A 138,936-nucleotide genomic window follows, 5' to 3' on the forward strand; every position below is an offset into this window, starting at 1 on the left:
CTCGCCACCTCTGCCGCAGCTTTCTGCCCTGCACTGCCCTCTAGTGACCACGAGGAGACATTGCCATCTCACATAGCCCCATCTCTGCAGCCAGGACCGAGACCCAGCTGATGTGGTAGGAGGAGATGTGCCTGTTGCTGACCTCTGACACAAGACGCAGGGACCCCCAAGAGCACAGTGGAAGCAGTTTGGAAACACTGGGATTGCGCAGAAGGATAGCAAACGGAGGCTGCCCTTTTCCCTGGGTGAGGGGTCCTGACTCAAACCTCCCATCACTGCCCTTTCCTGCACACCTGCTCGGGAGCTGATCAGAGCTGGAACAAGGGCTGGAGTCCAGGGTGTAGCAAGGACAGGTAGGTAGGAGGCCTCGACTGGTTCAGGGGGCCCATGTGGTGGCTGCAGGACACGAGCCAACATCCAGTTGTGGAGGGACCTCATTCCGAGGGCCGAGGTTTCAACAGGGCAGAGGCACGGCTGTGTTTGTCTGGGAGGCTGCTTGGTGGATGATGGACAGGGGTTGGGACTTTGGGAATGGACAGCCCAGTGAGGGGCCCACGCTACATTCAGAGAGCACGAGGGCCTTCGTGTGGGCCAGGCTTGGTGGAGAAAGGCTGACACCCTCCCACATCCCAGAGCGGACATGCCAAGCCCAGTGCCACGAGCCAGCTGGAATGTGAGCTGACTGGCCGTGTGGGCAAGGAGGGTCTTAGGACCTAGGACCTCATAAAGGTTCTTCTAGGGTCATGACCCTCGGCCTTCCCAAAGGTCTGAGAGACCATGCTCTTGGCCAACCAGCTGACTCCCTTCTGGGCTGGCCTGGTTTAGCTGACCCCTCTCTGAGGCTCCATGGTCGGTTAAAAAATCCATAAGTGACAGTAGGTGTTATGGGCTCAATTGTGTCCCTCCGAATCCACATGTTGAAGCCCTAAACTGCTATCTCAGAGAGTGCCTGCATATGAAAACAGAACCTTTAATGTGGCCAATAAGTTAAAACGAGATCATTAGGCTGGGTCCGAATCCAATATGTCTGGTGTCCTTTAAAATTTTTTCCCCCTTTTTTATTGATTTCAGAGAGAGGAAGGGAGAGGGAGAGAAAGATAGAAACATCAATGATGAGAATCATTAATTGGCTACCTCCTGCATGGCCCTTACAGGGGATGGAGCCCACAACTCCGGCATGTACCCTGACCAGAAGTCAAACCGTGACCTCCTGGTTCAAAGGTTGATGCTCAGTCACTGAGCCACACTGGCCAGGCTGGTGTCCTTGTAAGAAGGAGAGGTAAGGACACAGACAAGCACAGAGGGAAGACCATGTGAGGACATAGGGAGAGGACATAGGGGAGAGGCCTGAGAAGTTTCCAAACTTGCTGACACCTTGACTTTGGACCCTTACTCTCTGGAATTGTGAGGAAGTACCTTTCTGTTGCCCGAGCCTCTCCTTCTGCTGTACTTGATCAGCAGCACCAGCACACTCATCCACTAGGTGATGGGCAGATGGGGCACCCCAAGTCACTGAGTTGGAGGGCGTTGGTACTGGGCAAGGGTGTGGGTTTGGCTGGAATCCCACTTTGCTAGTTCTTAGCTGTGCAACCTATAGCAAAATCAAAAGCTTTTTGAATCTCACTGTCTCATTTTGAAGAAGGGAACCAGTAGCAAGCACCTGCCTGGAAGTTGTAGGATTAAAGATGTGGTAAGAATGTATGTAAAATGCTTGGTGCTCAATAATGAACAGTCTCCTTAGGCCCTCCACCTTCCTAATGCCGCCACCCTTTAATACCGTTCCTCATGTTGTGGTGACCCCCAACCATAAAATTATTTTCGTTGCTACTTCATAACTGTAATTTTGCTACTGTTATGAATCGTAATGTAAATACCTGATATGCAGGATGTATTTAGGCAACCCCTGTGAAAGGGTCGTTCGACCCCAAAAGGGGTCGCGACCCACAGGTTGAGAACCACTGCCTTAGGGGGCAAACAGGCCCCAAGTCGGGGAGGGGCTTGTTCTTTCATTTCAGTGCTGAGAAGGCAGAGCCCTGGGCTTCTGTGCCCCTCGCAGGCCAGGCTAGCCAGGTCAGTGGGCCTCAGGTGACCCCAGGAGCCAGCTGTGGTGCTGCCAGTGACCTCTAGGCGCCACGTGGCTGCCGGTTTGCTCCCCCAGGACCAAGGAGGCAGACATCCTCCCATTTCTCGTCTTGGGACATGCAGACTCCGACTGGAGCAGTGACCTGTTCTAGGCCACCCGGACGGACAGGGCGGGGACCCCAGCCGGAGTCCGTGGCCGTCCCCTGCGCTGCCCTGGGCTCCTGTCTGTGGGCGGTGCCTCCCGCTCGCACGGGCGGGTTGGAAGGACGCCCCACCCCCGACGGCTCCAGGAAGGGGCGGAGTTTCCCGGCGCCGCGGACTCGTCGCCACGGCAACGCGGCCTTACTGGCCAACCGACCCGGGCCTGGGGCTGCGCGGCGGGCCTCGTGGGCAGAGCCGGGCATGGACAGCCACTTCGTGGAGGAGGTGGCCGCCTCCCTGGTCCGGGAGTTCCTCAGCAGAAAGGTACGTGGCGTCGCCTGCGCAGATCGGGCCAATCGCTGTCCTTTGGGGCGCACAGGGGCTCCCCTGAAACCTCTGCACCTTCGGGGCGGGAGACCGCCCCCTGCCTGCCGCCTGCTGCCGGCCTCAGAGATACCCGGCAAAGCGACAAAGCACCACTTTCCTGGCCGGAATGGGGGTACTGCACTGCCCAGGACCCCTTTTTGTCACCTCCCGCTCGGACCGCAGCCGCCGGGCCTGGCCGGTCCCCTCCGGGCTGAGGGTGGCCCAGGGGCGATGGCCCAGCGCCGGCCTCCATGGCGAACCCAACCCGAGGCCTCTTTCCCGCCTGGAAAAACTGCGCCCCCAAAAAGGGAGCCCCAGGAGCTCACAAAGTTCCCTCCAGTCCGACCCTGCAGTCACGTGCATCCACAGTTACGTCCTTGCTGTGGTTTGGTTTTCAGTTCTGCTGCCGGTCCCAGGAGAGCTTTTGGAGGGCTGGGCGGTTTGGGGGGGACCTTAGCTCTCCCCCTGCCTTGTCAGTGGGGCTGAGGGCGCCCCGGGAGAGAGGTGGCTGGGGTCATGGCGGATGAGAGCGCAGGGACAACACCCATTACTCCTTCTACACAAAATGACTGAAGGCTGGCCACCTGCCTGGTGTTTTGGGTCCCGGTGGTGTCCTGTTAGGCGGGTCGATGGGCCCTTGTCTGGGATTGAAACACACACACAAACAAAAGAAATAGTGTATATTTATCAGTAAAAAGTATATTTGTACTGATCTCAGAGAGGAAGGGAGAGACAGAAATGTCAGCGATAAGAGAGAATCATTGATGGGCTGCCCCACACTGGGGATGGAGCCTGCAACCCAGGCATGTGCTCTGATGAGAATCGAACCATGACCTCCTGGTTCATAGGTCGTCGCTCAACCACTGAGCCACGCCGCAGGCTGGGCAATAAACAGCGTTTTGAATGGAGGAAAGGGAAGGGCTTTGGAGTCAGAGCAGTTCAAATGTCCGCTACTAGCCAAGAAAAATGATTTTAAATATAATAATATTACCAAAACTGTACTAACATAGTATAATATCACACAAGTTGTAGGAAATATTAAAAATCTGCAAATAACAGGATTACTTCTATTATATTCTAAAATATTTTTTTCCCCTCTGGCTCTATTTTTGTTCATCAGTTTATGTTGTTTAGTATATTCCACAAATGAGTGAGATCATGTGATATTTATTTTTCTCTGACTGGCTCATTTCGCTTAGCATAATGCTCTCTAGCTCCATGCATGCTATTGCAAATGGTAAGAGTTCCTTCTTTTTTACAGCAGTGTAGTATTCCATTGTGTAGATGTACCACAGTTTTTTAATCCACTCATCTGCTGGTGGGCACTTAGGCTGTTTCCAAATCTTAGCTATTGTAAATTGTGCTGCTGTGAACATAGGGGGTGCATATATCCTTTCTGATTGGTGTTTCTGGTTTCTTGGGATATATTCCCAGAAGTGGGATTACTGGGTCAAATGGGAGTTCCATTTTTAATTTTTTTGAGGAAACTCCATACTGTTCTCCACAGTGGCTGCACCAGTCTGCATTCCCACCAGCAGTGCACCAGGGTTCCTTTTTCTCTGCATCCTCTCCAGCACTTGTCGTTTGTTGATTTGTTGATGATAGCCGTTCTGACAGGAGTGAGGTGGTATTTCATTGTCATTCTGATTTGCATCTCTCGGATGATTAGTGACTTTGAGCATGTTTTCATATGTCTCTTGGCCTTCTGTGTGTCCTCTTTCAAAAAGTGTCTATTTAGGTCCTTTGCCCACTGCTCACTGTCTCGATTTTCTTACCTATAAAGGAGGAATAAGAAGACGTTCCCCTGGCAGATTTATAATGAGGATTAATAATAATATATGGGCAGCTCCCAGGCACTGTGTGGTGCACATAGTCGGTATTCAACATTGTCTCCTCCCCATCTCTGAGGTGCACCTGTTTGAAAGTCTTTGCTTTTTAAACATGTATTTTTATAAAAAATTTTTTTTAAAGGCATGTGGCTTCATTGTATGTGCCCTGTTTTTCTGACTAATTGCCTTTCCATTGCCAGGTCCTGGCTGGACATTGGCTACATCAGTGACGGGCCCACGAGGCTCACCACCACTGTCATTTTTACAAAGTCTGGCTAACCCAGTCAATGATTTTCTCTCGTCATTGATGTTTCTTTCTCTTTCTCCTTCTCCCTTCCTCTCTGAAATCACTAAAAATATTTAAAAAGAAATAAAAGTCTGGCTATCAAGCGAAGCTCTCAGAGTTTTCCTCATGCCTTTCCTTTCTCGAGTACCAGCGAATGCCCACGTCCTCACCTGATGTCCCAGGCGCCCTTGACCTCAGCTTACCCTCCCACTCTCATTTCCAGGTTCCTCCACCTGCTCTTCCCCGTTCCCCCCAAGTCCCATTTCCTCCAAGAGGTCTGCTCAGGAAACTCCCGTTGGAATGACTGGCTCATCCTGTCTGGTTTGTTCGCTGATGCTCAAGTTACAGTTCACACTTCTGTCTCTCTCACCTGCCAGATAGGTCCACACAGCCGAGCCTGAACTGGGTGGAACCCGGACAGTCGTCTGGCTCACCTGGCCTCTTGCCATTGCCTTTTTTACTTGGGCACCTAAAGCCCTGAGAGGAGAAAGGAGGTGCCTCCTGCCACAGCAAGTATTGAGAGCTGGGGCTGCAGCCCCGGGGCAGAGACCACGCACTCCCCGCAGGGCTCCGCACAGACAGCACCGGCAGCTGGAGCCACGAGAGTTCCCGTCATGGTTTGAGGTACCTTCTAGGACTAGGTGCTTGCTTGTTTTCTCAAATCCTATAACAGCCCTGAAAGGCAGGTGTAACGACTCCCTTTCCTGCAAGACTACCATGAGAGTAGGAGGCGAAGAAACTTGCCCAGGTGAGCAGGTCAGATCCCGTTACAGTGGTTCTCAACCTTCCTAATGCCGCGACCCTTTAATACAGTTCCTCATGTTGTGGTGACCCCAAACCATAAAATTATTTTTGTTGCTACTTCATAACTGTAATTTTGCTACTGTTATGAATCGTAATGTAAATATCTGATATGCTATATGTGTTTTCCGATGGTCGCGACCCACAGGTTGAGAACCGCTGCGTTAGAATGACATCCCAGCGAAGGTCTCCCAGGCCTACTAGGCTGTCTGTGACCTGGCTCCCCGCTTCCCCTGGGACCTCATTCCCCAACCCAGCTACTACTCACCAAGTGTGACCTCTCAGGGGGAGTCATGACAGTGTCCTGGCGATGTCAGGATCCATTGTGGTGACTCTGGGTGGCCCCAGCCTCCCAGGTCCGTGGCCCCTCTCTTGTAGGGACAGCCCCACCCTACCTCGGCCACTCTTTCCTGTGGCCCTGCCCTCGGTTTGTCATTACCAGCACTGTACACCCTTTCATAATCTCAGTTCCAAGTACCCCACCATTCTCATATCCAGTCCTCCTCCCCCCGGTAGTCTGACATAAACTGTTCTTCACGCTCACATCTCCATCCCCGTTCCTACCACCTTTTACAGGCCCTCACCTGACCGAATGTGAGCTCCGCGAGGGCCAGGACTCGGCCTGTTCTCTCTGCCTCCAGCAGCTGACCTGGTGGACGAGTGGTCCATTCCCTTTGTTTCATAGACGGGAAACCGAAAGATAGGAGTGAGCACTGGATGAGGCTCAATGAGTAGCTGACTCCCTAAAACTGTGTTCGTCATCTTTGTCTCCACTCTCCCTGTTCTGTCTCCACATTAGCAGCAGCCACACTGCAAACGCATCCCTGGTTTCTGGCCAGCTTCCTCGTCAGAATGTCAGCTCTGTGGGCGGTGGGGAACATTGTTTTTTTCCTCCTGTATTTCCTGCATCGAGAGCAGCCTGGCACATAGGTGCATGACAAATGTTTGCTGAGTGAGCGAAGGTTAAGTGGGCCGGAGGGCCGAGGACTGGCGGCTCCCGAGGGTGTTCTCATCCATCACCCGGTGGTTTTCAAATGCCGGAGTGCAGGAAGTCCTGGAGCTGGGGACGTGCCGAGACTTGCTGATGCGATCCCTGGACCAGCTGCTGCCCAGCAGAGGAGGACCCTCCCGGCAGAGGAGGACCCTCCCGGCAGAGGAGGACCCTCCCGGCAGAGGAGGACCCTCCCGGCAGAGGTCTCCTCATCACCTCGATGCGGCGAAGCCATGTGAAGCCCAGAGGAGAGGCTGGAGCCTGCTCTCGGGCCTCCCTAACGCCCCAGCATGGCCCTACCTTTGCCAGCACACGCACCCTTTCTTTCTGTCCCCCTGCCTAAGGCTTCCTTCTTGTTCTCTTTGGTTCAAGGATGTGTTCTGACCTCTTGTTTCACGTGTTCTTCTTGCCTCAGTTCATGGCCACAGCTTGTCTTGTGTTCCCAGCAGTGAGAGCCTCTGCAGAATTCTGAACATGGAGGCGAGGGGAGGGGCAGAGGGCTCCCCCTGTGCCAGGCCGAGCTGTTTGTGAGGCATCGTCGCCTCGGCCTTCACTGTTTGAGGATCAGCATGGCCTGGCGGGCGAGGGGGGCAGCCAAGGTGCTGTGGTTGTTTCTTAGCTGGGCCTTCTGGGAGTTCAAGTCCGGGTGATGGAACGTGGCTGGGCCTGGGTCCCAGCATTGCTGCTCTCAGCCCTGCTAGGTGACTCCACTGTGCTACTTGGGGCGATTCCACCCTGGCTCCAATATCTGAGAGGAGAAGGGAATGAATATTGGCCTTTTGTTTGTTTTTCCTTTTGTTTGCTTTTAAAGCTTCATATTCTGTGGCCCCCAAACTAGGGCCGAACCCTGGGCTCCTGAGCCAGCCTCCGGGGAGTCAGTCAGCTGACTTTCCCTTTCCTTTTCTGTAAAATGGTCCAACAACGCCCGCCTCACTTTGCTCAGCCCACAGGGTCGGGAGCGTTGTAAGATTCAGAATAGCAACGTGAAGAGAGGTCAAGTGTAAAGGTCATGTGAAAATACATTCTTCAGTCAGGTTTTGGTCTTTGCAGTGTCCTTGTGAGGAAGGCAGGATACGCATGGTCATAATAAACACCAGCAGTCCGCTGTTGATACTGCGCGCCAGAGAACAGAGGGTTTTGATTTAACGTGGTAACTGAGGCTTCCGATTCCCGACTCCTCCCCGCAGGGCCTGAAGAAGACGTGCGTGACCATGGACCAGGAGCGCCCACGCTCCGCTCTCAGCATAAACAGCAGGAACAACCTCCGCAAGGTTTTGCATCTTGAATTTCTCTACAAGGAGAACAAGGTACGTGCTTGTAACGTGTGGCGTGACGTTCTGGAACTGAGTTTGGCAATGTCAAAGCAGGCAGGGGCCCTGCCAGGCCGGCAGAGGTGGGCAGCAGGAGGCGGGCACACCTGCGGTCAGGGAGAAACAGACCCAACCGAATGCTGCCGAGTCCCAACTGTGAGTCAGTTCCAGCCCCAGCCAGGCCCGGGCTGCCCCAGGGGGTACTGCACATGCCCAGCCAGGAGGCTCCTTTTGAACCCGAATCTGTAACAGTTATTCCCTGTGCTCCCCCCCCCCGCCCCCCGCCCCCCAGGTTATTTTTAGTCAGACTTTACTCAAGAACATAGTATTCAGTTTTACTAAAATTTTCCATTCCCTGCCTGCCTAAGGGTCTCCTTCTTCAGTTCTGAGTAATACCTTGCTCTTTAATTCAGGCAAAGGGAGGCTTGGGTTCAGCCCCCAGGGGCATTGGAGTTGAGAATGGGTGGGGGTGGGTGGGACTTCCCCAAATCCCTGGCCCCCCCACCCCCTTACCAGCTCTCCTGGCACCTGTCCTTGCTGTGCTTGCCAAGGTTATGTGAGAGTGTGTGTGGCTGTTCAGTTAGTATCTGCCTCCCCTACCACCCTGAGCAGCAGGAGGCCAGAGATGGCATCCATTTTGTTCGCTGTTGTATCCCCATACTTACCATGCTGCCCGATGACGTAGTAAGTAGTCAGTATGCATCTCTGGGTTATATGACTGCCTGACTGAATAAATGAATGGATGGATGGATGGATGGATGGATGAATGAATGAAGCTGCCATTCTGACTTAATTGCTCTTTCTGTTATGAAGACAGAATCTTCTAACTGGATTGAAGAATGGTCTCTCCTGCAGATGTTGCCTGGGGGTAGGGCACAGTATCACATTTGGAAAGAACCTAATGACCGTGTAGGTTAGCATTTATCGCAGTTTTAAAAAGGCTGTACAATGACATCACCTGCAGAGGTTTCATGGAAAACAAAGGATGGAGCAGTCCTGTTTGAAAGAAATGGAAAGATCCTGCCCTCCTGGCCTCCTTGGCAGCCCTTCAGGGACGAGCTAAGCAGCTTTTAAACCACCGATGGGACAGGAGACGGGAGCCAGAGAAAAGCGGCTTGTCCAGGTCTCAGCATTTCCCCAGTAGGGGCCGGCAAGAACCAGATCCTCCGCTTCCCAGTCCTATCCCAGTAATGGCTGTCAAGCTTCCTTTAACTGTAACCCTTTTCTCAAATGAAATCTGAGCAGTTGGGTTGGGATGGGTCGGGGCACCTTCCAGCCCTCCAAGGCTGTTTCTGAGACCCCCAGGGGAACCTCAGAACCACCCTCGTGCACATACATCGCAGCCCAGGGAGGAACTGGGCCGGGTTTCCCTCCATAAAGTGAAGGAAATCCAAGCAAACCTATAAACCGCCAGAGATGGGTAGCAGGAGGTAGGCCACCCACAGGACCGCTCAGGCAGCCAAAGGAGGAGGAAGGGCAGTGGCAGCCAGGAAGTCCTGGCAGAGGCTCAGGAAGGACAGCGAATAGATGCCTCTCGTCCCCAGGCCCTGGGGTGACTCTCGGGCCCCTCCATGTCCTGCATGCAGTCAGCTAAAGTTCTGCAGAAAGAAGATTAGTGACCCAGATCTCCAGACCCCTCATTGGCTGCATAAGGCAGAGAGTGGACTGTACATTTTAGAAAGGTTTTTCCACAGAGAGTGAGACAATTAACCAGAAAATTCAATGAACCGTCGGGGCAGTGGGGTTTTTCATGTAAATGCCTCTCTACCCAGTTTTCTAGACATCTTTGCCACTTGAGTTATTTTTATCTCTTTACTATACTATAGTCTCCCTAAGGTAACTGTTGTTTAAAGGTATTTGAGATCTTTTCATTAGATCTTGATACGTACCCTGATTCTATGATTTATATAGTGGTCATTAGCTATTAAACAATTAATTGGAGCTTAAAATGCTTATTAATTATCTGTTGCATAATGACATTGACATTCACACAAAGCCAGCATGATTCCAGGGAAGCCCTGCAATTTAATGTTAATCCCAGGAGCTTGTCTGTTCCTATTAAATATATGATAGATAAAAATGCCTGTGTAGAATTGAAGCGTTGAGAGATGGTATCTAGATTCATATAATGGCTGTGTTTCTTATGAGCAAAGTGATATGAAAAGCCATAAAGTATAATTCAGGTAATCAGGGCCCTAAATCTCCTGTATTGAAAGAAAAAACTAGGAGGCTGAAATAAACTAAAATATATATCTTCCTTCTGACTCGCTTCCTTGTAAGTTTTATTTAGATTTAGATAAATATATCTTTGGGGTCTCATAATAAAAAGAAAATCCATCTCTGATTTTGACTGCCTGATCACCCTGTGGAATTTGGCCCCAGCCCATCTGGCTGTGGGTCTTGGTCCCAGAGTTCTGCGTAGATCAGGGGAGTAAGAAGGGGCGGGGACTGGATGTGCCCAAGGGTTCCCTCTGTGCCAGGCTCTCCATCAGGGGCTTTACTGCTCTGATTGCAAAATGCCCCACCGAGCGCCCCACGTCTGGCTGTACTTCCCAAGGGCTTGGTTTCCCAGCAAGTGGCGTGGGGACTGACACAGTTACCTGGCCTGGTCCCTGAGGCCAGCCTGCGGATCACTGCTTGGATAGCTGTCTGTCCACATTACGTAGGGGAATTTGAAAAGACATCAGGGCTCCAATCTTTGCGATTTAAGACTCAGTGGGGCCTAGGAATATGTATTTTTAAAATATGTCCTAAGGTAATATTTGGTACGGTCAAGGTTAGGGAATACTGATTTTATTTATTTCCACAACCAACTACTGAAGAGTTTCATTGATCTTTTTCCTATTTTAAGGTTGGAGTGTAAACCGACTCAATCCTGAGGGCCTCTCTATGCTCTTGGCAGTAACCTGCTGCGTTCTCCAGTGCCCAGTGTCAGATGCAGGGGATATGAACTAAGAGCATATCCAGATCCTAAATGTTTACAAACTTTGGAGTTAGCAATCCCTAAAGGCTTAATTTTTTAAATGAAAGGGTATATATTTTATAAAGTTATCCTTAGGAGAAAAAGACAAGATGAAATTTAAATCGAAATTCAATTGCCTGTCTTATGCAATGGAGGCTAGCTCTTTTAGGATAGAGATTTTTGTCTTCATCTGTCATAATCTATTCCATCACATATAATAATAGGCAGTTGGGAAAGATTGCACGACTGAGAAGTTGACAAATTTATGTGAAAGAATTAGAATAGCCATCTTTGCTACCATTCTCCTGAAGCTGTACATGCAATTATTGATATATTTTTCTTCCACTGATAGGCAAAGGAAAATCCTCTGAAAACAAGCCTTGAACTCATTACCAGATACTTTCTGGATCACTTTGAAAATACTGCCAACAGCTTCACTCAAGAAACACCAATGCCTGCACTTCCAAAGAAAAGTAACAAATTGCCGTTGAGATGCCCAGAGGCCACCCTGGTAAATATATATGACCTTGCAGATGAAGACACAGCGTGGAGAACATCACTATCAGACACAAGCAAAGCCAGGTACCTGCTCTGTTTACACTGCGGGTGACTTCCTGGGGCTGCTGTAACCAACTTCTCCAAACTCAGCGGCTGGAACAGTTCTCCAGAGAAACAGAACCAGTGGGAACCCAGAGGGTGTGTGTGTGGTGTGTGTGTGGTGTGTGTGTGTGTGTGTGTGTGTGTGTGTGGGGCGTGTGTGTGTGTGTGTGTGTGTGTGTAAAGAGATTTATTTTTAGCTCGTGATTGTGGGGGTGGGCAAGTCTGAAGTCTGTAGGGCATGTTGGCAACTCAGGCAGGATTTCTGTGTTACAGTCTCAAGGCAGAATTACTTCTTCTCTGGGAATCTCAGTTTTTGCTCTTAAGGTTTTCAAAGGATTGAGTGAAGCCCACCCATATTACCCAGGCAGTCTCCTTTGCTTTACATCAACTGATTGTAGATGTTAATCACATCTAAAAAATACCTTCATGGAAATACGTAGGCTAGTATTTGACCAAACAACCGGGCACCTCAGCCTGGCTAATTGACATAAAATTTGACATATAAAAATATCATGTGGTCTCTTCAATCGACACAAATGGTTATCTTGCAGTCCTGGAGGTCAGAAGTCCAGAATTGGTCTCCCTGGTTAATGGCACGATGTCGGGCTTGTTCCTTCTAGAGTCTCAGGGGGAGAATCTGCTTCCTCTCCCCTTTCAGCTTCACGTGGCCCCCTGCAGTCCTTGGCTTGTACCACTTCCTCTGTCTTTTGGGTAGATCACTCCAACCCCTGTCTGTCACCATACCTCCCGCTGCTGACTCTGACCCTCCTGTCTCCCTCTACTGACGACCCTTGTGATTGTACTGGGTGCACCCAGGTAACCGAGGCTAATCTCCCCACCTTGAGATCGTTAACGTAACCACGCCTTCTCCATAAGGTAATATATCCACAGACTCCGGGGTCAGGACCTCTCTGGGGGGGTGTGTGCCGTCCACACGCTGTGCTGTTAAAATTCCTGTCACGGAGCATTGGTGCTTTCCTCCGGAGGCCGTGGGAATGACCACTTTGTGATGGAGCATGTGTATGATTTAAAAGTTCAAATTCAGGATTCAGAAGGCTTTTGTTAACAACTTCTTAAAATACAACTAAACACTGGAGATATGGGAAAATCTGAAAAATAAGGCCTTTAGGAACTCTTAGGAAGAAAATGAACTGGCATTCTTTTAAAATTTATTTTATAATCCTCATCCGAGGATATGTTTTTGTTGATTTTAGAGAGAGGAAAGGAGGGAGGAAGGGAAGGGGTGGGGAGAGGGAGAGGGAGGGAGAGAGACAGGGAAAGAGAGAGAGAAAGAGAAACATGGATGTGAGAGAAACATTGATCAGTTTCCTCCGGTACTTGCCCAACTGGGGATTGAACCTGCAACCTTTTTGGAGCCCGGGACAATACTCTAACCAACTCAGCCACCTGGCCAGGGTGAATTGGCATTCTTGATTAAACCTCTGTTATTTGGAGAACTACCCTGTTATGTTGTAGCCTTAACACTCTGGTGTAGTCTCTGAGGGTGAGTCCCACTTCCTGGAATGGGTGTCTTCTTCCAGGGCTTTCCACAGGGGAGCCAAAGCGGAGGGTGTGGGTGTCCAGCTGCCAAAAGGTGAGGACCATTAAACAATTACCGCAAGGCTCAGAGCTGAAGGTTAACGAGGGTGGAGTGAAGCAGGTTCCTCCTCCACAGACACTCCCGGCCTGGCTGGCCAAGGAAATACTTCTGAAATGATGAAATACCGCAGTGCAATAGTTGAAGCTGTTCCATCCGTTGCCCAAGCTCACACCTGGGTGCTGTCCTCAGCTCCGCTTTGCCTGTGAGTCTGCATCTTTGAGTCTCACCGAGGTAAACGCTTTCCTGCTTTCTCTGCAAGACCGGGCTCTCCTCTGGTCCCCAGGACTCTAGTGATCTCCTCGAATCCCCCCACCCGAGAGAGCTTCCCACCCGAGACAGAGCTTCCCTGCCTCTCCGCTGCCAAAAGGCCTGCACACGTTTCCTGTAGCTTTAGGATAAAATCCAAACTCCTCGGGATAACTTGCAAAACGCTTTCTGTGGTCAGGACCCACGGCTCACCTGGGCAGCTGCTGCTTTTGCAGCCCTCCAGCTGTACCCTCTCTTGGTTACCGGTCAGTCTCCCAGCCTGCCTTTCTTTCAGGCTCAGCTGCTGCCTTTTCCAGAGGCCCTTCTGGGTCTCCCTAGGCTGGTTCCAAATCCTTCCTCTGCTTGACATGCCCCCATCAGAACACATGTGACCACCCCTCATGCGGACCCACTTGGTAAGCAGCTTGGCACGGCAGGTGCCGGTGCCCCTCTATGGCAGTCCCTGGGAGAAAACCGCACAGCCTGTGTCAGGTGCTGGCGCTGAGGAATCACAGGCCGGATTCCTCTTTACCTGGTCTATCTCCTTCCCATTCCCGTTCTTTCTCACTCCTCGCTGCTCTCACTTTCTCACCCTCTTGTTTTCTCCTGTTCTCTTTCTCTCTCTCGCCTACCCCTTTTCTCTTTCAGCCAAGCTATCCAGAAAATGAAGCCGTTGGCATGCCTAACCTTATTGAACCTTAGCTGCCTGTTGGGGAGGCCAGGTTTGCCACAGCCTCTGTCCACCACTCCATGGCGTGCAGTAACACAGCTCCCCATGTCCCACGACTGTATGCAGGGCTGCAGTTTTCCTTCATGGATCTGGAATAAGGATGCTCGTGATAGTAGAGGGTATACATAGTCGAGGAATCCTATCGTTGATCGTCAACTCTGATTTTGTTTCTTGTTCCCTGGTCTCATTTCGTAGGCCAGACTTGCCCTGATATGAAATTATTTCTATTTCTTACCTTTACCAATGACGCACTGGCTGGCTGGGAATCACTGTAGATTGTGAAGGGCTTGCTGTGAGTGCCTGTTGAATGTGGATTTTGTTTTTGTGGTTAGTGTTCCTTTTGGGGAGTCTGTTTTAATGGAAATATTCCTTTTTTGCAGACACGACCATCTTGATGGGGATATACTTGGCAATTTTGTATCATCCAAAAGGCCCCCCCACAAAAGTAAGCCGGTGCCGACTGTCCCGGCCGAGAGCCCCGCTGTGGCCCCTGTGTGGGAGAAGAAAGACAGGCTCCAGCCGTCAGAGCCTGCCTTGGACACAAAGAGCGTGGGAGAGAAGTTCAGGACCAAGTCTGGCCTGATTGCCCGAGGCCTGATGGCCGGGCCCACCGCCAGCTGCTCACAGGTGGTTGCTCCGTCCTGTTTTGTGAGAGTGGAAAGTGTGAGCCTGCCTGGGTGTATGTGGGGAACCCCACAAGGCAGCCCAAGAAAAGGGAATGGAAGCACACCTCCGCTGTGTTCTCCCCGGCAACTTGCTCACATTATTGCCAGCGGCGGGGAACACCGGGGGTGCCCTGCCTGGTTCCTCTAAGGACCAGCAGCGCTTACATCACCACTGCCACGTCAGCACCGTGGACACAGCGAGTCGTTCGTATTATTATTATGAAAACGGTTAGGGTGTGGCGACCCCCACGGGTGGCGGGCCTCGCTTAGAACTGGCGGAGCGTTGAACACCAGGGTCCTGCTGTTCATGGCGGTCTAATCCTCTAGTCTGTGCCATTGAGACCCCCTCCTGGCAGGGATGAGGGTGACAACGGTCTAATCCTCTAGTCTGTGCCATTGAGACCCCCTCCTGGCAGGGATGAGGGTGACAATGGTCTAATCCTCTAGTCTGTGCCATTGAGACCCCCTCCTGGCAGGGATGAGGGTGACAATGGTCTAATCCTCTAGTCTGTGCCATTGAGACCCCCTCCTGGCAGGGATGAGGGTGACGACGGATCTGCTTTACCACCCAGAGGTTGCCCTGAACTTGTCCTTTCAGTAGCCGTTCTGTGTGCTTTTGCCCTGGGGTATCTGAGTCCTGTGGAGGATGGGTTGTTGTAGAATCTCCTCAGGTTTTCTGGAAGGTATTTTGTGTGCCATTGAGGTCCTGGGCCATACTTCTGGGTTGCCCAAGAGAAAAGAGCAAGACTTGCTAGTGTTTCATCTGTTTTCACAGTTACCAGTCAGCTCTGCACTGACGAAGGATGAGTAAGAGGCTGAGTTCCCTCCCTTGGCCAGAGTTTGGGTCTCGGTGGGAATGGTGACTCACGTTTTCCATGGCCTGTGGCAGGGGATGCCCTGGTGGTGTTTGGAGGAGGTCTCTAGTAATTTCCGCTAGGCGAAAACGCGACAGAATTAGCTCCTCTTATTCCAGCACGGCCTTTCCCGTTTGGCTCAGGATCATTTTTGGAAATGCTAAGAGGGCCACGAAAAGCCCGGCAGGTATATTTTGGTCCCCTAGGTTGGTAACGTGACTTAACATTTCGTCAGTTAATCATGGACAGTAAGAAAGGACATACCAGGTGACTCCTTTGGAATTCCTTCATTTCAAAAATGATGGAAATCGGAGCCTGCCAGGTCTAGGGCACTGAGCGGGAGCTCTGTGGACACCAGAGGTGAAGGAAGAGTGGCCTCTGCCTCCTGGTCTCCTGGCAGGAGGGGTAAGGCCAGCAGTGAAGCCGCACACGGGAGCTGGTGTTTGCGAACCTCTGTGCCGGGGCTGCCTCTGTGCTGGTGCCTTCTGCAGGGCTCTCCTTCAGCCCTCACACCATCCGGGGGACACAGGCACTCCAGGTCCCCAGTCCCTCCTCCACAGCCTTGGGCCAGGTGTGTTCTGAAACTCAGAACTCGTTTTCCAGAAGAGAAACGCAGTGCATGAACCACATACTGTAACGCCTGCAGGTATGTGGTAGGCGGTGTTTGCAGAACACAAACATTAACGTGTCTGCCACTCAACTCTTAAAAAAAGACTAAGCAACCTCAAAGCAGTTAAAAAGAATTTGATTCCACAAGAAATTTTTGTTTGGGGATTTAGAAATCACAGGCAGTGATTATGGACAGGTTGCCTTACAGGGGAGGGAAGTGAGGGGCAGAGAAGTTCAGTGGCTTGCCTCGGGGGACACAGCTGGTGGGCAGTGATACAGGAGCTAGAACCAGGCCTGACCCTGGAGTTATGAGTTTACCTTCTGAACCTGCTCCCTCGGCCCTCTCGGGGTTCACGCAGGTGGGGTGCAGTGAACGCATTACGGAAGCGAGGCCTTTGGGACTTGGGGATGGAATGGGCTTTCCTGGGGGAGGGAACATCAACGGCAAACGCTTGAAGTGTGTTCAGTACCTCCCACTTCTCTTGCAGGGATCCTCACTGTTTGTCCTTATCCCTTTCAGGACTCCCTCCGCAAGCGCTCCCCGCGGCGGCCCCTGGCCCTGAGCAGCGTGGCCCAGCCCCAGGAGGAGGAGGAGGGCCGGAGAGCCCCCGAGCTGCCCACCCGCACCCTGGCCTGCCCTGCCCCACAGGAGGGCCTGGCTCCCAGCGCCTGCCCCACCTCCAGGAGCCCCCTGGGCCAGCTCAGTGAGCCCCTTGCAGAGAAGCACAGGCCCCCAGCTGGCACCCCTTCCCACTTGCCCAGCCCAGGGCTGCTCCAGGGCAGCGGCCGGTGGAGAGGACTTTCTGAGGACAGCCTAGCCGCCGACGGGACGCCCTTGAAGTTCTCCTTGCCGGGAGGGAGTGCCAGGGCGACCCAGGAGAGGCTGGAAAGAGCATTTAAGAGGCAGGGCAACCAGTGCCTGCCCCTCAGGTGAGCTTGCTGTGCCCGGTGATGCCACCTCCTAGAGAACCGTCGGGCCCCCTGGCTCCTTGGGCTCGCCAGGTGCGGCTGTGAAGGAGGGAAGGTGACTGTGGCCACCCTGTGGGAGACAGCAGCCCAGAGAGCACACACAGGACCCCTGGGGGCGGCAGCTTTGGCCTCTCGTACTTCCCACGGCCACGAAGGTTTCAGCAGACGATCCCACACACCTGACAACATGCTCAGGCTGGGGTGGCACAGATGCTCCCTGTGGGCGGCTGAGGAAGGGGTATGATCAGCTCCCACAGGGCTCCCGTGGGGCCATTTTTAAACCCCATTCTTGCCTGGCTGGTGTGTCTCAGTGGTTGAGCATCAATCTATGAACCAGGAGGTCACAGTTGGGTTCCCAGTCAGGGCACATGCCCGGGTTGCGGCCTCAATCTCCAGTGGTAGGCATGCAGGAGGCAGCCGATCAATGATTCTCATCATTAATGTTTTTATCTTTCCCTCTCCCTTCCTCTCTGAAATAATATATATATATATATAAATCCCCGTTTTTATTCTTGCACAGCAGACCTGGGTGATCCCTACAGTGGTTGATTTTGAATGTTAAACCATCCTACATTCCTGGTATAAACCCACTTGGCTATAATATATGATCTTTTTATGTGTCGTTGGGTTCAATTTATTAATATTTTGTGTAGGGTTTTGTGAAGGAGAATTTGGTTAATTTCCTTTCTGGCAATTCCTTCGTCAGAGTCTGGTGTTTAGGATAAGCTGGAAATCATCCCTCTTTTTCCCATTCTCTTAAAGAGAGAGTGGTTATTTCTTCCTTAAATATTTAGGAGAATTTACTAGCCTTCTGAGCATCGAGTTTAAATTATGGATTTAATTGAAAAAAACAGTAAATTCAGATTGTCTTATTTTTTCATGTATCAGTTTTGCAACTTGTATTTTTTCCAAGGAGTTTTACCACTTATTTTAAATGTATTGGCATAAAACTGTGTGAATATAATGTCCTCTTATAATCACTTAAAGTCTGTACGGGCTGAATCCCTGATACTGGTAATTTGGGTTTTCCCTATTTTTTGACCCATCTTACTAGGGGCTTATCAATTGTGTACTGTTTCAAAGAGTTAACTTTTGGTTTTGTATATTTGTTTTCTGTTTCATTGATTTCCACTCTTAACTGTTATTATTTCTTTCTTTCTACTTTCTTGGAGTTTAACTTGCCATTATTTCCTATTTTATTGATATGGATCTTAAATCATTGATTTTCAGCTTCTTTGGTACTATCTTTTAAGGGTACAAATTTCCTTCTAAGCAATTCTTTGTCTGTATCCTGTGTGTTGATAGGTTACATGTTAATACAATTCAGTTAAAATATTTTCTAATTTCCATTGTGATTTCTTCTTTGGACCCATGGGTTATTTGGGCATGTATTGATTAATTCAAAAAATTTTGGGTATTTTTCTGGTTATCTCTTTGGTTGATGGCTGACACTTCCACTTTGGTCATATCTACTCTGTATGATTTCAGTCCTTTGATATTTGTTGAGATTTCTTTATGGTCCATACATATGTAAAGCTTGTCTCTTACGCACAGCATATATTTGGAGTTTTAATCCAGTCCTGTTCTTTAGTAGTGACTCCCTTGGTTTTGGAGAAACATGATTTCAGACCCTGAGTTTCTAGAGTTATGTTTTCAAATAGACCCCGCCAATTCACAGAAATAACCATTTATTCAATTAATTTATTCAACAACTCTTTAGTGAGTGCTGTAGCATGTTATAACGGCTTGTACTTGCTCAGAGAGCTAATTGTTAGCATTTCTTCCTGACTGTGTTCAGTGACATCGGGGTGGTAGCTTGAGATTGGCCATAGTAGGAATGTTTACACTGTGAAAATTGGCAAATGCTGCCAGTCAGCCTTCCCCTTCTTTGAGAATCAGTTGTTCACGTCTACCAGCACCCCATCTGTGATGGCCTACTGTGTGCCAGTCACAGCCCTAGCCCCTGGGGATCTGTGTGAACGGAGCAGACCAAGTCCCTGCCCTCTTGGAGCTTACACTTCTGGTGGGGAGACAGCCCAGAGCAATAGCCACACAAATAAATATATAACATAGCAGAGTGCTACGGGGGAGAATCAATCCAGGAAGAACGAGAGGCGCCTTGGCTTTGGGGCTGCTGTTGTACAAAAAGGTTGTCAGGGAAAACCTTTATGAGAAGGTGACACTTGGGAGGAGACCAGAAGGAAAGTGGAACCAGCCTTTTGATCCCTGGGAGCAAATGCAGAGAGAATAGCCATGCTTCTTCCAGAGGAGTGGATGGGGAGAGGAGTGGGAGGGACGGGGAGAGGCCTGGGGGCTCTGAAATGCCTGCTTTCTACTCTGGGAGATTCTGGAGCTTCTGGAGGCTGAGCAGAGCCATGCCTGGTTCCACTTGTGGTCCTATTTCCATAGGACCCTGGGCTGCTGGGTGGCTGAGGGACTGTAGGCGGCGAGGGTGGAGGCAGGGAGACTGCTCAGGAGGCTGTTGAAGAGTCTAGAGGAGAGCTGATGGTGGCCTGAATCAGGGCGGTGGCAGTGAAGGTGGTGGGACATGGACTGGATTGTATAGAACACACAGACACAGACACACATACACACTCACACAGATACACACAGACACACACAGATACACACAGGCACACGCACACAGATATACGCACAGGCACACACACACACACACAGACACACAGACACACTCACACAGATACACACAGACACGCACAGAGATATACACAGGCACACGCACACAGATATATGCACAGGCACACACACACGCACACAGACACATGCGCGCGGGCCCACCACAGTGAACAGGATTTGCCTGTGGGTTCGAGGTGCTATATTAGAGAACATCAGGAAGCAAGGATGACCCCCGTGTTTTTTGCTGAACAACCACAAGAAGGGGTTTCTGTTCCCTGAAAGTGGAAGACTGTGGGAGAAGCAGGTTAAGGCCATGGTCACTGACCCACAATCCAGATCCCTCTGGGCCATGATACTTCTGTCAGGCAGCAGCGTTTCTTTGTTTGCTGGCCTCCCTGTGGCCCGTGGGTCAGGGGCCATGTGCCTGGGGCCACAGATGTGAGCAGCGAGCTGTCTGTGGTTCTCATTTCAGGCCCCGTTGCTCAGTCGTGACAGGACAAATCTCTTCTGGCCTCTGGGTTGTACTGAAGCTGAGAAGAGGACTATTACTAGAGCCCAAATTAATAGAACTGCTCGCAGCTCTTCTCTGATGACAGTGAAAGCAACTCCCGGGCTGGCCTTGAAGTCGAGCATGCACTTCTCCTGTGATCGCAGGCTGAGTTCCGCCTTGGTCAGATCTCGGCCCTCTCTGGGCCTCCGTGCTCCTGTCCTAAGTGGAGGGGTTGGTGGGTGCTCAATAGGGGCTTCTCCGTCTCTGACACTCCCCACCCTCCATTCTAGATGTGACCTGGGGCGTGTCCAGACCAAACCTCCCCTCTGTGAGCCAAGACCTCTGAGGTTCATCTTCTGTGAAGGATGAGCATGTACCTCGTGCCTTTGGAGTCCCCCCAACTGTGGGCTCTGAGTTCCCATAGGTGTGTAGTGATGACCTAGGGTTCAGGAGCCTGGAGTCGCCCGAGCACGAGGGGCTGTGGCTGGAGGCCTGGTGATCGCCGTGCCCGGCTGCAGGTCTGAGCTGGAGGCGGCTGGCTGCTGCATGGTTAAGCTGCCACCTCAACCCTTTTACCTATTACTTACTGAGTGGATTCTGTCTACGGGCCGGTTCCTGAGAGTGGTGGTTCTTAAACTATGATCCCTGGACCAGCAGCATCTGCATCCCCTGGGAACCTGGGAGAAACACCACCTGTGTGGCCTGAACCGGGACTTTGGGGGGAAGCCCCGCAGGCGTTTAACAAGCCCTGCTGCAGCGGAGGGTTGGGAACCCCGGCCCTGAAGCCAAGCCTGAGACCGAGGGTCGGGTGCCTGTAATCTACGGGGGACCTGCGCTCAGTGAGGGGAGCAGGACAGGCGGGTCTCAGGAAGGACCCACAGGGAGAGAAGGGTGGGAATTGACCCCGAGCTGGTCCCACCTTTAAGCCAGGAGTAAGCTGCTTTTTTTTTTTTTTCTGTCAGTTATTGGCTATGGGTTGTCCATTCTGCGGTGGGGCGGGCAGTGTGGCACTTCCTGGGTGAGTTTGGCGAAGGGCAGTTCTCGGGAGAAGGGTGCTGTGAGCCATTAGCAGCCAACACGGACAGCAGTTGGGATGGGTGTGCCTAGTCAGGGGCATCTGGTCGGGGCATCTGTGTCCTCTGCACTCACCCAGCTCCCAGGGCCATGATATAGAGAGACCAGCTGCGAAGCCTACTTGTGACATCACCCTGGTGCATGGGGTGCCCTAGTGAGGCAGCCACACGTGGAGGTGACAGGCGAGGGGACAGGCCCTCATGCAGCCCCTCCCATCACGACCCCGGAGCCCTCACTGCCATGGCTTCGGGCAGGGCACTGTCCTGCTGGAGCTGTTAGGCAGGAGGTGCTTCTTGACACTCTTCTTGATCCTCAGACCCAGCACTGGGGATGGGTGAGACCACTCCCTGCCTCGGGCCCATGGCCCGCGTGAGGCTCTGTAACTGGGTGCTAGATTGTGGCCCTCGCAGGGGATGGAAGACTGGGGAGCAGTTAAGGAGGAGCTTTGACCGGGCAGGAGGCCCAACCTTGCAGAGGCCGTGTATAGCGCAGAGACTTCGTGGTGACCCCGTGGCATCAGTGAGGAGTGGCTGTGATAACCTGCACCGTTCCGTGGGTCTCTGCAGCCTGGACACGGCCAGGGCCCCAGCGCATCGTGTTCCTGCCTCTGTGGGAGCCAGTGGTCAGTTTCAGGGACTTAGGACTCTGACATTATCAGATTTTCGGGTTTTACAGTAAATGGACAGCAGGTGGCAGCAGATTGTCACCAATCTTTAGGACCCCAGCTACTGAGGGCCTTGCTGCCTGATTTCACTTCGAAAGACACTCACCAGGCCCCTACCAAGGAAGATGCTGTCGTGGGAGCGATCAGTGACTCCCATCCCTCCGGGGCCCTCAGCCCCTCCTGGCTTCCAGATGGGAGCAGAGACTGGGGCACACGCCTGGCTGCGTCCTGAGGACAATGAGCAGTGCCCTCTGGGCTTGCCCGAGGCCTGGCAGAGGATGTGGCATCTGCGGTTCATTGACTGTTCCCCAGAGCCAAGCATCCCTTCTCACGACAGCTGCACTGCATGGGACCAGTGATGGGGAGAATTTCCATTGTAATTGGTCTCTGCATGGTGTGTGGGCTGTATGTCAGACTCTGGGGGTTCGAAGTTAGCCGACTATTGAAACAAACACAGCACACTGTTGCTTTCCTGCGTGCCGGAAGCCCGTGGGGACAGTGGCCTGGCCGGGGCTCCTGGGCGGATCCAGCCTCCTCCATGACCAACTCCAGGGACCTCTTTTCTGTGGTGGGCACCCCCATCTGCCATTGGAGCCCTGTGCTCCGCTGGTCTCCTTCCCACCTCTTACCCACATCTCCCTGGCATGTGCCCACCCACAGAGGAGCACCAGTCCCTCTCCTTCCGAAGGCTGGCCTCTCCCAGCCCGTGCAGGAGATGAAACCTGAGAAACGGCTCGAGTGCTCATTTCAGGCCCCCAGAGCCCCCAGGAGTGGGATCAATGCCCTGTGCTGTGCTGTACTGATGGCTGCTGGGTGCCTTCAGTTCCAGGGTTTCCAAGGCTTTGATCCAATGCTTCTTGCAGGGGAAAGAGACGCCCCATGACTCAGATTTCCTTTGAGATCAAGAAAGTGTGGCTAAAGAAGTGACAGAGTGTCCACACCTTTCCTTGGAAGGGTGAGTGATCTCATTTTGTTGGCCTCTGCATCATCATGGCAGCTCCGAGACCCTCCTCTGCCCTAGTGCAAGTCCATGGCTCGCAGGCCAGGGCGATGCTCCAGGGACAGCTGCTGCTCTAGATGGAAGCAGGCTACTAAGACCGAGGGTAGTTTGGGGAGATGAGTGTCGAAGAGCAGGGGAGGTGTGCGGAGATTCCGCTTGGGCGCTTTTTTTCTCCCCAAGATGCTTATCTGCGGGTCTGGCAGGAGCTTCCAGCAGACCTTGGGTACCAGACCCCAGAGGGGCCTGTAGAGTCAGCCACAGGGCCAGGATGAGATGAAGCATGTGAGGCATCCAGGGTGCAAAATTTAAGGAGGCGCTCACTCTCAAGGTGGTTCAGCCATGGTGTAGGCACTTGCATCAACCTGAGAGTGAGTGTCTCCTTAAATTTTGCACCCTAGGCACCATGTAAGTTTCACCCTATCCTGGTCTGGTCACAGAGTCTGACAGCTTCTCTTCTGCTTCTTACAGTATCATGGATAACCCTCAATACAGCACAAGGATTTGATAACTCATCTTTGCTTCCATGAACTGTTGAGAACTGGAGTGGGTCTTCTCCCCCCCCCCCCCCGCCGCCTCCCCCCCCCCGCCTATATCCCTGAACCTGTCAATAAATATTGAGCAAATGACAGAATGTAATGTCCATAATGAGGAGACTGAAAGGGAAATTTATGTTGATCTGTGTGGGACAGTGTCATGAAAGTTAAACTGATCATCTTAATAGAACTGGAACAATCCAAACTTTACTTTCAAGTTCACTTGTTGGCATTCATTCATTCACTCATTCACTTTTATTCATACATTCATTTAACCAACTAATCATCCAACCAACCTTCTATCTGATCAACCAACCCACTGACTCAACAACCCACCAACCAACTCAACCCATCACAACTGTGATGGCCCAGATGTCCCATGTTTAAGTCATCTTGAATCCTCCTTCTTTAGGAAGCCTTTCTCAATCTCTTCTCTGCTCTTGGACCTGGGCATGGCCCCCTTCTCATACCTCTCAGAGCCCATGTCACACTGGAGAGAGATGGCAGGCTGCCTGAGTCTCCTGCTGGCCTGTCAGCCTAGTGTGGGGGTGAGTTGTCTGTGATCTTGCTTTCTCAATTTTGCCCAGAACTGTTCCAAACTTACTGGATGGAGCTGAATCATTGGCTTTGCCTTGGGGGAGGGGAAGTGAAGTATGAGTCTTCCCTTCACTCAAGGGGTACATGAAAGAGTGGGTTAGTGACTGAGCAAAGAGGAAAAATCACCTAAAATTAGCATCTGTCCTGGAGCCAGTTGGATGGTGCCCCCTGAGGTGCCGTAGGATCACAGAGGAGAGGGCTGTTGCTGGGCGGGGCCTGGAAGGAGGGCAGAGTTGGAGTAACCCTTTCCGGGGGCAGCCAAGGGCCTCCTGGCTGTGCCTGGACAGAACCTTCCTCCAAGCCGGAGGTTGTTTGGGAATAAATTGCTGGTGTCCCTGGGGCCGCGTTCCTAGAGACTAAAGCAGCTCTTGCTGTTCCTCAGCTCCTTTTCTGGGGCCGCCTTGGGCCCTGCTGCATTCGCAGACTCCTTCCCCCGTGACTCCCAGCTGGTTTTCCCGTGGACACCGGCGGAGTGCCCCGTGACTCAGTCGGGCTGATGCCTCCACCTGGGAAGGGAAAGTGGCCTTTGATGCTGAGCTCTGTCGGGTATTTTGGGCAGAGTTTTCAAATCCCAACGCTGGCCTGCCAGGGTGGCTTCCTGTGTAGCTGGATTCCATGTGTGCGCCTCATTCCAGAAAATTCGACTTTGTTTTCTCTGCTCATTCCATGAGCCGTTACTAAAGCCATGGGACTCCTTCCATATCCTGTTGGGGCCAGGTTCATGGCCATGGGTCGCTCAGAAGTGGGGCCTTTTCCTGGTCGAGTAAACAGTTTTTGATCTCACTCTAAATACAAGTTATTCAGTTTTATTCGGTTCAACAAAGCCTTTATGGATTGCCTCCTCTTTGTTGGAATAGTGCTGGGAGAGAGATGTGGAAGATGAGGCTCCTGCTCCAAAGAGGCGGAGGCAGCCATACACTGTTCTATAGGATTAAAAAAAAAGCAAAACCGAGTGATGAGGGGGCGAGGGCAGAGTGCCATGGGCTGGAGCCTGGATTGCTTCGGGAACAGTTAAGTTGTTGATATTTATTTATTTTTTAAGTGTATTTTTATTGATTTCAGAGAGGAAGGGAGAGGGAGAGAGAGATAGAAACATCGATGAAGAGAATCATTGATCAGCTGCCTCCTGCACGCCCCACACTGGGGATCCAGCCCACAGCCCGGGCATGTGCCCTGACTGGGAATTGAACCGTGACCTCCTGGTTCATAGGTCAACGCTCACCCACTGAGCCACACTGGCCAGGCCAGCTGTTGATATTTATTGATTACTCACTATTTGGCAGGTCCTGTTGCAGGAGCTTTAGATGTAGTATCTCATTTCAGCCTCATAGCAACAGTAGGTGGGTTATTGGCTCTAAGCTTATAGGTAGGGAAACTGAGGCACAAAATGGCCGGCCAGTCTGAATTCATGCCAGCAACCTGGTCTAGTGGCCTCAGGCCTGTCTGGGGAAGGAGGACTGTGGGGGAGCTGACCCCCGCAGGGACTTACAGGGCCCGTCTGGTAATTCAGGGAGCGGAAGGCTCTTAAGCCAAGGGGACAGTGTGAACACAGGCAAAGAGGCGGGCAAGCTGGTGTGGCTGGAACCCCGGGCATGTGGGGGGACTGGACAGCTCCCCGACAGCTGGGCCAGAGAGCGACAGAGAGGAAGAGAAAGGCTTTGGCGTTTCTGGTTCTGTAAGGGTTGTTTTTTTAACCAGCTGGAGTTGTGTTTCAGGAAGGTTAGTCTGGGGCAGGGGTGGGCAAACTTTTTGACTCGAGGGCCACAATGGGTTCTTAAACTGGACCGGAGGGCCGGAACAAAAGCATGGATGGAGTGTTTGTGTGAACTAATATAAATTCAAAGTAAACATCATTACATAAAAGGGTATGGTCTTTTTTTTTTTTTAGTTTTATTCATTTCAAACGGGCCGGATCCGGCCTGCGGGCCGTAGTTTGCCCACGGCTGGTCTGGGGGCACTGCAGGACTGAGCAGGGACTGGCAGCAGGAACCCGACCTGGAAGGCAGGTGGGCAGTGACCTGAGGGCACCAGGGGGTCAGGCGCAGGGACCTGCGGAGGAGAATCCATAGGCCTTGGCGTACACGGAGGCTGTGGCCCAGAGGCCGGGAGCCTGGGCCTGCCGCTCGCAGAGGCAGCAGGAGGCCGAGGCATCCGTGTGCGCACCCGCCCGGGGAGCTTCTGCTCCCACAGTGAGGAGGGGCAGCAGCGCGGGTCCCGGGAGCGCGGCTGAGAGCCTGGGAGAGGGGCCTTGGGAAGGTGCTGCCCTGCTGAGAGCTAAGTCCTTGAGGGGGGGGCGGCGCCCAGGCCAGACCCCTGCAGTGGGATTGGTGTGATGAGGAAAAGGAGTGGGGGGAGCAGGCGGATGAGGAGGTGAGGAAAGTGTGGGGGTCCACAGAGCAGAAGGTTGGCACCTTGGCACCCTGCGGGGAGGTCTCGAAGTTGGTGAGGGGGTGGCTTGGAGAGAGCACTGTCAGTAGGCACCTGAGGACAGTGGTCGCTGCAGTGGGTGGAGGACTTGGCGGGGTAAAGACATGGGCAGGGAACGTGGAGGTTTTATAAGAAAGTTCGAGGTGAAGGGAAGGCTAGGAACTGGGGGCGCTCAGGAGGGGAGAGGGTAGGGGTCAGGGTCTATTTTTCCAGGATGGGAGAGATGCGAGCACTTTGTAAGCCAGGGCCGGTGCCAGCGCCCGGAGGAAGCTCTGCCCATTCAGGAAGCCGAGGAAGCAGGAGCAGGAAGCAAGCGTGGGGTGGGTCCTGGAGGGCAGCGCTGAGGACCAGGTCTGTCTTCCCCACAATAGTGACCGTGTCCGTAGGAGGGGCCCGGGTGGCGCAGGTTCCCAGGCACCTTTACGTCGCCATGAGAGCGGGGCTGCTCCTGGAGTGTCTGTGTTCCATGACATGTATCCCAGCTAAGCCAAGCTTCGTCAGGCTGCTTGGGAAACGTTGCATTTTACCATAGCTGGGACTTTGACACGTGGCTCTCGGCTTGGCGAGGTTGCACGAGTCTGAGATTTAAAATTGGCCATTCTTTTCCTGACTAACAGGCTGACCGCGGGCACAGTCTTTTATATTTTAAAAAATCTCTTTGTGGCCGAGTTACTTTCATCTAAAAAATGGAATGACACACCCGCCTTTATGGGATTGTTATGAAGAAGAAATGAAATAATGTATAGAAGATATTTGACCGACAATAGTTACTTTAATAAACTGGAGCTTTGTCTCTTAGTATTTAGTCAGCCAAAACACCTCCTTTCTTAAATGGATAGATGTGTTCTTGAATAAATGAAACTTTTGTGGGAAAGGGATGGGAAGTGAGGTTAGAGCCAGATTGTGGAAGATTATGATGGTCAAAGAGAAATGTTCGCATCCACCGTGTGGGCCATGGCCAAGGGGAGTGACGCTCCGAGTGTGACTTGGTGGGCCAGGCACATAGTAGGCCGCAGCTCTGCGGGTTGAATTTGTCTTCCAGGAGGTCTCTCCTCCCCTTAGCGTGAGGCCAAGGTGCGCTGTCCATTGGAAAGCCCTGGTGGTTGACATAGATGCCCACTCCTGCCTTTCTCTTTCCCAGAAACCCCCGAGGCCCGGCCTGGACAGCGGGCTGCCCAGCGAGCCGCCCGGCCTGGGCCTCGTGGCTGTGGTCCTCCTCCCGGCTCCTGCAGGGGCCCAGGGCTTCGGTGGGGTCTGGAGGAGGGAAGAGAAATGGGGAGTCCGTGGAGCAGGATGGCATTCCTGTTATTGATGGTGCTGCTTCCTGTGATCCCAGGGTCACCTGGTTCAGCCCTGGCTCCTTCACGTGAGGTTTCTTCTGAATGAGAAAAATAGAGGCTCAAGCAAACTACAAAGTCACCCACAGGCGCTGAGACCAAGTACTCTGTCCGCATCTGGGGATGGGGCTCTTCTGAGAGGCGTGGTTAGACCACCTCCCCGCTTCCACGCTCACTCCTCCCGGGGCAGTGACACACGAGTGTTCGTGTTCCAGAGGCTACATGCCGAGCATTTCGATAAGCGTCTGGGAGCCGGCGCCAGGAACTGCCAAGGAAATGCATCCACACAGCCTTCGGCAACCCAGAGCCTCCCCTCCCGCCCCCTCTCAGCCTCCTAACCAATCTCCAGTCACTTTCTAGCCGACATGTGTGGACAATCAGGCCTCCTTAAAATCAGGGCACTCCTAGGCAGAGAGGTCAGAGTCTCCATTTTAGAGAAAAGCCAAAAGCAATCCTGGCCCACTTAATATTTAATAAAGGCATTACGACCGATGTTTTTCTTCGTTTTAAAGAAAATAACTCCAAAAGGGCACACCCGAACCGATACAGGGTCTGGGACAGCGTAAACAAGGGTCCTGGCTTTCAAAGGGCTGCCATGCAGATAAGCCCCACATGGATCTGGTAGGAGATTATCCTTGTTCTTAGGCGGAACAAGCTCAGATGGTTCAGGAAACACAAGTGTGTGCGTTTGTGTGTGTAGGTGTGTCTGGAGGGAGGGGAAAGCAAACGTGGCCAAATGTTAGCAGTTTGTCACTCTAGTGAAGGCTATGCTGGTATTCATCGTGTCGGTCTTTTACGTTTCCCGTAGGTTTAACATTTTTCAAAATAAAAAGGGAAAATAGAAACCACATGCAACAAAGAGGGAAAACGAATAGTCAACAGGATCTCTCTCTCGTCGCTCAGTAAGCATCGTAAAGAAGTGTAAGGAGGACATAGTGTTTCTATAAAAGTTGGAATGCGGGTGATGATACAAAACAGAAGGCTGGCCCAGGAAACGCCCTGGGACGAGCCCCACAGGGCGTGAGTGGGGCGTGGCCGCCCTTTCCTGCCCAGGACCATGGCCCGGCTGTTGCTGAAACAATAGCTTGTACATATTTTCCAGATGTGCAGAAAGCAGCCCGTTCAGTGTTGTCCTGATGGGCATTGTGGAGCCGATGCCTGCCCTCGCCACCCACGGGGCTGGAGCCGCACACCCACGCCTGGCAGCGCTCGCTGGCCATGTCCTCCCTCCTCACTCTTGGGATGTTTTCTCGAAACCCCCAATCCTGTGATTACACTCACACCGTGAGGCGCAACATGACATTTGTTTCCAGGCCAACAGGCGGCTGCCCAATGTGGGTCCAGCGGCTTCACATGGTTTTTATATTTGTTCTGGAAAAAGCTCCAGATACCTTTGGTCAAAGCTCTTCCTGTTGGCGCGTTGCTGGGGCCATTTCCCGCCCACGCCATCCCGCAGGGGCTGCCGTCTGCAGGCCCCGTCACGTCTGCCCCGCGGGGCCAGGTGGCAGGAGGGCCCGGCCTGGAAGCGAGGACGCCAGGGGGTTCTGAGGGCGGGTGCCTCCAGGCTCTGCCTGGGTGATTTGGACCCGGATTTCTAGAAACCAGGGAAGCCAGAACCTTGCCAAGGGCCCCATTCCGCGTCTGAGAAGTTCCACTGCTAAGGAGGAAAGTGGTTGTGCTGCTCTGATCTCTGTTTTTCCTTCTGTGAAACTCAAACAAATGCTGTTACCTCCTCAGGAGTGAACACTTGCCCTGCGCTGCACGGAGTCCCCACTTCCGAGTCCCAGAGAGGCGGGCCCTGTGCTTCTCGCCTCGGGGATCACGGCAAGTTCCAGCTCAGATATCCCATCCTTGAGGGGCTGTTCTCAGCCACATCCCAGCTCCCTCCTGGACACCCCACCTGCCGGGCCCACCCACCAGCCACCTGTGCTGAACAGCTGGGCGCCCTCATTAGGGGCTGGATGGTGACCCCAGAGGGGTGTGGAGGGAGGAAACCGCGCCCTGGTTGGTACCAAGGGGCCTCACACCCCTTTGCGAGTGAAAACGGCTGCAGGAGAGGCCCGGTGGCTGCCCGCTGGCTTAGGACATGTCTAATTTTAGCCCCGGGTGTGCTGGCCCTGGCCGGGCTGGCTCCCCTGGAAGCCCCACAGCTCCCTGGGCGTGTGTGAGTGGCGTAATGCTCAGTCTGCAGAGCTAACTTGGGTTTCCAGCAGCAGGTTTCTCCTTTTTCTAAGAAATGCCCAGGAAACAATCAGCCCTCTGTGCTTTCGGAGTCGGTCGGCATTTCCTGGAGGTTCCTTCTTCTTGGCGGTGTGCGTGGAGGGAAGAGACGCTCTAGGGCCGGTCTCAGCCGGGCCTTTCTCGGTACCAGCAAGGGGCAGGCAGTGACAGGACTGCAGGCCGGAGGAGGCTTGGGGTTAGCTGTCTAGTGTAGTGGGTCCCTGGGAATTCATGGGTCAGCAAAACAACAACAACACAAACCAGAAATCTGGGGGACCAACCTCAGGTTCAGACTCCGACCTTGTGGGCCTGAAGCTATCACAGTTTGGGTGGCTTTTTTAAAACAAAGAGTATAAAAATATCTAATTTTTGCCAGTTTTACAAAAACAGAAGACTGTGCCAACACACTGCTAGGGCTTCTTATTTTTCTGGCTAAGTAAGGCTATAAAAACAATTTTATAAAATTTAAATATAGCCATAATCTTGAACTAAAAGTCCAGCCTTTGCAGTGACCAAACGGAGCCCGTGAAAGATGCCCCGTATTGTGGCTGGTTTTCCTCAGTCATCGTCGGCCACGTGTCACACACTGGCTTGTGCTCCAATTCCCTGATCCTCGATGTCCTCACTTGTGAAAACAGGGCTGGAAGGTCTCTGTGCCTCCTCCCACCAGAGTTGTGCTCTGCAGCGTGTGGTAAAGTAGAAACAACCCCAGATAAACAGTTGTCTATAGGGACAAAGCTACGCAACATTAAACCCTTAGAATGTCACAGAGTCACAGAGAGGAAAATGGGAGCCCAGGGAAGGCGGCTTTTCCCCAGGGCCACTTGGGGAAGACGTGAACTCGAAAAATAAGTGTTGCCCAGCCAGTGTGGCTCAGTGGTTGAGCATCTACCTATGAGCTAGGACAGTGGTCGGCAAACTGCGGCTTGCGAGCCACATGCGGCTCTTTGGCCCCTTGAGTGTGGCTCTTCCACAAAATACCGACTTCTGTGCGTGAGCCACAAAGTTTCAATTGCACTGTACATGTGCGCCCACACGTGGTATTTTGTGGAAAAGCCACACTCAAGGGGCCAAAGAGCCACATGTGTCTCGCGAGCCACGGTTTGCCGACCACTGAGCTAGGAGATCACAGTTCGATTCCTGGTCAGGGCACATGCCTGGGTTGCGGGCTCAATCCCCGGTGTGTGTGTGTGTGGGGGGGGGGGGGCAGAAGGCGGGGAGGGGGATGTGCAGGAGGCAGCTGATCAATGATTCTCTCTCATCATTGATATTTCTATCTCTCCCTCTCCCTCCCTTTCTGAAATCCATACAAATATATTTTAAAAAATAAATAAAAACAAGTGTCATGTAAGCATAAGCCTCCCCTCCTTTTCTAAAGGCAAATGAACCCAAATGTCTCTATTTTCAAATTGATAGGAAGTTGACCTGGGGCCCAGACAGTATCATTTCAAAGTCACTGCTCACGGCTCTTCTATTAATGCTGGTCAGGGGAACGTTTTATGAGTCAAACGGAACACATTTCATCCCAGGAGTGGTTTTAGGCCACCCCTTGGCATACTGAACCACACAGCTGAAGTGGACTCAGTGTTTAATGGGACTCGGAGGAAGTCGGCCTCTCCCGCTGGGCAGCTCCCCCCTGCACATGCTGCCTTTATTAGGACAGTGAAGGTGCCAGAAAGTGGCTTCTCCTAGCAGCCAAGTCAACATCTCCACACAGCTTTCCAGGCCGCTATGGAAACTGGCGGCAACTCTTAGGTCATGTCTTCTAGGCGGCGTGTTAGAACCTTCCCTTTTATAGCTCCGAGCGGTACTTCAGACGCCCTGGGTGTCGAGGTGCTTCTTCCTTCCTGGGGCCTCACACCAGCCTCGGGAGGGCGGGCAGGGGAGCCTTCGTCCCAGGCAGGGCATCCCTTGGTCCTCACTCCACTGCCAGGAGCCCCAACCAGGGGCATCCTCGGTGGTCCCGCCTGCTGGGCGTGCAGCCGGGGCTCACTCAGGGTGCGGCCCCTGAGGCCTGGGCCAGGCACCACGTCAAAAACAAGTGTTAAAAACGCCTGCCTCTCGGTCTCCTCCAGGAATGGTCTTAGCTACACCCAGGCACCTGCAGCCACAGCGAAGGGCGGGCGGTACATAGGAACCGAGAGCCACGAAGCCCCGCTAGCTCAGTCCCTTAGGGAAGTGTCGCCAACCTCTCACCGTGCGTTTTGCGTCTTAAGAAAATGCAGTCAGTGCTGCTGACATCCAGCGGGGATAGATGAAAACCAACCCAGGGGACTCTGGAGCCTAAAATTCTCTCTGTGGCTTTACCACCACCCCGGGGCCCGTGGCAAAAGCTCCCAGTCCCAGCCCCGCTCCTGCTAGGGCCAAAGGATTAAACGAGGAGGCCTGGGTTAGCCTCTCCAGCCCTTTCGGATGGATGGCCGTACCCGGGGAACTTGGTCCTCGGCGTCCAGAGGGAGCATCCATTAAACACCAGCTGTGTGCCAGGGCCTGGTGCCAATTGGGAGAATGGGAGAATAATATGCGGGAAGGCCACACCTCGCTCAGTTTTATTTGCCAGTTGTGTGCCCTTGAAGGAACCCTCCTGTCAGATGCCTTGGCGACTGGGGTAGATTTCTTCTCTGTTCCTGGAATGTGCCCGAGTCGGGCCTGACTTGAGGGAGGAGGAGGAGGCCTGTGGACTCGGTTTCGGATCTTGCTCGGGCTCTGCAGGCTTTTGGTCAAGGGTGTGTTCCAAAGGCCGTGGGGAGGGGCCATACGGAAAGATAGTTAAGCTGCGAAATCATCGCCCGAAGAACAATGGTCCAGGAGGCAGGAGTACAGCGTGTCTTCCCTCCTGCTGGATGGGCCTGGCCGATGGCTTTTCCAGGAGGATGCGGGGCCATCAGTCCCCCTCCCCCCACCCCCCATCTGTCCTCACAGGATGATCCCTATTTTTGTCCAACCTTCGTCATCATGGACCCGGATGAGAGAGACTTGGGTTGGCAGCCCAATTCCCAATGAAGGTTTTTCACTAGTTTCAGGAAGATAATGTATTTGGGTTGAATTGTTAAGGCAGATTGCTTTCACAGTATTCCAAACAGTGCTTTCTCACAGGAAATGTCAGACCAGGCAATTCTAGTCAGGTTTTCCACATCCTAAAGAGCAAAGAAAAGAGAGGGGGGAATAAAAAAGATTCTTTTTTTTTTTTTAAATGTTGAAGGTCAACAGAGCTGGCAACTGTTAGAGTCGCTGCACATTGTGGTGGCCTGTGCACACGATGACTTCTCGATAACCCAACCCTAAGGAGACCTCACGCTCGTTAGGGCTTAATTTTAAAACCTCCTGCAGATTCCGAGGCTCAGGGGGGTGGGGCCCTTCCCGATGCCGGACACGGACCCCCTCGGGCTGACTCCTGGGACCAAGGACATGGGAGCCGCCCCTTCCTCTCTGCAGAGCTCAGGTTCCTCATCTGTGAAAGCTCTGCCAGGTGACCCCCACACCTCCTTCCAGCTCCAGCTCACCACGATTCCCGTTCCGCACCTCGTCCTTTCTGGGGGAGCTTGGCTGAGCTTCTAGAGGAAGCCGAAGAGAAATGGAGAGCAAGAGAGGGAAAAGGAAAAGATCTGCCCTTCTATAGAGAACTTGGATTAAATCAAAGTTCTTTTTAGATCAGCTTGCCCTCGGGGATCTGCCCGCCTCTCTCCGTCTTATTCCTCCCGAAGCTCAGCCTTTGCTGAGAGCCTTTAAGGGCCGTGCAAAGTCACTGCTGGGAAGCAGAAACCAGCAAACACAGCCATCCCTCAGTGCGCGCTGTGGCACCCTCGCCCAGAGGGGCCGTGGCTGGGGACCGGCTGGGTCTGCAGAGCTGAAGCCCAGAATCCTGGATGTCATGGCCCTTGTAGCCTCCCAAGGACGATTCTGGTCACATGGAGGTGGAGACGCCAGGCAATTAGTGTACCCCTAGGCGATGCCCATCTTCTCTGGCCCTGTGGCAGGTCTGTCCAGTCCCCACCTGCACACTCTGCTTCATTGCCATCCCACCCTCTGGCTCACTCCAAAAGGATGTTCTGTTTGAAGCTGGATAGTAGCAGGAGCTGGACCTGCGTCAGGAAGCTGGACTTGGCGCGGTGCTTGTCAGTGTCGCTCGTAGTGTTGCCTCTAGTGTATCTCTACCGCAGACCACCCGTTGGCGACCGCTGCTCTAGATAATTGTGAATCTTGTGGAATATGGATTCCTCATCTGGCCACTGCCTCCACTGGGAGGCTCCAGGCTTCAGTGTTAGGATGTTCTGTAGGGTCCAGGTACACCTGCCAAGCAGAGCAAAACCCTCTTCTCCCATGAGCCTGCTAAGTTCTTATTTTTAAAATATGTAACGAGTATTTATTTTTTAAAATGCTTTTTCTTATCTATTGAGATTATTTGACATCCCCCCCCCCAACCTGTTGGTGTGAATTACATTATTCAATTTTCTAATGTTAAAATATTCTTACATCCCCACTTGGTCATAATTTTCTTTGAACTCATGGCTGATGCAATTGTCTGTTATTTTATTTCATATTTTTTCACTTGTGTTTATAAGTGTTAGGTTTTTGGAATCAAGGTTATAAGCCTCATTAACCATCGCCATCGTCATCATTGCTATTCCTGTCGTAATTATTGTGTGCCGGGTACTATTCTTAGTATTTGACATGTTAACTTGTTTAATATCATCCTCTTTGGAGGTAGGACTATTATTAACCTCATTTTATGGAGGTTCATGATGGCTAATATTTCCTGTCGAATTGTTATTCTGTAACAGATAGGGTTATCAGGAATAATGCTTTTTATCCCAAAGTCTATTTTTATCTGATAGTATTTAGCTACGTTGGCTTTTAAATTGTTGGCATGCAAGTGATTGGTTTTTCCCATGCTTTCCTCTTCACCTTTTGGGTTGTGTATTTTGTGAACAGCATGTTGCTAATTTAAAGAGTCAACCTCAGTGTCTCTTTTTGCTGATGAGGCTAATTTATTTGCTTTATTATAATTACTGATATACCTGAAATTATTTGTCCTGCTATATTTTATACTTTAATTTTGCCACACTTTTTCTTTTTCCTTCCTTTTCTTTTTTTTTTAAGTTAATCATTTTAAAGAGAACAATTCAGTGGCATTGAGTACATTCACGACGTTGTGGGTTTCATTTCCTTCTTCCGCAAGTAAATCCTGCAGTAGTTCATTCAGTGAAGGTCTGTGACGGTCAACCGTTTTAGTCTCTGCCGGAAAATGTCTTCATTTGTCCTTACCTTTAGTCTTTTGAACATTAAACATGTTGCTTGTTTACGTAATTGCTGCGTATCTTTTCTCTAAGGTTTTTCTCATTGTCTTTGGTGTTCCAGTAGTTTCAGTAGGACACTCTGGGTGTGCACTCATCGTCACACGCACCATTTGACGCTGCTTTGTTTCTCTGGGTTCCCGGCCGGTAAGTTGTTGGCAGTTGTCTTTTCAGTAAGTTCCTTTCATGCATCTCTTTAGCCTTTCCTCTGGGACTCCTTCTAGAGGGTTAGTGGACTTGAAATTTCCCCTCCCTTTTTTTCTGTTTGCTCCTTCAGATACTTTTCCTCTCTTTGACTGAGTTGCATTCTGAGTGATGTCATCTGATAGCTCCTAGCCATCTGTTATCTCTTCACTGCATCCGGTCTCCTGTTTAAGCTTACAAAGCGTTTATTCCCAACTTTTAAAACGTTCTAACCTGTAGAAAAGTTGGAATACTAGTACAACGAACACTTATATAACACTTATATAACCAACAATTCTAAGATTTTGTCTCATTTATTTTTTCCTCTCTTTTTTCTTCTCCCATCTAAATTATACGGAGTATGTATTTGTAGCACACACACCTATTTGAAAGTAAAATCCAGATATCATGACATTTACCCCCAAATATTTCAGCTAAGGATAAGAACATTCTCCTACGTAACTACAGTTGCATGATCACACCCAAGGAATGTCACATTCATTCAGTAACAGCTAGCATGAAGCCCATGATCAGATTTCTTCCAAGTGGCTCCAGAATACCTTCTAGGCTTGAGTTTAGCATCGTCATGTCTCTCCAACCTCTTTTTAATCTCAAACAATTTCCCCCCGTTCTTTAGTTTCTCATGGTGAGTGTAGTCTTGTTGACCACACTCTAGATATGTCTATTTTGTTATTAGGTTTATTTTAAACACCTTTGGCAAGGACAGCACACATATGATGCTGCGCATTTCCCATTACATCACACCAGGGGCCCCTGAGGCCAGGTGGCTTTATTTTTGGTGGTGCGAAGTTGGGTCACTCCACGAAGGTGCTTTCTCCATCGTTATAAAGGTAACCTCCCTTCTGCAATGAATAAGGAATCTGTAACTTTCAGGCTATTATTAACCCCCAAAACCTTTCACCAGTGGTTTTAGCATCCGTCAGTGCCCTTTGCCCATACTAGGAGTTTATAAAACGGTGATTTCCTAATTTTTATCATTCTTTTTGACTTATTAGTTGATGGTATTCTATAGAGAAGACCTTTCCATTACCTATCGCTCCCTCCCTTCCTCTTCTAGAAGCAGGCTCATATATTTTAAAAAATGTATTAAATATGTTATTGTCCATCATCATTATAATGCTCATACATTTTTTAATTTTTATAAGACAATTTACTTTTTACAGCTGCCAGTTTTTTTCTCATAGTCTTTTTCTTTTCTTACGATTTTCATTTCATTTTTAAAAAAGCTTTTTCTAATATCTCAAATTACAAGTCTTTTAGATTGTTGTTCTGTTATCTCGGCTTCTTGGGAGCCCTGCTTGCTGTTTTAGCCGGCTTTCACTTGAGGTGCATCCTTTTCTGATACATTTAATAGGTTTTTGTTTTGAGCATATTTTCAGTGGGGACTTTACAGATGTCTCTCTCCTCTCCACACGTGGGAATCTTGCATGGCCCTCCTTGTGGAAGTGCCCCAGCTAATTCTACATGGCTTCGGTTCTTGTGCCAGGATATCATTGGCTTGGGAAGTCTTATGTCGATTTCTTGTATTCTGGATTCCTGTGCTCCATGAGTCAACTTGGACTCCATTCACACTGGGTTTTGTTTCCATCAAATATAACATACAGTGAGCGATCAACATCTTCACTCTCATGGGATACCTTTCTTTTGGAATCCATAACTACATTAGCCGAGCATCCAGTACCAACATACAGGAAAGGTCATCTCCTCATCTGGTTTTATGTGAAGAGCTGGTGTGATATTCTGACCATAGGGATACATAAGCCGCAGAGCATCTGCAAGAGTAGCATGGCCCGGCACGACCTCTCAGAGCCCTGAGCCTGGTCATGCCCCACAGGGAGTGGGCACGCTCAGCCTTCCCCAAGGCACAGACGAGGCAGCAGATGCCACAGAGGGTAAGTGACTTGCCCAGGGTCACAGGGAGTGGGGGGGGGGGCGGCAGGGATAAGAACTCCAGCTTCCGAGTGGCTCTTTCCACCAAGCCGAGATTCAGTTACCCAGGGATTGGGTCCTGGCCCCAGGTAGCTCTGAACCCCGCAGTGCCCTGGCCTTGCCTCTCCCTTAGGGCACAGGGAGGCTCTTGGATGGGAGTGGCGGCTCGGCCACAGCAGGCGAGCTGGCTGTCTGCAGCCTGCTTCCCATGGATTTATTAGGAGCACGCTTTGACACAAGTCTCTGGGTTATTGGCACAATCATCTTTTGAAGAAGTGTTTTGAATCCTTGATTTATCTTTTTGTCATTGTTTTTTCATAATGGTTTTCATTCAAAGGCAAGAACATGCTTTTAAACTGACCTTTTAAACTTTGTAATGCTTATGCCACAAAGGGACACATGAAAGGAACAAAGGCGCATTCCCGGGTGTGGGCTTGCTTGAAGTCCCCTCGGTGATGAGATCCGGGAAACGGCACAAAGCATCTGAGCGGGGCTCTCGCCGCTGATGGATGGCGCCCGGTGGAAGTCCCATGACCGGGAGCGGCCCCGCTGTACCCTACTAGGGGGAACGCCACCCCACCCTCTCACCACGACTCGTGGCCACCCTCGTGCCTCATGGCTTTGCCCTCAGGAGCCCGGGGGGCCACTTGGGAGGTTTGGACTTTGTCCCATGGTCCACAGGAAGCATCAAATAGAAGAAAGAGCCAGCAGCCTGGGTTTGAGCCGTGGCTCTGAACATGTAAGTTGTGTGACCTTATGTGAGTCACCTGGCCTCTGTGAGGGTCACTTGATCCTCAGCATCCATCTAGGAGCACTGCCTCGATGCTGGGCACAGGGGACACAGGCGGCCGGGAGAATCCCAGTCCTTTGTTCCTCTTCGGTTACTTCTCTTACCACGTGCATTGCTTTTATTAGCTCACTGTTCTGGAGACTGAAGTCTGAGACCAGTTCCCCCGGGCTACAGTCAAAGTGTTGGCAGGGCTAGTTCTTTCTGGAGGTTCTAGGAAGACTCTGTTTCCTGCCTTTTCCAGCTTCTAGTGGCCACCACATTCCTTGGCTTGTGGCCCCTTCTTCCAACTTCCTAGTACATTCCAACCTCTGCTTTCGTTGTCGCATAAGCTCTCTTCTCTGTCAGATTTTCTGTTTCCTTTTAACAAGGCCTCACCCAGGTAATCCAGGGTACCCTCCTCCATCTCAAAATCCTTAATCCCATTTGCGAAGCCCTTTAGATAAGCAGTCACCAACTTTCGGACCTCACGGACCACTGGTTGCTGACCGCTGCTTTAGACCATATAAGGCACCATCCACAGGCTCTAGGGTGTGGATTTCATTGGGGGCCATTGTTCAGCCTACCACACCACCTCATATTGCAATTTATGTCTGTTCATTTTACAAGGCTGGGTCTCCCTGGGCAGGGAGACAGGCCTGCCAGATAAGTGCCACATGTTTGCAGGGTGAGTGATTGACGAAATGAATGAATGCATGCTTTGGAGTTGAGAAGGAGGTGACAGTCCAGTAGGGATGTAGAGGATTAGGGTAGGTTTGCCAAAGGGCGTTTTAGCTTATAAACAGGTATAGAGGCTCGGCTCAGGAGTTTGGCATGGAGGGAATGCAAGTGGCATGAGGGTGCAGAGCGGGATGAGCTTGGGCGGTGGGTGGCCAGGTCATAGAAGGCCCACAGGGCACCCTAATGGGCCTGGATATCTACACTAATAAAAGAGAAAAATGGTAATTGGCGTACAGCGATACTGTTTTCATTGGCTAATCAGGGCTATATGCAAATTAACTGCCAACTAAGATTGGCAGTTAACTGCCAACAAGATGGCGGCTAATTTGCATATGTAGGCACAATGCAGGGAGGCGAAAGGGAAAGCAGGAAGAAGCCCCCTGCCACTGACAGTGATCGGAAACCCAGGGGGGAGCTAAGAGCTGGGGGGCAGGGCAAAGGCGGCCCTGGGGCCGCCTTTGCCCTGCCCCCCAGCCATGATCGGAGAATCAGGCGCCTTTGCCGCCCTGGCCAGTGATAGCAGGAAGTAGGGGTGGAGCCAGCGATGGGAGCTGGGCATGGTCGAAGCTGGCAGTCCCAGGAGCTAGGGGTCCCTTGCCTGGGCCTAAAGCGAAGCCCACGATCGTGGCGCCCCCCGCTGCCACTGCAGGTCCCCGCTGCCTGGGCCGGATGCCTAGGCCAGAGGCGTTAGGCCTGGGCAGGGGCAGAGTCTGCAACTGCGGGGAGCTGGGGGTCCCCCGCCCAGGCCTGACACCTCTGCCAGAGGCCTCAGGCCTGGTCAAGGGGCCGATCCGGTGATTGGTGATCGGAGGGTGATGAGGGTCAACTCCTCTGGCCGAGGCATCAGGCCTGGGTGGGGGGCGGAGCCGGGGATTGGGGGGATATGATGGTCCCCTTGCCCAGGCCTGAAGCCTGGGTCAGAGGCGTCAGGCTTGGGCGGGGGGTGGAGCAAGCGATCAGAGGGAGATGGGGGTTCCCTGCCCAGGCATGATTCCTGGGCCAGAGGCCTCAGGCCTGGGCGGGGGCCAGGGCCAGTGATCGGGGGGAGATGGGGGTCCCCTGTCCAAGCCTGACACCTCTGGCGGAGGCGTCAGGCCTGGGCAAGGGGCCAATCAGGCAATCGGAGGGTGATGGGGTCAACGCCTGAGGGCTCCCAGTATGTGAGAGGGGGCAGGCTGGGCTGAGGGACACTCTCCCCCCCCCCCCCCCACACACACCCAGTGCACGAATTTCGTGCACCGGGCCCCTAGTTATGTTATAAGGAAGCAGTATGTGTGGGTCTTTGGAGTCATTGCCTGGGTTCAAATTCCTCTGCTGCCACCTACTTGCTGTGCAACCCTGGGAAAATTACTGGCCCGCTCTGAGGCTCAGTGCAGTAACACTTCATAGGGCTCCTCTGAGAAGCAGAGGGCTTTTGATACTTGCAGACACTCAGCGCAGTGCCTGGGACAGCCAAAGGATCAGGTAGCATTATTTGCTGTTACATCGCTGTCATTTTTATGAAGATGATTATTGATGATGATGATGATGATGATGATGGGGGACCTTTGAAGAAGGTCAGCCCGACAGCAGTATGGCCCGACTTTCCTTTTTAGAAAGATGCCTTTGACACCCATATGAAGACGTGGGGTCCCCGCTGGGGGGTCCTGAAGCCAGTCAGGACGCTGTTGCAGTGGTCTGGGTGAGAGATGAGAAGGCAGAGAGCAGAGATGGGTACCCGAGAGGCGTCACCGCCCTGGGATGTTCCAGAGATGCCCGGGCAGCCCCTGCTGTCCTCTGCTCGCAGCGGGCCAAGGGGGATCCTAGCGCCCATCAGGCACCTGCGTCTCAGGCATCGCTTTCAGACAGCGACGCTGACGTGTAGCAAGGGAAGGGCACCTCGTCTTCGTCTCCAGAAGGTTTAGGCAGAGGTGGGACTCGAGTCCTTGGCCTTTAGTGGCGGAGCTGGGGGGGTGGAGGCTTCTGATGTGAGTGTGGGGACTGGGGAGGGGGGGTCTGACACAGCCTCTGAGCTGACCGTCCACCTTTCACATCCTCTGCCGCCCGGCCATGCCTTCACACTTCTTTCCAGCTCCTCTGTCCCCATTCTCCACGAGGATGCCTGCAGAATTCTGGTAGCCAGGGGCATAGACGGGCAGTTTTGAATGGAGGTGAATGGCTTGATGAGTGGGGGAGGCCAGGAGAGGGGGAGGGCTGCCTGGAGGGGGGAGGGCGAAGAGCTCCGCGTTCCAGCACCAGCGTAGGAGACCCGGAGAACAAGCAGGAGTGCTCGGGTTTGGCACTGCACGTCCCGGGCGACCCCCATCACGCCCCTTCATTCATCTTCAGGAGGAAGCCAGTTCAATAGGACCCACCGTGGCAAGATTGCAATTGTTACTTCAGTCATATCTCACCCTGCAGGGATGGTGGAGGAAAACATATTTCAATGTCACCATCAAAAGAGCTGTCAGTTTAACATAGCAAATGGGTTTTCAGAGAGTTATGTCATGTTGTTATTTTTAATACATTCTTTTTAGAAAATGATTTTGCTTTACTTCAGAGGGATGCCTGTGGGAGGGCAAGAAAAACCTAAAGAGAGTTAAATACAGGTAGATCATTTTAAGAAAGTTCCTCATGCATACACCTGAGTCTACCTGTCAGAAGCACAGCACAGGTCCTCTGGTACATTTTTTAAAAAGTATTTTAAATATATTTTTAAATTGATTTCAGAGAGAGCAAGGGAGAGGGAGAGAGAGATAGCAACATCGGTGATGAGAGAGAATCACCGACCGGCTGCCTCTCGCATGCCCCCTCATGGGGATTGAGCCCGCAACCCAGGCATGTGCCCAGATTGGGAACTGAACCATGATTTCCTGGTTTATGTGTGGACGCTCAACCACTGAGCCACATTGGCCGAGCTCTCTGGTGCATTTTAAATGGCTGCTGAAAGCTTTACAGGAAAGCTAGAGAAAGGAAACAAAACAGAGATGAGATGAAAACAATTTGTGTAATGATTACAAGAACTTGTGTGTGTGTATGTGTGTTTCCTAGCAGTATCATGGTGACATCAGCAAATTAACTTGCATTAGGTTCTTGGCAAGTGTCAAGCTACATTGTGATGTGTGTGTGTGTGTGTGTGTGTGTGTGTGTGTGTGTGAGAGAGAGGGGGGGGGCGTGGGAGTATGTGTGTGTGTGTGGGGGGGGGTGGGAGTATGTGTGTGTGTGTGGGGGGGGGTGGGAGTGTGTGTGTGTGTGTGTGAGGGGGGTGGTGGGAGTATGTGTGTGTGTGTGTCTGAGAGAGAGATGGGGGGCAGTGGGAGTATGTGTGTGTGTGTGTGTGTGAGGTGGGGGGGGAGTATGTGTGTGTGTGTAACAACATTGGAAGGCACCTTGGAGACTATTTGGTCCATCCAATATGGAACCTGTCGCCCAGAGAGGGAGAGTGACCAGTACAAGGCACACACAGAGTGGAGGGCCAGGCTGGGGGGAACCCGTCTCCTGAACCCCCTCTAGCGCGCTCTGCCCTTGGTATCTCTCTGCTGTCCTCCCCGGTACAGTGACGTTTTCTTCTTTTCTAGGAAACATCAGGTACCAGTGCCCTGCAAGGTCGATGATGAGCTGGCGGCCCTGCAGCTCGGTAGGTGTGACTCTGGCCTCCGGGCTTTGCCCGCCAGGGCCCAGGGGTCTTCTCGTGCTCTGCCTGGGAGGTGGCGGGTGGTGGGGCCCTCTCTTGGCGGGGCGGCGGCTCCTTTCTCCCCCCTGACCTCAGGAAGGATGGCTGGCTGGGAGCAGAGCAAGCTCCTGTTTGGTTGCTGTCTTCTTGCACCGCCCGTCTTTCCCTCCTGGAGAAACGTAAGAAGTCTGTGCATTTCTGGGTCCACCCTGGGGGCCTGAGGAGCCTTTTCTGCATTTGGAGGTTCTTAGGGCCATTCAGAACCCACAGAGGCCTCCAGAAGACCGTCTCAGTCAACATGTTGGCCCAGCTGTGCCTGGGAAGTCCATTCCCATGCAACACTTATCAGTGTGTGATTGAGGTGACATAAGAGCAGGGAGGTGCATAGGGCACGCTCAGCTGGGTGCATTGCGCGTATGTAGACCCCCTAACTCCGCATGCACGCGTTAGTCTTGAAGCAGTGTTCCCTCTCTCTGTAATTCTCTACCCTCCCCCCACCCCCTCCCCGCCCCCCAGGTGTGTCTGCAGGGCCTGTCAAAGGCAGTGGTAGATGGAGAATGGCAGCTGCCCACCAGACAGCGAGGATGGGGCTTGTGCCTTTTACATTTGCTCTTCCTCTGGAAGCAGCGATCTACCTGTGGGCCATTTGGCACATAAGAGCTGTGCGCACACTTTCCTCCCCGTGTAAGGCTCCCTTTTAAACTGAAGCAGAAAGCGGGGTCCTTAGAATTGACTGTGAGACGTGCCATCTGAGGCTTTGCTTTGAAGAGGCTGAAAGGCAGGGCAGGCCTCTGAGGGAGTGTGTATCCTGCTTTGCTGCTCCAGAAGTGCCTCGGGGTTTGAATCACCAGGAGGGGCAGGTGGGGTTGCTGGGCCGCCCGCTGGGCCACCCGGGAAGGCCCTTTCGGTGCACGGCTGTGCAGACAGGAGCAGACCGGAGCACGGAGCCAGGAAGCGCTGGCGTCGGAGCCTTTCTAAGCAGCCTCAGTGGAAGATTTTCCTCTGAGAGCCCCTCCTGTCTGAACATAAGGCGAAGCCGTTGGGCCTTCAGGTCCCACGGGCTTCTCGTGGAAGGAAGGCTTTTAGCGAATCTCCCAGAACCCGGCTCTTTGAAGCACGGGCGTGTTTTCCAGAGGGAGGCAGCCCCGCTGGGGGCTTAGAAAAGGAGGAGATAGAAGAGCCCATGGAACCCGTCACCCAGAGAGAGGGAGAGGTTTGGGCGGGGGCAGAAACAGGAGCCACATCCGGTTAGAGGAACAGCACGCTCTGCCCACCCAGTTCACTCTCCTGGGTTCAGCTCAGGCCTGCAGGAGGGGGAGGGGAATAGAGGGCCTTCCTACTTGCAGGCAGGGCTGGGTGGCACCAAGGAAGAGAGTGGCCTCCACAGCAGCGCAGGAAGCACACCCACAGTTCTGGGCCACTGCAGGTTCTGTGGCGGGTTCTAGAAGTTTCCATAGTGAGGTGGGATCCAGACTGGGCTGTGAAGGATGGCAAAGTCTTGCCAAGTAGAGGTGTGACACGAGCCTCATAGACCAGGCCTGGGTGTGAGAGAGGTTGGCTTGAGGCGACCTGCCCGGAAGGGAAGCAGTGGGGTGCTGGGCGAGGAGGACGGGAAGGAGGGCCATGCTGGTCAAGGCCTGTGCTGAGCGCTGTGCTGGAGGGTGACTGAATGGTCAGCCAGCAAGCAGAGGCTGTGCTGGCCAGCAGCGCTTGGGCTGTGGGGGGCCATCACTGCGGGGGGGGGGGGGGGGGGGCGGGGTAGATTCTAGGAGTAAGAGCCTGGACATTGGGAGACTGGTGAGGGCTCTGGAACAGTCCAGAGAAGAGGTGATTGGCCCTGTTCTATATGGGGAGACCTGCTCAAAGGAAGAATTACCTGCCCCTCCCCTCTGCTCTCAAGACCCTTGCGCTCTTCTCCATTCTAGCACTTAATGACCTTGCATTACCCGTTTGGGGCTGTCTCCCCTTCTAGGCATGGATCTCCCTGAAGGCAGGGACGATGTTTCAGGCCTCACCCCTTCTTGTCCCTCATAATCCCTGGCACAAGGTGAATAAAATGCTTCATGAGCAAATAGAAAAGAACCTGGCTGGTGTGCTCAGTGGGTGAGCACTGAGCCATGAACCAGGAGGTCATGGTCTGGGTTGTGGGCTTGGTCCCCAGTAGGGGGCGTGCAGGAGGCAGCTGATCAATGATTCTTCTAATCATTGGTGTTTTTATCTCTCTTCTTTCCTCTCTGAAATCAATAAATATATACACATATTATATATATACAATATATATTATATATACACATATTATATATATACAATATATATTATATATATACACATATATATAAAGACACATAAATATACACACATATTATATATATACACACACATATTATATATATATATACACACACATAATATATATATATATATATACATATATATATATTTATAATATGTGTGTATATTTATTGATTTCAGAGAGGAAAGACAATGACATTCTCCTGTAACAGTGAGGGAAAGGGCGGGCAAGGAGGAGACATTCTGGAAGCAGGATGATCCAGACACGGTGCAGTGTGGTGTGTGGGGAAGGGCCCCTGGTGGAGGGTGAGGATGGAGTCTGCTATCGACCGAAACCTGAGGGGTGCTATGCTGAGACTCGAGCCAGGGGTGTTGGTCACTTCCAGGAAATACCCATGGGCACCTGGGAAAAGACCGATGGGGCCTCTGTTATATATTACCCTCTACATATGATTTCCTCCAAGGGACAAATGAATGGGATAGGAAACCAAATCCCTTGCTTCTCTTTAACCGGATATCTATGCCAGGGCCTTAAAAATAGAATTCTCAAACCACCGGCATTGCAGCCGGTTTTGTCTGCTTGGCCAGCATGTCACTCGGCAGTGCTTTGTTTTTCCCTTGCACGGCGGTCCCGCCGCATCTGGGCCCGCGGCCTGCTATGTGGTCCTGAACAGGGGCCAACGTCCTCCTGGCAGAAGCCAAGGCGGGCTGCCTCCTCCTGGGGCCGCCACCCGCTCTGCCTCCCCTGGGCCCCAGCCTCCACCTCCAGACGGTCCATGGGCCCAAGCATAGCCCGGTGCAGCCCGGACAACCCAGACTAGACAGAAGCCTCCAAGCAGGCTTAAATATTGCCCCTTCTTTCCCCCAGGAAACAATCTGGCCCAAGGCATTGCTAGGAGCCCTCAGGCCTGGGGGCATCACTCTCTTCCTCTGTTTTGGGCCTCTGGGCTCTATAGTAGAGTTATTTCTGCTCCTCCAGCAAAAATTCTCACTATCGACCTTTGCAAAGCCTGCCCTCCTCCTCCTCCTCCTCCTCCTCCTCCTCCTCCTCCTCCTCCTCCTCCTCCTCCTCCTCTTCCTTCTCCTCCTCCTCCCTCCCTCCCTCCCTCTTGCCTTTCCTTCCTTATTTTCCTTTGGCCCCACCCCCAAACTCCAATGATCCTCTCCTCCATCAGCCACCATTCTCGTGTATTTAGTTGATATCTTTTTTTTGTGCATGTCCTTGAAAAATGTGTAGTGTTATCTTGTGTTCATGTATTTGTAATGGATATAAACCTCCTCTGCTTTCTTACTTTCTCTGCCCAATGCCATGTTTTTAAGCCCCTTGCATGTTGCTGGGTGAACATCTGGTCTTTATTTCAGGGTGTGTTTGTAAGGCCATGGTCACGGTGGCTTTTCAGAAACCCTAAATATGAAAGGTTCTCATTTAAATCCCTGACTTATTAAAGCATTCTTTTCAGACTGAAGGTAGACTCTGTCTCATCTTGGTGTACCGAGCCCCTAGGCCTTGGCCTCATGCTGTGCCTGGCCCTCCGCCAGGGCAGAAAGGGAGGTTATAGAATAAGATATGAGACTTGTGTCCTGGGCTGTTGGCCTTTGGAAACCATCTCTAGAAGACATGGGGCAGGGACAGTGACATGTCTATAGTCCTAGAGGCACAGAATTGTGGGAAAGAATGTCCATATCTATTCGGTGCGGTGAGCTTTTACATGACCCTTTAACCTTGAGGAAACGGGAAGAAAAACAGGAGGCCCAGAGGCTCTCTGCAGACAGCCAGCTTTGCCAGCATAATTGCCTTGGGTGGTTTTCACTGGGGCCTTCATCTGAGGTCTGGGAAGGGCTGCGGCCCTGGGGATGGAGGGAGGGAGCTCGGCCCTGGGAGGACACAGTCTGGTGCGCCAAGGCTGACGCGGGGTCTGTCCTGGCCTCAGTCACTGCAGCTGTAGGAGACTGTATCTGGGATGTGGCCTAGGTCCCTGCTGGCTGGAGGTCCAGGGACATCTGACTGGCAGGAAGGCAGGCCAATGAGCAGTCGGCCTGCGGGTTTATCCCGTCTCTGCCAGTTCCCATCCATGTGACTTACCTTCTCAAACCTCAGTCTCCTCATCTGAAAATGGGAGGGGCGGTATGATAATTACTCCCTCGTGGGGCTGCTATGAGGCTTAGGTGATAAAACATGAGTAGTTAATAAATGAAAGCTACAACAGTGATGATTTGTTATTATTTTATCAGGAATGTGGCATTTCCTGTGCTAATTCTGCCCTCTTCAAGTTTGTCCTCAGGGGACACACTTGTGCATCATGCCCACCTTCCCTAAGAAATGTGTCTGAGCAAGGCTTTTCTGGGCTCGACTCGATGGCTTGGGCCCCAGGCACTTCTTCCACCGTGTGCCCACCAGCAGAGCTTTTCAGGGGACCGTAGCCGTGTCCCAGGCCAGCAGCCCTGTGGCAGGGGCCAGCATGGGGTTTGGGCACGGAGCAGGGGCTGACTCACTCTGCCTCCTTCTCCCAGGGGAGAGGCGGGGGGGGGGGGGCGGGGGGAGGGGCGGGGGGGACCGCCTTTCACTCAGAGCCCTCGGAACTCATCACACCCTTGGGGTTAAGTGACTTCACGCTCTGCTCTCCATGAGTTATAACCAGGAGCTCACGTGCCACCTTCTCTTTCAGAGGATGTGGAGGATGTGGAGGACGAGCCGATACGGGAGGAAGTCACTCTCGCTCCAGTCCCATCAGCGCTCAGGCTGCACATAGCATCAAAGCCAATCGACCCCTCAGTGGCAAAGGCAGGTGCCGACTTAAAAGTGCGAGTTGATACATCTCGATGTGAATGGGTGGCAATGGGGGTGTGTGAAATGAAGACGGTTTGATTAGAATTGGTGTGAATGAGGTGATCTTGATCTTTGTGGCTCCATCCATCTCAGTATAGCCTCTCAGTCGTTGTTTAACTGGGCATTTGGGTGGATGTAAAAGAAAACCTGAATGAGAATCAGGAAAATGGGGGCCTAGTCCTGGCAGCTCCCAACTCTCCCCGAACCGACAGGTCTCAACCTCCTCCCATCAAACGCTCTAAGGCCCTGCTCTTTTGTCCCTGAGCAGCCCCATGGCATCTGCAGTGGCCCCAGAGCTGGGGGGTCATGGGATAGTTGCCCTCATTAGACTGGCCCTGCTCCTGCACTCGTCTCTGGGCCCAGGCTGGTTCCAGTGAGGAAGGGCAGGGAGGCGTCAGCAATTCTTCAGCACCCTCTGGGCTCGCACCCTGGTCTCCTCGAAGGACGCTGGGACCCAGGGGGCAGGTTCCCGGCTTTACAGCCTCCTCAGCAGGGTGCCCAGGACTCCATACCATCTCGGCTGCCAGGTGGCCTCACCCTGCCCCTTGGCTGTGGGATGAATTCTGCTCCTGCTTCTGTCACTGGCTTTTCAGCCAGATTCCAGGAGGAAGATGTAAACTCTGGGACACAGCTGACCCCCTTCTCTTCCTACTCCCCAGATCACACACAGATCAAAAGTCAGAGATTTTTCTAGAGTGTTTCCCTCCCCTTCCTTCCCCTTTCCTTCCTTCTGTAGAAACCACAAAGGGTCAGAGGTGTGCTATGGCCCTGACCTTGGGGGAAGTGCTCTGGCTGTCTGTAGCCACTGGGCTGTGGTTCCAGACCGCGGAAGGGTCCTTAGAGGCCGTAAGAGACCACTCAGCCATAGCATCTCCAAGGGCAGCTGGAACACCTGAGGCCCCACAGAAAAGGTGGGTCCAGGCCTTCTGGCTCTGGCCCTGGGACCTGGGCCCTCACAGCCTAGCTGGGGGCTGTCCTGTGATTAAAGGGAACAGACACGGGCTTCAGCCTGAATACTCAGGTCTCTCTGGTTCTAGGCTCTTGGGAAACTAGGTTCAAGTACATGGATGGTGGTAGTTGGTGCAAGGAACCTACCCTGACGGATGACCCTGCTCTCCCCCCAACCCCCATCCTGTGCAGCCAACCCTCCTTTGATGACATGGGGACAAATGCTCTGTCACAGAGATTTTCCTTGTACGTCGTGAAAAGAAAAAAGCCCTGTTAGAGAGAAATAATCGGAGCTTGTGGGAAAGATCTCAGCCAGGGAGGGGGTCTGCAGAGGTGGCCTCGGAACCCACATGCTGGCATCTTCAGAGGTCCCTGATGTACAGCCATGGCAGAGAGCGAGGAAGTAGCCAGCACGAGGAGTGGGCATCCGGGGAGAGGCTCTGCCTTCCTGTCCAGGGGCAGGCAGTGGGGAGGGGTTGGCACTTCTGGGGCTCTGGAGGGTGGGGCTTGAGTTGATGGGAGCTTAACTGTGAGCTCAATGTCAGTCAGAAGTTTAGAGAAGACAGAGCCTTGGGAGATGGTGGGACCTCCTTCACTGGGTGGTTGCGGTGTTCCAGCCAAGATCTTGGGGACCACTCTTGGGTGGTGGTGTTGAGGAGATTCTTACATGTGGAGAGGGTTATACCAGCGCAGGATTGGCAGACTTTTTCTCTAAAGACCCAGACCTAGGGCCCAGCTCACAGGTAGTATATTTTTGGCTCTCAGTTGCAGTCGCTCAACTCTGCCAATGCCATGTAAAAGCAGACATAGACAGTATGGTAAACAAATGGGCATTGATGGCTGTGTGTCAATAAAACTTTATTTATAAAGCAAGTGGGGGCCGGATTTGGCCTGTGGGTTTGCTGAGCCTGTCCTACAGCACCAGTTCTCAACCTTGGCTGCACACTGGAATCGCCTGGGAGGTTTACGATTACAGACCCCGGAGCCTGACTCCCAGGGTTTCCGATGCCGTGTGCCTGGCACGCGGCCTGGGCATCAGGACTGTTAAGAGCTTCGTAGGCGATTACAATGTGCAGTCAAGAACCTCCAAGTTCCCATGTAGAACTAACATTTTGTGTCTCACGTTTCCTCTAAGGAACCTAAAAAGGTTTTGGCCTGGGTCAGCACACGCTGGTTTGGATTACAGATGTTCCAGAAGACGACCTCAGGGCTGATTTTATTTCCTCCAGTGTGAGAAGAATGGGTTTGCAAGATAAAAAGAAATAGACAGCTTTCCTGAGAATGGACGGCCCTGCCGAATCCCACAGCAGCTCCTGTGGGAACCCCTGGGCAGGGCACTGTTTACTTTCAAAGCAGCAGTAAAACGCTCTCTTCTCTTGACAGGACATGAAGACCCTTCTGTTTGGTTCCAGCTTTTGCTGTTTCAATGAAGAGTGGAAGCTGCAGAGTTTTTCCTTCAGTGATGCAGCCTCGTTAAAATATGGCATCGTGCAGAACAAGGCAGGTCGCTTTCGCGTTTCCCCAGGACCTTACTGCAGGCCCCTCATGGCCGGGGGTGGCATGCATCCCAGTTGGTTAAACCCTATGAATGTTACCTGGGCCGTCTAGTGCCGGCCAGCCCCACATTTGCTGGTTGTCACCTGGCAGGAGCTCGGTGGCTGCCGAGCAGGACTGAGGCGCCCCCCTTCCTGTGAGCACTGCGGCGCCGGAATCCCCTCTGAAGCGAGGAGTCCCCGCATCTGGCGGGCACCAGAGAGCGTCCTTATTAGGCTGCGTCTAGAGAAATGGTTTTTCAGGATAAGGGAGACTCGAGGCAGGGGGAGCCTGGACAAAGCGGGGGGTGGGTGGAAAGGGGGAGGCCATGTGAAAGTCCAGTGGCTGCGGAAAGTGAGAAACAGAGGTGTGAGGGGCGGTGTGATAAGACAGAAACACAGGTGCATTGTGGCAGATTTGAACACGGCTTATACCCATCTCCCAGGATGTGCACTTTAAGGGCCCAAAGGTCCTGTCAATCCCGCAGTTTAACTGGGTTCCATTTCTCAAGGCCCAGGAACCTCCCTCTGCCCCACACCGCCTGGGGAAGAACCCCAAGACAGCCAGCTCTGTCCCCAGTGTGGCCACGCTCAGCACCCCCACAGCCTGCTGCCCTGTCAGTCCTTGACTTGTTGATGTCTCTAGGGATGAGCTCTTCGGGAGCCTTCTCAGGCTGACGTGGGAGGGGACAAGCCACACCTACTGGGTGCTGCAGGCCTCCGTGGGCAGAAGTGAGCACATGTAAGCGGAGGCTGCAAAGGGGCGCTCTTCAGCGAGGATGGTGGGGCGAGGCTTCCTGGAGGAGGTGGCCTCCAGGGTGGGCCTTGAAGGCCAGGGAGGCATTTGGCACCCGCTGCCCATGGACACGGACACGTTTCCCTGGGTGACTGGGAACCTATGGTGACGCCCCTGGCTGGCTGTGCAGTCACTTTCCTCCCATCAGACATTGCCGACGCCCTCCTCCCTCCAGCGACGGCTGCCGGGGCCTTGGCCGTCCCCTCTCTGTGACGGGGGGTCAGCATAGTGTGGAAGGAGCCACCATGTCAGAGACCCCTGTTTCCGAGGTCGGGCTTGGAGAGGCCCCGTGGGCTGTCACCTGTGGGCAGAGCTGGTTCTGTAGGAACGGACGGCTCTGCCCTGGGCCACTTCCTGCTGGCACTAATGGGTGCCCTTCGTTGCAGGGTGGCCCCTGCGGGGTTCTGGCGGCGGTCCAAGGCTGTGTCCTGCAGAAACTGCTGTTTGAAGGAGCCGGCGACGCTGACTGCGCTCGGTAAGTGAGCGCCCATTCCTGCGGCCTCCTTCCCCAGAGGCTGCCCAGTGTCCAGGACCACAGGCAGGGCCCGGCGTGTCCTCGAGCTGGCGAGGGGAATGGGGGCCGGTGAACACGGCCTGTGCGACCCGGGAAATGAGTTGTGTGCATTTGTCTAGAGGCAGGGAGGTTGCTAAGTGCTGTCCACGTGGCCATCGGCTGTGGGACGGCGTCGGAACTGGGGCCACCCTCCCTCCAAAGCCGCGTGCAGCAGCCCGACTGCCGTCCACACCCACCCACCCCGCTGACCCTGCCCCAAGCCCAGGGCTCGCCTCCCTCCCGCGTTACCTCACCTCTGCCAACGTCCCAGCCCCAGGGAACTGGCTTCCACGCCCTCCTGCCACCTATTTTCCAGCTCACAGATCGTGTGCACACGGCACCGCAGGCTCACTCCCACTCACTCGGCAGACTTGTCTGGACATTTCTGTGCAGGCACAAGATAAGGAGTGTCGGTGCTCCGGAAATGCTCTGCCAGCGGATGGATGGCTAGAGAGCCGGACTCCTGCCCCGTGGGTGGTGCAGAGACAGAGGATGGCGCAGTGCTGTCCGGGCCGGCCCCACGGCCTCGGGAAGAGCCGCCTGCTTCCCTCTCCTCCCTGCCCAGCTACTAGCTTCTTGTTTTCGTTGAAATAGGACTCACATGCAGAAAAACGCACAATCCAATTGCTCGGCTCCTCCGCGTTCTGCTTAACGAACTGTCGCCCAACCACACACGGCGACTGCATCACCCAGCACCCCGAGAGCCTCCTGCCAGGAGATGGACCCCTCCATTCTCCTCCCCAGAGTCCAGTTAAACGGACTCTAAAGTCTCGGTTTGGTTTTGCCAGTTCCTGAACTGGAGTGGAAAGCACTTGTCTTTTAAACTCGCCGTGTCATCGCCTTTTTTAGTTTTTTGAGATTGAGTGCTATAAAGACAACACAGCCCATTCGCATTTGTTCAGGTTCCGATTCCTGGGAGATGGCGGCTCCCCAGCCGGTCAGCCAAGCTCGGTGCAGATGAAACTGCTGGCTTCGGTGCGTTTGCCTTAGGCAGGGTCCGAGTGAAGGTAGCGACTCCTGCTTGGCATTTCGTAACTTGTCCAATAGTGGAGTTTGTCCAGTTGCTTTACAGAGTGATAACCAAAGTGTTTTTCCTCAAGTCAGAGTGCTGACCATGAGCACAGCATCACTCTAATCAGCACAGCAACTACTCACTGGTCCTTGTTCTATAGACACCCCGCCCACCCATTCTCCCAGGTCCGACCCTCGCTGCCTCCATGTGTCGGACCCTCCATGGCCTGCTCTGGGAGCCCAGCTCAGCCGAGGGTGGGCAGCTTGAGTGTCCGTCATGGGCAGAGAGCCTGCCGTTGACCCTCCCTAAGACCAGCACAATGCGCGATGTTCAGGAGCGCTCCTGGCTGGCCAGTGGGATGTGCTCAGCAAGGGTCCCTGGCTGCCTGCAAGGTGCAGGGGTTCCCTCTGAGCACCCCGTCCCCACCTGCCTCGCTCCCTTTCTTGCACTGGAAGGAAGCGTGCGGGGAGGACTTAGCAGGTGCTTGGTGGAAGATGGGGCTCAATGAGATAGCCGTGGCCTTGCCCTCATGGCTCCTCTAATTGAATGCAAGAGCCAGACAAACAGGCAGGAGGCTACAGGGGACATGCAGGGCGCTAGGGGTTCACCTGGACATGAGGAGGGTCCGCAGCTGCTGGAGGAGTGACATTTCATCTCACCGAGAGCGGGGGATGAACAGGCCTGATTCCTCTTCTCACACCTCCTCCCACATGCCTGTTCCTCCCTCAGTTTCCCTTTCCAGCAGATGCCTCATACTCCTTCCGGCCCTTGCTGGCTTCTCACTGCCCAGAGGCCATGGCTTCAGGGAGGCCTTCCCAGATCTCCCCATTCAAGACAAACCCGGCCTGCCTCCAAGCCCCCGCCCCCGATCAGTGCCCTGTTCATCCATGGTGCTACCTGTCATTGTCCACCCACAGCCCGCACCTCAGACACTGGCTGCAAGAGGACCCGGGCCTTCCTGGGTTGCCTGGCCCACAGGCATCCAGCCCAGGGCCTGCTCCACCGGAAAGGCCCTCAGGACTTTTGTTGAATGAAGGTGTGGACAAATGCACAGTTATCCAGACTAACAGGGAGGAAAGGGGAACGGTGCTCCGGTAAAGAGAACCATGTGTGCAGGGGCTGAGGGCGGGGACAGCAGAGCCGGGGAGCTGAGAGTGGCCTGGGATGGCCAGGGCAGGCTTTGGAGGGGCAGGATGAGACTGGGGCTGGCGGATGGGTCAGGGCCAGGCTGCCAGAGGGGCCTGGGGGCCTGGCCGCCTGCTGGGGTCAAGCCTTGGCCTTGGCCCTCGTGGGAGAAGTCTTACAACTCCTCTCAGCCCCATATCCCTTTGGAGCTGCTTTTGAACTTGGACTCGGGCTTCTGAGAAAGTTGTGGGTCAGTAGTCAGGGCGAGGCTTTTAAGTTGGTGCCAGGAATGCTGTGTCTGCCCGGGGCACTAGGCAGGCTTGGTTCCTTATTGCCCACTGCATGCCCACTCAGGGGATGTGAGAGACCCCCGATCCAGGCACAACTTTGGGGTTGAGCTCTGCTCTGCATACCAGAGACAAGAGCCAGGGCCCGGGAGGCAGGCAGCCATCCAGGTTGGGGCTGTGGGTGGAAGAAAACTGTGCAGCTGCGGGAAGTGAGGTTGTACCTCCCACTGCCCGCGGTCAGCCCCTGGCACGGACTCAGGCTGTTTATATTGACAGGTGTCTGTCTGTGTAAGCGCTGATTAGATGGAGAGCCTCCTGGGTTCAGGCTATGACTTGGGTCGAGCAAAGGCCAAGGGAATGAGCGCGGGCGACGGAGGGGGGAGGGGTGAGCCAGCAGGATCCGAGTTGGTGCTGTGCTGAGGCGAGGCCCTGCAGGTCAGAGGCCAGGGGAAGCTGCCTTTGCCAAGCTGGCCTGAGTGCAGCCTGTAGGTGCTGAGACCCGGGGTGGGGGGTGCCTGGCTCTGTGCTCCTTAGCCTGTCCCCAGGCTGGGGCTGCTAAAGAGAGTGTGAGACTGGGGCCTAGGGACCTGGCATTGTGGGGGAGCAGGGCCTCACCATCTTCGTCTGCGAATCTGTCCTGCCTAAGGCTGACTGCAAACCAACACCTCTGTAAATCCCCAAGGGCTGTGCGAGTGAGTAGGACCATGGGTGTCTCTTGCCAAGGTGCATATGGGGAAACTGAGGTCCAGAGAGGCAAAGATGCTTGCCCAGGGTCACACCTGGCATCCGTGGCAGAGCCAAGCCTGGCACGCGGCGCCCTGCCTGTCGCCCTGCTGTGCCCTAGAGGAGACTTGGTGACGGGAGAGCCAGAGAGGTGGGGAGGCCTGAGCCCACCTCTGAGTCTGGGTCTGAGGCTCCTGAGTGCTGGACACCAGATGGCCTCTCGGTGACCAATGGGTGGCTCTGTGTTTTATGGGGGGGCTTCTCGACAGACCCACCCCTCTTTCCTAATCTGGAAAAAGTCAATAGAGAAGAATATAGACGAGCACAGCAAGTACCTGGGGCCCCCCTCACCTGGCATCTCTGCAGGGACTGCTCTCGGGCCCAGCTCCTCTTGAAGTTGATGTATTGCTTCAATTTTAACACTGATGGATGGGGTCCTTGATGATCTCGCACAGGCTGTGTGCTGGGTTGGGTGTGAGGCCTCAGCGCTCCCTTCTGACTCTGAGATTCCAGGATGTCAGAAATGACCCGGCTTAAAAAAAAGGCGGCACACGCCTTCTCCTCAGGAACCCTGGCACGGCCCACCTCGCAGCGCCTGCAGATGGCAGCTTGGGGCTCAGCTCCTGTGGACCCGGAGGGGCTCCGCGCTCGCTGCCTGTGTCGGGGGTTCCTGTGCCGGGTCTGCCTTCCACTGACTGACCGATGGTTGGGGAACTGTTTCTGTGAAAGCCGCACGGTGGATGTGACGTGCCCTCCCGGGAAGGCATGCTCAAATGAAGGCTTCTTGGCAGGGCCCGTGTTCTGCTGTGGGATGTCTGGCTTCATTAAGACTCATCCCATCAGGCCGGCAGCTGACTTCTCTTCTGTCCTGGAGGACAGTGCGGGCAGTAGGACGCCGTGTTTTTCCACTCGAGGAGGGCTGTGCCAGCCTCAGCTGGTGGGCAGGGTGGCCAGCCTTCAGTGCCCTGCAAGCCTGGCGGGCCGTGGGCAAGACGCTGTCCTCTCACCTTCACTTTCCTTCTGACGTCGGGGAATCTGAGGCCCAGAGATGGAGGGACACTTGTCCGAGACCCCTCCAGACACAGAGCAGAGCCCGGCTTGGACCCCAGGTCCAGTGGCCCCGGGCCAGCCTTCCTCCCACCCACCCCGGCAGCTTGGACTGTGAGTGGGAGCAGATGGACTAGGCAGCCTGCACTCAGCTGGCTTCTGCATTCGCTGTGAACTCGGGCTAGTGGGCCTGGGAGAGTGGGGGTCAGGCTGTTCTAAGGTAAGTCGGGCAGAAGCACCTCTGAAAGACTCGGTGGTTTAGGCCACCGCAGAATGAATTATTTTCCCTCTCCCACCCCGGCCCAGACAAGGGCCTTCAGCCTGCACTTCGGGGGCTGTAGACTCTGAAAGAGACTTCTTGTGTAAGAGCCCGGCCAGGTGCGAGATGCATGTAGGAGGTTGATAAGTGTGTGTCTGCTGAGCAAGGCAATGAGGACCATCCTGGTCACTGAGGCCTGGCCGTGAGGGCCGACACCAAGTTACCTGGTGGCAGTAGTCTGGGTGACAGATCACATCGCCCCCTTCCCCTTGATTTTCAGCTGTACACACATAGGTGGGCGCACCCGTCTGCCCCGGGGCCAGGGAAATGGCAGGATGGCATGCTTAGGGGCATCGGGCCCAGTGCCTGTTTACAGGTGGAGAGGTGACAGTCAGCAAGGGCAAGGGGCTTCCCAGGGCCCGGGAGCCAGAGTGGAATCCAGGCCCAACCGCTGCCCTTGCCGCAGCCCCACCGTGCTTTCTGGGAGCCTGGGTCTCACATGAGGAGGAGGCTGGCGGAGCGCAGGGAAGGGTGGAGAGCCCAAGTGGAAGCCCAGGAGAGAATGAGGACGGCTGTGTAGAAACTCGGAGGCTGGAGGGTCTGTAGCCAGGAGCCCAGTGCTGGACGGACAGGCTGGAGGCAAAGGGAGGCTGGTTCTCAAAGCCACGTGCCCCGGACGGGCGGCCATTGTCCACGCTCTCCCCGTCCCTGGGTGCTGTGGTAGGACTTCCCATCTTTGCTGTGTGATTTAGGTGGGGCGTTTAGTCTCTGTGCCTCAGGCTTCCCCTCTGACCAGGAGATGATAGCCTGCCGCCTTCGCAGGTGCTGGAGCCATGAGGGAGCGCAGCGCCAGAGTCCTGGGCGGGGACGAAGGGGGCGCCCTGCTTGGCTTTGCCCTCCTCCCTCCCTCCCTCCACCAGGGGCCTCTTTGTTGCCTTTTATTTTCGTAAGAGATTTTCTGCAGTTTTTGGCACCACTGACTGCCCATCCTTCTTAGAGTCCTTCTGTGGGACAGCACCCCTCCCAAGTCTGCTCCCTGCGCTAGGGTTCCCCAGGTCCCATCCTGGCCACTGCCTCTGGGCGGTCTGAGCCACCCAGGTGCCAAGGACCCTCAGGTGGCTCGGAACCCTCTCCTCAGCCCCGGCCACTCATCAGGGCTTTTGATGTGTTCCCAGGCACATAAACCGCCTCCCTCAGCCCCGATCCCCGCCCTGTGCTCTTCATCTCGAAGCCTTCCTCTCCCATATCCCCTGGCCCTACGACTTCTAGTCACCAGCAGGTCAGGCTGCTCCCCTGCCCCACCCCGCACCTGTGGTCTCATTTCCTGTTGTCTCTGGGGCCCAGGTGTCGCTGAGCATGGCTGGGACAGGGCAGTGCCTTGCCTGTGTCCGGGATGGCTTTCCTTCCTCAGTGGCAGCAGGCCTGGGGCACATCTGCTCGGCCCCTGGGGCTGCCAGAACTCACCCCCCTTTACACACACCCCAGGGCCATCAAGTCTCCAGTCCCTTTGCTCCTCCTCCAGCCCCGCCCAGGGCCCCTCCCTCCAGACGCTTCCCTTGGTCCTCATCGGAGGAGGTACCTCCAGGCTCTGCAGGGCGCCCCTCTGGGTGGCAGAGGAAAGGACCAGCCATCTGCCACAGGGCTGCGCTGCCCCTGGTTTCTGTCCCGTTGACATAAACACACTCCTTTTTCCTCCTCAGGCAGCTGCAACCGTCCAATGCCCACAGGACCCACTGCCTGGCCCTGGCCATCGCGGACATTTTGTGGCGGGCTGGGGGCCACGAGAGAGCCGTGGTCACACTGTAAGTGCTTGCCGGGGCTGTGTTGCTACCACTTAACCTTGGGCTGGCTCAGCTGTGGTCACGCTGGCTGTGCGTCCTCCCAGACCCCTGCCTGTGTCCCATGCTGGGACCGGCCCAGAGAGCCATCGGATGTGCTGGGCAGCCCTGCCCTGGCGGGGGGTTGGGGAGGAAGGGGAGGTGTCAGTCTCATCTCAGGACAGGCCAGATCTGCCTGCCTGCCTGCTCCCCATGCCTGGGGAGCTCTCAGAGGTGGTACCTGCCTGAGAAAACCTCTGACCCGCAGCCTGCTCTCCTCTATAATTTTCTGATCCAGAAGCCTTGGTAAACAACCCTTCAATTGACCTAGTCACCACCACCCCGATTGGTATCCTTGCCCCAACCCCAAAGCACGCTCTGTTTGTTCTGTCGCCTGGGTCCCTCAGAGGAGGGGGCTCAGGGGAGTGGTCGATGGTGGAGCCAACAGTGCCTTCCTGCTACCTCCCTCCTACCCCATGTGGAGGCGCCATCCTTGTAATCCACACAGATGGCTGGCTTCCGGCCTGATGGAAGCATCACTGGGCCCCAGCCCCGTGGCCAGGCTGTAGTAAAGGGCTGCCTTTTCCCAGCCCTGTCGCTTATTGGCTGTTGGATCTTGGGCAACTGACTCAACCTCTCTGTGCCTCATCTGTTGACTCATCTGGAAAATGGGGGTGATGATTACATGACTGGTGATTATGAGGGAATTAAATGAGTCCATACAAATCAAATGATGTATAATAAATGATGATCTATCAGTGTAAATCATAAATCCATGTAAATAAATGATAGATAACAACAAATGAATGTGGAATGCTCAGGACAAGTCCGGCACATATAAGTGCCATGTCAGTGTAGGTATTGCCATTATTCTTATTGATCCTACAGAGTGCTCGTCCTTGGTACCCATGTTCCAGTTAACGTACTAACCCTGGCCTGAGGATCTGCCTGGCAGCCCTGAGAGCAGATGGGGCAAAAATTCAATTTCTTCCTGGTTTACAAACTAGGAAAGAGAAGCCCAGAGAGGGGCAGTGGCTGGCCCGAGGCTACACAGCCGGCTGATGGCACAGTGGGCCCCAACCCCCAGCCCAGCTTCTAGGCCCGGCCTCACTGGGCGGCAGGGGCACCCAGGATGCTGTGAAAACACGCTGGTGGGTCGGCGGGAGCCTCAGAGGCTGGGATTCCTGACGTCCCTGAGCACCAAGGGCAAGCCAGCATCCCTGAGTGTGGAACTGTGTCTGTCGGCTGTGGGTGACAGGCCGACTTCCTCCTGCCAGGACGTGGGTTGGCCATGCCAAGCTCTCCTGCTGTTTTTTCCATTCCTTTCCCTCCTTCCTCCTGCTCGTGGTGCTCTCTGGACCCAGCCTTGGCTCCTTCTCTCCCTGGAGCCACCTTCCCGCCCGCCCTCATTGAATGGCACATGTGGACTCGCCCTGGCTCAAGGTCATGCCTTTTTCCACACACAGGACTCATGCGTCTCCATTTCCTTTTTAGGGCTTCGGGAACACAGCAGTTCATTCCAACAGGGAAATACAAAGCAGATGGAGTCTTAGAAACAGTACGGCTTTCTGGAAAATTATCACGCAACCCTTGGCTTGGTTTGGGCACGGTCTCCTTTCATATAAGTAAATCCTTCCTCAGCTGGGGAGGGCCAGCCCTCCCTGAGGGCCCCGCCAGCAGAACCTCCTCCAGGGGCTGGGGCTGGGGCTGGGGCGGGCAGGTGGGGGCTTTGGTGGTCGGCTCTTGCCAGAACTGGCTTTATGGCCCCCCCAAAAGGCTGTTGGTCAGCCTGTGACATCGAGGTTGTACCAAGCCCAGAGTTCCCCCCTCAGGAGGCCGCCACTGTAGGGGCTTTGCTTTACCGAGTGGTTTCACGTGACCTGAGTCTGGGCACATGTGGCCCTGAGAGCCTAAGGAAGGGTCTCACTTTGTTGGATGTTTTCTCTAAAAGTGGTTTTTCCTGATCTGCCTGAGAAAGCAAAAGAAACTCCTATCTGCTGCTTTCCACTCCACTCAGGACGCTGCCTGCTGGGCTTAGAACTGGCCTGGGTGGCGATTTGGATAGGACACCTGCCCCACCGTCCCCGCCCGCCCCTGCCCCACCCCCAGGTGCTCCTCCGGCTCCTGGCTCTGGCGGTTCACTCTGTGTTTGTGTCTCCTCAGCTCATACTCTACGATTTGAACTGCTATGAGGAGCTGGTGGCTTTTCTCCAACAAAGCATCCATCAGGTACGCACAGTAGTTTAGTTTGTGGGGTGCGCGTTGTTAAGTCTACTTTGTTTGTAGACGAGATGTTGGTGAACTGGCATTGCCCCTCCCCCCCTCTCCCCACCCTGGGCGGTGCTGGGGGGTGGTGGGGAGAGGCTAGGGAGGAGCTGCTGCTGGCCCTGGGCACCGTGGCTGCAGCAGAGTGGGCTTGGGGAGCAGGGACCCAGACCCGGCCATGCTCCTGGAGGGCTGGCATGGCTGCCAGGTTCAGCCTGCTGCCACTGTGGGGGCTCCGCGGCGGATGGAGCGGGGTCCGAGTGGAGGGAGGCAGCCACTCGACGGTGGCTTTGAGAGCTTTCTGTCTGCGGGGAAGCAGACACCTCCAGAAGCAAAGAACCCTTTGCCAGTGAGTGGGAGGGGCCCTGGGGTGCTGATCACATGACCCAAGCATCTGAGGCCCCCTCACTGCCCACCAATGGCCTCTGGTGACCCTCAGCACCAAGGTCTACATCCTTGAGTGTGGGCGGGGCCTGTACCCCCAGGTGTCCAGGAAGCCCCAGCAAGACTGGCTGTGAAGGTTCAGAGCGTGGGGCCTGTGCCTGGGAGGGACGCCTTCCTCTGCCAGCCTCTGGGCAAACCTCCCTCCCCCCACCCCCTGCCCGCTCTGGTCCCTGGGTGCACGCGGTCGATAGCTGGCCCTCCTCTCTGGAAGGCCGTGTTTCCCCTGCAGTTTAACTTATGTTTTTGCTGGAAGCTGCTGAGCTGCCTCAGCACAACCCTCACCAAATTCATTTTTCATGGCCTGCGCCTGAGAGGGCTTCCTCGTGCCAGGCCTGGAAACCAACACCAAGCCGTCTCTGCCCAAATAAATAGCCTCCTTGCTGTGCTTTCATTACCGCTCGCCCCCTGGGTGGGGTGTCTGGCTGGTCCTGGTGAGCCGGGGATGCCTCCGCCCTGCCTCCGAGTGGGGCTCCTGGTGGGTTTGGGTCTCTGCGGCCTGAGCAGCATGGGAATGGCCCTTCCCCAGCGGGACAGACGGGTTCCTGGCCCCAGCGATGGTTTCCGGCCTTTCAGGGCAGGCTCCTGGCCCTGCGGTCTCCCGTGTCTTGGCAGCTTGAATTTGATGAGATAATTTGAATCAATGTTTTTTTTTTTTGGTGCCATTCGGTCATGTTCCGGCAAGAGCCCAGGTGGGGGCATTTCCTCCGGTCTGTGGTCTCGTCTAACAGTCCACATGGAGGCCACAGCCAGAGCCCTGCAAGGTCCCTCAGGGTGTCCCAGGGACTGGACAAGGTTGGCCCGAGTGGAATAATAGCTCTTCCCGTGAGAGAGTGGGCTCCCAGTGGCTTCGGTGTCCCCTTCATCACGGTCCTACGAGGAGACAGTCTCTGCAGGCCTGTCCAGGCGATGTGCCAGTCCAAGGCAGAGCGGGCAGGCATTTCGGAAGGGGAAACTGAGGCTGGGAGAGCTTTGTCACTCCCTAAGGCAGCACACAAGTCAGTGGTAGAGCCGTGACAAGGGCGCAGGGGCCCAAGTCCACCAGGCCTGTCCCCCCGCAAGGACTCAGCCCTGCTCTGTGCAGTGGTCACCGCGCCCACGGAAATGTGCAGAGGAGGTGTGTGTGGTCCACGTTTTGCAAATGGGGACAGGAGGACAACAGTGAGGTGACTGGCCTGGGATCACAGGATTAAGACGAGGTGGGTTTAAGATGGCTGTTGACTCGTTTCCTCCATCTCTACTTCCAATCACAGATGGAAAGTCACTTATTGAGGAGTGATGTCCTCGGGGCTTTTTTGTGTTCTAACCGAGGTAGCCCGCCCTCTCATGCCTCTAGGCCAGTGGTCGGCAAACTGCAGCTCGAGAGCCACATGTGGCTGTTTGGCCCCTTGAGTGTGGCTCTTCCACAAAATACCGACTTCGTGGCACATGGGTCCACGAAGTTTCAGTTGCACTGTACGTGCGCGCCCGCACGTGGTATTTTGTGGTATTTTGTGGAAGAGCCACACTCAAGGGGCCAAAGAGCCGCATGTGGCTCGCAAGCCGCAGTTTTCCGACCACGGCTCTAGGCCTTTGCACGTGCCTTTCCTCTTACCTGGAACAGCACTCCCTTCTCTTCTGATTCCGCCTTGTCCCTTGGGTTTCTGTTCAGACACCATTTTCTCCAGAAAGCCTTCCTTGACACTCCCTCCTTCCCCAAACTTGACGTCGGTATTGAAGGCCCTTCCTGTGTGTCTCCAGAGGAACCTGTATTCCCATCAGAGCAGAGCCCCTTCCCCACCCCTCCTGTGTCTTGTCCTCCTCCCCCGAGCTACTTACCAGGAGGCAGATCTGTGCCCACCTGTTCACAGCATAACCTTAGCAGGGAGTAGCCGCTTGGCTATTGCACATGGTGGTTTTTTTGAATGACTAATTGAATTAGTGGACAGAAGTAAAGACTATATTTTGAGAAAAAGAAGAGATAATTTTATCAAAAGCTGGAGCTGAAATAGTTACCACACCTGAGCACCATATTTGTCTCAGAGCTTGGCAGCCAAGGCAAAATGGAAATATGATAAATTCTATAAGTCTTATTGTTCCAGGAAAACAACCTTTTTTTCCTGCCTATCAGTCCGAAAACAAACTGATCACACGTAAAGAACTGGCTATTTTAACAGGCAGCATCTTCGACAACAGTTCACAGAAGTGGTATCGTCACCAAAGTGGGATGAGTAAGGTCTTCACACTGATTTGCAGTGAGGCGATGGCATTTCTCTAGGAACCCAAGGCACATGGCCTAGCCCAGTAGACAGTGCCTGCGGGGCTCACTGACAGGTGTGCAGTGTGGAGCCAGCATCCCACCAACAGCTAACACAGGTGCTGGGCCTGGTCCAGGTGCTTTGCAAGGATGATCTCACTTAATCTTCACAGTGACCTGGGGAGTGTAGGGCCTATGATTTGCATCCTTGCTTACAGAGGAGAAGACTGGGGACAGAGAAGTTAGGAAATGTCCCTGTGGTCACATGGCTAGGAGTGGCAGAGCTGGGATTTCAACCAGGGAGCCCAGCTCGAAGCCGTGGCTCCAAACAGGCCAGGACTAGGAGAGACAAGTCAGGTGCTCCCCTTGGGTGCCAAATTCGAGGGGCACCCCAAACCTCAGTAATCAGCATAAATAATATTGTAATGCGATATCTAAAAAATCCAAATAATCCATGAGGAAGGAAATAAAAAACTTTAAAAGACCGGATCTGCCCTTGCTCTTGCCCAGCCCACCTTACTGCCCTCCAGACCCCACTCTGCCCAGCCCGCTCTTTGCTGCTCCCCACAGCGCGGCTCTGTGCAGTAAGGGGTTTGAAACCAGATGAAACCCCCACACGCCTGCCGGGCTGCTCCCTGGCTGCTTGGCCTGCCACTTGCACAGTTTCTGAGGGCAGACGGCAGGAATAGCAGTGCTCACGGGACAGTCTGTGAGCAGGAAATGTGACGATGAGCATAAGACACTGGCATTGGTAACAGGCTGCTTCTGCCGCTGCTGAATCCTGAGCTTCCAGGACCTAGAGGTGGAGGGTGTGGTCCTGGGTGGGCACTGTGTCTGCTCCCATCGTCCTCATCCCCGAGGGGGTCTGCCTTGGGGCCACCCAGCCACCTCTGGGCTGGCTGGAGGCAGCTGGCTCGCGGTCAGGCTGCTCCCTGGGCTGTGACCCCCAGAAGTGAAAGGAAAAAGATGCAGACCTAATGGGTGCTCATTCCTTTCTCCTCTTCCCAGTTCGAAGTGGGCCCCTATGGATGCATCCTGCTCACCCTGTCGGCCATCCTGTCCCGGTCCACTGAGCTGTGAGTATCTTCCTCCCTCACCTCCCGGGTGGCTTGTCTGTCTTGCTCACTGGGCCTCCCCAGAGCGCAGGGCGGTGCTTGGCGCACAGTGGGTGCTTCCTTTGCGAGCCTGGTTGGGAGGCTGAAGGAAGGCTGGCGGAGGAGAGAGCAGTTACATTCTACATGCATGTGTGTTCAGTGCTGCCTTCTTTTCGGTCTGCCTGCGTGTGCGGAGTAGTGAGGGGGTGACCTGAGAGTTCACTGGGCACACTTCACACCCATGTGGACTCCCCTGGGACATGTGTGGGGATGGACAATCGAGTCTGAGACCTGGGAGGTGACTCACCTCCCAGAGCTCAGGGAAAGGGGGACTCACCCTAGGCCAAGGCAACCTGCAGGCTGCAAGGCTCGGGTCTAGCCAGCACTGAGATGGCGGGGTGGGCGTGCGGGGGCCTGGCAGGCAGCGGGGGCAGAAGGCTGGATCCCGACTCCAGGCATCCTCATCCCCTGCAGCCCCCGAGCTGGAGCCTCCATCAAGATTACTCCTAGGAGCTCTCTGGACTTCTCATCCATGTCCCTCGCTGGGCCTATGTCACCAGGGAGAGTTCAGCTTAATGGCACATTACTATCTTGTGGAGTACAATCGATGCCACACTCAGTTCCAAGCAGAGAGAAGGCCCTGAGGCGTGGAGACCTGGGGGAATGCATTTGCACTTTGGGGTGCTTGGTGTGGGGAAGATTTGGGAATAACCCTAAGCAGCTCGGCCCGGGATGTGGGGCGGCTGAAAGCGTCGTCGTGCGGTGCCCAGGCTGGGGAGGCCCAGGAAGAAGGAGACACTGGCTCCTGAGGTCGGGCCTGGGCCGGTCCACGCTCCATGAGGCCTCAGTGCTGTTGGGAGGAGGACGGGAGGGCGCTGAGGCCTGGCGCCGCCGGCCACCTGCTGCTGCTGACCTTATTAACATGTGCGCTCAGCGTTTTCGAATGGCATTTTCTCCTAATCCTGCCATGATGATAGGGTTCATTCCTGGCCCGGCTCACGTGCATGGAGACCATGAGCTGCGCCGCCTCCTCCCCAGGCCTGGTCTGCTGATCTGGGGCTGACAGGGTGGGGGGAGGGGTCTCCAGCTGTGGTGAGAACCCAGACCTCACTGACAGGAAGCTGAGCTTTCAGAAGGGCCAGGCCTGGTGACGTCTCGCAGTGGGAGCCTCCCAGCCTCGGCTTCCCCACCTGTGCAGCAGCCTGTTTCGCTCGGGGTCTAGGCCCTGGCTCCAGCCTGGGAGCTGGCACCCTGTTTACATGCCTCCTGCAGGGAACGGCTGTTGTGTCTCAGGCTGCAGAGGCTCCAGGCCCACCATCCAGGCTGCTGTTCACATTGTCCAGAGCTGGGCCACCGGGGCTGCTTTTGCCCCCTCCTGCCCTTCACCTACGCCGGGCAGGCCGTCACCTGTGGGCGTTGGGCACGCATGTGGGGAAGGTGCCTCACTGGGCCTGCAGAAGCTCATGCTGATGGGCCTGAAGTTACAGCCCTACCAAACACTTTCCTCGTCACTACAGGCACCCCTCCCCCCCCCCCCACACACACACAGGCACACACACAGCAGACATGCACACATATGCACACAGACGGACACACACACAGGCAGACACACGTGTGACCCAGCTGCAGTCCCCTCCAGTTCCCAGGGCAGGAGAGAGAGCATGTTACTGACAGTCCCCTCCCTTCACAGCCCCTGAGGACCTTCCTGGGCCTGGAGGCTGATGGTTTTGAGGTCTCCCCGGGCAGCTTAGGCCAGCCTGGCCCCGCTTGCCAGCAGGACTGGCGCAGAGACCTGCTTTAGTGTTGGACTCAGCAGGAGCCAATCGGGCTTGTCTGACTCCCACGGCCTCCCCTTCCCCTTTCCTAAGAAGACAGCACAGCAGACACGCTCTGGGCACCGGGAGCCATGGCACCCACATCGTGATGTTTCTCCCTCCGCTCTAACACCCGCACGTGAAGCTTGTCATTCTCACAGCACCCTGCTGGCGGCACTGTTGTGACGACTGACCCTCCCTGCCTTTCAGGTGAAGAAGTGAGGTGTGGGAGGCCAGTGGCTCGCCCAGTCACACAGCTCGACCAGGCAGCCTGACCCCACACCCCACACAGGGCTCTTTGGTTTGCTGTTTAAGGATCTGAACTTGGGAATAAAACAGACTTGGTGTCAGGTCTGACTGTATAACCCTCTGAACCTGAGTTTGTCTGTAAAAGGGGGTGGTAATTCCTGCTTCCCAAGATTTAATGGAGAAGTAAGTGTGTGCTTGGCACGGGCTGGGTAGCAAGCCTGGATGACGGCTGCTGCCATCTGACCCTGTCTCCGCTGTGCCCAGATGCCCGGTGTCCCATCTTGTCCTTTCTTGCCCTCGGCCTTCTTGGTGCCTCGTGGAGGAGACGCGGCCACAGGGATGCCCTGCAATGGGTGATGGGTGCGCCTGCGGCTGCAGCCGCCCTTGGCAGGCACTTGCTAGTGGCGCGGGGCTCCCTGGGCGCTGTGTGCTGTTCCTCAGATGGAGCGGGAGAAGGCGGCGGGAGGACCCGTCCCTGCCCTGGAGTGCGCCCCCCAGAGGTGCTGGAGAGGACACCAACTCTCTCCTATGTGTTTAAGTTTAAGAAGCCTTTTAGTTCTAGTCAGTTTTAGTCAAGGGCACGTACCTCAGTTGCAGGCTTGATCGCCAGCCTGCCAGGGCACATGCGGAAGGCAACCAGCCCATGCATCTCTCACACTGATGCTTCTCCCTCTGTCTCCCCCCCTCCACTCCCCTCTCTCTAAAAATCAATGGAAAAGTGTCCTCGAGTGAGGATTAACAACAAACAAAAGGTGACTTTTAGGTAGGCTGCCTGAGAACATCAGGTGGGGCACGGGCGGGCCTTCTCCAGTCCAGACCCAGGCTCCCTCCACCCCCGGGCAGTCCCAGGATGACCCTTCATGACCCCCCATCCCCCCGGGGCTGCCAGAGATGGGGCTTCCTGCAGGGGAAAGAAGGACTGGCAGGGCGGGCAGGAGCAGCCCGAGCAGCACACACTGCCCAGATCCTGTGAGGATCATGCTGCAGTTACTTAAAATAGCACCGAGCATTCCTGGCATTTCTGCGGGGTCTTCTGAAGAAGCTGTTCTCGCCTTCGCCTCTGGGGAGGGAGCTCCTGGAATGGCCCACGCCCCTCGTGGCCATCACGTGGCGTGCCCCATGGAGCCTCCTCGGCCCCGGAGCCTCTGGTTTCCGGGCTCGGGAGGGATGCCAGGCCTGGCTCGGGGTTGGCTGTGATCCGCTTGGCAGTGGTGACGGTCCCGGGACAGTGGAAACCCACCTCGTCCTGCCCGCCTGGGGGTTGGCCTTTCTCTGTAGACATGTGGGCACCCAGGGAGAACGTCCCCAGCCCAGGCACCACTTGCCGGACGGAGCTGAGGGCTTATCCAGGGCAGCCCGGTGGGTGGCAAGTCACACAGAAGGAGGTGTCCCCCTCACTGGCTGCGCTGTAGCTGTGGGGCCTGGGCCCCCATCTTCGCTCTGTTGCCCACGAGCCGTGTGGCTGACCTACCTGCGCCTTAGCTCTGTCATCTCTAACCGGAGGGGTCTGGACTAATGCTTCTTAGTCTCTTTCTGTAGTGAAGAGAAATAGGTTTTTTCTAAGGAAACCGTATCCCGAAGCTGAAGCTCACTGCATATAGCAGATGAGGCAAAGCAGCTCCGAGGCAGCAGAGGGGTGGGGAGGAGACCCTGCCCCCCCCCCCAACCTCCCTCCGGTGCCTCTTTGAGACCCCGTGTGGAGAGGCTCCCACAATGGAAGCCTTTGAACACGGCTGGGCCAGATGGTCGCCAAGGGCTTCCCACTCTGGGTTCAGATTCAGCTGTGCCAGCGCCTTCCAGGCCCTTCCAGGGGCATCTGTGACTGTTGGGCAGTGGATGACATCCTCTGGGAGCCCAGGGAGAGCCGAGTGGCTCAGGCCCCACGCTGCTCATCCAGGGAGAGGCGGAGTGTGGGGCCCGAACCCTCCCAGACCTGTACAGTCACAGTGTGTGTGTGTGTACGTGTGTGTGTACGTGTACGAGAGGTGGTGAGGTGAGGCTGCCGGGCTGGGTGTGAGGCCATACGTATTGGTGGGTGTGTTTGAGATCGTGGGAAAGTGACTTGATCGTGTGTGTATGTATGTGTGTGAGTGTATGTGTGTGTCCATGTGAGTGTTGTGTACGTGTCTCTCTCACATTGATGTTTCTCCCTCTGTCTCTACCCTTCCTCTCCACTCTCTCTAAATATCAATGTGTGTGGGTATGTGTGTGTGAATGTATGTGAGTGTATGTGTGTGAGTGTATGTGTGTGAGACTGAGGTGTGGCCACCTCTCCCTCCTAGCAAGGCTCTCAGACCCATGCCTGAGGCTCGGGCAGGCCTCACACCACAGCCGGCACCTCCTGCCTGCTGGCTGTCCCCAACCCAGGCGTGCAGCCTGCCCTTCCCCTCCTCAGAGGCTGCAGAGCAGGAGCAAAGCTGGCCTTGGACCATTGTTCATTCCGGACCACGGTGAAGGCTTGTGAAGGTTTTATTTTTTCCACTTGATTTCAAGCCCTCTATTTTCTTTCCTCAGATCTGAGTTGCTTACAGAACATCTCAACAGGCTCTCATGCTCCCCTAGCTCCCCTGCCTTCCAAACCGCACGTCCTCGAACTTTCCAGCACGCTCTCCCACGCCCCAAGGGTGCCCAGGGCCCTGGGTCAGGGCCGCTCCCAGCCAGGCCTGCACAGTGCGGGTGCTCAGTGCCCCAGGAGTCAGAGGTGACGTGGCCTGGCAAGGGGGCTGGGGGGGGGGGGGCTTGGGCGGTGCCCGCCGGGTGGCACAGGCCTGGGGGTGGGGGGAACAGCTTATGAAGAGAACCTTTTCATGAAGTGGACCCTTGGCATTTGTTACAGTGGCAACTCGGCTGCCCAAGGCCGTCCTGAAAGTCCCAAATAGAGGGTGGTTTGTCATGTGCTGAAGCAGCTTCTGGACACATAGCCGGCAGGGAGGGCGAGGCCGCGTGTGCACCATGGCGGCACTGATTCTGTCCAAGAGGAAACACAACAGCAGCAGCACAGTTTGCTTCTTTGTGCAAATAGCCCTGACATGAAAGCCAACCCTGAGTGTTGGTGGTGCAAAGGCAAGCGACAGAGACTCAGTTCTTCGTGTCAGCAGCACAGGGTGCTATTGACGGGCTCGGATCAAAGGCTTCGGGCTTTCGGGAGGTTGGACCCAGGAACCCAGACCGCGTCTTTGGGACCTGATGTCCCTCCTTCTGTCCCTTGAGTCTTCCTTCCTGCCTCAGCGGTGTTCTCAGGGGCCCCTCCTATGTGGTGGGGGCCCCTTTTCTCCAGTCCTCTCTGCCTTCTGGACCTGTGCCCCATGCCTGACGCCTCACCTCGGCCAGGCCTGGGTCCCACCCATCATGGCATGTGGACATGGCGGGGAAACTCAAAGGGCTCCACGCTGGCTGGGGAAGAGATGGCTGGCGGGTCGGGAATGGGGAGTTTGGGCGGCACCAGCAGAGCAGAGGGAGTGGGGGCTGGGCCAGGCGGGGCCCTGGAGGAGGCCCGCACAGGCTCCCGGGGTGGCAGTGGTTGCAACGTCAGGCTGTGAGCAGGGGCTATTCTTGCTCAGGATCCCAGGGTCTTGGTGGCCCATGTGTCTGCTGATGGGAGAGGACGGATAGGGTGTGTGTCCGCTTTCTCCTCCACTCTCTCACACCCACTAACTTCCAGCCGGAATAACAAGGCCTTCGCCTGGGTCCCCACCTGGAACACGAGAGATGGCTAGGGGCCCTCCTACCACCCTGCCAAGGTCTTCGACTCTAGCTAGGGAACTTCCTCAATGAATTCCCAGTGTTATTCAGATGAGGGTGGAGGCCATGATCCCTTTCAGCAAATGTGTCTCAAGAACTGTGTGGGTGGGAGATAGACCCAAACGGTGCTGTTGGAAAGAGCAGGCGCCTGAGACCCCACTTTCCTCGGCTGCCCCTCCTCCCTCCTGGGGCCCTTTCTGGGAGCCCCCGGCTCCTGAGCAGTGACGAGAGCTCCATTCTGTGTGTCTCTGGCTGGCTCCCTCTGGGGTCCCTGTGAGGCCTCCTTGACTGGTGGAGGGCACAAGCTGTGCCACCCCACAGCTTGTGGGGCTTGTGGCCACCTCACTGGCCTAGCACCATTACCCCACTTCACAGATGTGGGGACCAAGGCTCAGAGGAGTTAGGAGCAGGCTGGCGGACCATCACTCAAGTCTCCTGGCTCCCGGTCTCATCCCCGTGCCTGCATGTCCCTCCCTGGGCTCGGGGAGGGGTGGCAGGTGCTGCTCGGCTGTGTCTGCCCCTGAGAAGGAGAAACGGGAAACAGGAATCTCATTAGGCCCATTGGGCTCGATGCTTGTCCCCATGCTTCCCTCTCCATTTAATTGCAGCCCACACGGTCTGGGCCCAAGTAAGGCTGGTCCCAGGCTGCCAGGACGGTGATGCACAGCCAGTGAGCGCAGGTGGCATGGCTGACGCCTAGGTCTCCCACAGGCCCCAAGACCAAAGGCTGAGTGGGGGACCCACCGCCCTTGGCAACGAAGGGCGACCAAGCCTGGGACACACCAGGGTTAGTGGCAGAGCTGAGGGAGTCCCCCAGTACTCAGTGCATCCAACACACTTACCCACTCATCCAAGGGCCATACCTCCTTGTTCCATGAGGGTTTGGGTGGCCAGATAGAGAGGACAGGCCTGGGGAGGAGCGGGAGGTGAGAGCCCTTTGGGAGACTTCTGGCCCAGACCAGACTCTGCTGCGCAAGTGCGAAACTTCCTTCGCCTGCCTCTGTGCACCTCCCGGCTTCTGGAGGCTGTTCCACCATGGCCTTCCCTGCAGCTTCTCCAGGATGGGTGGGACAGGCGCACAGGAGTGAGAGCCTGTCTGTGCACCCAGGAGCCAGGTGAGACATGGTAACCCTGCCCTGAGTCCTGCTCCCGGAGGGGAAGGCAGAGGGAAGAGCAGCTGGGGGTTGTTCCTCGGAAGGGGACGTGACCAAGAGATGGGGCACGTGTGCTGGGGCGAGGGAGGCGTCTCCTTATGGGGGAGTGACGTTTCGCAGGGCCCTGAGGGGCGTGGGGAAGGTTTTGACTGCAGTGGGCCAAGGAGGCGGAGACCAGTGGTGGGTTTGCAGGGAACAATTGCACACGGCCTGGCTGGGGAGGGAGGTGCCGGCAGGTGGAGCACAGGCGGGCGGGGAGGAGGGAGGCCGCTCGGGAAGGGCTTAGGCATCTCTGCTTTCTCTTCCCTCCTCCACACACGTTTCCCTGCCTCTCAGGGCCTCCCAGCTCCTTCCTCCCTCAGACCCTTCCTCCCAGCTCCTGTGGACGTGCCGCCGTCTGCCAGGCCTTATCTGTGGCGCGGACCTTATTGCACAGCACTCTATATATTTCATATATGTTTTTCCATCAGGGAGGGAAAGCTCTTCGCTGAAGGTTCCCGGTGCAGGTGGCAGAGGGGCCTGACACCCAGGCGCTCTGACTCATCACCCACTTCCTCAGCCTTTCTGGGAAAACAGTCGTATCCGTATCCGCTCTACCTGATCCTTCTCCGACGCTCAGGGCTCCACTGTGGCCGCGGAGGCTTCTGTTTACGCTGGGGCTTGGCCGTGATATGAAAGGTTGAGGTTGTAGGACTCGTGACCTCTCATTGTTTTTTGGTTGTTGTTATTATTGCTGTTATTGTAGGAAAAAGGAAGTGATAGTTACCATATGCCAAATGCTTTATACAGTTCATCTCCCTCAGTTCTCACAGCAACCTGTACTAGAAGGAGGCACCATTGTACCCACATTGCAAGTGGGGAAACTGAGGCTTGGAGAGGGGACACCTGGTGAGCAGCTGGATTTGAATCCAGGGCTCCCTGACTCCCAAGCCCAGGCTCTCATAGCGGTTCCACAGCTGCTGTGGGCACTGTTGATGTCCTCAAAAGCCGCAGAAGTGCCGCCAAGCGAAGGGGTGCTGTCTCCGGAGGTTGTTGCAGGGGTGGGGAGTGCAATGGGCAGTGCAGTCTCTAGGGGAGGGTCTGTTGGGAGGACAGGTAGGAGCTGGCCCTGAGGGATGTGGGGGTGCCTCCGGGGCCTGGCGCCCCAGAGCTCAGGTGGAGGGGAGGTAGTGGTTGGGTCCTCCTGGTTAATTACCGCCTATTTTCGGGATGGCATTGTAAATATCAGAGTCATGGACCAGGCACACTCGCTCACATCCCAGGAGGTCCCCGGAGACCCCTGCTCCAGTCCTCCGGCTACAAATGAGGACACAGCTGAGAGAGGCGGGGACTTGCCTGAGTCCACTCAGCTAGTCCAAGGCTGACTGGCCACTGCCCACTGCGTGGACTTTGCTTTTTGGTGAATGGCTATGTCTGTATGTTGCAGCCACGTCTCTAGGCCACTTGGACAGTCATTGTTCAAATGAATTGCTCAGATTCATTCCTTCCTTCATTCCTTCATTCATTTGTTCCTTCATTCAAACGTTCAGGCGCACGTGGGTCGGCTTTAGGGTGAGGGTTTCAGGGCTCCTGGCCGGCCTGACTGTCCCGTGTTTCAGGCCACGGTAGACACTGTGAGGTTGGCACCGGGGGCACAGTCCTGGCCCACTGGCTCTGTGTGACAGCAAGACCCCAAGCCCTTCTCCTTTCTGGGTCTCTGTTTTCCCACCAGTAACACAGTTGGTGGTCCTTGCCCCCCGCCCCCCGCCCCCCCCGGCTTTAGGGGGGACAGAGTCCTGGAAAGGAAGGGTGAGACCGCAGATTCAGGGCTCAGGCGACCTGAGCCGCTCCGTGGCGGGGCCCCTGCCCTGAGACCTGGGCCGGAGGGTGAGCTGAGAGGCAGCCGAGCACTGGGCCTGGCTCCCGGGCTGGATCCGGCTGGCCTCCATCACAGGCCTGTTTTGTTCTTTCTCTGGGCAATGCTTTCCGTCTGTGAGTGTTCGCCCTGAGGGCTGTGCAGCCCCCACACCCTTGGTTCTGCTTCGTGGTCAGCCGTGTCGGTGGGACCTGCTATGGGAGAAGCAGTCCTTGCTGGTACCTGGGCAGAGCTCCTGTTCCCCTCCTCGGTCAGTGGGTGAACTGGACATCCCTGAGGCCGGGCCATCACCAGACCGGGCCCTGTGCTGGCCCTTTGCTCCAGAATGCTGCGGAGGGTGAGGGCAGGGTAGCCGGGCCACGCCCCTCCTTGTAAGTTTCCGTACCTGGGCGAGTCCACTCGGGCTCCCCTCGCTCTGCTCCTGGAACCCCTGGCTCCTGTCACCAGCCTGGTGTCCATGCAGAATTCTCCTGGGGCCCAGCGTCGTCCAGCCCCCTGATGGACAGCCTTCCCATTAGGGTGGAATAGCCGTCAGTCCCAGGAAGGGCCTGTCCCAGCTTGTTGCTCAGAAACCCAGGAAGCGTAGGAAGCTCAGAGCTCAGGCAACCGCTCCAGTGATTCAGCCCCTGCTCCCAGGACCATGGAGACCTCGGGGTTCACCAGAGGGGCCGCAGGGCTGCAAGAGGGAGGAAGCCGGCCAAGCCTCCGCCAGCCGCTGGCCAGGGCATCTGTGCCTGGTGTTTTCTGCGTGGAGCTCCTGCACGTAGATTTCATGTGAAGAAAGGGCTCTGAGTCTGAGATGCGGCTGTGGTCTTTGTATTCGTTCACAGGTTGCCATAACAAAGCTCCATGGACTGGCGGCTTACACAGCTGAAGTTCATTGTCTCAGCTCTGGACGCTGCAGGTCCGAGACCAAGGCGTGGGCAGAGCTGGTTTCCTCTAAGGACGGCCACCTTCTCCCGTGTCCTCGCGTGGTCTTTCCTCAGTGCACGCATCCCTGGTGTCCCTCTGTCTGTCCTGTCAGACTGGATTAGGGCCCGGCCTCACGGGCTTGCTTAACTTAATCACCCCTTTAAAGTTCTGCTCCAAATACAGTCACATGCTAAGGTCCTGGGGGCTAGGGTCTCAAGCTATGAATCCTGGGGACACCACTCGTCATGTGCAAGCCCCTCAAAAGGGGAGCCCGACGAGGAGAGGTTGGGCCACACAGCAGGCTGGGGCCAGAGCTGAGGCCCGTGTGGCCCTGCCGAGGGAGCCGCCTTCTCTCAAGGACTCCTTACACTCAGCCCTCCAGGGAATTCCCCTGGAGGGAGGTCTGGGCAGCTACATTTGCCAAAGTTGTAAATCTCTTAAGCCATAAGCTGCTCCTTGGCGTCCTCCGAATGCCCTAATGTGAACTACAGATGTTCCTGCCTTTTAAGATCTGAGCCCACTTCTGAACTTCCCATCGTGTTTGCACCTAAGGATGCAATTACCGCTTCCTCCCATTGTCCTTTCGGCCTGTCCCTCCGTGCTCGGCTGACGCAGGCTCTCAGTCCCGCTGGGTGAACACGAGGCTGGGAGGCTGCAGAGATCGGCTGCTTCTGAGCGCGGCTGGTGGCGCGGGGCCAGCGATGCTTATCACTCCACTCGGCTCCTCCGAGGTTACCTTCTTCTCTTCAGAAGGTGCCTGTGTACATCACGGAGAACGTTCCCATCCGTTCTCCGGCCCGAGCTCATGCCAGCGAGTGCGGCCCTCGGCTACCGTCCCCCCAGCCGGCTCCTTCCCAGGCCCTCCGGCGTCGCTGGTGGGCCAGCCTCCAGGGCCTGCCCAAGGCCTCTGGCCTCCGTGGTTCTCAGCCGGGACTCATAGTTCGAGCCCAGCCGTCTCCCATGTGGGCCACAGGCTGCCCATTTGGCCACGGTTATTAAGAACCAGAGAGCGCGTCTCCTGCTGAGGTCACGGAGCTCGGGTTTCCAGCTCCCCCGGGAAGGGTCAGGGCCCAGGGTCCAGGGTGTGGGTTTTATGTTTGTGGACTGATCTTAGATTTAAAGCACAAAATTGAGACCAGGTTTCTCTTCTCTTCCACTAAAAGGAAAAACAAACAGGAGTGCTGAGCCTTCCTGCCTCTGGGCCTCCTCTACGCGCTCCGTGGCTGGGGGTGAAGGAGGCAGGCCTGGCCGGGCGAGGCTGGGCGGGCAGCAGAGGGGGCCAGGACCCCAGCCGCACATCACCTCCCTGGTGTCGCCCCTCCGACGCCTATAAAACAGAAATTCTCACCTCCCCGGGGCTAGGGGCTGGGGCTGGCACTGCTGTCCTCCGAGTGTGTTTGATGGGTGGTGGCTCCTTCTCTGTTCACCTGTCCACGGCTTTCCTCAGCCACAAGGCCCCGTCTCCCAGGGGGGCTGGGTGGGTGGAGGAGCCAAGCCCCTTTTGGTTTGAGGCGGTCGTTCTCCGAGCCTCGGCTCTCCTCAGGGTTTAGGAGCAGGTGTGTGCTGGGCCCAGGACACGGTCTGTGCCCAGCGGTGGCAGCTACGACTTCAGACCATTCCCCCCACTTAACAGCCTCACAGACGGAGGCCCAGAGATGGCAGAGGATGCCCCGGGGCCCACCGTAGTGACAGCTGGGATGTGAACGCAGGGTGTTGGACTGCAAGCCCAGGTTCTTCCTGCTGCGTTGGCAGGGGACCTGGCGAGGCCAGAGTGGAGCTGTTGCTTAGAGTTTGGGGACTCGAGGACACCTGGGCTCCAGTCCCAAGGGAGGTACGGAGCAGAGAGCCACAGCCCAGACCCCTGAATTCTGGGCCTCAGCCTGGAGCCCGAGGGAGCCCCGCCATCAGCGAGGCTTGCCCAACGGCCCGAGTCAGGCAGAGACATGCTAACACCACCTTTCCTGTGTCTTCCAGCGTCCGCCAGGACTTCGACGTCCCCACCAACCACCTGATTGGCGCGCACAACTACTGCACACAGGTCGGTGGGCATGGGAGGGGCCGGGGCACTGCTGCTTCTCCCTCCCTCTTCTTCCTCAGTCCTGCCAGCCCTCTGCCAGCAGCTGCCACGTGCCTGCCTCCGCCAGCAGGAGCTGGTGGCATGGACGGGGCCCCGCAGCGTGGGAGAGCATGCACTGTCTTTACAACAACCTCTCTCTGCATGTTCACAGCGGGCCCTTCAGGGGCCTCACTGGGGGAGGGGACAGTTAGCACAGCTGCTTGTCTAGCTCCTCCCAGTCCTGGTAGCACCAAGGAAAGGATCTGGTCAAGAGCCATGTGCCACCTCTGGCCTGCCTGTGCCTTTCTCTGAGGCAAGGCCTCGCAGAGTGGCCACCGGGCCAGTTACGTCCGGCCCACACGGGCACAGGCAGGCTGGCAGAGCTCTCAGTCCGACAGCCCAGCTTTCAGTCCACTAGTGACCCAGCTGTCTTGGGTTCTGGTTCACTGGGCCAGCCCCGAAAACATCCCTGGGCACCACGCAGGGGCAGATCGGGGCCTGCGGTTTTTCCAGGGCACCCGAGGGACTGGGGTGGCTGCTGCCCGCTTCCCAGAGGAAGGCCTCATGCTTTTCTGGCCACCTGGGTGGTCCAGCTCCCTCTCTGGGTGCTTGTCTTCCCTGTGGGAGCTTCCCCCTCGGCAGGCAGAGAGCACTCCAGCCCAGTGGTGGGCAGTTAAGTGGGAGCAGAGGGGGCCAGACCCCAGTGTGGTCTGGGCTCTGAACCGTGTTGTCTGTTTCACTTGTGGCATGAGCTGGTGATGTTCACCCCCCAAGACTCAGGGTCCTCGTTGGTGGGATGAGCTGGTGATGTTCACCCCCCAAGACTCAGGGTCCTCGTTGGTGGGATGAGCTGGTGATGTTCACCCCCTGAGACTCAGGGTTCTTGTTGGTGGGATGAGCTGGGAGATGTTCACCCCCTGAGACTCAGGGTTCTTGTTGGTGGGATGAGCTGGTGATGTTCACCCCCGAAGACTCAGGGTCCTCTTTGGGGGAACGAGGTGTTTGTGCTGGACCAGTGCGCTTTAAAGTTGGAAGCACACCTGAACCCTCCAGGGTCACGTTGAGGAGCAGGCTCAGCTTCAGGGGCCTGGGCTGGGGCTCTGCAGGGAGGCGATGCTGCTGGTCCGCGGACCACACTGAGTACCGGGGGACTGCGGACCACTGTGCTTTGCCGCTGTGGGATCGTGGGTCCAGGGGCAGGAGCAGCCTGTGGCCCCTTCGCCCCCCGTTTCAAGGAGGGTTCCTGCGAGGAAGGCCTGAGACTCACCCCAGGTGGGGAGCAGGAGCCTTTCCCCTTAAAACCAGATGGGAAAAGTGGAACCTGCCTGGTAAAGGCAGGCCTTCCTAGCAGCCGCTTCCATTTCCTCAAATCCCTCTCGTTTCCTCTGCGAGGACACGGCGAGGCCCGATGCCTCCCTCGGCGGCCATCAGCGGCCTCCTTTACTGGCACTGGAGCAGGGGTCTCGGTGCCGACAGAGGGTTCGTTACGGCGCGGCCGCTCTCACCCTTCAGGGGAAAACGCTGTGAACTCTGCCCTCCAGAGGAAGGGCTGCGAGGCCGCTCCCATGCAACACACCGGCGCCAGCCCTGGCAGGCAGTGGGCTGGATGGAGGGTCCTGCCCGCCAGGCACTGGGTCTGGACTCGCTGACTCATTGGTCAGCAGGCACTTAGCAGTTGCCTTCCTCTTGAACGTTTGGCTGGCCAGGTGGTACCTGAGGGTAGCAAGTAAGTGGAGAGGGAAGGGACCCTGGACAGGGAGACAGACATGTGGGTGGAGTCCAGCTCTGTCGCTGATTGGCTGTGTGGCTTGGGCAAATCCTTTCCCATCTGTGAGCCTCAGTTTCCCCATTCCTAGCAGGATGTTGGACCCCTAGGTGTTCTGCATAAGGAAGGGCCCTTCCAGTCACCCCGAGGCACCGTCCCCTGGTTCTGGGGTCAGCAGGCTTATAAGCCTGTCGGGTGTGGGTACCAGTCATGCAGCCACTGAACCCAGATCCCATGCAGCCAACAAGGGCAGAGACAGGGCCGGGCCCACCTGCTGCCGCTGTCCTCGGCTCTCCTCCCTCTTGCAGAGCCCACCGTCCTGGTGAGACCCCAGTGAGGCCTGGGACTGAGTTACTGGTAGGGCCCCGTCTGCTTCCTGGTGTTGCTAACGTGCCCAGTTATGTAAATGCAATGAGCGCCTGTTATGTAAGATGTTATCATTGAGGGAAGTTGGGTGAAGGGTACACAGGAATTCTCTGTACTATTCTTATAACTGCTTTTGAATCTAAAATTATTTCAAAATAAAAGAGGTTATTTTAAAAATTACCCTCATTCAAGACCCACCCAAATGTCACTTCTCCACAAGTCGCCCTGAGCATCATGTGGTCCGGTGCCTGCCTGGCCCTGGCACACAGTCCCCAGCCCCGTCACATGCTGTGTCGTGCAGGCACACACCTGGAACCCCAGGGTGGACCCAAGCCCAAGGTCAGGAGCCATTCTTCCCTCCAGCAGCCCCCCGCCCCGGCCTTGTGCACGGCTGGTGCTTGATAAATGCCCTCGGATTAGAGGCTGCTGAGGCCTCGAGCGGCTTCCATGGGAAGAGTTCGGCAGCTTTCCCCGGGGCTTGTGGGATCCCTGAGCTCAAGCCCTGACTCCCGCCTCTCTCCCTCCTTGCTTTCCTTCCTTCTCCACCCTTTGCCTTGTTGCCAATCTCCCTTTGACCAGCCGTCCCCCTCTCTCATCAACAGGAACTTGTCAATCTGCTCCTGACCGGGAAAGCTGTGTCTAATGTTTTCAACGACGTGCTGGAGCTGGACTCCGGGAACGGGAACATCATGCTCCTCAAAGGCATCGCTGCCCGCAGCGACGTGGGCTTCCTGTCCCTCTTTGAGCACTACAGCGCGTGCCAGGTACCAGGAGCCCCGCTCCCTGCAGCAGCGGGGAGGGTGGGAGAACTGTGGGAACTGGGGTGCTGTCGCCCTCACAGAGGGTTTGGGAAGAAGTGCGGCTTTGTCCCCTCGGGTGCTGGGCACTAGGTTCACACCCAGAGGCAGGCGGTCCGTGTTCTGAGAAAGGTTGTGGGAAAGGGGTCGCTAGGGGTGTGTAGGGTGATTGTGGGTCAGAGTGGCTGCCACTGTCGTGTGTGTGTGTGTGTGTGTGTGTGTGTGTGTGTGTATGTGTGAAGGACAGGGGACCTGAGGTTACAGGCCTGTGTTAGTGTCCTGGGGCTACTGCAACCCAGCACCGTGAACTGGTAGCTTAAAACAGCAGAAATGCCTTGACTCACAATTCTGGAGTCACAGCCAAAGTCCAAAGTCAAGTTGTGGCCAAGGCCCTGCTCCCTCTGAAACCCACAGGGAGAGTCCTTCCCCGTCTCTTCTGGCTCTTGGTGCTTCCAGCTGCCTGGGTGCTCCTTGGCTGAGTGCTGCCTCCGCCCGTCTCTGCCCGCCGCCACGTGGCTGGCTTCTCCCCGTGCCTCCTCCTGTAAGGGTGTCAGTCACGCGGGGTTGCAGGCCCCTCCACGCACCTCACCTCCATGCCATATCCGCAACAACCCTACTTCCACACAAGGGCGCATGCTGATGTCCTGGGGCTAGCACTTCAACAGGTCTTCTTGGGAGACACAGGTGTGCTGCCCACTGCTATGGGCCACGTGGTGTGGCCCATCCCTGGGTCTCTCTGGGGACCCCCACCCCATGGTCAGGAGCAGACCTGGGGGTCCACAGACCTGCACAGAAGAGACTGGTAGTGGCTATTCCCTGAATGCGCCGGTATCTGACGGAGCCCAGGAATGTGGCCACGTGGCCTGTGAGAAACACCAGGGCTCCAAGCATCATACCCTGGGTGGGCTCTGGAGCGTGCAGCTCGAATTCCACGGCTGAGAGGGGGGCCTTGGCCGCGCTTACGGAATCTCGGGCTTACTTTCCGTGAGCCCTGGTTTCAGTCTTGTGTTGAGGGCGTTGGTCAAAAGTAAAACATTTCGCTTTGGTCTGCTGAGGGGAATTGATGAGGACGTCAGGGAGGCCCCCCTTGGAATAAGATGCTGATTGAAGGAATCCAGGCCCTTGGAGCTGCCTTACGACCCAGCCATTCCGCTTCTGGGAATGTGTCCAAAGAAACCCCAGGCCCGATTTGAAAGGAAATATGCACCCCTATGTTCATTGCAGCATCATTTACAATAACCAAGGTTTGGAAGCAGCCCCCGTGCCCATCAGGAGATGGGTGGGTGGAAAATCTGTGGTACATTTATGCAATGGAATACTACTCAGCCATAAAAAGGAAGCAGATCTTACCTTTAGCGACAGCATGGATGGACCTGGAGAGCATTATGCTCAGTGAAATAAGCCAGTCAGAGAAAGAGAAATAGCATACGATTTCACTTACATGTGGAATCTAATGAGCAAAATAAACTAACAAACAAAATAGAAACAGACTCATAGGTACAGAGAACAGACTGACAGCTGTCAGAGGGGAGGGGGTTGTGGAGCTGGGTGAAAAAGGTGAAGAAATTAAGCAAAAACACAAAGAAAAAACCCAACTTATAGACACAGGAAAATAGGGTAAAGGGGAGCATAAATGGTGATGGAAGGGGACTTTACCTGGGGTGTTGAATACACAATACAAATCTAGATGATGTATTATAGAATTGTACACCAGAAACGTATATCATTTTATTAACAAACTAGAGCCCGGTGCACGAATTCGTGCATGGGTGGGGTCCGGCTGGCCTGCCCCGATGGGGGCCAATCGGGGCCTGGTGAGGGCGGGGAGGGGACACGGGAGGTTAGCTGGCCGGGCCCATCCCCGATCGGGGTGGGGGGCCTGATTGGGGTTGGGGGCTAACTTGGGGGAGGGGCCACAGGAGATTATGGGGGGCTGATTGGGGCCCGAATTGGGCCCGTTGGCAGCCACAGTGCCCGTCATAGTGACCAGTCTTTCTGGTCATTCTGGTAGTTCTCCTGTTATGGTCGCTGGGCTTTTATATATATAGATGTCACCCCAAATAAACTCAGTAGAAAAGGGGGTGGAATGCAGGCCCTTCAAAGATCCGAATCCTTGAATTCACATAGATTTCGTCGGCTATCGTGTGCTTGGCCGAAGGCTGGGAGTTCTGTTCCCTACAGCAGGTAATGTCTGCTCTCTGCCTTGGGACTGGGGGTCCTCCATCAGCTCTGTGACTCCACGACCTGGTCTTGCTCATCTGACTTCCACCTCACTGCCCCCACCCCAGAGCCAGCAGTGAGGGCGGACTGCAATGCAGGCTGCAGGTGGAAGGCCAGCTCCTCATGGTGGCCGGGGTGATGGGGCATTGACTGTCCAGGGAAGGACAGCATGGGACTGGGTTTTTAACTTCCGTGCTAACCCCATCCCTGAAGGGGGGCTCACTGCTGCCTTCATGGAGGCACCGGAGCCAAGACTGAGCTGGGCAGGGCGGTTATCTGCAAGCTCCAGCCTCCTCCACTTCCCCCAGCTCCCAGTTCCTCAAACCAGGAGCATGTCCTTCCCACCAGGAGGTCATGTTGCTCCTACCCTACATTGTCCTCAACTCTGTCCACCTTCACCCCAATCTGTGTCCCCAGCATCGCTGCCCTGGACACCTGTGACAGCTCCGCTGGTCTCAGCTTCTGTTCTCACCCTCCTCTAATCCTGTCTCTTCAGTGAGATCCATTAAAGAGGGGCTCAGACCACACCATTCCTTGCTTAGCACCCCCCAGTGGTTGTCAGTCCTCTGAGACTGTCAGGGGCTGAATTGTGCCCCCCGCCCATTCCTGTGCTGAAGTCTTAGCCTCCAATGCCTTAGAATGTCCTACATGAGGAAACAAGGCCATTAGAGAGGTCACTGAGTTAAAACGAGGCCGCAGGGCGGGCTCTAATCCAATCCGACTGGTGTCCTCATCTCAGAAGAGGAGGTGGGGACACAGACACAGACGGAAGAGCACATGGAGATGCAGGGGGATCCTGCCACCCGCAGCCAGGGGAGAGGCCTCAGGAGGAACCAGCCTGCAGGACCGGGAAGTAGATGCTGTTGCTGAGCGCTGGTCTGCGGAGCGTGCAGGCCCAGAGCTTCCAGCCTAGAGGCCCTGTAGGCCCTGTCCCTTCCCCCGCTTCACGCTCTGGCCTCCTCACTCTAAATGGGGGTCTCCCATCATAGAACCTTAATTCTTTCCTTCCGGGTGAAGCACCACCTCCCGTTGCTGTGGAGATGGAGCTCTCCCGATACTGGAGCGCTCAGAGGTTCTCTTGCGTCACCGCAGTCGGTGGTGGTCAGGCCTGGACCGCGGCCTGCGTTCTGAGGGATACGACCGATGGCGGCGAATCTGATGGCGCTCAGGCTCCGTGAAATGCATGGGAGTGCATCCTAGGCTGTCTGATTGCAGTCTGTCCCCCCGCTTCTCTGCTGAGCGCCATAGAACAGGGCTGTTCTTATTCCCTTTGCTGCCATCTCCCCGTTGCCTTGCATGGTGCCTGGGACCAGAGTCCAGGCCACGCTGGACGGTGTCCTCCTCGGAAGTGACAGGCTGGCCCCCCAGCAGTCAAATGTTGGTCCTTTTCCATTAGGGCGTCTGAGCTGTAGTCCACAGGTGGGTTTGGGGCATTCACACCCCCCCCCCACATGAAAGACCCTCATTGAAAAGCAGTTCTCAGTCGTGCACGGGTACCCGCCGGGAGAAAGCCTCGGCTTGTGCTGGAGGAAACGCGTCCACGTCCCCTCCTCGCCCCAGGCCTTTGGTCAGCTGCCCCCAAACCCCAAGGAGGTGAATTTCATCTTTGGGAAATGTCACCCACTTGGAAGAGGCTCCTGAAGGGGAACCTCATTTATAAACGCCCTGGGCAACCTTTCTGCCCTTAATCCTCTGATCGCTGTGTACATGGCCGGCTGCCCTCTGGTCTCTCCGCTGGAAAACTCAGGGCGGCTAGCGGTGCAGACGCGGCTCCCATTCCTGCCAGAAGAGCCCTGGTCCCCAGTCTCGGCTCCCAGTTCGAGGGGACGCCCTCACCAGAAAAGCCTCTTTTGAGCTGGAACAGAAGCCAAGTCTTCAGTGGGGTTTGGGCACGTCCAGCCACGTCCTTTAAGACACCTAATTCCCCCACATCCCACCCAGGAGTGGGCTCTGCAGTCACGTAATGTCACATGGGACTGCAGTGAGGGCCCACTGGCCAGGGGGGCGGGGGAGGGGGAGGCAGGGCGCTTGGACAAAGAGAACATGAACACATTGTAAAGGCCCCTCCCACCCTGGGGAGGAAGCAGCGTTCATGAGTGAGTCCTTCACCAGGGACCTGGTCCAGGGCCTTCCGAGCACAGCCCTCTGCTCAAGGCCTCCCCTGCCCCCAGAGCCCATCCCAGGCGGGCTCCCAGGGGCCCGAGGAAGGCTGCTGACCACTCATCTGTGACGGCCCCAGAGAAAGTATGCCCTTCTCCCCACTGGAAAAATAATTCCCATTCTTTCCTTAATCCACAGGCTGCTCTGTAAATACCTGAGCAAGCAAACATCTCCTGGGGCCGGTGGGGATTTAGGCCAGACTCAGCCCGCCCAGCCTGTGGCACGTACAAGCTGAATAAGCCAGGGCCTGGGTGGGGAGAGGGCATCCACGGAGCCACAGGTGACAGAGAGAGCGGAGAGGGCTGGCTGGGGGCGCAGAGCCAGCCGGGCGTCCGACTCCCCTGGGCAGGCAGGACAGCAGTGGGGCTGAGGGCCTGGGGCATGGATTCGCTTCCCAAACACCCTCCACCATGAAGTCCTCTCCGGGACTCTCCCAGGAGGAAGTCCCAGCTCCCAGCCCCCTGCCTGCTCCCCCAGAGGCCGTCCCTCCCCTCTCCCCGGGGCTCCCAGTCCCATCTGCCTTCAAGGTGAAGTCCAACCGAGTTCCTGACCCACCTCACTTACAAGGACCTTCGTTCATCAAACATTTGCTTATGCTGAGTATACCCTCTGCTCTTGGCGCTAAGGGCACAGCCCAGTGTGCAGCGGTGGGCAGACATGTTATCGAGAGGAGTGAGGCCTGTGCTAGAGGAGTGCCTCATCCCCAGGCGGGAGCTGGAGGCGGTGATCCGTGCTCCCTGGTTGGGTGGTTTGGGGGGTGCAGGACCCTGAAGGGAGGGAGAGGTGTACAGCCCCCTAGGCCGCGGGCTGTGGGTGCTCAGGCAGGGGCTTGGCTGCGGGAGTAGTTTGAGGACTGGTGAGAGGTTCCCTGGGCTGTGGGGTGGGCGGGGTGTGGAAGACCAGTTTCGGAGGCCCTTTGCTGGCGGGACAGGCTGGGTGTGAAGGAGCTTTGGGAAGCCGGCCGGCAGCACCGCACCGCGTGCCGGCTGGAGGTGGTGGGGAAGTGCAGACAGGCCTGGACAGACATGACTGAGGCTGAGGCCCTGCGAGCAGCGGGCTGAGCAGCAGGGGCGGCTCCGGGAGAGGCTGTGTCTGAGCGGCACAAGGGGACCCGGCACCACACACCGATTGTGACCCCCCAGCCGGGCTCTCTGCGGCCAGCGCCCTGGGGTTGGACAGAAGGGGCTCTGGCCCCTTTCCCGAGGCAGCACGTCGCATCAGGCCTCCCCGTCCTCCCCCCGTCCAGGTGGGCTGCTTCCTGAAGACCCCGCGGTTCCCCATCTGGGTGGTGTGCAGCGAGAGCCACTTCAGCGTGCTCTTCAGCCTGCAGGCCGAGCTCCTGCGGGATTGGAGGGCCGAGCGGCTCTTCGACCTGTTCTACTACGACGGCCTGGCCAACCAGCAGGAGCAGATCCGGCTGACCGTCGGTGCGTGCCTCCCACCCGTCCGTGCATCCTTGGGGAGCCGCCAGGCCAGCCTGGGACATGGGCCCTGGCGCCCGCACAGGGAGGTCGGAGAGCATGCAGACTCCAGTGTCAGGATGAGGGGTCAGTGCTAGGTGTCCTGCAGGAGGGAGCCAGAGCTGGGCTGAATGTCTGGGAGGTTGAGGGCAGGTATTGGAGGGCCTGGACCACCATCCAACAGTTTGGGTTTTATTCTCCAGGCAATAGGGAGCCCGGGGAGGTTCTGGAGCGACGGGATCACATGTGTTTTTAAAGAGAATTATTCTAGTAGTTGCAGTGGGGGCGGGAGGGTGGGGCGGAGACTGAAGGCAGGAGGCCAGCGAGGAGGGTGCCGTGCTGTCCAGGTGAGAAGCGATGGGCAGGAGTGAGGGTGGTCCAGGAGGGAGAGGGGAGGGCAGGTGCCAGAGCCGGGTCCCTGAAGTTGGGTTGTCAGTGCCGATCTCAGGGTGAGCTGGGCCCTGGGCTGAGCCTGTGCCTCTCCTGCCTCCGCAGACACCACCCAGCTTGTCCCTGAGGACAGAGACGATGACCTCGTCCCGCCCCTCGAGCTCTGCATCAGGACCAAGTGAGTCAGGCCCACCCCTGGCTGCGGAACCTCACCCGTGGCCAGGAGTGGGGTGGTTGGGGTGGTTGGGGTGGTTGGGCCTGCAGAAAGGACGCCCCAACTCAGCGGGTGCGGTGAGGGCAACCCCGCAGACGGGAAAGACACAGCCCTGGGGCCTGTTCCTATGAAGTACTTTGTGTTTTGTGATCGTGGCCCAAGTGGAAAGGGTGTGATTGGGGGGCCGATGTGTCCTCAGTAGCTTCTGAAGATGTCCCTGCGGCGGGGCTCGGGTGAGGGGTGCCTCTTGAGACCCTCCTCGCTCAAGGCAGCAGCCACGTGATGTGGTGAGTGTTGTTAGGTCCAAAGGGGGAAGGGCAGGTGAGGTTCCCGGGGCGGTGGGGGTCGGGGGTCTTTTGCAGGACAGGACGGAGGTCGGGACTGGCCCACCCAGCCAGTCTTGGGGCAGCAGCAACCTCTGCATCTGGCAGGAGGAGCCTTGGGCATTCTGCTGGGGCCAATGGGCCAGCAAGTAGGGGTACCCCTAGCCTCAGAGGCGAGTGGGGGTCCTTGGCTCCTCTAAGCCAGCCCCTAGGTCAGCCATGGGCAAACTACGGCCCGCGGGCTGGATCCGGCCCGTTCGGCTGTTCTATCCGGACCGCGGAGCCAAAAGAGCAGAGGGTTCTCTTGCTCTCCCCTCCGCTCCTTCACCAGCAGCAGTGTTAACATGTATTAGTTCACACAAACACTCCATCCATGCTTTTGTTCCGGCCCTCCGGTCCAGTTTAAGAACTCATTGTGGCCCTCGAGTCAAAAAGTTTGCCCACCCCTGGTCTAGGTACTTAAGGGTCAGGAGAGGCGATTGCCCAGACTCAGGGGGAGTGGGGCTCACTTTACTCCTGAGTTCTCAAGCAGGCCCGGGCTGGCAGCACTCCGGGGGGGGGGGGGGGGGGCGGGCGGGGGCGGGTGGCCTTGGAGCTAGGGGTTCCAGGCGGGCAGGCCCTGTACGGAGCCTCTGGGTAGTGAGTTGGAGGCTCTGGGTGCAGTGGAGGGGCAGGCAGGCCGGGGAGGGAGGAGACCTGGGTTCCGGGGCCATCTCTGGGAGCAGTATAACTTGCAGGCGTGATGAGTGTGGGTTCTGGAGCCAGGCTGCCCGCTGTGGATTCTGGCCTTGCCCCTCCTGGCTGTGAGCCCTGGCCTTCACCTCTGTGCCTCACTTTGTCATCTGTGAAATGGGGATAACGGCAGAGCCTGGCTCACAGGGTTCCGCAGGGTGGCTGGTTACCAAGAGCTCTGTGAGCGGCTCTCATTACTATTGCCTCCGCCCGCCACTCATGAGTCCCTGTGACCTCAGGCGGGACCTTGTTTCCCTGCTTGTGAAGTGACCAGGGTTGGGGGGAGGGACACACTGGTTGGGGCTATGGCTGTGGTCAGCAAACGCATTAGTCAACAGAGCCAAATATCAACAGTACAACGATTGAAATTTCTTTCGAGAGCCAAATTTTTTAAACTTAAACTATATAGGTAGGTACATTGTTATTAACTTAATTAGGGTCCTCCTAAGGCTTAGGAAGAGCCACACTCAAGGGGCCAAAGAGCATGTGGCTCGCGAGCCGCAGTTTGCTGACCACGGGGCCATGGCTCTGAGATCCAGGGGCACCGGCGCTCTCGGGCAAGCAGGCCCCTGAATGGAGCAGCAGAGAAAGAAGACGCCACGTATCCAGGGAGGGGACATGGGAGATGTCGTCCATCTGCTCACCTGCCTGCCCACCCGCCCACCTCCCCACTGGGCCAGGGACGGAGCATTCCTGTGGGCTCCTGTGCCAGCCTTCCTTTCGTCGGGTGGGTTAAAGGCATGTGGAGGTCGCCTTCCTTTTGTGTTGAAAGGGCCGCTCATGCAGAGCGATGAGAGAAGGTGAGCAGCAGGGAAGGAGGCGGCGTGGCCGTGGCACCTCCGCGGGCAGGGTGGGAGGCCACAGGCCATTCTTCCTGCGGATGGGCTGGCCAAGCCGGGCTTGGGACCACACCCTGGGCACAGGCTCCGCCCTGAGACCCTGGGGCCCTCGCTGAAAGGCATTTGTCTCTGCGCCCCTCCCAGGGCGGCCCACCACCCCGGGCCTCTCCAACGCCCATCGGAGCGCCCCTCTTTCCCCAGGAGAACTGCTGCTGCCCCCCGCGCCGAGCACCTCCCGCGCCTGGGCTGGACTTCCTGGGCACAGCCCTTGTTGGCAAGTGCTTGCAAATGACTGGCCTGGAGCCCCTCTTCCTCTTCTGGCAGCTGCCCCTTCTCACAGGACCTTCCCTGCCCGCCCCCCCCCCCCCCCCCCCGCCCCATGGCCATTGCCACAAGATGAAACAGTGAGACGATGGCGTGTGTGATGATGTGGGAAGCGGCATGCCTCAGGGAGCGAGTCCTCGGCCTGGGCACTGGCCCACGGTACCCGCACCTGTCCCTGCTCATTGTCCCAGGAGGGGCTGGGCAAGGCTGAGCCCTGGCATCCCCTCCAACAGTGCTGCCCAGTCCTCGTCACAGACGGGAACTCGAATTTGTGCGGCACTCGGTTAGGGACAACGGCTGGGGACTGGCTGGCGCAGACCCCGGCGGCCGAGGGGCCGATGCTCCAATGCACATGTCGGCTGTGGCTAGCCCACTGGGGAGATGTGCCCTAGAGCCCGGTCCTCGGGTGTTAGCGGCAGCCCTACAGGGTGTGGTGACCCACAGGTCACGGTCTCACCCCAGGCTTCTGGCTGAGAGGGCTGTGGGGTGCTGCTGGTGCCGCTGCCCCGGCCCACGCTTTGAGGCCCACACTTCCGGTGCCTGGAAAGGACAGTGCCCCGTCCCTGGCTGCCTGGTGAGGTCAGATGCCAGGCGAGCTGCTGGCCCTCCTGCGTCTGACCGTCCCACCTGCTGCAGCACCCAGGGCCAGGGACTGTCTCCATGGTCCCTACCCGCCCTGCCCTCCAGGGGGGAGTGCGCCACCCTCTGCTAGCAGTTCCCTGAGACCAGCTGTCTGCCGGCTCCACTTCCCCAGCACTTGCCCCCCTTCCCCCACCCGTTCCCCTGCCCGTGGGGTCCACCTGGGTGGTTAACTCCGAGAAACTTTTCCCAGCGTTGTTCCCGGAAAAGTGGAGTGGGCGGAGTGGGACCTGGGCTCCCCCTCTGTCCCCATCAGATAACACACCCGTAATGGGAAACAGCCCGGCCTCCAGAATCCTGCTCCGGGGGTTGGATTACAAAGGCTTTGCGTTTTGTTTTCATCCCAAGTTTCTCAAGCAGCTCAAAGAGAGAAACCTGGGAAAGTGGCCTTTCAGGTCAGTGAGGACCCGCTGGACGAGGGCCTGCCTTTGAGGGATAAGTCCTGCTCTCATAGGAAGTCGCTGCCTTGGGGGAAGAGGGTAGGTGTGGTGCCACGGCCCGGGCTCAGGCCATCTCTAAGGCCCGTCCGACCCCAAGCACCTGCCGAGGTGAGTCAGTGCTCGCGAGGCATGAACCTGAGGGGAGGCGGTTCCCCTCCCAACCCTTCAGCCCCAAGGAACCCTGGGCTGGACTCCGTGGAAGGAACTGCTGCATGCGACTTGGTTCCTGCTCTCGGGGTTCACAGTCAAGTGGAAGTCAAGTTCAGAATCCACTGTTCTGGCCCAGGGAGAGAGGCACCGTCTGCCCTCAAGCCCAGCTCTGTGGCCCGGGACCTCTGATGCTCGCCCTGCCCCAGCACGGAGCACACCACCCCCCTGGCCAGCTGTCCTCTTGCTTGGATCCACAGGAGGCCCTTGCTCACCAGCAGGCAGCCCTTCCTTTTACAGACGGGCTCTCCAGGGTCGGGTCTGTGCCCCAGGCCAACCGCTACTCACAGGCAGCCTGGGGCCTGGAGCTGAGGCTCGAGCTGTCCTCACCCAGAGGAAGGTCACTGGGCAGGCTGTGTGACTTCCTGCCACCTGGCTTTGTTGCCATGGCAATGCTGCACAAGACTTCGGTCTTTGCCTTTGGAGAAGAGCATCCTAAGCTGAACGGTCCCGGGTCCTAGGCCAGCTCTACTGTCCGGTGTGACGCACGTCTCCGCCTCAGAGTCTCCTGTTACCTTCGCTCACTTGTGTCAGGAATGGGGAGCCTGTCCCCCGCCCCTCCTCCCGCTGTTCTCTCACCATCTCAGCAAAAACAGGCGCATTTATGGTCATTTCCCAACACAGTGACTGCTCAACCTTCCAGCCTGGCTAGAGGGGAGAAGACGACACAGTTGTCACCAGTCCAGAGAAAAGAGGAAAGAGCTCATAGCCTGGCCTGGGGCTAGGCCACAGATGTTCCTGTTTGGAGGCTCAGACAAGAAATTGAAAATGTAATTCCAGCTGGAATGTTGCCTTCCAGGGCCTGGCACCCAGTGCCCAGCTCCCCGCTGCCCTCCACCCACCCGAGGGCCACCCGCGGGAGCAGGGTTCCCTGGGCTCCCACTGCAGCCCTCACACACCTGCCCCGGTTTCCTGGCACCTGGTTGGGCTCACAGAACACTGGGCTCCATGATGCGGGGGGAGGGGGGGCGCAGCGCAGGGTCTGGCCTCGCTGTCCTGCTCCGCGCTGTCACGTGTCTGACCTCCGGGAGCTTCGGTTCTGCTCTGCACCCAGCGTTCCCACCTGTTGCTTGGGAATGACCACTACCTCTGTGACAGACATGCGTGAGGGGAGTGGGGGATCGGGAGGAGGCAGAGGAGAGGGGCGGGAGAGTAGCGTGGGCCACAGCAGGCTTGTGACAGCCGGGGGCAGAGGGAAAGGACAGGGCGGAGGAAGTGAACAAGATTCAGGTTTCCCACTGGCTCTGGCCCCCGGGGGAGCGGCTGGATGGAGGGGTGCTCACTGAGCAGCACCCTGGGTGCCCGTGCTCAGGCACCGAGCGGGAGGTCGGGGTGGGGGGGGGGGCGGTGGATAGCTCTGCCTTCTGGCGACTCACAGGCTGTCGGGGAGGGAGACTCCTGAAGGATGGGGCGGAGGCCCAGACAGGTGAGACCCTCCCCACCCCCCGGGCTCCTTCCAGAGCCGCTGGGGCCCCTTCCAGAACCGCTGGGGCCCAGGGAGGAAGCCTGCACAAAGGGTACTCCCCTGGGGAACCCAAGTGAGTGAGAGGAGCTCAGGGTGTCCTCCTACCAGTCGGCTCGGAGGCTGTGACACAGGCTCTATCTCTCCCCCAAATCGGGGTTATCAGCGTTGAAATTGTTTGGCGCAGTCACTGCCGTTCTGTTGACCATGGCCGTTCTGGCAGCCCTGGGGGAAGGGCCACATCTGTGGCTGTGAGGGGACGTCTGTGACGCTGGGCCTACCTGGGCCCCGGGGACCGTGGCAGCTTCACTGAGCTCACCCCTATGCCAGCGCTGGGTCCTCAGCCCAGGTGGTTTTGCACCCCAGGGGCTGCTTGGCAATGTCTGGGCAGTTCTGGTTGTTGCAGCTGGGGCGGGGAGGGCACTAAACACTCTACAATGCACGAGCCCCCGCAGCAGAGCTTCGAAGCCCTGCTCCCCGCCCTTCCTCTCAGCCTCCTCCTGACAGACGGGACCAGGGCGTAGGCGCTGTGCACGCCAAGCCTCCGTCCGTCCCTCCCGTCTCACCTGTCCTCACTGCGCTGCGGGCTCTTCCTGTCCTTGCAATGGACTCGGAAGCGACTCCCCACTAGGAGCGGTTTTGAAAGTGCGTGTGTTTCGTGTCTCCGTCCTTTCAGGCTTTAAGCCGTCTCTGCTTTGATTTCGATTGTAAATGGCAGCTGCTTCTCTCTGGGGCTGTAGGACTCTCCCTCCGATGGCTGGAATGGGGTGGGTTTGTTATCTCTGTGAAAACCCCCAAACTAAGTGTAAACCCCATGGCCTGGCCATAGGACGTGGTGGCTGTTGGTGTGACGTGACATCTAGTGGCAGACAAGCCTGACTCGCCCCCGCCCCGAAACCAAGTGCCATCTTGCCAGGGTCTGAGATGTTTGCAGATTGGGAGCTCAGAGGAGGAACTCCACCTGCCTGTTCAGAGTGGGGAGGACAAGGCTGGGAGGGATGGACAGGGATGGGGAGGGTCTTGGGGGCCAGGCTGAAGGTGGATCTTAGAGGGACACAGAAATCCAGTCCATTTATGGCTCTTCCCCTCACTCTTGCCTTGGGGTGGGCAGTCTTTCCCCCTTTGCAAATCGGCCCCTGGAGCCCGGCTGTGGACAGACATCACTCCCCGCCCTGCCTCCCTCTGCTGCCTTCCTGGGGTCTGGAGTTAGGATGTGTCCCGAGTGCCCCAAAGCTCAGAAAGTAACTGACAGAGGCTGCTGCTTACCCACAAATCTTCATAGAACAATAAAAGCTTTTTGATGATAGCTTCGGAACTGCAAAGATGAATAGAGGAAGAAATTGAAAATCTCAAATTACATGGTAGAATCAATTGAGCCCTGCACTGTGTGGCTACAGATTGCTAAAGCGCTATTAACCCAGCAGACGCAGCGGGCCAGCCCCGTCCCTGGGAGGCTGTGGCCAGCACCACACCTGCCCAGCCTGTCTCACCTCCAATCTTCCCCACTGACTGCACTCTGTGGGCTGCTCGGGGGCATCCCAGGGTCCAGCATCAGCGAGTGCAGGCGGTGGGCACTGACCACCTAGGGGCAGCCCGCCCCTCCTGGTCACGGTGGGCTGTCTCCAGGTCCAGTCCCAGTGCCTCTTCTTGCAGTCGCGACGATGTGCTGGTGCTGGTGCTGGTGGATTCCACTGAAGTGGTTCAACCCCTAGACCCCGAAGAGCCTCCTCCGGATGGGCCTCAGTGCAGACACACAGCAGCTCAGGACAGTCTAAAGCACCCGGACACCACGGAGTCACTTCATTCTTCCACGCCCAGTGGACAGCGATGCCCAGCCTTTCGATTCACGCGACGTGACTGGTGATGGAGGGGGCAGGGCCCGTGGACGAGCACAGCGGGTTGTGCATCTCGCCACGCGTTAGGTTGCAATGTGTCTTACTAAGGTAGTTCTTCCAGCCATTACTGCCGATAAAGACTCTTCCAGAATGTATGCCAATTGTTTGCACATCCAGACCTGCTTCTGAAGGGTCCCAGGAGTAAGTGGACCAGGTGGTGACATGACAGCGCTCAGCCTGCCGTGCCAGAACCATGCAGCCTCATTCTGGGTGAGGTTTCTCACCAAGTGCACGCGGAGACACGGAGCTGGTTTTGGAAGGGCCAGTTCCCTAAAGCAGCAAGACATTCACGACTGAACAGCTTCCCCGTCACCCACCCGTCTCAGCTTTTCGTGCTTTAGCGAGGAGGGGCGGCTCAGCGTTCATACATGGGCCAGGTGAAGGTTTCTGGGATGCTGATTGGCGTGCTCGCCTAGGGCAGGGCTGCCTCGTGTCTGGACCATGCGGAACGTTACACCCTCGCATTCCCGTGGTTGTGGAAGGTCTAGCCTCGCTGTGCCCTGGGTGGAGTGAAGGGAATGCAATATTAATTGTTCCAAACGGGCTATGTGCAAATATCTCCCGCTCTAAACCTTCCCACAAGAAGCACAGCAATTCCGCTAAGATGTTTTTCTCCAAATGACAAGAAATCTTTCTGCTCATTTGAAGGGGAATGGATGGTGTGAAGTAGGCAGAGGTTCAGCAGGGGAACAGACAGTCTTTGCGGACACCGAAGAGTTGTCTGGAACGGGAAGACAGGACGTTGGAAGAGCAGAGTGTATCTGAACCCACTGCCTCTGCAAGGCGGTACCTCGCCACCCGAGGGCGGGGGCGGGGATGTGAGGAAGGACAGCAGAGCTGAGGCAGGGGAGAGAAAGGACTTCTGTGGGAGTCCGGGGTATCCTTGACGGTGAAGGCGGTTGGGTTTGTGATGAAACCCCTTGGTGCTTCTAAGCTTCGGTTGGGAGAGGCACCCATCCTGTTTTGGGCGAGACGTCCCTCCCTCCTCCCTGCCCTCCAGACTGCAGATGTGCAATTAAAGTGAGAAAAGCTGCTCTCCCTTCCTCCTCTGTGGCGGTTCCCATTTTGACGTTTGTCCTGGAGGAAAACTCCCTCCCTCCCCAGGCCCCTGCGTGTGAAAGCATTCCTACGCTCCAGCCTCAGCTCTGCACTCTGTCTAGCAGCGCTGTAGGGGCAACGGCTGCTTCCACTCCATTTCTTCTTAGGGGAGTGTGTACGTATCCGATACCCAGTGCCGGATCCATCTCCACAAATGTGATTCCTCCGAGTTGTTTAGAAATATAGCACCACATATTCAAGTCGCATGTTGGGAAATGTCATGGTCTCACGGACCATCATTTTGATTTTGGAATTGAACTTTTATTAAATGGTATGAGAGCCCTGGACTACAGTTTAATTATGCTCAGTGCTTCTTAGGGCGTCACACACTATTTAATAATGTGTATAAATGAACGAATGTCTGTTGTATTGAATGGCCCACAGCCCTTCACTAGTTCCTGTGGCTCTGAGAGCAAAGGCCAGCGTCCCTGCAAGGCCTCCGGGTCCCACACGGCGCTGCCCCCGCCCCTCCCCACCCTCTGCTGCACTTCTTTCCACCCCTTACTGGGCCTCACCAGCCAGACCTCCTCCTGCATCTGGAATGAGCCCGAATTTTTCTGAATGTAGGTCTTCCACGTGCCTTTAAAGTGCTACCATCAGGCACCCCTGGAAAGTGTCTGGATTCAGATGTGTGTGGGTCACACATCAGCCGAGGGCCCCACACGGCCAGGCACCTAGGAGCTCTCAGTGAGCACTCGTGGCGGAAGGAAGGAAGGAATGGAAGGCAGGCAGGCAGGAAGAAAGGAAGGAAGGACGGAAGGAAGGAAGGAAGGAAGGAGGGAAAGGAAGGAAGGAAGGAAGGAAGGAAAGGAAGGAAAGAAGGACCTGTCCCTCCATCACCCTCGGGGTCTTGGGTGCCTTTGTAAGGGCCTAGGTGCAGGCTTGTGTGTGAGTGGGCAGGGTAGAACCTGACTCCTGCAAGACCCCAAGACAGGAAGGCCATGTGAGTGAGGGCCTGAGGGGCTCCTGCGTGGGCCCTGCCGCTCTGACGCTCTTCCTGTCCCTCTGCTCGTAGGTGGAAGGGGGCGTCCGTGAACTGGAACGGCTCAGACCCGATCCTGTGAGCCTTCGTGTGGTAGAGTTCTATGACTCCATTCATCACAGGGTGACAGCTGAGCCCCCGCCTCAGGGACGAGTCTCGGACGGGTGTCACCCCACCTGGGCCAGCACTGCTGCAGAAGCATCCAGAACCTCTGCTCCTTCCACGAAGGGCTGCCCTGGACAGACAAGGGCCCACGATGCTATGGCTCCCTCCCAGCCGAGCTGTGACTGCCAAGGACAGGAAGGAGGCGCTGCTGGGGCCTCGGCTGCCCTTCCCTGCACCCCTCCCTGGCTCCCTGCTGGGCCACCCCTTGCCCAGCCTCTGACATGGTCCTCCCGGGACCCTGGACACTGGTTATTTCTGGTGGTCGGCTTTCTATAAAACAGGAGTGAAACCACGCAAGAGCCAAGACTCATTTGTTGCTGCGAAGGAAGCGCCAGGTCTGCGTGGTTCGTGGCTGGGGTGGGAGCAGTCCTGGGTGCAGGGGACCTGGTGACCTGTGGGCTAAGACGGCCCTAACTGGGTCTCCGTAGGCAACTGATAGCCTCTGGTTTTGAGGTGCTCCTGCTGGACTTCTGCTCAGAGCCAGGTCTCAGGCACCAGGTGATGTAAGCCGTGCTGATCAGGAGCAACTTGGTTCTCCGGGAGCCCTCCCAGGGCAGGCCTGGGTGCCTGTGTGTGTGTAGGGGGCGGGGGGCGGGGGTGGTCCTGGGAGCCCTCCCAGGGCGGCCTGGGTGCCTGCCAGGCCCCGAGAGGATAGTTGGCAGGACCTGGCCAAGTGGATTTGGAGGAAAGAACCTTCTCGGGAGGGACCGCTTGGCCACGGAGGGCAATAGGATGGAGATGAGCAGAGGGACGGGTGTGGCCCCTGTGTCTGCAGTGGGCATGTGCAGAAACTGGCTGAACATGGCGGGGGGGGGGGCAGTCTGTGGATTCCCCACATTGCAGAGCCAGGATGGAGTGGGCTCCTGACACGGGAAATTGTACAGTCGAAGCCTCCTCATCCCATTAATGTATATCCTCCGATTGCAGAAAGAATGGGAGGTGTAGAACGCAATGGAGGCTGGTGAGAAAGACCAGGGAGACGTTGGTGTCAAAAACGGAGGTTGGGACCTTTGCAGGGGCTCCCAGCACCAGGACTGAGGGCGGGGGCCAGAGGCGGAGCCGCCTCCAGTGGCCCGGTAAAGAGCCCCGTGCTCTCGCGGGCGGTGCAGAGCTGTGGCCACTGTGGCCGCTGTGAGTCTTTGGGGACAGCAGGGAGGAGCCGGAGGGAAGTGACGGCTGGGATGCTTTGTCCAGGCTGCGCAGAGGCCTGGGGTTCTGCTGTGTAAACTCCGAGGCCCTTCTCAGCAGGCGCCCGGCAGAACTGCTTCCTATATGCCCCTGAAATGTTTGTGCGCTTGTTTTCCTTGGCCAGGCGGCCGCGGAGGAAGGTGGTTTCCTTGCAGCGGCTTTGTTTATCAGCCTGGAAGGAAAACTGTCTTTTCAATGAAACTCACTTAACCTTCTGACCAGGGTCCCCGTGGCAGGGCCGGGGAAATCAAAATATTCCCAGCGTTGCTTGCGGAGATCGCTTCCAACAAATTACAAAAGCACTTTCTGGAAGCCGAGATGCAGGTACACATGCAGCTCGATGCCCGTTGCCTGTTTTCTGGATGGAAGATGAGCGAAGCCTGGCGCCTCCTCTCCTGGACTCAGAAGCCAGAACGAGCCCACGTCCCGGCCAAGCCTGCAGGCACGGAACACAGGCCCAGGCGCCTGGCTCGTGGGCGTTCTCCATTGGAGGCCTAGTTTCCTAGGGTCCGCTTCAGTGGCCCCTGGCCCCCATTATAGGAAAATCTTTGTGTACATGTACATATGTGTAATTTTCTGGGAAGAGAAGCCTTAGCCTTCCTCATGGCCTTGCACTTGGAATAATGCCCCCTCTTTGCCCTCAAAAGGTTAAGAGCCAACCACCTCCTAGAGTGGAGTGGCCTCCCCAGGGCTGCGCCTGGCCTGGCCCGGCCCTGTGTCTTGGGGGTCTGGTCCACTGAACAAGCAGACCTCGGTGGGGTGCAGGCAGGAGGCAGCTCATCCTTTCTCACTGTACCTTCCCACTGGGCTCCCTCCTGTTCTCCACTGTTTGTTTCTTGGTCTCTGATGAAAGCAGGTCGACTCCACTGCTTCGGGGGCAGTGTGAGCAGTGAGACCGTCTGATGGTAACACACCATGCTCTCACCGATGGAAAGCTCGCATGGGGGCCTCCTCACATGGGGCCTCCCCTTATGGGGTCTCCCCTTATGGGGCCTCCCCTTACGGGGCCTTCCCTTATGGGGCCTCCTCTTATGGGGCCTCCCCTTATGGGGTCTCCCCTTATGGGGTCTCCTCTTATGGGGCCTCCTCTTATGGGGCCTCCTCTTATGGAGTCTCCTCTTATGGGGCCTCCTCTATGGGGCCTCCCCTTATGGGGCCTCCTCTTATGGGGCCTCCTCTTATGGGGCCTCCTCTTATGGGGCCTCCTCTTATGGAGTCTCCTCTTATGGGGCCTCCTCTATGGGGCCTCCCCTTATGGGGCCTCCTCTTATGAGGGCCTCCTCTTATGGGGCCTCCCCTTATGAGGGCCTCCTCTTATGGGGCCTCCTCTTATGGGGCCCTCCCATTCCTGGGACTTCTCTGGAGCCGGGTGATTCGTGCTGTGGCTGCTGCCTCTGGTGGAGTCCCTGCCTGCTCCCCAGTCAAGAAGACCCGAGTTTGCCTCTGCAGGATCCATGTTTGGGCCACGCAAAGCACCGACACATCTTCGCCTCCCACTTTTGGAGGTCAGAACTTCCCACCTCAGCCTGCCTGTCTGCTCAGCCACCCATTGGGAGCAGTGGCATCTCATGGGAGAGGGAACCATCCCCCTCGCTCCACAGCTGAGGGAGAGAGACCCCCGCACCCTGCCACCTCTCCCACTGCCCGCCCAGTGCTTCCTTCCCCTTGTCCCAGGGCCAGAGGCTGTGATGGACCCATGTTGGCAGAGCCATGCGCACCACTCTCTCTGTGAGTTCAACGGAGACAGCGCAGGTAAGAACCATTTCCAGAATCGCAGGGCTTCCCAGGGAGGCAGGGCTGGGCCCTGGCTTGGAGAGGATGTGCAAAGGCAGGCGTGCGTCCAGACCCCACCCAACCCCTGGGGTCTCTGTGTCCGAGCCAGGAGGGAAGTTGGGCAGCAAAAGAGGCACCCCAGAGGAGAAGGGTCAGTCTTTGCCAGGCTCCTGGCAACACGAGGCTTTTCCTGCCCTAGTTCGACCTGAGTCGTGGCCCAACGTGCAGTCCTCAGACCAGCAGCATCCACAGGGCCCGAGAGCTTAGATATGCGGAACCTCGGGTCTGGCCCAGCCTGACCCACCGAATCAGAAGCTGCATTTTAACAAAACCCTTGGGTGAGTCAGATGGAAGTTCGAGGAGCTCTGCTCCAGCTTACGATGTGGGAGACAGTGGGGACGCGGATGTCGCCCCATCATGAAGAAGTGCTGGAGGAGAGCTGCAGCGGGACCAGAGGGCCTGGGCTTGGTTCTGGTCCACTGCTGCCTCCCTGAGCCTCAGTTTCCTCATCTGTACGATGACCTCCTCACAGGCTGGAATGAGGATTCATTGTGTCAGTAAGTTGTGAAGTGGGTAGAGCAGGGCCTGGCCCTTCACAGGGATTTGATGAGTGTTTGCTCTTTATCTTTGCAGGTGTGTGTGTGTAGGGGGGGTAGGGGGCTTGGGGAGGCTTCCCAGGGGTGGCAGCATCTCACCGGGGCCTGAACGAGGGCCTGGGTATGACAAGTGGAGAACTGGATGGAGGATCTTTGCAGGTAAAAAGAACAGTGAGAACCAAGAGACTGTGAACATCCACGTCTGTGGGTGTCATGGGGGTGACCTGACAGGGGGAGCTCCAAGGGTTAGGAGAGGAGGCAGCCAGTAGGAGATGACTTTAGCTTGTGGGCTGGGGGTTGGGGCATTTTCCCCGGACAGGACAGCTCAGAACCCTGCTTCTGACCTCTCCCTCTGGCCAGGGTGGGTGTGAGTGGGGGTGTGAGCGGGGTGGGGGGCACGTTGAGGGGCTCCCGCGATGCTCCCAGTGAAGGCAATGTGAGCGAGAGGTGAGGGACGGACAAGGGTGACAGACACAGATGGCCTTCCCTCCCAGAGGCCCGGGGACAATCCTCACCAGCCACCAAGCCCCTCTGGGACCCTAAAACTTGCAGGAGGTGATCAGGCTGCCAAGTCCACGTGCAGGCCTCTCTCTGCACCCACCAGAGTCCTCCCCACTTGGTAATCATGTCCTAATCCTCACGGGCTATGGGAGCTGTAGTTACAAGGCAAAAATGCCAGGCATTTGCGATAAGGAGATTGCTTAATGCAGGACGAGGGGTGGGCGGGTGTGTGGGCGGGCGAGTGGGCGGGCGGATGCCCCAGGCGGGGGTGGGGGAGTAGGGGGGTGGGGGTGGGGGTTGGCGGCGGGCGGCACCCTGCCAGAGCCTGCCTGTTGCTCCACAGACCTGCTGGGCGTGAGAGGGGTCGAGCCCCACTGGCCGGGCGCTCGGGGACTGTGGAAACCCAAGGTGGGCTGCCCCCCTTTTCATGCCATCTATGATCACCATGCTTCATCCCACTTTCCTGCCCAAGTTCCCACAACAGGCCAGCCTATGTCCTCAGGAAGTCACTGAAGGCCTTCTGCTTACAGATGGGGAAACTGAGGCCCAGATGGCAATCCTTGGTGAAGAGCCCTCCTGGGAGATTTCTCCTTCACAGGGGTCTCTTGGAGACAGACCATCAGATGGTCTTGGGGCTAAAGGGAATATATCTGGTATCTGATGGGGAGGGGGTGATGCCAACCTGCCACCCATTCCCCCATCTCTCCTCCAGCTCCCCCCACCCACCCCAGGCCACAGCAGCTGCTTCCCCAAAGCCTCTGCTAGTGCCTTGTTGCACCTGGTTCCTGCCCTTGGGCTTGCCCTGTCATCCGTCAAAGTCTCCCCATCCCTCAGGGCCTGTCTTCAAGGCCCCTCCTCTAGGAAGCCCTCCTGCATTGCCCAGCTGAAAGCGCGGCCTTTACCCTCTGAGTGTCCTCCATCAGCTCCTCTCTCACATTCCCTGTTACTGCGTGCAGACACACACACACACACACACACACACACACACACACACTCACACACACCCCCCTCTATGTAGTGCTGTTTCCTTCTCCCTGGGCCTGGGGTTCTCGTCTTCCCACGTACCTGCCCCATCCGGTGGGATGAAGCCCAAGGCTCACTCCTTTCTTTGAAGAAGCCCCTCCCTAGCCCACACCTGTGCCCCCGCCTGCCCCGCCTCCAGGCAGAAAGGCCCAGCACTGGGTGTCAGGGTGGGGAGGCAGCAGCTGCCTGTCTCTGAACCGTTGATTCCGGGTGTGGTTTTGCGATTAAACCTGGCGCCTTTCCTGTGCCCCTGATAAGGGCAATCCTGGCTGCTTATCTGGCGGTTTCTGTTTTAAAGCCTGTTGACATGTGGGAGGTTGGCACAGTCCCGCCTGTCTTAGGAGTGGAGCCCTGGGTGATAAGCACCCACCTCCCTGTGCCCTGCTGGGCGCCAAGTGTAGGCTCTCTCGGGCATCATCTCTGGGCCCTGCCCCCTCTGCCCACCCCTCCCCTGTCCCAGCACAGTGACTGGGGGTTAGGAGGTGGGGCGCTATTAATAATTGTGTCAGGACAAGTGTGTAAACAGACTGTACTGTGTGTGGGAACCTCAGTCTAAGGGAGAGTTGTTCTATTATTGATTGATCTCCTGACACCATTCTCCAAACTCCTGGGTTCAGATCCTTCTTAGAATTTATTGGGGACATAGGGCTTTGAGGAGGGGAGCCTACATAGGCTGGAGCAGTCAGGGAGGCTTCTTGGAGGAGGAGGATTAAAGCTGGATCCTGAAGGAGAGTTGGGGAGAAAGAGGGGCAGAGGCATGCCAGGCAGGGTGGGCAGGGGCAGAACTGCCAGGGGAAGGGGTCTGGGGGATCTGGGGTGGTGGGAAGGTTAAAGACATTAGGGCTGAATCCTGAAGGGCTTTGCATGTCAGGCGAAGGAGCTTGAGCTGCCTCCTGTGAGCACTGGGGAGCCATGGGGGGTTTCGGAGCTAGGCAGTGGTGGATCCAACTGTTCTAAAGGACTGACACTGCAACAGCGTGGAGGGTGGTCTGAGGGAAGATGCCAGCTCTGAGCTGGGCCATGGGGAGGGGAGCGGTGGGAGGTCCCTTGCGTTGTAGTGATTCAGCCTGGGGAGCAAGGTGGGGGCTGCGGGCCTGGCGTCCAGGCCCCTCGCGCTTCTGCTCCCTGGCAGGTGGATCTCCACTTGAACAGTCGCTCCCTCTGTCTGCTCTCCATTGGCACTGGTGGCTGCCATTCCCCAGGGAACAGTCTGCAAAACATCGCCAGCTCCCGGTGAGGGCTTCCTCTGCCCCTGCCTTGGCAAACCATGAAGGAGGGGGCCTCAATGCGAGGAAGTGCCCAGGCCTTTGTTCTGGCTCCGGCCACGGCTGGACCCACTGCCCATTGTTTTAGAATTGATGGTGATCTTAGGCCAGCTGGATGGGACCTATGGGTTCCCTGCGGCCTGGCCACCTCCAAGTGCACGTGGAGGACAGCAGGGCTGGCAGGATGGGTCTCAGTCCCTCGGTGGCCTTGGGGAGGACCTCTGGCCCCAGATGTGTTCTCAGAGTCTGGAACCCTCCGCTCTGGCCATTTGGGGTGTCAGTGGGCATGAGGGAAACTGCTCATCTGAGGACCAGAAGTCTCCCGGTGGGAAAGCAGACAGGCCTCCCCGGCTCTCTGGACCTGTAGGAGCAAGGTGGGGGCTGCGGGCCTGGAGTCCCAAGTCTGTCTGCTGTTCTCTCGTTGGGTTCGGGGATCGTTGCTGCGTGGGGTGTGCACTGGGAGGGGCCCGGGCAGCTTGGCACAGTGGTTATGGGCTCATACCTGGAGGTTGCTACCTGAGTTTAGATCTCAACTCTGAGTTCTCAGTTGTGGAACCTAAATTAAGTTACAAAACAAACAGACCAAGTAAACACTTCTGAGGACAGTGTCCCTGCCTGTAACACGGGAGTGATCACGTGCTGTCCCCGTTCAGGTTGGTGCGAAGGGGAAGGTACAGGGCCTAGCACAGAGCGTGCACCCTGTCTGCCCCAGGAGACAGATGTTGGCTGTTTTGCCGGGAGCTGGATGGAGGGTGCGGGATGGGGCGGACCTAACTCCCTGAGAATCAAGGAGTGTGACCACGTGCATTGCTGTGACACAGAGACGCCATCTGGACTGTAGCCATGCCCCCGACCCCTGTGATCGGTCCTACTTTCCAAGCCCACCCCAATGGCAGCGCGTCCTCTCTGTTCCTCATCCCATGCCGGGCCCCGCGCTGCTCCTGAGCCCCTGGAGAAATGCCTTCCCCTCCCGTGGTCCCCGCCGGGCCCCCTCTGCCCTGGGCTCTGGCCCCTGCTGTAAAAGGAAATGATTGGATGAGATGGCCTACGCAGCTGGGCCCACGTTCTCATCAGTGACCACCCCTGGGACAGGGACCCACAGCACAGTGGTTGGCACTGTGTGCGGCACCCGATGGGCCAGTCACTCAATGTCCCACTTCCCAAGCGGGAAACTGAGTCTCAGATAGCCAGGTGCTCGCCTGGGGCCTGCAGGCTAAGAGATGGCAGATGCCAAGTTCTTCCTGCTTGCTCCCCTGCCGCCTGGGAGCCCCCAAGCAGGACGGGCAAGAGGGTGGGGCTTCCTGGAACCCCTCCTCTCCTATCTCCCCTTATTTCCTCCCGTCACCAGCCCAGGCCTGAGACTGCGGGGCTCCAGGAATATCTGAGTGTCCTGGTTTCTGCCCCGGGAGCTATTGTGTGGGAGCCCAGCCTTTCCTCCAATTCAGACCTCGCCCCGCAAGCAGCCTGGAGAGGATGGGTCAGAGCCTGTCTGGCCCTGCCCAGGGGAGCCTGGTCAACCCTCCAGCCCAGCGGCTCCAGCACCCACTCCCATTGCCCCAGCCCCAGCGGCTCCAGCACCCACTCCCATTGCCCCAGCCCCGGCGGCTCCAGCACCCACTCCCATTGCCCCAGCCCCAGCGGTTCCAGCACCCACTCCCATTGCCCCAGCCCCGGCGGCTCCAGCACCCACTCCCATTGCCCCAGCCCCAGAGGCTCCAGCACCCACTCCCATTGCCCCAGCCCCGGCAGCTCCAGCACCCACTCCCATTGCCCCAGCCCCAACCCCAGCGGTTCCAGCACCCACTCCCATTGCCCCAGCCCCTGCGGCTCCAGCACCCACTCCCATTGCCCCAGCCCCAACCCCAGCGGTTCCAGCACCCACTCCCATTGCCCCAGCCCCAGCGGCTCCAGCACCCACTCCCATTGTCCCAGCCCCAACCCCAGCGGCTCCAGCACCCACTCCCATTGCCCCAGCCCCAGCCCCAGCGGCTCCAGCACCCACTCCCATTGCCCCAGCCCCAGCCCCGGCGGCTCCAGCACCCACTCCCATTGCCCCAGCCCCAACCCCAGCAGCTCCAGCACCCACTCCCATTGTCCCAGCCCCAACCCCAGCGGCTCCAGCACCCACTCCCATTGCCCCAGCCCTAGCGGCTCCAGCACCCACTCCCATTGCCCCAGCCCCAGCCCCAGCGGCTCCAGCACCCACTCCCATTGCCCCAGCCCCGGCGGCTCCAGCACCCACTCCCATTGCCCCAGCCCCGGCGGCTCCAGCACCCACTCCCATTGCCCCAGCCCCAACCCCAGCGGTTCCAGCACCCACTCCCATTGCCCCAGCCGCAGCAGCTCCAGCACCCACTCCCATTGCCCCAGCCCCGGCGGCTCCAGCACCCACTCCCATTGCCCCAGCCCCAACCCCAGCGGCTCCAGCACCCACTCCCATTGCCCCAGCCCCAGCGGCTCCAGCACCCACTCCCATTGCCCCAGCCCCAGCCCCAGTGGCTCCAGCACCCACTCCCATGGCCCCAGCCCCAGCGGCCGTGGAATCCCAGACAGTGCCAACTGCTGTTTTCCTTCTTCCCCGCAAATGCACACACACCTTGTTTATGCCTCTTCTCCAAAGTCATCAGGGTTCTGTGTGTCCCTTTCATCATGAAGGAGGCTGGAAAGAGGGGTGCCCCGCGTCACCCTGGGAAGGATGAGTGAGGGAGGCTGAGAACCCAGCACCTGAGCGACCGGTGCTGTGCCCACCCGGCCCCGGCCCCCTTCAGGCTGAGATGACTCCCCTGTCGGCCTGTCCTAGGAACGTACCCACTCAAGAGCAGACGCTGCTGCTGGGGCAGTGAGTCCCGGGGCCTCGCAGCATGAGGTGGACCAAGCCTGTCCCCTCTGTCCTGGCTGTGGCTGTGCCCACGGTTACATTCAGAGGCTTGGTTGTCCGAACTCCCCCTTCAGCCCCAGTTCCACCCGCTGGTCTGGGTATGGAACTCCCTGAGGGCCAAGCCTCTGCACCCCCAGCCTGGGTGCTTCTTGAGGCAGGCAGGGCCCTGAGGGGAAGCAGAGATTCAGGCTGTGAAGATGGTCACGCAGGACATACTGGGCGTGGGGATGGTAAGTGGGCAGTGTGCCATCCCATCTCCACCAGCCCTCTCTGAGGGTCTGGGCCAGCCGTGGGGGGAGGGGAGTGAGGGGAGCACTCATACTGGGCGTGGGGATGGTAAGTGGGTGCTCCCATCACTCCCCTCCCGCCGTGGCTGGAAGCACACCCCATCCCATCTCTCCTTCTGCTTGGACTTTCCTCTCCCACAATGCCTCCCTTCCTTTACATAAACAAATCTGTCTGCCATGTCCCCTCCTCCAGGAAGCCTGTCCTGATTACTGGGAAGAGGTGGGGCTCTTCCGCTGCCCACAGATCCACCTCACCCCTTCCTGAGGCTCAGACCTGGGCCTCAGCCGCCCTCCCCTGAACACCCCGGGCCGCATGTGGCCCATCAGAGCTCCAGGCTTCCCTGGGTCATCGGGGGCACTTGAGCCAGCTAGTGTCTGGGCCAGTCAGTGGTGGAAAAATGGGCTCTGATGGGCGTTGACGGTGGGGCTGGCCCAAGCTGGACACTAGGGCTCTGTGTGATAAAAACTGTGACTTTCCATGAGGGCTACACCCCGCAGGCTCAGCCCTCCTCGTAGAAGGCCTGCCGTGCCCCTGAAACACGGCCTGCTTCTCACATCTCCGGTTAGTAATGTCTGCTTGATCACTCCCCCGGCCAGAATCAAGAGACTTTCTCCTGATCACAGGGAGCTGTCTCCACTATCACGGAGTAAGAGTTGCTAAATACTTCTCTTCCTTCTCACCATGGCTTCCAGGAAGCTCGGGTGGAAAGTGAGGCTCAATTCCTCACTCGCTGATATCCTGAGAAGATTCCTCCCTCTCTGTGTTTTCATTTTAATTATATTGTGACTGGGTGCTTTTTCTTTCATTTAATTTAGCCCCTTGCTGCTCAAAGTCCTGAGACCAGGGGTCCCGAGACCAGCGCCTGGGGCCGGTTAGAAATGCGGTATCTCAGTCTCCTTCCCAGACCCACGGAATCGGACTCTGTTGTGGCGAGATCCCCCGGGGATGCAAGTCCACATCACAAGCTGAGAAGCACCGGTGGAACCCTCTGGATAAAAAAGGTACCTAAAACGGGACCTGTCATGATTCTTCCCCCTCCCCCTCCCGCCCCCCCCCCCCGCCCCCCGCCACTGATTACCTAAGGAATTTCCTCGGCTGCTGCCCTGTCCGAGCCTGACCCGCCCCTTCCACCCAGCCCTGGCTTTGATTTGGGCCCCCAGGTCTGCTCTTGGGCAGGGCCTGGGCACCGAGGCTGTGGCGCGAGAGCCTTCTTGGGATGAGGCAGGTGGTGGGCATGCGCCCCAGGACAGGGGACGCTCAGGAGCCAGCTGTGTGCTCCCTCATGGACCAAGGCCATTCTCCTCTGGTGCTTTGCTCATGGCAGTGGCTGCTGCTGCCCATTCCTGGAGCACCACCAGGATGAGGCGGGAGCACAGAGGGTCTAGGAGACCTGGGGATAGCCCACCTGAGGGGTGGCAGTCCCTGCCAAAACGGGTCTTGTGTCCATGCTTCTGCTCCAAAGAGCTGTCCCTTGGGGTTGGGGAAGGTACGCTTGGGCTGTGGCCCCAAAGAGCAGCCCTGGGAAAGATGGCAGCATCACTGAGAAGTGACAGGTAAGGAGCAGCTCTCTGCCCATCTGAGCTGTCCCACGATGAGAAGATATGAGGTCCCCCCGGGGGGAGGATCTCACATTGGCATCACAGCCCCCGGGAAGGAACGGTGTCAAGGAGATTCCTGGGAGTGATGAGGTGCAATTTTAGGCAACCCTTGTGATCCCTTCAGATCCTGAGATTCTATGATTCAGAGTCCTGCCTCCTCCAGGAAGGCCTCTATGACTTTTTCCACCCTCACCAATCACCCCAGCTTATAACCCTGCCCGGACATCTCTCTGAATCCTTGTCTTTGTCTGGGACCCCCCACCAGCCTAGGAACCCAGGGCCTGAGTCTCCTCCGCTTCCCACTTGTCCTCGGCCTGGTGGGTGGGTTGAGCCAGAGATGCAGGCAGGCAGCTGACCCAGGCCCGGCGGGTCCCTCTTTCCCTGCTGGCTCTGATCCCAGGGCTTCTGGTCTCAGACATGGAGGGCTTGGGGAACAGCCTCGCCTGCCCCTAGGCTGCTGCCTGCGCTGTATTCCTTCTCCTTCAGGCCTGGGCAGAGGCAAGATCAATGTGAGTTCCAGACCCTCAGCCCAGCCCCTCCAGCCCTGGCCTTCAGAGGGCCCAGTGATGTCGGCCCCAGGGGCGGGGTAGTCTGCAGGGGGCGGTCTTGCCTTGCTCATGCAGTCAGCCCTTCCCTACTGGGGTAGTTGAGACTGGTTCGCTGTGTAGGGCATTGAAGAAGCCACGTTAGCTCAGGGCCTCAGTTTACCTTTGTGCAATAGGGTCTTAATGACGGGAGGCCTGCTGTCCTAATGCTCTAGCACCTGGGAGTCCAACCCTGGTGACAGGAAGGCCCTGGAGGAGGTGGCGTGGGCCTGTGAGTTGGCTTCCCAGGGCTGGTGGGCAGCCCTGCAGAGCAATAGCAGAAAGCAGGAGGTGTGTGCTGGGCTGAGCTGCTGGCGCTGGAGGCTGGGCACAGGGTCGCTGGGGCCATGTCATCATTTTCTCATTAGGCAGGACAGCGATCCGCCTGTGCCATGATCTCGCGCTCTGTGGGCTCCAGGAATGTTGGCTTCACATGAATAGAATCCCCAGACCGAGCCACAGAGGAGGGGTCTCCAGGGGGTGGGGGACAAGGGCAGTGCTGCCCACCCTTCCTCTCACCCTCTTGGGCTCACCGCACCAGCCCCAGTGCGTGGCATGGCAACATCCTAGGAAGCCACAGGTGGCCTTGCTGTCGCTGCTCCGTGGGTGCCCAGCACACCCTCCTGACACTGGCGGGTGGGCCGGCAGGTGGCTCATTCTGCTCACCGTTGACACCTTTCCTGAGTGTCCGCACACTGAGCCTGCTCCCTCTGCTGTGATCAGCCCAGGGCCAGTCCCTGTCCCCAACCCCACCCAGGGCGGGGGTCCCATCTGGAGATGAAGAGAGCCCAGGACACACATAGCAATAGACAGAGCATTCCGCAGCGAGGAACCATGAAGCCCCGCCGATTCAGAGATGCCCGCTGCATAACTCTTGCCCACAGCTCCTCCCTCCCCCATTGAAGTTCAGCTCCATGACAAGGAGGTGAAATGCGGGAGGCCCCAGATGATGTGCCAGAGAGACCGTGCAGAGGCCTGGGCTCAGGGTCCCGGCAGCACATGGCAGAGGGTTAGGAGGTGCAGGGGATCATGGCCACGATGCACGTCACTACTCTGTGTGCTTGCATGTATGTGTATGTGTTTGGGCATGTGCACCTGTGTTTTTATGTGTATATACACATGTACATGCATGCGATGTGTTATAGAGGCAGTCAGTGTATGTGCATTGCATGCATGTAATATATGCACTGTTCATGCCCACGTGTATGTGTGTGTAAGCATATGCCATGTGTGTATGCGCACATGGGAGCCCATGCACTGTTGGGTGGAGGAAGGGGCAACCAGGCCTGTACTGAGGTACCCTGGCCAGGGGTGACTTGGCGAGGGCTGGTGAGAGAGATGGGGGACTCGTGATCAAGGAGGAGAGGGTGGGGACACACCCAGCCCAGGAGTACGCGCTCCGTGTAGAGGGTCAGGGTGAGCTGTCTCCCGCCCACCTTGCCATCAGGCCAGCCACAGTGGGGCGGTGGCCGGGGGGTGGTCAGGGCCACAGTATGACTGTCACTTTGCTTTCGTGGGCCTCTTGCTCCACAAAACAATATTGAGAACTAATTTGGCTGCAGGGTTGGGATAACACGGATATATTGATCCTGGAGGTGAGCAGTGAGAACAGCCACCGCCAGTGACAGAGGGACTTCCCTTCAGGGACTCGGAGCAGTTCTGCCGTAGGGCCTGGGCGGGAGGTGGGGCTGCACCCCGCCGGGCACCTGTGCCACTGGAAAGCCCTGTGAAGCAACCTGCCGGTCCCAACGCAGGGCCCAGAGGAGGCAAGGATGGCCCAGCACAGGTGACGGGACCAAGGTGTGGCCAGGGCCAAGAAAGACGCAGTGAGAAGGGCAGAGGCAGGGAGACCCACAGGGCGCAGTGAGGCAAGGGGTGGGGGTGGGGGCAGGTGGCATGGGAGAGGGAGCCCAGTCCCCACCTGCAGGACTTGCTCAGGACACCTGGACACGCCCTCTGGGGCCACGGGCCCAGGTGAGCCGTGGGCTGGGACGGGCAGGGAGCATTGGAAACCTCAGGGGGCGAGCAGAGGCCAGGAGCCAGGGGTGGGGGGTGGGGGGGGGCGCCCTGCAGTGTTGCTGGGGGATTGACTGCCTCTGCGCTGGCTCGGTTCCTGCTGGGAGGCACAGAGGTCAGGCTTGGGGGCCTCGGGGAGTAGAAGGCCGGCTCCCCCACAGATACTTTCTGGCTGTGCGGGGCCTCTTGGTTTTGGTGGAGTCCTTGCTGGAGATGGAGGAGGTGGCCTGTTGTCTTCAGAGACAGGGGCAGGGAGAGCCTGGGCATGGCTGGCAGACCTGGATCCCAGCCCTGCCTCTATCCTGACCCCTTAAAGGACCCCAGGCCTGTCACCTGGCCTCTCTGAGCCTCAGTTTCCCCATGAGCCAAACGAGGGCACCAGAGCCAATGCTATCTGACCCCCTTCTCCCAATCTGATGCTTTATGATCTAACAAGGCAGACAGGAGACTTTGAGGGCCCAGGGTGGGAGGGGCTGGGGCGTGGAGAGCAGAGGGAGCAGCTATGTGGCAGCCAGGTGGGGGCAGGGGAAGTGCTGTGTGTGTGTGTGGGGGGGGTGGGGGGGTGGGGGGGGTGGGTGTGTGCACGCCTGGGGTGAGGAAATGATCCGAAATCACTTACACGCACAATGACTTCCCTTCCAGGGCCTGCAGCACAGAGGCCATCCCCACCCACCCATCCCTGGCCCCCAAGGGTGTGGCTGGCAGCCTCGCACAAATGCCACCACCAGCAGTTTCTGGAAGTGAGGGATGCCGCCTTCCTGGCCTGGCACCCTTCTCACGGGCAGGGCAGGGCTGGGAAACCGTGACCTCACTCCCTCTTGGCGGACCTCCTCTGTGCAGGCAGAGCGGGGGTAGGCGGGTGGCCCTGTGCTCCCAGTGCCTCATGCAGGCAGAGCGGGGGTAGGCGGGTGGCCCTGTGCTCCCAGTGCCTCATGCAGGCCCAGGTGCCCAGCCTGACTGTGGACCCTGTGGACATGGTGGTCAAACTCTCGTAGTCCCAGCTGGACTGGGCAGAGCTTTCCTGTCCTATCTTTCCAGCTTCTCTTCTAGGGCATCAGGTCGGGGTCCAATGCTGGAGAATTGCCAAACCTCAGAATAGAAAACCCTGCCTCTCCGACGTAGGTTTGACATTGTCCCTCCCCTCTGCATCCCCCCCCTCGCCCCCCGCCCCACCATAAGCCTCGATATTGCTCAGGGCAGTCAGGGTTGGGGGGAGGGTGGCGGGAGAAGTGAACTAGAGGTGATGACTTAGAAAATGGCTAAATTGTTCCCCTGGTGAATCACTGGTGGCCCACTAAATCCGGTTTTGATTGATTTAGGGGGGATCGTGTGACGCCTACATGGCCAGGAGTTATCTGTCAGGCAGGGAGGAATTCGCAGGCTTTGAGAGGTGGGTGCTGTGGCCTTGGGGGGAGTCAGAGAACAGATGCTTCCCACATCAGCCCCCCCACGCCCGCCCCGCCCCACCCTGTGCTCAGCGCTGCTGGGCGCACAGCCTCACCCCGTGGGGCCGTGAGGGGACAGCTCACCCTCATGACTGTGGTGCTGCCGTGGAGGAGGGACCAGGGGAGCCTGGGGCAGGTGGGAAGGAGGAGGAGGTGTGCACCCCATCATCCAGGGGCAGTAGGCCTGGTGGCACAGGAACTGGGCCCCTGTCTGGGGTCAGGAAGCCTTGAGGCCTGGGCCGAGGAGTGTGAGGGGATGTCCTGTATCCTTCTTGGTCTCTGCTCTGGGCCTGTGTCCCTCCTCCCGTCCCCTGGAAGGCGACGGCCCTGCCTCACAGGAAGGCTGGGTCCACGCTGGTGCCAAAGCCCCAGTTGGACCCCTGCTTCCCGTAGGGTCGGGGAGGGAGCCAGGGCCCCCGGGTCCTAGATCCAGGTCAGGGGAGGGTGGTCGTGAGCGCCCTGTGCAGGGGCCGAGCTGGGAGGCGGCAGGGGCTCCTCTGGGAGGGCGTCCTCTGATGCACACGCCTCTCCAGGACCCCCAGGGACCGACCCTCCCTCAGTGCTCTCTGCCTCGACTCAGGGAAGCCTGAGAGCCTCTGGAAAAGTCGTCCGAGCTGCTGGTGAGCCGACGGTGCCCAGCGGTCACGGCCAGTCGGCTGTCTGAGTCTCCTCCCGCCCCAAACGCCATCTTCCCCGTGGTCCCCCTGGAGGCGGTGAAGTCATTGTTTCCCGCGGCCCAGCCTGCGTGGGCCGCCCCTGCCTGGCCCGTGGGGGGGTGATTCCCCTCTGCCCTGTGACAACCAGGCCACCCCCGTGGGCGCCTCCTCCCCACGCGGCCCGAGCTCCAGCTCCTTAGCCAGCATCTGAGGCTCGTGCGCCCACCTCGGCCCAAGCCTGAGGCGCTCCCACGGTCCCGGTGGGGACAGAGCCCAGACTGTGGTGGGAACAGCCAGCTCTGGCGGGAACTCGGGTCTTGCCGGGCGCGTCAGGAATAAGGCACATCTGGAAAAGCGTTTGTCCGGAACGTTGCTCTAACAGGGCCCCGAGGTGCCCTCAAGCCTGAGTGGCCTCAAGCCCCGCCCTGGGGTGAGGGGCAGCCCCCCTTATTTAGCCTGGCTCAGGCCCGGGGGCTCTGGAGGCTGGGCCTGGGCCGCGGTCCACGTCCATGGGAGGGACACGGAGCTGCCGGCTCAGACCCTGCGGGAGGAGGCGCCAGGGGGAGGCCGGGCCCTGCTCCGAGCCCAGCTCCCAGGCTAGCAGGTCTGCAGGGCGGACTCTGGCCTCTCCCACTTCTCTGTGTCCACTCTTAGCCCCCTGCTTCCTTCCCATCCACCCTACCGTCCGGTCATTATTCAGGCAAGTTGAGGTGGTCCCTTCACTCACCCCTCACCATCCTGGTGCCTCTGGGGCCTGGACCCCCAGCCGTGTCCTTGTTCCTGGGGTTGCCTCTGGTAACCGGGCCCATCGGGGCCCTTCCGACAGGCAGGCAGAGAGCAGACGTGGGCTCTGGGAACCAGGGGTCCTGAGTTCCAGTCCCGGCTCTGCCATTCGGGCAAGTCACTCGGCACCTGAGCCTCCCAGGGCTGTGCAGACGGCCCTCAGCTCGATGCTGCTTCCCTCCCTCCCCCTCTTGTTGGCCCAGATGTGTGGCAAGAAGGTGGAGGAGGGGTTTGGGTCCTTCCGGGGTCTGGGGCTCCAGTAGGAGAGCTTTCTCTTTTCCCATGGACATAGGTCACGGACACAGAGGCCCCTCTGCATTGTGGGAGATGAGGTGGGCTTTATGTTGGAGAGGCGTGTGTTTTAATGGCACTTTCTGGAGGCGTCAATGCCTGAGCCCACAGGAATGAGTTTCATGGTGGCCCTTAGGGTGGAAAGCATGCTGGCCCAGGGAGGAGGAGGGGGGAACGCGGGGTGGCTGGGGCATTGCCCCGAGGGCCTCCGTTTATCACCCCGAGATTGGTGGGTACCTAACTGGCCCAGACAAAAGTGCTTTGCCTACCTACTCCGGGGACCCTCCTGCCCTGCTCCAGAAGGACACGGGCCTCTGCCAAGGTGCCCTCCACAGCCACACGCTCTGTCACCCAGGTGCCCACACGGAGCCTGCAGGCTCACGGGCTAGGACGCCAGCCTTGGGAGGACGGCGCTGGGCTGTGTGGTCCGGAGCCGCCTCCCAGCGCCCAGGACAGCGTCGGGCATGTGGCATGCACCCAGTAAAGGTTTGGTGGGTAAATGAGTAAGTCCCAGGCGACTCTCACCTCGTGCACGGTGGCACCTCCTGTGTCCTCAGCTGCCTGGATCCTGCCCTGGCCCATGGGCACTGTCACAGAAGCTGGGACAGGCACGGGCCCCGAGGCGCCGAGTCCCATCTCTGCTGTGCAGTCCCCGAACTCCAGCCCGGGTCAAGAGGCCCCCGCGGGCCTGGTGCCAGCTCTCCATGCCACCTTCACGCCCTCCGGCTGGGACCCTGTCCCTGCAGTGTCAGAACCCACCCCTGCACCCTCGCAGGGCAGGGACGGGTGTGGCCCTGTCGGGACCTGGGAGCAGGAGGGAAGAGGAGGAGGGTATGTGTCTTAGAGGACATTGAGGGGAGAGGGTCCCGCTCCAGACCCCCCTGGCTGGGGGCGCCCAGCACGCCTCCGGAGCCTGGTCTGAGGGGAAGCAGGGCCAGGCCCCTGGAGCCCGGGCGTGGGGGATCTCAGGGCTGTGGACCCAGGGCCAGGGCAAGAGGGAGCCTCCGGGCTGCGGAGAGCCGAGCCAGTGCTGCCCGGAGTGACCGATGTGGAGGAGGTTCTGGAAGTGGCCCCAGTAGGCCGGTGCTCTCTCTTCTCTCTCTCTCTCTCTCTCTCTCTCTCTCTCTCTCTCTCTCTCTCTCTCTCTCTGTCTCTGATAGTTAATAGGGTACAGGTTACCTCTGGCCTCCGCTGCTGGGTCTCTCTGAGCAGACAGGACCCGCCGGCCACCACGCTGACTTCGCCTCGTGCCCACTCCGTCCTGTGCTTGCAGGCACTTGGTGCACTGGGGTAGACGCTCCCCCCACCTCCTCCCCCAGCAGGCTTCCTCCCAGCAAACACCAGCCTGACCCCTGGTGGCTCATTGCTGGGGCCGGGAAGGAGGGTGGCCAGGGGAGGGGCCTGCTGTCTTCTCTGCAGATGGCCCCTGGACAGGCGGCACCAGACCCACACGCTCACTCCTGCCCCGCCCCCGGTACCTGCAGAACTCGGGGAAGTCCTTCCCTCACTGGGCCTCAGTTTCCCACCTATAAAATGGGGACAAGCCACCACTCACACACAGGGTGGCCTGGGGCAGGCAGGAGGCGGAAGAGGCCAGGCACGGGCTCTCTCCTGGGCCAGGCCTCCGGGCTCAGGGCTTGGGCTCGGCCTGGCCCTCCTCCACACACGAAGGGGCAGCAGCTCAGTGCGTTGTCTGTTTCCTCCTCCCACCTCCCGCTCCTGGCACATCTCCCCCTTTTCGCTCTGGTCTCTGGGCCCAGTCGGGTCTCCCCTCTTTCAGCCGGTCTCACCCCTGGGCACGCTCTTCGTCTCTCCTCTTTCTCCCTGGCCCGCGTCACTGCCTGCCTGGGGATCTCTGTCTTTCATTTCCATTCTTGTGATGACTCTACTTCTCTCTTAGTGTGTCTTTCTCTCTCTGCAGGGCTGTGTCCGCTCCCCTTCCCTCCCCGTCTGTCTGTCCTCCTTCCTCACTCTCCCCTCCTCCCCTTTCCCTCCTGGCTTCCAGTCTTGCCTCTGTCTCCTGTGGTTCTGCCCCTGAATCACTGCTGGGAATTGCCCCAGAAGCTTGAAGCCTCCCGGAGTGGGGGCACCCAGCCCCCTCACCTCTCTCGGGCCTGCCCTTGGCCCCAGAGCGGGGCTGGTCCGCAGACAGCTCTCAGACTTCTGATGTCTTGGTGCCCCCTTGGCTGAGGTCTGGCGGTGTGCCTGGGGCTCTGGGACATCCCTGAGGTGACATCCAGTGGCCAGCCCGGGACTGGGGTGCAGGAGGCCCAGGCTGCCCCTCCGGATGCCTGGACACATGGATTCCAGACTAACGCCAGTCTGGGGTGGGATGGGGATGCCAGACCAGCAGAGTCATGGTGCCCGCCTCCAGGGAGGGCAATGTCCACCCTCCAGGTCCAGCCTGCTCAACGCACCCCCCACTTCTGGAGTGCCTGGCTCTTGCCCTTGGGCACCCCCTAAGCTTTGCACACAGGGCGGGGACACCTGGATTTCTGCAGCCCCCTGAGTGGGGCCCACTTGGAGGAATTTCCCAAAGCCTATTAGCAGTGGCAGCCTCCTGCCTGCCTCCTCGTCTGGGCAGGGCGGAGGGCGGAGGGAGAGAGGCAGGGAGGGGTGAGAGGAGGAAGGGAAAAAAGTTGGCAGGCCAACAGCAGAGCTGTGTCTGCATCCATCGCCGAGAGGAGGCCCGTGCGGTGTGGGGCGGGCCAGGAGCAGGAGAGGCCTTCCTCCCTTTGTGCTCCCCCTCCTCTCCTCCCCCGGGGGCCCTATAAATAGGCCCAGCCCGGGCTGTGGCTCAGCCCTCAGAGGGAGTCAGGCACCAGGCAGCGGTCTCCAGCCAAGCCCCCGCCAGCATGGCCAGCGAGTTCAAGAAGAAGCTCTTCTGGAGGGCAGTGGTGGCCGAGTTCCTGGCCATGACCCTCTTCATCGTCATCAGCATCGGCTCTGCCCTGGGCTTCAACTTCCCGCTGAAGAACAACCAGACGTCAGGTGCGGCCCAGGACAATGTGAAGGTGTCCCTGGCCTTCGGGCTGAGCATCGCCACGATGGCCCAGAGCGTGGGCCACATCAGCGGCGCCCACCTCAACCCAGCGGTCACCCTGGGGCTGCTGCTCAGCTGCCAGATCAGCGTCCTCCGGGCCGTCCTGTACATCATCGCCCAGTGTGTGGGGGCCATCGTCGCCACCGCCATCCTCTCGGGCATCACCTCTTCCCTGCCCGGCAACTCCCTGGGCAGCAATGCGGTGAGTAGGGTCGGCTTTCGAGTGGTGCTGACATGGCCTCGGTCTCATCCTCCGCCCATTGTGCAGATGGGGACACTGAGGAGCAGGGAGGACAAGAGGTGGCCGGAGATCACGCAGAGTTGGGGCTGGAACTCAGTTCTGCACGCAGCCCAGAGCTGGCTTCCTGCCGGGCACTGGGAAGCTGAGGCCCCGAGAATAACAGTCTTGCCAACGTCCCCTGAGGTCATCTATTGTGGGGACCGAGCCCTGGAGGCAGCTAGTGTTGGGCCAGCAGCTCCTCACCTCTGGCCTGTGGGTTCTGGCCCCTCAGCCCTGCCTGTGCAGCCAGCTCCCTGCTCCTGCAGCCTGGACGCTGGGACAGTCAGCCCCTGTCTTCAGCACCCCCAAACCAGGGGCCCAGCAGCCAGGTCTACAGGGGTGTGGGCAGTGGAGCCCCTCCTGGGGGACCCACTGATCTCCAGGGAGCCCCACAGGTCTCCAGACAGACTGCCTTCAGGAAACCCCCTCCCGCTCCTCTGGCCCCAGGAATGGGAGAGGCTGGGGGCCGAGAAGGCTTTCTGGGCTGTTGGCAGGTGGTGCTCCTGGATCGTAGGGCGGGACAGGCAGAGACCTCTTGCCTCGGGTCTGCGCTTCACGCTGTGGCTGGGCACTGGGAGGTGTGGCCTGGGTGTCTCTGTGTGTGGACGGGTGATACACGTGGATGGCGGCATGGGGCTGGAGTGAGCGTAAGCCGCGCGCTCCCGTGTGTGTGTGTGTGTGTGTGTGTGTGTGTGTGTGTGTGAGCATGTTAGTGGGCTGTGTGAGCCTGGGTGGGGTGAGGGGGTCCCCGCCTGTGCCTTCTGCTCCTGGCTTGAGTCGGGCGTGGGCTAGGGGCACTAATGATGAGCAGATGTTGGCAACTGGGTGGCAGCTGCTGAAAAGAATTCCTCGCGGGCGCTTAGCACAGCTAATTGGCCTTTGGCCGCCGCCGCCCGCTGTCGCAGACCTGGGCTTTTCCAGACCCCGAGCCAAGTGCATACTCAGGCCCCGCTTGGGCCACAGCAGGGGGTGCTTTGGCCCGAGAGGCTGACTGAGGCTTGAAAGATGTTGAGGAGCACGGAGGGGGGACGTGGGGGGTGCTCTCCCGGGGCGGGGAGAGGCCAAGGAGCAGAGAGGAGGAATTAGATCTCGTGCGGAGAGAGGAGGCTGGCGGGCCCTGGGCAGGGCGGCGGGTGTGGGGACGGTGAGAGATGGCACTGGGTGGTGACTGGGGCTGTCCTCGGGCTTCCCCGCCAATGTTCAGCCCCGAGGTAGGATCTGTGCAGAGGGCAGCGCACAGCCCTGCCCAGGGGATTAGCGTTTGTGTCACAGTGACACCTCGCCCAGCCCTCGAGAGAGAGCCGGTGCTGCTCAGCCCAAGGTTAAAGATTAGCCCTGCAGCTGGAGTTTAGACTTTAGTCAGGAAGGCACGGCCGGGAGGGTGTAAGGGCCACGGCCCTCCGGCCTCAGCCTCTCCGGTGGGGGCAGAGCCAGGCCACCTCAGGGAGTGCCCTTCTGGGCAGGGGGGTTCACACTGGAGCTCAGCCGGCATGATGGGCTCAGGGAGTGGTCCCCCGAGGGGAGGAGTCTCGTCCCCAGGTTTCCCAGCCCCTCCTGACCCTCCCTCTCCAGGGACAGGCGGGACAGGCGGGACAGGCGGGACAGGCTTTGGTCCCTCCGCCACAGTGTGCCAGGCAGATGCCATCTGACCTGGCCACACCGTGCTCCAGTGTCTCGTCCCGTTTCTGATCTCCACTTTCCAGAGTCACCCTAATACCTGGGCTGGGCAGGTGGTAGGCAGGCTGTAGGAGGAGGAAGGGGCGGCCTCATTGGGGGGCCTGCCCTGGGCTGGGGGGCAGTCCTATCTGCTGCTAACTTGCTGCGTTTCCTTGGAGCCCAGGGCCCTGAGGCTGCACGAGGGCACCTAGGTGTCTGATAGCTCTTGCCACGCCCGCACTTCCCGCAAGCTCGCTGTGGGCTGGCGGTTATCACCCTGCCCAGGGCTGGGGGAGGCCCCAGGGGCCGAGCTGGACATGCGTGTGCTGAGCATTGTGGTGGGGCCCAGGCACTGGCCCGTCCACCTGCTGGAAACAGTGTCTCCCACCCGCCAAGGGGGCCTGTCAGACACTGGACCTGGGATCCGATGGGACCGGGAGTGTGTGTGTGTGGTGGGGTGGCCTGAAGGCCTCAAGAAGCACAGAGACCAGTTTACAAAGCTGGTAGTTTACTCTTTCCTCCAGACCCTGCGGGGGGGGGGGGGGGATCCCCTTGGGCCCTGGGCCGCACCCAAACCCAAGCCTGGGTGGAGCCAGTCATTGGCATGGAGATTTCCAAGGAAAATAGGGGAAAAAGTGGCAGGAAGTGGTTGGGGTGAGTCAGGGGATGTCCCCCGGGGACATGGCCCAGAGAACTTTCTCCCCACTGAGTGAGGGCTCAGGGTACGCCCTGGAGGGACCACGGGCCTGTCCAGCCTGCAGGACTCCCGGCCCCTCTCGGCTGGTTCTAAGGGTCAAACTCCAATTTTGGCCCAGGTGAGAGGCTCGGAGGTGTGGGTGGGGGGTGGTGGTGCCCCGCCCGCTCTTGCCAGAGCTCAGCCACTGTTACCCGGAGTGACTCCACGCAAAGGCCTTGCCCCTTGCCCGATGGCCCTGGACCCCGTCTGAGAAATGGGCACAGAGCAGGGCGTGGCTGGGCTCTGGATGTAGAAGGTGCTGTCCTGAGCACTCCGGCTCCTTTGACTCTCCCCTCGGCTGTCTCACCTCGGCTGCCTGCACTCAGGGCCAGGGCTGCTGCAGGCTGGTGCGGGCTGAGTCAGCTGCCTCCCTGCCCCGGGGAAGCCCACGGTCTGGGCGAGATAAGCCCCGTGCACAGCTGCCCGTGATATGAGGCAGGCGGCAGGTGTGATAAGAGGTGTCAGGGTGGCCAGGGAACTTCTGACCTACGGGGAGGGGAGGGCCAGGCAGGCTTCAGGGAGGAGGTGCCATATGAGCTCAGTGAGGAGACCCCGCTAGGGAAGGGCTTCCAGCATAGGCTAGGGGTCAGGGAGAGGTCATGGCCTGGGAGTTGTGGGCGGTGGCTGGGCTGGGGTCCTGGCAGGAGGGTGGGCTCTGGAGGATGGTGAGGGCTCAGGTTCAGGCCAGGGTCTGACTGGGCCCTAGAGGGGCCGGGATTCCTGGCCATCCCAGAGCCTGCGATGTCAGCCCCTTAGGGGGCTCAGGCAGAGCACAAACTCCGCTCTTTGGGGGTCTCTCTTAGCCCCGCCGATTCAGGGCTTGACTGCCTTTGCCTGCTGCATCCGAGGCCAGACCTCAGCCCTAAACCTGCCTCTTCTCTGGTTTCCCGGGCCTGTTTCCCCAACCACAGAGTGAGAAGCCCCTATGCCACCACCTCTTCCAGAGTTGGGGACCACTCCTGCCTCCTCCAGAGCCGGCGGTGGGCTGGGGAAAGGGAGGCCAGAATTTCCCAAGGACCCTGTCTGCCGGCCTGCACAGGGGCTGGGCGGGGCGGGCTGGCTGGTGGTGCCACAGCTGGGCCCTGTAATTACTGTTTCCAGCCCTGCCCCGATGAGGGGGAGGCAGGGAGCAGGCCTGCGGTGGAGACTTCCCTCCCCACGGACCTCTGAGGCTGCTTACCCCGCCCCCCCCCCCCCCCCCCCCCCCCCGCCGCCCCCAGCCTCTCGCAGCCGCGCTGGCCCCAGGTTGCCCGCCTGACTCCTGCCCGGGCCAGGCTCGCGGGGAAACCCGCATCGGAAGGGGTGCAGCTCTGAGACGGCGCCTCGGTCCGAGGGGACGCACCTTGCCCTGCCTCCCCAGGTCACAGCCCCCCTCTCCCACCTCGCAGGCCTCCCCAACCTGGCCTCCGACCCAGACAGTGCGCCCTGCTTTCTCTAGGGCTCTACCCAGCGGGTGTCCTTCAGCATCCGACCAGGGGCTCTCCCCAGGCAGCGCGCATGTGCCCCTGCCCGCCCCTGGCATAGGAAGCCCCGTTTCTTACAGGCAGAGCCTCCCGGGGGGCCTGGTCCCCATCCTCTGGAGGAGCCAGTGGCCGGGGCTGAGCCACACACCTGTGGGTGTGGCAGGGAAATGTCACGGCCAGGGTCCCCTTGGCGGGGCCTCTCCCAGGGCCCAGAGGGGCTCCTTGCCCACAGTGCTGCCCAGTGGGGTGAGCACATCCGAGGCTGAACCCACCTCAGAAGATGGTGGAAGAGGCCGGAAATGAGCAGTTCCTTCGCGTGCCTGAAACCCACCGCCAGGAAACTGTCCGCTCAGTACGGAGGATTTTGTTTTAATTGGCAGAGGCTGTCTCCCAGCCAGTGAGCGCCTGCCATCAGGGCCCTGCAAGGAGGCTCTGCCCGGCAGCCGGCTGGAGGGGCACCTGGCCTGTGGGCACAGCAGGGCGGGCAGAGGTCCTGTGACGGGCTCTGCACCGGAGGGTCTCGGAGGCGGGGGTCCACGTCGGGAAGGGAGGGGTCCTGGAGTATCTGAGCCAAGGCCCCCGTTTTCCTAAGTGGACACGCTTAAGCTGCACCAACACATGCACTCACAGACACACACATGCACACCCCACATGCACACACACACACGTACACACACACTCACCCCCTACATGTACACACACACTCACACACACATACACACACTCATACACACACGCACACCCCCACACGCACACACGCACATGTACACACACACTCACCCCCCTACACGTACACACACACTCACACACATACATACACTCATACACACACTCACCCCCCCACACGCACACACACACATACACCCCCATGCGCACACTTACACACACGCACACACACATGCACACATGCACACACATGCACTCACACACACTCCCCCAACGCCGACACTCACACACACGTACACACACGCGCGCGCACACCCCCCACACATGCACCCCACACACGCACACACACATGTGCACACACACTCACCCCCCCACATACATACACACGTACACACACACATACACGCACTCACACACACTCACACACATGCACACACATGCACACACACATACACACACTCTCACTGGTACATGGCACAGGGGGCACACGCACGTGGGTGTGGGGCAATTCTCAAGTCTGGGTGGCTCCACTCAGGCCTTGGGATGCAGAGGGTGGGGCGGGGCTCCTCAATGGAGCCTCTTCCTCTGCCGCAGGGCAGGGGCTGCCAGGAGGGAGGGAGGGAGGGAGGGAGGGAGGCAGGAGGAAGCCATTGCTTTGTGTATTGTTTCTTGTCAGGAAGATGGAATGGCTTCTGCAAGTAAATAAAGGGCCTTCTGAAACCTGCTCTCCCTCACTCGAGGGGCCTCCTTCCCGTCTCCTCCCTGCTCCCAGCCAGTGGGGGCGCCTTTGTGTGGGTGTGCGACACACAGGGACACACACGGCGACACCCCCAGCCATGCCACCCAGCATGGCCGTCCAGAGCCACGTGCTAACGGAGCCCGCCTCAGTGAGCCGGGACCCGGGCGGTGGGGGTGCTCAGAGTCGGTGGCACCCACGGCCAATGTACAGCAGGTGTGTCTGAATGTTCCGCGTGGGCTGGAAAAGTGTATATTCTCAAATTTGGGGGTGCAGGGGTTGACATATTCTCCTTAAATCAAGCACATTCACACACGGATGCCCATGGAGGGGTACACGGGGCCCTGTGAGGCCCCCAGGGTGAGTGCTGTGCCTTGGGGGCAGCCTTGCTGTCTCCCGTCCCCTGCTCTTCTAGGGAAGATGCTCAGAGCCCCAGCAGGCCTGGCTCGGAGCCCCCAGGTGTGGGGTGCCAGCGTCCAGGCCAAGTAGGGGGCCCGGGCCTCGGAAGTTACCTTGGTCAGCTTGCCCATGGGCAGGAGAAAGAGTTTGAGGCTCATTGCTTGGAGAGGTCAGCCCTGTGTCACTCTGGTGCCAGGACACACTGGCAGCTAAAGAACCATCTCCTGCAGGCTCCTCAGTCCAAACTGGGAGCAGCCGGTCCCTTGGCCTGGCCTGAGGCAACCAGCGCCTTGGCCTGTGCGTGTGCATGTGGGAGGCACAGACCCGGGGCAAGGATCCTGGCTGTGCTGCCTCCTCCCTGAGCCTCAGCTTCCCCACCCACCGTCATACAGGGCCCTTGCACTGACCGCCCGCAAGGCCCCCGGAAGCTGACAACTGGCCAGTGGTCCCCCAGCTGGAAAGCAAATAAACCTTCCTTGGGGGCCAGAGAGCTTCCCGGATCCGCTGCCTCAGGAGGGGGCAGTTCTAGATAATTAGCATCCTCACCACTTACGTAAACCACACAGCGAGTGTCCCCTCCAAGGGCGGGGCAGGGGCTGGGAAACCTCCCGCCCTGCCCTCACTGAGCTCTCAGCCGGGGTGGGGGTGGGCACCCCCATAGGAGGCAGGAGGTTTGGGCAGTTCAGTGAGGGCCAGGAGGGGTAACCACAGGAGCTGACCCCGGCCAGGGACCTGGGAAGACTTCTTGGAGCTGGGGGGGGGGGGGGGCGGTGTCCGAATGCGCTTGAGAGTCGGCTGCGGTGGGCTTGGTATGCACACTCGCATCTTTCGGGGCTTCGCATGGGCGGCGTGGGTTATTCTGTTATTTACACTCGCATGCACAAACTGTTACTTTCCTTGGCGGCCTTCATCAGCCCTGGGCTGGGCGAAAGGGCCTGGGATGTGCAAACATGTATTTTTCTCCATAACAAGTGACCACAACTGGGATTGGCTGTATTTTTAATTGTTTCCAATTTAATGGGTTGTAAATAGTAACATATGTTTAGAACTTTTACCCGCTCTTTCCTGGACATCAAGTTTCAACAGACCTTTCCCTACCCCTTCCAGTTCTGAATCATCAAGTTTTTCCAGATGTCAGTCACACCAGGGCAATGGCAGTCCAAGGAGAGGTGGTCAGTAGACAGTGAAGCAATCAGGGGAGGCTTCCTGGTGGTGGTGGTGGTGGTGGTGGTAATCGGTTTTGGGAGAGGAAGATCATCAACCCATGTCGCTCTGGCAGTCAGGTTCTGAGGGGTCTGGGCAGTCAGGAAGGGACATCCTAGAGATCCCAGGGCAGGCGGCCCATTCCTGTGGACTCAAGAGGGCAGGGCATGGCACCAGTCCCTGCTCACTTTGCATGAAAAGTGGTGCCTCTGGGGAGAGCAGGGGCTGGGATGCTCAGACCTGGTGAAGAACCAGGGGAGGAGATTAGCTCATCCAGGCCACATCTGTGAGAGCGGCGGGTGTGGATGGGGGAGTATGAGGCAGGAGCCACTTAGAGCAAAGGCTCCATTAATCAGCGTGGAAGGGCTGGTTTCAGGCCTCCGGCCAGCTAGCAATTAGGCCGACCCTGGAGAGCGGAGGAGAGGCAGGAGGGGGAGGAGCCTGAGCGTCCTGGGCGCTCAGACACTGAGGGCAGTGGCAGGTGTGAGGGTGATGGGCATTGGTACAAGCGGCCCTGCCTCACCAGCCTGGCATCCATGGAGCCTGTTTCAGCACCAGGCAGGCCTCCCTCCTGTCTCCACACCCCTGCACCGCAGGGCCCTTCCCTCCTGCCTGTCCCAGGCCTGGGACAAGAGGAAAAGGAACCAGAAAAAGCCACAACTCTCCTGATCCAAATGCCCCGGGACAGCCCCCCTGGCCTTGGATCTAGGTTATAGACGGGGAAACTGAGGACCAGAGAAGCCAGGTCATGGTCACGGCGTCAGCGAGTCGGGAGCACAGAGGGCTCGCTGAGCAGGGCTGCAGCGAGGGGCAGGGATGTGAGTCACTCCCTGTGACCCAGGGCTGCAGACAAAGGCGGGAAGAGAATTGTTCTCGTGAGACGCCCTCACTGTGAGGCTGAGAAAACTTCTGGAGGGAGGAGAAGCGCCCCCCACCTAGGATTCTGCAAAGTGCCCGGCTACCTGGGAGACACCTCCTCCCCTCAGGGCGGAACTTCACGTTTAGGCTTCGTTGGACACACCAGCCCTGCCTGGGAGATGGCAGCCTATGCGGCCACATCCGGGCATCTTTGTGGGTGGGCCTGTGCTGATGTGGCCCAGCCTCTCTGTGTGGGCACCTGGTCCTGAGACCCGCCCCCTGGGGGCAGGGCAGGGGCTCCTGGGGAAGGGTCTCCCTCGTGCAGCCGCAGGGGGCGGGCTCTGGTGACCTCACAGCAGCTCCCATTCCTTTCCTTTTCCATGAGTCATGTTACTAAAAGCGGCCCAGGGGCAAGTGACAGCTAGATGTGGTGGTGGTGGTGCCAGGGGTGGGGGGTGGGGGGTGCCTATGTGGCCAGAGAGAGGGAAGGGGCTGGACCAGGAGGGAGAGGGAGGGGCAGGCAGGGAATGCACGGCCAAGAAGTGGGAGAGAGTCTCTGGATCAGGGGAGACAGACAGAGGTGGGGAAGGAGACAGGCACAAAAGACAGAGGCACAGAGGGAGCTGGGCTGGCTGAGGAGGACCCTCCCAGCTTTGGGAGTTTTAGATGCAGCCAGGGATGGGGTAGAATGTTCTGGACTTTTGGGTAAAAAGCAATGTCTCCAGCTGAGCCCTCCCACCCATTTGCAGTCATTCCTATGACTGTTGCTGAGTGTCCCTTACCATCTCCTCCCATGCCTGGGCCTCGCCCCAGACCTCCCTGGCCTCTGGGCAGGTACCAGGCAGGGCCCAGCTGGTGCCTCCTCAACAGGAGTGAGAGGAACAAGGCCTGGTGCCCACTACCAGCTGTGTGTGCTTGGGGCGGGCCCAGCCCCTCTGGGCCAAGCCAGGGGTGATGTGGTGGGCTCTCAGTACCCACCTGCCCTGCTCACGGAACCTCGCTGTCCCTGTCCCCTACAGCTGGCCTCCGGCGTGAACGCGGGCCAGGGCCTGGGCATCGAGATCATCGCCACCCTGCAGCTGGTGCTGTGCGTGCTGGCCACCACCGACCGGAGGCGCCGTGACCTGGGGGGCTCAGCCCCCCTCGCCATAGGCCTCTCTGTGGCCTTGGGACACCTGCTGGCGGTGAGTGGGGGCCTTCCCCTGGAGGGTGGGGGTGGAGAGGGCAGGGCCAGGCAGGGGCTGTCGGGGTGCCCTGTCATGGGTAATGGAAGGGACCCAGACTGGGCTCTTTCTGTGGGGCTATCAGCTCTTTAGGCCTTGGCGGGCTGGAGGTGGGGGAGGGAAGAGGGGGGACGAGGGAGGATGGTAGGGAGGCAGGTTCTGCCCAGGAGAGGGAAGGGCAGGGGCCTCCTGACCATCTTTCTGGTGCTGATTGCCACCTGTCTGTCTTTTCTCTGTCATTTTTCCCCTCTCCCCTTGTCTGTTTCTCTATCTTCCCTCCCTCTGCCCACGTCCTTCCCCTTCACAGATCGACTACACAGGCTGCAGCATTAACCCTGCCCGGTCCTTCGGCTCATCGGTGATCAGTAACAACTTCCAGGACCACTGGGTAAGGGCTGAGGGCTGCCCGAGGAGGTGGGGGAGAGGCTTCGGTGCCTGCGGAAGTCCGACCCCACCCTGTGGCAGCTTCTCCCAGCGCAGAGGCTCTGGGAGGAGCCAGGGCCGAGGGGACCAGGACACAGAGCTGAGATGGGGAGCCCGTGGGGCCAGGCCTGGAACAGCGAGGGCTGGGGTGCCTCCCAGCTCAGCCAGCAGCACGGCCGAGAGTCAGGCCCGAGTCCTGGCTCTGCCACTTTCCAACTGAGCATGACCTGGGCAGGCTGCTGGCCTCTCCAAGCCTACTTCCTGAGCTGTGAAGCTGGGGTGCGGCAGCACCCCCTACCCACAAGGGGGGACAACTGGCCTCATCGCCTGCAAGCTGAGCTCAGCATGGGGTCGGTGCTCCATGGATTTAGCTGTTCTTACTGTTGGTGTGCTTTAAAAAAATATGTTTTTATTGTTTTTTAGAGAGAGAGGAAGAGAGAGGGAGAGAGAGATAGAAACATTGATGAGAGAGAAACATTGATTGGCTGCCTCCTGCATGCCCCCTACTGGGGATGGAGCTCATAACCCAGGTATGTGCCCTGACCGGGAATCGATCCATGACTTCCTGGTCCATACATCAATGCTCAATCACCGAGCCACACCGGCCGGGCACGTTGGTGTTTCTGTTCCAGGCCAGCCTTTACCCAACTAGCCTCTGTGACCCTCTGCAGCTGGGCGGGGCAGTGGCCACCCTCAGAAAGGGGCTGAGCTGGGCCACACGGAGGCCGGGGGGTGCCCACTACCACTGTCCGGGCTCGGGCCAGATGTGGGGGGCACTGGAATCAGGATGTTGGGGTGCAGCACTGACACAGGTGGGAGAGACCCCCTCAGTGGGTGGTGGGGCGGGGAGCTCAGGGACAGCATCCCAGGCGCGGGGCCGGTCCGTAGCGCCCGAAGGCTGCCCGGCGCCCTCTGAGCACACCTGCTCTGCTCCTAGGTGTTCTGGGTGGGGCCGTTCATCGGGGCCGCGCTTGCCGTGCTCATCTACGACTTCATCCTGGCCCCGCGCAGCAGCGACCTCACAGACCGCATGAAGGTGTGCACCAGCGGCCAGGTGGAGGAGTACGACCTGGATGGCGAAGACATCCACTCCAGGGTGGAGATGAAGCCCAAATAGAGGGCCTGGCCCGCGCACTCACCTGGGGACCGGGGCAGGGGCGGGCGGAGGGCGGGGCGGGGGAAACCCATATTGTAGACACTCTGACGAGCTGGCCAAAGTTTCTTGCCAAAGACCCGCGGGACTTGCGTGGCCAAGCCTGATTTGGGCTGTTTCTATCACTTTCTTCCTCTTTCTCTCTTTCCTGGCCTTGGGGCTTCCTGGAGACCAAGACTCCCCACTCGTCCACTCCCTTGAGGTCACAGAGGAGGTGAAAGAGAGGGACCCACCCTCAGAGTGTGACAGGGGGTGTGCCAGAAAGCCCCTCACCCCACGACAGCTCACCAGCTCACCTGCCACACGTGCCTGGGCCCGCGCTATCATCGTGGTTTTTTGCGCCTTCGGGCGTGGCCTTCTCCTGTAACTTGCACTTTGCCCCCAGGGGTGTTTCGCAGGGAAAGAGACCCCAGGAGGGGCGGGTCAGGTGCAAGCAGTGATCAGCTTTGCCCGTGCACTTCGCCTTGCTCCCAGGGCGCCCGTCTGAGAGCGGCAGGGACAGAGAGAGCTCCGTGGCCCGAGGCCCCTCTCTGGGGGTCTGTGAGTGTAGACACGCTGTGGGCTCCGGAAGATGTTGTCTGCACCAGCGTCTTCCACTCGCGCTGGGTCCTTTCCCCCAGCACAGAGGCAGCAAGGACGCATGCGTGTTTCCAAGCAGCGAGCAGCAGTCAGTCCTGCCGCTGCAATCGGACAGGGCCTGCTGCTGCCCAGTGAAGGGCATTTAGGGGTCAAGGAGGAACACCCACGTTTCCTCGCTGAGTTTTAGTTGGTCTTGTCCACCTATCACTGCACCATCTTGACCATTGTTTGGTTCTCCGCTTCCTCCTGCCAGAGGAGGCACAGGTCGCTGTTACACAAGGGTGTGTTTATGAAAGGACAGTCTGGGGACAGATGTGGCTCAGCCCACGGCAGCAGATACCCTTGCTGATCGTGAGGGGCGAGGAGAGGCTTGGCCCTGGTGCTGAGCTCCTGGCTGGAGGCGTGCAGGGAGCTGGGTGACCTGCACAGGCTCCCGTGTGACCCAGGCCCCAGCCTTCCCTCCTCACTTACCTGGAGGGAGGGTCGGCCTTGACCTGATGAAGGACCTACGGCTGCAGCCCAAGTACATACAGTTCAGAGCACAGGGTCTGTTTCAGGGGCAGCCATCTACACAGTCCATCCAATTCCACCAGGGCCAGAGCAGGTCCCCCAGGTGCCCATAGCCGCGATGGTGACAAAACCGAGACCCCATACCCAGGTATCTAGAAGCAGGAGGCCTTCACAGTCCCCGAGCCCATCTGCACGCTCTTTCCCATCCCCTAGCAGGGACTTCCAGCCCACCTTACTGATAAGGGAACTGAGGCCCAAGGTCCCACAGCTAGGTCCTGATTTGCCCAGGCCTATCAGCCAAGGCCAGTCTCTGGCTACTACCTGGCCCATGAGCCTGGCCCCTCTCACCCCCGGCTTCTCAGTTTCGGCCTGGCCAGGGGGCTGAGGGTTGTGCTGGAGGGGAGAAGGGGGCAGACCCACCCCCTGCCTGTCTTTGCTGCTGTTCACCAGGCCCTGCTTCTGCCTGCTCTGCATATGTCTCTTGGGAATTGGAATTTCATTGTATGTTAAGAAAATAAAGGAAAATGACTTCTAATGTCATCCAGGCTTCCTGCGGTTTTCTTTCATCACCGGGTTTCCACAAAAGATCTCCGGGTCTGGGAGGAGAGAGGGACGCTCACAGGAGGCCCTGCCTGCCCGCCTGCCCCAGGACCCCTGGTCTCAGGGGTGGACACAACCCCAGCCTCAGGGACACAGGGTCCTGCCCCTGATAGGGCCCGTGTTTTATTCTAGCACATGAAGGGGTGGGGAGCAGCAGGACTGAAGTGTGACAGGCCCATTAGCCTCTCTGCCCTCCTCCTAGCAGGACCCAGGGAGCACCAGGGACTGCCCAGGTGTCCCTCCTTGTTCCTTCATTCATATTTCTGACCCTACCCACCCCTGTGCTGGGTACTGGGGCCCAAGGCTCAGTCCCCTGGGGGAGGCAGACCCACGCAGCTGAGCTGAGCGGGGTGAGCACCAGGCACAGGCAATGACCCTGCAGAAGCTCAGAGGGAGACAGCTCAGGTCAGGAGCTCTGTGGGCACCTCCATCCCGAATCACGAGCCACATCCACTGAGAATGGGCATTTTCCCAGGAGGGTCTGTGGCTTTGGTTAGAAAAGAGAGGTCAGGGTGGATTGGCCTCTGCCTGGAGGGGACCAGCAGCTGGGAAAGGACCCCTCTGTCTGGCCCTTTCCCTGTCCCCATGCAGCCCAAGGCCAGCGCGGGCTGGAAAAGGCCCTGTGTCCCACCCAGGCCTCTTGAACTGACAAAATCCCTCCCCACTCATGGCTTCCCCTGCAGTGGGGCGGGAGGGGGCGTGGAAGGGGGGGACATGGCAGGTATGCGTGTCTTGATTCAACATGGGGCTGTGTGGGCTCGAAGAGGGACACATTGACGTCTGTGGATGGCTCAAAGCAGCCATTTGCCACTTGGCCCCAAGGGCCATGATGCCTTTGGGGGAATTGGTAGATGCCTTCTCAGTCCCCACTATGTGCCCTGGCCACCCCCACCTCAACCCCTGCTCTTCCTGGACCAGCCCTGGCCACTCCAGGGCAGAAACTTTCTTATTGATGGCTTAGTTATAACTTCTAGAATCCTAGTGCTATGAGGGTACTTACTATTTATAAGAAACTTCCCTGGGACCTCACATACAGTCTTCCTAATCTTTATAACATCCCTGCAAGGTAGAGATGGCCACCCCCATTTACAGAGAATGCTGAGGCCCCTGAAGATGAAATGCTTTGCCCAAGGTCTTACAAAAGGCTGCTGCCAGAATTGGGATTTGAACCTGCCCTCTCCGGCTTCAACAATGGGGCTCTTTCCACTCTGTGGTGCTCACCTGTTTTATCATGACTTCTATCAGGGCCAGCAGGGCAGCCAGGCTTCCTCTGCCTGAAAGGTGTGAAGAGGGAAGAGGAAGGGAAAAGACCATCTGGCTGGAGGGGATTCTAGCACCAGGAGAAGCACTGCATTCTGGGGCCAGCTGGACACAGAGTCTGTTTGAGACACACTGGCACCACCTGGCCCCAGGCTGCTCCTCTGGCACTGGCACCATCACAGCCTCCCCAGTGCCCTCTAGTCCTGACTGATCCTCTATCTGGAAGGAAAATGTCTGCCAAACCTGCTCATCCAGAGGTTGTCCTTTCCCACCAGAGTACATGGGAAAGGGAAGGGCAATGCTGCACGCTGAGGAATAATAGTGCACTATGAAGGGGCCTCAGAAACCATGCAGGCCTGGGAGCAAGAGCTTTGTGGCCAGGCAATCCCAGACCCGCTGTCATCTTCCAGCCTGTGGGTCCAGTGCTTCAGGTACCCCAGCTCTCAAGGGTCATGCCTGACTCCACTCTGCTCATGTTCTGTCCAGCCCAGCACAGAGGAGCGGTTTTGGGAGAATAACTAGAACTGGTCTGGGGCTTCTGGAGCAACCAGAACCCTTGTCAGTTTTGTTCATCAAATTTTAATGGAGAGAGTAAATTTCCTGGAAGATTCCATGACTCAACCTTTGTCCCCCAGCTGCCAAGCATTTGTGACACTGCACACATGAGGTGCTTTCGTGTGTGTGTGTGTGTGTGGGGGGGGGATACCTAGCACCCCATCCACTGGGTCTCTGCTGAGACCAGACAGCAGGTTCCTTCCCCACTGGACTCCCCTATGGTCCCGAGATGTACACACGGAGGTGGCTCAGCTGGCCCAGAAGGCCATGCCCTCTGCACTTGGCTCAGCAGGAAGCAGTATGTCATCCAGCAGTTACTCAACCCTAGAACGTTTGTCTCTCCATTAAGCTCACAAGAGCAGAACGTTGCACTTCCACAATTGCCCCACCTGCTCCGAGGCCTCTGAGGAACCCGGCGCGGATCGCATGATTTTCCAAAGCCCTTTAGAGGGAACACTAGCCAGAGCCCTGTGATCACTCACTTTCAGATCAACCCGAAGTTGCTTTTCAGATGCCCATATACATGACCTCAAGCCTTGGGTCAGTCAGTCCTGGGTTTCTAAGCATCCAGGAATCCATATTTCCCTTCCTCCTCCAGGATCAAGGGGATTCCTCCCTCCAGGCCCTGGAGAGGTGCTGAGGGGTCCATGGGAGAAGAATGGACCTTTGAAGCTACCTGAACTGGGGTCAGTCAACTGGACAGACATAGACGCTGTCCAGCCTCAGTGGTCCCGATCCCAGCCTCTTCATTTATCTCAAAAGCTATGTGGGCTCAAAGAGGGGCCCATGGACGTCTGTGGATGGCTCAGTGCAGCCATTTGCCACTTGGTCCCCAGGGCCACACCGCCTTTGGGGGGATTGGTAGATGCCGGGAGGGTTCTCTTTCTTTCGGGGTTCCAGGCTGGTCCTCCATATCCTTGGAGCTAAAGCCGGGAGCTGGTCTGGAAAAGCACTGGAGGGCCTAGTGCCAGGGCCCCCACCCTTGGCGTGGCCGGCCACGTGCAGGCCCATTAGGGTTTTTCCATCACTCCCGTAGCTCACACCTTCACTGGTCAGGAGCCTCTGAAGAAGGAGGACAGTGATTAATGTTTTATGGAGGAGCTGCTGGGCATGACACCTTGTTTGCTTTAGGTTTAGAATACAATGAGGGCGATGAATGGAATTTGCTGAGAGATGAGGGCCAGCGCAGGGCCACTGTTGGGGGCTGAGTGAGGTTCCCTGTCCTGACAGCTGAAAAGGGGGCGATTCTGGATGTGGGAAGGCAGGCGAGGCCCGTGCTTGCAGGACCTTCCTCCCAGCTCTCAAGAGCTGGTTCCCACCAGTGCCGCCGGCCCTGGGGTGCAGAGGCCACCGGTGAAGGGCACCCAGAAATGAATGCGCTCGTTCCGCCAGGCGACTCTACCTCATTCCAACAAAATCCCATTCTCTGCATCCAGGGTTTTGCTTATTTGTCTGTTCTTTCCAGTGTGTTGATGGGGAACGAGCTGAGGGCTTAACTGACCTTCAGCCCTACGGGTCGGCGCAGCCTCACCGGGTCCTTAAACATTAAATGCTTCCATCTGGTGGGAGCTCCTCAAGTGTCCCCCCTGCGGCAGTCTCCCTGGCCACCCTGGTTCTTCTCTAGCCTCTGGTCACCTCTGGGCCTCTCCACGGCTGAGTACTTGAGGGGTCAACCCTGTCATCAGCAGGGGGCCCTGGGGACGCTGGCCAGCACTGTCCGGTGGGGGAGTTCTGGTGGACTGGGGCCATTGACACGCCTGGCTGTTCTGTATTTTGCATATCACCTCTGGGTGGGCACCAAAGCTTCCAATTCCTGTATACACGAGAGGCGTCCATCCGGTTAGATCCAAGTTAGAAAAAGTGTGAAAAAGTGTGAAGCTCATTTTGTGTCTGCATCACATCACTGCCCGAAGCTGGTTTTGGGGGCAGCATTACCCAGAGTCCCAGGCACAGGCCCTTTAATTTCAACAGGCCCCTGGCGCGTGCCCCGCGCCAACACGCACCTGTGACTCTGAAATAAGTACACGTGACTCTCTGATCTGACACCTGTGCTTCCACCCAGGTCTGGGTCTCAGCAGCGAAGACAGGGACACGCAGAGGAGCCTGGTCCTCCGCACACCTGTTCCTCTTTGTCTCCTGCCTGCTCTCCTCTCTGCTTCTCTGCAGACTCGGGGAGGCGTCTGCTCCACGCCCAGGATTCCTGGGCCCCAGGTGAGAATGGCAGTTAAACTGTGTGAAGTTCCAGGTGTCGCTGATGCCCCTGGATCGTGACTGTGGCTCCTTCCATCTGAGACGAACTCCAAGAATTTCCACGGCTGGTGGTGACTTCCCGGGCTGGGAGGAGCAGTGGCATCTGCCTCCAGGAATGTGGGGCCTAGAGACACCAAGCCCAGGAATGCCTCCACGGGGCCCACACCTTCAGTTCCAGAAAATTCTGAGGGCTCCCATTTCCCTGCCCATTTCTCTCTTTCTCCCTAAGTGTAAAGCCATCCCAGGCCGCCCTCAGGTAGTTTTTCTTGAGTGAAAATCCTAGAGAGTTGGATCTGAAATGGAGCTTAGCAGCCTGGGGCTTTTAGCAACAGGTGTGATTCATGTGCCTGGCCATGGCCTGAGTGCATGGGCTCAGGTAAGGCACCTGGGCTTAGGTGAGTCACCTGCTCTCTGTGGTCCTTGCAGAGCAAGAGCCCAGCTCCGGTGGTGAGGTAAGTTGGAAAACCACGTCACTCTCTGGGAGACTAACCATAGTAAAGGCCCTGACAAGTCCTGCAATAAAACCCCTCACTTTATAAGCAAGGGCTCACCACACTTCTTTGTCCACAGAACTCTTTCGGAAGTGACTCGTACTGCTGTGTCAGAGCACTGCTCTCTACAGAACATGGCCTGTAAACGGTGGCCTGGGCGTGGTCTGGGGGGCCCCTGAGCTCTCAGATTCCCGGTTTAAAACCCTGGTGGCTTGCTTTCTCTCCTGAGGGCAGTTGGAGGAAGAAGGCCTGAGAGAAGTTCTGAGTTCAGAGTGAGGGTGCTGGGGGTGTGGGGGCAAGAGAGGCAGCTAGTGTGTGCACATGTGTGCATGAGAGAGATGGAGGGAGGGAGTGGGGGAGCGTGGCGGGGAGAGATAGAAATAGCCAGTTTTTAAGAGAAACCAAGAGATTACAAAGGTTGGGAGATACAAACAGAGAGAGGGAGCAGGAGGGGTGGGGTGGGGAGGCCCTTCCTCCGCACAGTGACTTCCTCTGGGCCCATCACTGATTAACCCCCCTCCTGCTCTGTCCTGACACCCCGGGAGCTTGTCCGGGAGCCAGCGGCAGGTGCCTGGTACGTCCGGAGAAGGCCCCCAGAGAGGAGCCTCGGTGAATCATTGACTGGCTTCCATTGTGTGGGAAGCAGCTGGGGCTGGTGTCCCCGCCAAGCTCCTGGGCTGTGGGCAAAGGTGGCGCAGGCCGGGGCTGAGCCGAGCCCAGCAGGTGCTCCTCCGGAGCCTCCAGAGCCAGGGCCACCGAGGGGGGCAGGACGGCCCTGCACACTGGGCTCTCTCGCCGCCGGAGCCCTGGGAGTGGAGTGAGCACTGGGTTGGGCGTTCTCGGCCGGTCTCTGCCACCGACTGACTGAGGCACCTGGACGGGTCCCTGTGCCCTCTGCACCTCATCTCTGGTGGCCTTTTACTGGGGCCATTCCTCGCCGCCCTGGGGCAGCCCTAACCCGTCCCTGCAAAGGCCCCGACAGTCTCCAGAACTGCCCTGGGCACAGTAAGTGTCCAAGGCATGATGGCCTGGCTCCTGCTCCGACGACAGGCCTCTCAGCTGCCCGCCCTGAAACCTCACCTGTTACAGGGGGAGAGAAACGTTCACTGAACAAGAGAAGAGAGCAAGGGAGTGTCCAGGGGACCCAGGTCTGGCAGGCTGGACCCCATGGATGGCCAGGGCCACTGTTTCCCCACATCCTACCTGGAGGGAACATGGGGTGGGCAGGAGGTGCTGCTGAGGAGGAGGCAGCTGGGTGCTCTGAGCAGACTCTTGGGCTCTGGGCTCCCGGCTGGGGTCAGAGGGACTGAGCCCCCGAGTGGTCAGTGAAGGGGCAACTTGCCACTTGCAATGCTCCTGCCATGTGCGGCCTGGGCAGGACTCTGTCTGTCCTGCTCTGCTTGATTCTCGTACATGAGCTGAGAATCAGGGATTTCCTCCTCCATCCACCTGGGGAAATTTATTGAGCTCCTACTGGGTGTCAAACACTGTTCTGGGTGCTGGGTTTTGAAAAAAAACACACAAAAAAAACAGGCAAGGCTGACATTTCATAGCCGGAGAAACTATGAATCTGAGAGGTTGGGCAACCGATGCAAAGTTCCACAGCGAGGAAGGGTGGAGCAGGGGTCAGAGCCGCGGTCCAGCCCCCCACTCCCCTTGCTCCTGCCGGTTGGTGGAGAGGCAGTGGGTGCATTAGACCAGCTGCCTCGCTGGGACAGAGGGTACGTCCTCTCCTGGGTCTGCCATCTTCTCTCTAAATTCCCTCCATTGACTTTGAGGGGCCGGCCAAGCAGTGGGGAATGGCTCCTGGGGGCAACAACAGAAATTCAGATTTTAAATTGGGACAGCTACTGATTTTTGAGCAAGTTCTATGCACCGGGCCCTGCAGCGTCCAGGGAGAGCCCCAGGAGTTCCTGAGCAGGGGAGGGGGGAGCAGAGCACTCCTGAACTCCACTTGCCCTGAGCCCCTCCCGGCTCCCAGGACCTCTGCCCTCGGGTTATCAGGGGAAGCAGCTGAGGCTTTGCACAAACAGTCAGGGCAGGCAGGGACACAGGACAGATGGTTTATAAATAAGGGGGCCGGGAGGGGCTGCGCTGGTGTGGGTGGGGAGGGTGAGCTGCGGGAGAGGCCAGGAGGAGGCCTCCGTGGCGGGGTGTGGCCTCCCAGCCCTGCCCTGCCCTCAGCTCCCCCTCCCACCCCAGGGGCAGACCCCCCAGATCAGAACTGAGTGCCAGCCCGGGCTCAGAGCCCTCCCGGAGGGCAGGGTGGCTTCCTCCACGAGCCTCCCACTGTGCCCACAAAGCCAGTGTCTTCAACGTGGGGTGCCAGGGGAGACACGGGTGGGCAGGTGGGTAGGTAGATGGGAGGGGGGCGGGAAAGCCGGGATCGGAGGGGAAGGGAGGGGGGGTCCTCTGGGGGAGGGAGCAGGTGCGGGACATCTGTATCTCACCAGGAACAAAGGGGCAGCTTCCTTCCTACCTTCCTTCCAGTTTTCTATCGCGTTAAAAAATAACACGCGTGTACAACAATGCATGTCGCGTATAGAGTGGCTGAGACCCTGGGCTCTGAAAGCCGACTGCGCGGGTGCGAATCCAGGGCCCGATTCTCCGACGAAGCAGGGCGCCTCCGTTTCCTCACCTGTAGAGTGGGGACCCCCTCCTAGAGCTGTTGCGAGGATTGAACGCGCTCCTGGGTGCAGTGTCATATGACAGGGCCCGACGCATAGTAAGAACTGTATTAGCATTAATGACGATAGCGGTGAACTGTGTGGTTCAATAATATCGTCAACACCCGTGAGCCCATCGCTCACCCCGAGAACTACAACCTTTCCAGCAACCTGCGCCGATTCCCTGAGCCCTAGAGGCGCCCACTGTCCTGAGTGTTGTGTTTGCAGTTCCTTGGCTTAAAAAAAAAAAAGGTTTGTTTCCTGCCTGTATACACACCTAACCAACCTGCTGTTTACTGTCCCTCCTGTGAACCTGATAAAAGTGGTGGCTATTTAGATGGTTTTCTGGGATGGTCCCCCCTCTTCCGCTCCTGAGATTCACCCACGTGAACCTGGCCTGTGGCAGGAGGCCATTTGCTGTGGGGACCTGCCACCTCTGGTTTCCCTCCGGCCCCTCTGGCCCCCTCCTGACCACCGGCCACAATGCAGCCAGCGAGAGCTCCATGCCATGCAGTTCCCTCCCACCCACCACCGGGGAGCCTCCGGGACTCCCCCCAGCCCTCCCCAGCCCCCTGCCCTGGCGCTGTCCCCCCCACCCTGGCTCCAGGGCCACTTTTCATAGGCACCGCCCCTTCTTCTGGGAGGAGGGCAAGCCAGGTAGCTCCCAGCTCTGCTTCTGACCGGCTGGGTGACCCTGTGTAGGTCTCTGGCCCTCTTTGGCCTTGGTTTCCTCACCTGTGAGCAGAGGAGGCAATGCGGTCTGTTATTCCTCAGCAGCCAGGTTCTTCCTCCACCTGGAGGGGGCTTTGCCTCATCTGGGAAGTCAGGGGGGGGGGGGCAGGGGCAGGTGGGACAGTGTATGGGGGGTACCTTCCTGCTCTCTCCTCTCCCCGGGGCTCGGAGGGGGTGCATCTGCACCCCTGACGTTCTCCCAGTGCTCAGGGGCTCTGCTCCCAGCCCCTTGAGTTTGTGTGTAAAACCTCTCCAAGACCAAATAAGCCCCTGAAACTTGGATCAGAACCTTTTGGTGAGTGACAGCATGCATCTGGCTGCAGGCAGCAGCTGGGGCTGGGAGCCGGGAGAGGACAATTTCCCGTGCGGACTTGGGCCCCCAGTTTCTCCTCCTGCAAAATCAGGACAACTGTCCGCGCTGGGCGCATGCCAGGGACAGCCGGTCTGTCTCCTGGGCAGACCTTGTCCCGCAGGCCTGGTGAGAGAAAGCTTGCTCTAGAGGGCAAAGTCTGGGGCAAAGTTTAAAGTTTATAAGAGATGAGTTATCCATGCACAAATCACAGCACCTTCTTTGGTCAGAGGGAAACCAAGTGTCACGTCCTCATGTAACCTGGGGAAGACCAGTCCTCCCACACCCTGCCGCCCACACCTCGCCCTGGCCCGCCCCGCTTAGCAGGTGCTCCTGCCGGAACCATGATTTCTGTGCCACAGAAAACTCCCTTTGCGACTGTGACCCGGAAGCCTTAAGGCAGAACCTACGTTGCCACGCGGAGGCCAAGGAATCACAGTGGCCTTGTGAGTGGCACCCAGAGGGCACTGAGTCCTCTTCTCTTCCTGAGCCCTGACTCAGCCCCAAATTTGGCCCTGACCTTGACCCCCAGTCTGAGTTTCAAGCCTGGTCCACCTCAGACCCCAAACAGATGGCAGGCTGAGCTGCAGCCCTGAAGAGAGATTGAGCTCTGACTGTGGCCCCATGCAGAGCTGGTCTCGGGGCCCCTGTGACAGTGGCTGATGGCGCCAGACCGCAGGTGCCCTGCAGAGCCCCAGCGAAGGGGGGGCGGGGTGCCCTCTCAGAGGGCTTCTGTCTGCAGGGATCCATTCTGAGGTTCCAGGGCCCCTGCTCTGCCCCTGAGGTGAGGACAGAGTTGGGGAGCTGGGTGAGGAGCTAAAACTCGGCCAGGGTTTGGGGTCACTCTGGCCTTGCCCTGAGTACCCTCTGCCTCCAGCTCAGCCCAGCAAGGAGCATCTGGCAAAGTATCCAGAAATAGCCGCTCCCCAAGGCCTGTTACTGGCTACAAGACACCCCCCCCCCCGCCCCCCAGCCCCAGAGGTGGGCAAGCTGGGAGCCACCCTGAGACAGGGCTGCTGCCCTGGCAGCCATCAGGAGGGGCTGCGTTTGCGCATCATGACCACCGGGGGCACCAGACACGGGCAGGACAGAAGCCTCTGTGGCGGGTGCTCTGAGAACTGTCCATCCCTCTGGGAGCCCACCTGCTTGTGGGACAGACAGACTTGACCCGAAGTCTCCGGTACCCGCCCTGTGACAGGGGAAATGGAGCACTAGGGACTGCGATCTTTTAAAACTTTTAATTGTACAAGGGTGGCACTATTGCTTTTTCTGAAAATGAGTTTCTTGTAGGTAGCGTATAGTTGGGTCTTGGTTTTTCTTTCAACCTGACAATTTCCTTCATTGGGGCGATGAGTCCATTTAGGTTTAATTTTTTAATGAATACTGCTGGGCTCACCTCGGCCGCTTTGCTCTTTTCTCTCTGTCTCATCTGCTTTTTGTATCATTTTCATTCCTTTTCTCTTTTTTATTAATCAGTTTTTACATGATTCATTTGCTCTCCAGGCTAATTAACCATATCTCTTTGTTTTATTTTATTTTTTGCTGTGGGAGATCAAGAATTTCCAATCTATATCTTTAACTTATTACACTCTGCCTTCCAGCTCTCTTATATTGTTTCACGTAGAATAAGAACTTTACAACCGCACATTCCATTTTCCTACTTTCATCCTTTTTTGCTATTATTTCACATTTTTTACTTCTCATATATGCCATAAACCCCCTAATATATTAATTGTAGCTTTGCTTTAAGTAATCAATTATTGTTTTCCCTTAAAAACTATGGAGATTATATATATATATATATATATATATATATATATATATATATATATATAATAAAATTTACCATTTAAAGCATTTTAAGTGTACAATTCATTGACCTTAAGTACATTCACAAGGTCGTGCAACCATCATCACTATCTACTGTATCTCCAGAACTTTTCATTTCCCAGAAACTCACACCCGTGAAGTAACAATTCCCCATCCCCCATGGCTCCAGGCCCTGGTAACCTCTGTTCTACTTTCTGTGCCTATGACCTGGGTGACTCTAAATACCTCATATAAGTGGAATCACGCAATCTTGTCTTTTCGTGTCATGGCTTATTTTCCTCAGCGTAATATGTTCAAGGTTCATCCGTGCTACAGCCTGTGTCACAACTTCATTGCTCTCTATGGCTGAGTAATATTCTATTGTAGGTATACACCACATTTTGTTTATCCATTCACCTGCTGATGGACACTTTTGACATTTGTGACTAATATCGCTATAACCTTTGCTTGGGTACAAGCACTGTTGGGGGGCCTGCTGTCCATCCTCCTGTATGTATGCTGAGGGGTGGAATTGCTGAGGTGGACAGCAATTCTGTGTTTAACCTTTTGAGAAACTGCCAATCTGTCTTCCACAGCAGCTGCGCCATTTTACAGCCCCACCAGCTTGCATGAAGCTCCAGTTTCTCCACATCCTCACCGACACTCGTTATTTTCCTTTAAAACGAGACAGGCGTCCTGGCGGGTGTGACGCCCTATCTCACGGAGGTTTTGATTTGTATTTCCCCAATGACCAATGGTGCTGGGCTTGTCCTCCCGTGTATATCATCTGGGGAGAAACGGATGTTCAAGTCTTTTGCCCATTTTTGAATTGGATTGTTTATTTTGTTATTGTTGTTGAGTTATAAGGGTTCTTTACATATTCTGAATACTAATGCTTTGTCCGATGTATGATTTGCAAATCTCTCCCCCACTCCATGGGTTGTCTTTTGACTCTCTTGGTAGCGTCCTTGCCTGCACAAAAGTTTTTAATTTTTATAGCATCCAGTTTGTCCCTTTTCTTTTGTTTCCAGTGTTTTGGTGCCCTATTGAGTAAGCCATTGTGAAATCTAAGGCAATGGGCTTTTCCTTGTGTTTCCACTAAGAATTTGTGTCTTAGCTCTTGAATGTAGGTCTTATTCATTTCGAGTTAACTTTTGTATATGGTATAAGGCAGTGGTTCTCAACCTTCTGGCCCTTTAAATACAGTTCCTCATGTTGTGACCCAACCATAAAATTATTTTCATTGCTACTTCATAACTGTCATGTTGCTACTGTTATGAATCGTCATGTAAATATCTGATATGCAGGATGGTCTTAGGCGACCTCTGTGAAAGGGTCGTTCGACCGCCAAAGGGGTCTCGACCCACAGGTTGAGAACCGCTGGTATAAGGTAAGGGAGGCTCCAACTTCATTTTTGCACGTGGTCTCCAGTTCTTCCAGCACCATTTGTTGAAATGACTCTTCTTTCCCCATTGAATGGTCCTGGTAGCCTTGTCAAAAAGATCAGTTGACCATATTGGCGAGGGTTTATTTTGGGTTCCTCATTCTATTCCACGGGTTTACATCTCCCTCTTTCCGCCAGTACCACAGGCCTTCGATTTCAGTAGCTTTGTAGTAAGTTTTGAAATCAGGAAGTGTGAGGCTTCTCACTTTCTCTTTTTGAAGATTTTTTTTGACTTTTCAGAGTCCCTTGAAATTCCATATGAATTTTAGTATGGATTTTTCTAGTTCTGAAAAAAAAAAATGCCTTTCGAATTTTTATAAGGATTGCGCATTGAATCTATCTATCAGTTTGGGAAGTATTGTCATCTTAGCAATATTATCTTACAATTCCTGAACACAAGATAGCTTTCCCTTTATAGTTTTTTGTAAGATCTTTAATTTCTTTCAGTAATGTGTTTTAGTTTTGTATGTAAAAGCCTTTCACCTCCTTGGTTAAATTTACTCCAAAGTATCTTATTCTTTTTGATGCTCTTATAAATGGCATGGTTTTCTTAATTTCCTTTTCAGATTGTTGTTAGTATATAGAAGAACAACTGATTTTTGCATGTCCTGCTACTTTGTTGAATTGGTTTATTATTCCTAATAGCTGTGTGTGCGTGTGTGTGTGCGTGTGTGCACTCTAGGATTTTTTACATGCAAGATTATGTCATCTGTGAACAGCGATACTTTCCCCCCCCAATCTGGGTACTTTTATTTCTTGTTCTGGCACAGTTATTCTGGCTAGAACTTCTAGTACTATGTTGACTAGAAGTGGAGAAACGAAATATTCTTCTTTGTTCCTTAGCTGAG

The 138,936-nt window shown here is 57.1% G+C and overlaps 2 protein-coding genes across 3 annotated transcripts; both read left to right on the top strand.

The window, feature by feature from the left end:
* Nucleotides 1-2,399: 2,399 nt before the first annotated feature.
* On the top strand, nt 2,400-94,411 carry MINDY4 (MINDY lysine 48 deubiquitinase 4). The gene is made up of 18 exons (XM_081102150.1): nt 2,400-2,547; nt 7,684-7,803; nt 11,121-11,350; nt 14,325-14,571; nt 16,593-17,002; nt 42,512-42,570; nt 47,565-47,680; nt 50,057-50,173; nt 51,388-51,476; nt 57,708-57,809; nt 59,319-59,382; nt 59,988-60,053; nt 63,775-63,842; nt 75,560-75,623; nt 78,375-78,536; nt 84,196-84,376; nt 84,905-84,977; nt 93,988-94,411. The coding sequence occupies exons 1-18, from the start codon at nt 2,485-2,487 to the stop codon at nt 94,034-94,036; spliced, it is 2,280 nt and encodes a 759-aa protein (XP_080958276.1). The 5' UTR covers nt 2,400-2,484; the 3' UTR covers nt 94,037-94,411.
* Nucleotides 94,412-104,019: 9,608 nt separating this feature from the next.
* AQP1 (aquaporin 1 (Colton blood group)) lies at nt 104,020-126,471 on the top strand. 2 transcript variants are annotated; one of them, XM_081102204.1, is made up of 5 exons: nt 104,020-104,192; nt 104,447-104,632; nt 123,064-123,228; nt 123,575-123,655; nt 124,628-126,471. In XM_081102204.1, exons 1-5 carry the CDS (start codon nt 104,109-104,111, stop codon nt 124,805-124,807), a joined length of 696 nt encoding a protein of 231 aa, XP_080958330.1. In that variant the 5' UTR covers nt 104,020-104,108; the 3' UTR covers nt 124,808-126,471. The 2 variants fall into 2 exon arrangements, with proteins under 2 accessions (XP_080958330.1, XP_080958329.1); XM_081102203.1 differs by lacking the exons at nt 104,020-104,192; nt 104,447-104,632 and adding an exon at nt 113,072-114,249.
* Nucleotides 126,472-138,936: the final 12,465 nt, after the last annotated feature.

This window comes from Myotis nattereri (assembly GCF_964212035.1).
Source record: "Myotis nattereri genome assembly, chromosome: 11".
In the NCBI taxonomy this organism is placed as follows: domain Eukaryota; kingdom Metazoa; phylum Chordata; class Mammalia; order Chiroptera; family Vespertilionidae; genus Myotis; species Myotis nattereri.

What these genes read in the sequence shown, in the direction of transcription:
- MINDY4 (XM_081102150.1), top strand. Translation starts at nt 2,485, where the DNA reads ATGGACAGCCACTTCGTGGAGGAGGTGGCCGCCTCCCTGGTCCGGGAG. An exon ending in GAGAGAGCCGTGGTCACACT is followed by an intron (nt 57,810 to 59,318) that starts GTAAGTGCTTGC and finishes TTTCCTTTTTAG; the next exon opens with GGCTTCGGGAACACAGCAGT. An exon ending in CAGATGGAGTCTTAGAAACA is followed by an intron (nt 59,383 to 59,987) that starts GTACGGCTTTCT and finishes GTGTCTCCTCAG; the next exon opens with CTCATACTCTACGATTTGAA.
- AQP1 (XM_081102203.1), top strand. Translation starts at nt 113,860, where the DNA reads ATGGCCAGCGAGTTCAAGAAGAAGCTCTTCTGGAGGGCAGTGGTGGCC. An exon ending in CCTTGGGACACCTGCTGGCG is followed by an intron (nt 123,229 to 123,574) that starts GTGAGTGGGGGC and finishes TCCCCTTCACAG; the next exon opens with ATCGACTACACAGGCTGCAG. An exon ending in ACAACTTCCAGGACCACTGG is followed by an intron (nt 123,656 to 124,627) that starts GTAAGGGCTGAG and finishes CTCTGCTCCTAG; the next exon opens with GTGTTCTGGGTGGGGCCGTT.